The 141,322-nt window shown below is 50.9% G+C and overlaps 3 protein-coding genes across 4 annotated transcripts; 2 read left to right on the top strand and 1 right to left on the bottom strand.

The window, feature by feature from the left end:
- The first annotated feature begins 7,363 nt into the window (after positions 1-7,363).
- Positions 7,364-34,268, top strand: FAM83C (family with sequence similarity 83 member C). The gene is made up of 4 exons (XM_009938608.2): positions 7,364-8,030; positions 15,504-15,671; positions 20,019-20,143; positions 33,326-34,268. Exons 1-4 carry the CDS (start codon positions 7,476-7,478, stop codon positions 34,266-34,268), a joined length of 1,791 nt encoding a protein of 596 aa, XP_009936910.2. The 5' UTR covers positions 7,364-7,475.
- Positions 34,269-35,772: 1,504 nt separating this feature from the next.
- EIF6 (eukaryotic translation initiation factor 6) lies at positions 35,773-42,562 on the top strand. Its single transcript, XM_075438903.1, has 6 exons — positions 35,773-35,956; positions 36,036-36,121; positions 36,981-37,156; positions 38,283-38,459; positions 39,072-39,253; positions 40,446-42,562. The coding sequence occupies exons 1-6, from the start codon at positions 35,850-35,852 to the stop codon at positions 40,453-40,455; spliced, it is 738 nt and encodes a 245-aa protein (XP_075295018.1). The 5' UTR covers positions 35,773-35,849; the 3' UTR covers positions 40,456-42,562.
- Positions 42,563-45,167: 2,605 nt separating this feature from the next.
- On the bottom strand, positions 45,168-91,887 carry MMP24 (matrix metallopeptidase 24). Of its 2 annotated transcripts, XM_075438901.1 has the most exons (9): positions 91,788-91,887; positions 89,553-89,701; positions 83,177-83,293; positions 80,824-81,128; positions 62,023-62,184; positions 51,369-51,583; positions 50,151-50,289; positions 48,973-49,239; positions 45,168-47,737 (listed from the first exon to the last, which is right to left on the bottom strand). In XM_075438901.1, exons 1-9 carry the CDS (start codon positions 91,884-91,886, stop codon positions 47,400-47,402), a joined length of 1,791 nt encoding a protein of 596 aa, XP_075295016.1. In that variant the 5' UTR covers position 91,887; the 3' UTR covers positions 45,168-47,399. The 2 variants fall into 2 exon arrangements, with proteins under 2 accessions (XP_075295016.1, XP_075295017.1); XM_075438902.1 differs by lacking the exons at positions 89,553-89,701; positions 91,788-91,887 and adding an exon at positions 85,031-85,152.
- Between the last annotated feature and the right edge of the window lie 49,435 nt (positions 91,888-141,322).

Raw genomic sequence — 141,322 nt, forward strand, 5'->3', positions numbered from 1 at the left:
GAACTGCTTCGAGTGCAGCAGAACGCGGGGTTTTAACCAAACGTCGTAAAGCCCATCTTGCCCGATTTTTGAAGTTTTGCAGAGGGAATGATTTGAAGGTGTTTTACTTATGGGCAGTTCTTTGCTTATGTTGCTGGGTTTTTTTGAAAGAGGTCTCGGCGCATGGGCTTGGGGACACCTGTGTGTGAAGTGAGGATGTGCATGCGGATTTCTTCTGTAAGGAGCTGCGTCGCGCACTTCATCCAGCCAGGTCTCCTGTCTCATACACGGAATTTGGACATTGCTTATTATTCCAAAGGACTTGTTCCCCCAACTTTCCCAGGTCTCCTAAAATTGAGAGACACGAGCCTCTAGGAAGCACTCATTATTTCAGCTAGATCTTGGCTTTCTTGTTTCTGAGCAGAAAAGGGCCAGAGCTCGCTGCCTTCCCTTCCGGCTCGGCTGCTTTGCACCTGTGGCAGAGCAGGCGCCTGTTTTGCCCACGGGGTCGGACCTGAGGAGTCTCTTGCTTCAGACTGATATTCTGAGACAGTTTGGAGTGTGGGGGGAGTCATCTGATACCCTTCGAAGCCTACTCTGTATTTTAGGTGGTTAAATGTTTTTCTGTGTCACCTCGGCGTCTGTGTTCACGCCTCCTTTTGGTATTTATAGCTAAGGGTTTTTTCTCCTGGTTCTTGAAACAGCTACAAGTGCTAAGAGCACAGGCAGCCTTGATGATCTCCACATTTCCCGTACTGTCCAGGTGCCCAAGTCCTGCACAGTTATTGCTTCCCAGATTTCTGACTCCTGTCTTCGTCTTCCGTAAGGTGACGTTTTCAGCCGTGCTTCTGCCACACCAAGCCCTTGAGTCAGAATTGCTGCTCCTGACACAGCAGTTGGGCTTACCCACTGACCTGTCTCACTTACCCTGCCTTTGGCTTGGCAGATAAGGTAAGCAGAAACTGGAGACTGAGTAAGGCCAGGTTTTTCCACTAGAGTTTTAAACTGGAGGAATGGAGAGTAGATGAATTATAGCAAAGCCGTGGGAGGGTGAGCATCAGCTGGGAGGGGATGGTGGCTGGTTCTGCAAGCACGGTTCCTGTGAGTTATGCCACTGTGTGGCACCGCTGTGGGGAGCAGTGGGAGCGACATCGTACCCTGTGACCCCCTCAAATGTTTCCACACTCTCCTACTTCCAAAAACTTGCAGGCAGGGTCTTCCTTCAGAAATTCAAGTCAACGTAGACCTCGTACAGTCTACCTGTAGCATTTCTGTGGGACCAGTTCAATGCTGAGCGTGTCGCAAAGGTGGTCTGCATCCCAGAGATGTGCTGAAGTACTGCTGGAGCGCCTGGAGAAGTCTGCAGATCCCCTCTACAGGTATGCTGAACAATTCATTGCCCATCTTGAGCTCCAAAACTGGACTCTGTGTGCTTTCTTCTGGGAAGGTGAAAATACCAGTGCTGGAAGTCATAAATGTTTACATTACTCTTCTGCTAATAGAGTTGTGCCACGAAGACAGCAGTCATTTGCTGTGACATTCTCCAGCTTCCCAGGCCCCAGTGCAGGGTTTGTTTGTGGTTTTAGCCTAGTTCATGGGGGTTTTTTGGATAATGCTGGTGGCAGCTAATTTCTTAGTAGACAGCCCCCTGTATAGCTCCTGCCCTCCCCATCTGCCTCTTCGCGTTTGCCTTGCTTTGTCTGATCTCTGTCATCTTCTTGTGTAATAAACTAATTAAGACCTTTTTGCTGAATTCTCTACAAGGGCCTGCGACAAACCTGTGTCCTGCTCTGTCTACTGGACGGTGCTGCGTCGGGCTTGGCTGGGCCATTGGTGTCCCATGGCAAGAGCAACGCCGCTTCCAGCGCCCTGGGTGGAGGCACCTCTGCAGCCTGCCTCGGGGAGCACGATCTCCATCTTCTGGGCATCTTGTGTCTGCACAGCCTGGCCCTCAGAGCCCTCTGTCTGTTCCTGAAGGTCTGAGAAGGCAAGGAGAGGGCAGAAGCTTACACAGGAGCCTGGGAAAGCTGGCAAGGACAGAGGAGAGACGCTGAGGCTCAGCACGAGCGAGTGGTGGGCGCTGCTTGGGCAGTTGCGCTGTGCTGGTCAGCTATCCCCCTCTGCTCTTTGCCTTCAAAGGGAGCATCACCCCCGGGTGCTGCGGGCTGCGTGGCCTCCTGCACTAGGATGGGGCAGGTGCAAATAAATAGTCTCATGATCCTTCCTAGGCTCCTCAGGTGAGCTTTGTTTGACTGCTGCCTCTTCAGGTGTGTAGAGCTCTCCTGGGCATCCAACATGTGTTCTTCCCGAAGCTGCTGAACATGTTGAGGGAGTACTTGTTTGGCTTACAGTCATTCAACCTGCTTAGCAGCTTGCTCTGCTCATTTGTGGGACTGAAGAGATGTGTGGGCCTCATCCTTCCACTGGGAATGCCGAGCAGGACCTCACACGAGCATGAGTCCACCTTCTGCTGTTACGTTTCCGTGGCTGCTCCAGATGTGATGTGCTGGGAGCAGCCAGGGAGGTACAGGTCGAGTGGCAGTAGATCTGCTTGAGGGACCTGGGCAGACTGGTGTAACCAATTTCCTGCACACGAGTGCAGGAACCAGCAACACTTACTGTCCTGTGCTTACTGTCTTGTGTCACTATGCTCGTGTAGGAGGACCCTGCAACGTGTTGCTGAGGCTGGATCCTGTTGATGTTGGCGTGCTGCTGCAGCTCTCCCAGGAGGTAAGAGCTCCTTCATGCTTATTTAGAAATTAAGGAGTCTTGCATATGCAAAGCCTTCATTAACGATTACATCACTGACTAAAAGAGTGAGCTGAGCTCGTTCATTCCTCATCCCACCTGCCGGCCTCCTGGGCTGCTCCACATCCTGTCAGAGCCAGGCATCTCCGGAGGATTTGCTCACTGTCCCACATCCTTCCCTTCATACCCTCTTCCTGCTGGTCACTAGACCCACTGATGCTGCAATGCCCAGTTCCGTTTCTGTGTATTTCCTTTGGAAGAAGGGAAGGAAGCGGTGCCTGGAAGTTCTGCGTCACTTGTTCAGCACAGGGCAGCAGCCTAGGGAAGAGGCACGCTGTGGTGGTCCTCATGGCAGCTGTGAGTTGGCACCCTGAGCAGCTCAGGGCTGGACCTCAGAGGACCCCCAGAGTGACTCCATGGCCACGCGTTGGCTTCCCGACATGGCACGTGGGTGGCAGGGACCTCAGAGCAGCAACTGGGAAGAACTTCTGTGCTGGACACGCCACTGAGCGGGAGCCAGCGGAGGAGGGGGGTTGTCTGCCTGCCCTGCCATCGCTAGCCATTAGATCACTTGTCCTACAGCTGGCAGCTGGTCTCCAGTGCCCTCCTTCAGCTGAGTGGGCGCAAAGCTGTCTCTCCCCTGGTTTGGAAGGGTCTTAACACAGGAATGGAAAAAATGAAACAAGGGATTTAGGTGCTGCCGCTGTGTTCAGAAGAACGATTCTGTAATACCGTGGTCAGGAACCTTGGGCGGAAAACTGGGAGATGTGACTTTGCACTGCTTTGGGAGTTCCGTGCTGACACAGATCTCGGGGCAGTAACTAAAATTTGGGCTTTTCTCATCTGGCTGTGCTTGCTGTTTACATCTGGCCAGTGAATTCTGCACAGTGGAACATTGCTATGCAGATGCCTTTCAGCAATGCCTATAGAGAAGTGTGTTTGAGCACCATGGTGTTTTGCGGTGGAAGATATGGATTTCAGTCAAATATAAAGAGGGGGGGGGAAAAGCGAATCTGGCTTCTCCAGTTCCCGGGTGAGTGCTCTCAGAGAACTGTACTGTCACAAAACAAGTTGGCAGGCTCCCTTCCGTTCGTGCTTGAAGAGGGAGCAGCAGTTGTGTATTGTGGAAAGCCCAAGCTAGGCGTTTTTGTCTGGCGAGCTCCAAGAACATTTGTAGTGGGACACAAGAATGAAGTACCACCTAATGCTTGGATCCTGGCTGAGCTCAGGTGTCAGCCAGAGTATAGCTGCCTGGGGACATTGACTTGGAAGTGGGACTTGGCGTGTGTGTTTAGCCAGAGGGAATTTTCCCCTTGTCCTTCTCTGTTGGTTGCAGAAGGTTTGTAGACAACACTTACAGATAAGATCCTTGCTTTTAGCTGGCAAAAGTTGGCTGCTGTGATTCCCACATCCCGTGTTGGCCAGTCAGCCTGTGGAGTTATAGACAGTTCTGTCATCGCCAGACAGCAGGGACAGGACACCTCTCATCTAATTTTAAACGTCTGCATGGTAAACCTCTGCCACTGACTTTGGCAGCCTGAGGTCTCCTCCTGCTCGGTGGAGAGGGATCAGCACATTCATGGCACGTTTCATCTGCCCTGTGCCAGGTGGCCGCTGCAGGGCGAGGTAGGTGACTCCCTAGAAGTCTCTGCCTCTCCCCACCAACAGTGAAGGAGCCCAGCCTGACAAGCTCAGCTGGAGACGTTTACATCGTGTGTGCTTTCATGTGCTGCGGTCCATGAGAAATTACTGGAGGGAGAGTAGATCATTACCAAACACCAGCTGGAGTCAGTGGAAGTCCCTTTACTTTGCAGAATCGGCAGCAGTTGTTTATCTGGCTGTGGTGATTTGACTGAAATCAAGTTAAGTTTCTAACTGCATGAAAAGAAAATTCTTTCTTGTAGCTAGCAGGGTTGTTGTGTGGGTTTAGTTCGAGAAGGAATGTAAGAACTTACTGATAACTGTCACCAGGGAAACCAAGGTCTCCCTCGGCTTCCTGTCTGCCAGGTGTGGGGCAGCTAGGGAGGGGGGCACGGATGGGCAGACCTTGGCGGACATCCAGGCTGATCAAGGAGAGCATCCCATGCCATCAGCATCGTGCTTTGTGTGTCACGGGAGTCGGCTCCTCTCGTTCATCAGAGCAGTGCTTTTCAGGAGAGCTGTTCTGGGCAGGACCATTCTGGTTCACTTCTGTTGGGTTGGCTTCATCCGTTTGGCCTTTTGCTGTTCTGCCGTTCTGCCCTTGGCCATTGGACCCTCCCGCCTTGCTCTCCGTGGGATCGGCTGCTCTGGACTGGAGGGCTCTCTTCCCAGGACTGGCTGCTCCATGTGGGTGGAGTTCGTGAGGAATTGCATTTTCTTTTATATAGTATTAGTAGTAGTATTAGTAGTGTATTAGTATTATTTTGTTATTCCTGTTAAACTGTCTTTATCTCAGCCCACAGGTTTTCCCGTTTGTCCGCTGCGGGGGAAGAGGAGGGTGAGCGAGCAGCTGTCGGGTGCTGAGGTGCTGGGTTAAACCATGAAGCTGGCAGAAAATGCACATTTGATGACTTCTTTAAAATTCACACTCTTCTCAGCTCTTTAGGAGGGCAAAAAGTAGGGTGATGTTACCCTGTGTGTTATCCCCCTGGCAAAGAAGCTCCCGAAACAGCCCATCATGTTGTAGCCCCTTCCCTTTGTTTTTTTCCCCAAACCTCCTCACTTTTTGTTTGGCTGTTCACCGCACGTTTTAAGTCAGTATTATTCTTTAAGCTGCTCTAACACTTATTTCCACCCATGACACTTCTACGCCAGCAGCTTTGTTGTCATCTTGTCCCGTACCTGTTGTCCGCGGACGCTGCACCCGCTCGCTGCACTGCAGCGCAGCCCTGGCAGGTGACTGAAACTGGCTGCTGAAATGCACCTCGGCTGCTGTTCCTGCAGTTTGCGCCGTCCCGGTCAGAGTTCGTTCTGCCTTCAGCGATCTAAAGGCTAGACAGCTGACCTAAACTAATCCCACGCCAGCCGTGGTCCGTGGAGTCATGGGGGACATGATTCGTCCCAGCTGACAGAACTGTCTGAACGTGCTGGTTCACGCTTAGCGTGGCCACCTCTCCCCGTTGACTACAGCCCGGTGATTATTAGAGAGCAGACACTGAGCTTTTAGACAATTTCATCCAGCCTGGATGAATTGAATCTGCAGGGTTTTTGTAACTTGTAGGTGAAAGGCTAGCTGATTAGATCAACTGGCCAGCCAGTTCTTTGTGCTCTGGTGAGCCTCTGTGGAGTTCAGTAGCTCCGGGCTAGGTGAGCTGGATGGGGCGGGGAAGGTCCACCTTGCGGACTGGGGTCTCCTGTGTGCCTCCTGTGCACAGTTTTTCATGTACTGCGTTGTGCTCTGGGTGGTGCGTTCCTAGCACAGCGTTTTAAATCGCGTATTAATGTCTGCCTTTATTGTTTCTCCAAAAAATATCTGTGTGATGCTTTTGGGAAGCTGGAGTTAACTAATCCCAAAACTCACAGCATGTGGACAGTATCATCGTTCGCATAGCACCACAGTTCACAGAATCACAGAATAGCAGGGGTTGGAAGGGACCTCTGTGGGTCGTCTAGTCCAACCCTCCTGCTGAAGCAGGGTCACCTACAGCAGGCTGCACAGGACCTTGTCCAGGCGGGTCTTGAATATCTCCAGAGAAGGAGACTCCACAGCCTCCCTGGGCAGCCTGGGCCAGGGCTCCGTCACCCTCAGAGGGAAGAAGTTCTTCCTCATGTTCAGCTGGAGCTTCCTCTGCTTCAGTTTGTGCCCATTGCCCCTTGTCCTGTCACTGGGCATCACTGAAAAGAGCTTGGCCCCATCCTCCTGACACCCACCCTGCAGATATTTATAAGCATTTATTAGGTCCCCTCGCAGCCTTCTCTTCATCAGGCTGAACAAGCCCAGCTCCCTCAGCCTCTCCTCGTAGTGGAGATGTTCCAGTCCCCTCATCATCCTTGTAGCCCTTTGAATATCCCTTCCTTGGAGGATTTCCAGGGAGATGCTTGAAGACCACATGAGCTACCGCTCTCGTAGCCTGCGGTATGCAATGACATGAGCTGTGCTAAGATTCCTGCTGTGCTTCATACAAACACCGTGACAAAAAGGATGGTGTTTTTGCTTCTCTGCTGGGCGCCAGTCGAGCAGAGCCCAGGCTCCTAAGAAATGCTGAGGAGAAGCATTAGCTGTGGTTCAGGGAGGAATAAGTTTCTCGTCTGAGTCTGATTAGCCACTTGGGATATTTGTATTTCATTATAACTGACACTGAGAAGAGTGTTTGATTTGGAACAAATTTCAAGCAGGAACAAGTTTCAGCATCTGCATTTCCACTGTGAGCACAATGAGGGACAGAACAGGTTAGAGCCTGCTTGGCCGAGGGTGGGGACCTCTCAGCAGCACAGGGGAGGGCAGTATGTGAATCAGTTACAAGGAAAGGGAAGGAGCAGCTTGAGGAGCTGATCTTCCTCCCCTTGCAAAAGGGATACTCTAAGCACGAAGTATCAGGTGTGTGCCTGAGGAAGCCAAGTGAGGGAGCTGGGGAAAGCCAGCTCCTCCCCCAGAGTGGGAGGCTGTACCTGGTGATTAACTCCCAGCGAGGAGTGGAGCTCATGCTGAGTCCTGAAGGAACCTGTTGGGAGGAGCTCGGGAGCGCAAGAGGGCCAGAGAAGACCCCGAGTCGGACAGAAGCCGAATCCAGCTGGAGAGGCACCTGTTAGCATCCACAGCTCCGGTCATGTTCAACTACCTAGCAGTAGAGGCGAGACCCCAGTTCCACCGCAGCTATGCGGGCCAGCAAGGGGTGTCTGGACCGCTGCGGAGCCGTCTGGAGCAGCTGAAGAAGCCGTGGTGGAGGGAGCCCACCCCACTGGTGCTCCAGCACAGTGAAACAGCCAGGCTGGCCATAGATGCCTTTCTCGAGCAGGGCGAACGCGGCTACCTGGGTGCCATCGCTGAGGAACGGGAGCTGCCTTTTCTTTCCACCCTGGACATGGAATATATGAGCCATCAGAGAAACCAAAGCTGTACAGATCCTAGTGCAATGAAAGACAACGAGGCTGACCCTGGCGATGCGGACACTGGAGACAGGTCCTCCCTCAACTCTGAACTAACATCTGGCACCTACTTTCCGCTCATGTCTGATGTGCACCCTCCAGAGCTGGAGCTGGGGTGGCCAGGGACACCGCTCCTCACGGTCTGTGGCCAGACTGAAGCCACCGTGATTTTCCAAAGAAACAAAGCTAACAGCATCAAGGATTTGCTCCGGTCTCTGATCAGCCGGGCACGGACGGTATGTATAGAGCTGCCTCCCTTGAGTGGGGTCTCATGCCACAGCACCTGAGTCCTGGTGGCTGGTCCCACATCTGTGCACCACACGCTCCAAGCTGTTGCTGCTCTCTAGATGTCCGGCACGATGCGATTGCTTTTTCTCTAGCAGATCTGTAACTGTTCCTGCTCCTTTCCTTCCCTGTGACTTCTTTCCACCTGGGATTTCGTGTCGTGCGGGCAGTGCCCTTTAAGGTGCTCTGTATCTGTGTTTGTGGGTGTGCAGAGCACAGCACCAACGCCTGGAGCGAGCGAGCGGCGGGGCGTGCAGCATTAACGCTTCGCTGTCCTCAGCCGGCGAGCGTGCACCAGCCGGCCCTGCTGCCCTCTGCCAGGGCGTTCGCATGGCCAGCGCTTTGCTCAGCCCCTGGACATCATGTTGAGCAGGACATGAGGATACCACCGGTGAGTTGCTGCGGGAGAACATAGGACCTGAGTAAACTTGCGGGACTGAAAATCCCTGCCTGTGGTTTGGAGTAGGTTAGAATACATCATCGTGTCTTCTAGACTTGGTGTCTGTTCTTCTCAGAGGATGAGTAAGATCAGCCCGTTGTGCCCCATCACACAGTTAGTGCTGAGTAGAGGTTGCCAGCCCTCGGATGTAATAAAAACTGGATGACTCCAAGACTTGCCTACCAAGCCCAATCCTGGCATGATTTTCATAGAATCACAGAATGCTTTGGGTTGGATGGGACCTTCAGAGGCCATCTAGCCCAGCCCCCCTGCAGTGAGCAGGGACATCTGCAACCAGATCGGGTTGCTCAGAGCCCCGTCCGTCCTGGCCTGGGATGTTCCCAGGGATGGGACCTCCATCACCTCTCTGGGCAGCCTGGGCCAGGGTTTCACTGTCCTCACTGTAAAAAATTTCTTCCTTGTATCCAGTTTAATCTGCCCATCTTTAGTTTAAAGCCATTGCCCCTTGTCCTGCCACAACAGGCCTTGCTAGAATTTACTCACGAAATTATGGTCCTTCTTGTTCCTCTTTACTTTGCCACTATACTGTGTACAAAAGCAGCAGCTGGGGTAACGGCATGTCAGGCACATTTTCAGCTTTTATTGTCTTTGTCCTCTTTATGATTCTCTTCACCTGTTCCGTGTTAATTTTCTTTTGTGGTGTTTCGTTTCAATAGGGTGGCCATACTGAGTAAACTTTTAGTGCAGAGTTCACTTCTAACCAGTCAGCTTCTGGGCAATTTCTCTTATCGCTCCAGTAGTTTCTTATTTAACTTCACAGTCACTCCTTAAATTCGTTACCGCCTGGTGCAGGAGGCGGGAGATAAAGCGTTGTTAAGCCTGGACTTTGGCTGTGGAGAACAGAAGCTGTCTCCAGGCAGGCTGAGCTGCAGCGTTAGCTTCCATCACCACCTGCGGAGCTGAGCAGAGTGATGTTGTCCCAGCAGCTGGAACTGGGGCCATGCAGCAGCTCGGACTGCTGTGCAGCATCGTAACATCATCAAAGAACCACGTGGTGTTGAAATTTGGGTGTCCTATGAGGTAAACGGGCATCTTTTTTCTTTTGTCCAGAAGAAGAACTTTTTGCCACGTAAGCCACTGCTCAGTTGTAAGCAGCCGTTGCTTCATACCTGACCTGCTCTACTGCACCTTCGTAGGCAAATACGGGAAGCTTTGTCCAGGAAGCAAGTGACAAAAAGCTTTGTTTGTCCTTGCGGGCAGTGGATTTATGATAGCTTAAATGATCTGAAAAGCCCTGTGCCACTGCATCCTTCTCAGCAGTGGGGATTAGGTCATGGTCATGGCAGAATGCACAAAGTAAACGACTGCCGGGAAACGTTCCCTTGCCACTTCGCACGTGTCCCGGATCTCTGAGGATGTTATGATCCTTTAAACCACACGAAAAACATCTTGCTGCTTGCTCAGTTCTCAGGAACTCCTCTCTTGCTGCGGGGAGGTTGCTCAGTGGGTGCTTCTGTGTACCGCAAGCACATTTTGAGCTTTCTGCTTCTTGTGCTTGGCTTTGAAAAAGCACTGGCAGTCTTCAGCCCTTTATGTTCAAGCTGGGGATTTTCACGCAGTGGTTTTGACTGTTGTGTGAAGTGTGAGAATGAGTTTTCAAACACCTTGTTTCTTTATTACTGGTGTTTTACTGGCTTCTAGGCTAGCAGCTCTGGGCAGTGCTTCCCATTATTAACTCTGTGACTGACGGCTGTTCCGGATCATTCGCAACCTCAGTTACACATCTTTAAGTAGTCACTGAGTCATTTTGCCCATCAAACCATCCAAAAGAATGTTACCTGTGTGTCTTTTAGTGCCAAAACAGCAACCAGAGGCAAAACCATCTGTTGTTTGAGGTGCTAGTGGCAACTGTGTGGAGAACTGTTTGCTTTTTTTGCTTTTCAACGGCTGCTTCTGCACTTCAAATATTTTTTCCACTAGATTTTAAGCTCTCGCCATGCAGCCCTCCTTTAGAGTGTTTCTCCTGCTGTGTGCTCACAGCTGACATCGAAGAGGGGTCCCGTGCTGGTGGGAGGTGGGAAAGATGTGGAGCTCCCTTTGCTGGGTCCCGGGGTCAGGGAGGCGTGCGTCTGCAGGTGGGGTTTGCTGTTTTCTCCTGCGCCGCTGTACAGAGCAACATCAGCTGACGTATTTTGCAGCAGCGTGTTTGTACTGACAAATCAGCAGAAAGCCCATTTGGTTCACTGGTGCCTTTTGCTGCTGCGGTTTCTTTCTACTTTGCTGCATTTACCCAGCCGTCTTTGAAGATGCATTTTCAGATTTGAGCTTTTCTCTTTGCAGACAGAAGAAGATGCAGCGTAGCCACACCTCAGCCTTCATTTGATAATACTATTACAGTTTTACTTTTGTTGGATGAGCTCCAATCTATTTTGAACTGTCTGTGCTGCTGCTTTCCCCCCTGTAGTACAACTCTGACATTGGCTGCGCATCTGCATTTGCGTGCGACGGTAGCAGGGTCCGGGATGGTCCCCCAGAGAAGCAGTGTGTCGCTTCAAATGCCAACACCGCTGTAATGACCAAAACCACACTGCTATTGGCAAATACCAGTAAAACCAGCTGTGCTGGTTAGAAACCAGACAGATGGCAGCCCCAGTGGGGTGCTGGTAAGTGCTGTCATTCCCGAAGTGATGACTGCTGTAATTGCTGAATTGTGAGTTTCCAGAAGGGGATTTAGAAATGCCGTGATTAACCCTGCAGTGGCAAGGTGTGAATTTTCTAGAGCCTGTGGGCCAGCTGTGTCTTTGCAATGTCCTGACCCACCAAGGCGATGTCATGGGCTTGGAGGCCATGATCAGCGTGCTGAGGAGAAGAGATGCTCTGAGCCAGCCCCAGCCTTGCAGCTCCTACCACTGAAACCGAGGGGCTGGAGGCACTGGACATGTGTTGCGCAGGTTTGTAAGGCTAGGTTGACATAAATGCCCGAGGCTTTTAAATGTGAGACATGAGTTGTCAGGAGCCTGAGTTGGAAGTGGTACTTAGCTACCTAACTTCCATGGCTTTGCAGAGCTGTTGGAAATTGCTTTTGAGACTTTAGACCTCACTTTTGTGACAATATGTTTTTAGGAGACTTCAAGGGGAAGACTTCCAGGGTTGTCTTCCCCCAGAACTTCTTGGCTTTTGGGGGTTGAGCTGGTGTTATTATAAGAGCTGCCTGCTTCATCTACTGAGAGGATATGGTGATCTGAGGGGCCCTTTTGGTTGTCCTGTGGCAGCCATTCTTAGAATGAGCAGTCCCACCATGGGCGCCTGCATCTCCGCCATGCGAGGCTGCGGCAGGGCACAGCCTCCCCTCCCTCCCCACCTCAGTGCTCCTCGCTGCACGCTGCAGTGCCCATGGGGCTGCCAGCCTGCTTGCCCAATGTCAGCCGTGGCTGCTTGCCAGCACCACTGGGAGCAGCTCTACCCAAATCCTTCCTGTGAAGGGATTGCATGTGAGGAGGCCGTGAAGATAGCCATAGCCTGTTCCACCTCCTGCTGCCAAGCGAAGACCCACTTCGGAAAAGATGAGTCTGACTATCACGCAGGGCTCCACCCAGCTTGCACAAGCTGGTGTCCCGCTGCCTGGGGCACTTGCTCCTCCGCTGACGCAGAAGCCATGCCATGAGGCTGCCGGGAGATGCGGGTCTGCATCCAGCCCAGGGCACTGGGTGCCATGGGTGATGGTGCCACTGGCTGCCCTGCGCTGCCTGCGCAGCCCCAGCCCTCTTGCAGCCAGCACGGCAGACTGGCAGTGCCTTTTCTGGACAGGCAGCAGCCCCGAACTCTGCCGAAGCCTGTGAGCACTGGTAGAGAAAAGCAAGATGATATGGACCTTCTGTGCACACCAGGCACAAGCAGTGCCTCTGGACAGGGTCTGGGGACAAAGGAGCATCGGTCTCTCCTGACTCCATTACAGTGGCTTCCCAAGCCAAATTTAGGTTGTCTCCAGGGCCAAGCCAACCTCAGAGCTAAGCTTGAGATGAGCTGGAATATCATGAGGCAAGTGTGGCTGTGAGGGACTTGCCTGAGGCCTTATACCAGGTTGGGGCTATAGTTTTTTCTTGGTGCTTCATCATTAGAGGATGGGTGGCCCATCAAAGTCATTTGGCTAAATTGCCTTCGGTCTTTGGCTGAAGGCCAGTGTGGAAATACCTGGTGAAGTCCTGCTTTTTTGTGTGTGTCTCAGCAGTACCTGATGCTGATAGCCCAGAAGCAACACTAATTTGGGAAGTTGAAGATGCTTCTCACTGCTTTCAGAGCTCTTCCAGGGCTGACTCTGCTGTCCATGCCAGATGACCACATTTCAAGAGCGGACAAGAGTTTGCCAGAGCCTCACAAGGCTTTTAGGAATACAACATTGATGAGGGCTACAAAAGAAGTGCCCTTCGGAGTCAGGCTCTGAAGCCTCTATCTCCCAGGGCCAGAGTGGGAGGGTGGAGATTTTGTTTTGGCCTCAACAGTGGGAATGATTTTTAGCTTTTGATGACATCTGCCTTGTGTCCCACATGGATGTCTGGGATCCCATCAGCCTCCAGGAAGGTTCTTCCCCAAACCCTGCTGTGGTGGGCTGGGCCTGGGGTCTTCTGCAAGATGTTGAGGACCAATGAAACTGTGTAGGGCAACATCACAGAGATGGTCTTTGGGGACAAATCAGATAGAGCCAAGAAATCTTGTCCATCTACAAAAGGGATAAATCCCCGAGGGAACAATGCATTTTGTTGCTGCTGCCTTCCTCTGCCTTGGCTCTGGTCCGAGGGTCTTTCCATGGTGTGTGTAGGCAGCAAGGGGCTGAGGACCCAGCTTGTGAAGCAGAAGAGCATGGGGAAGCCAATGGGTCCTCGCTCTGCCAATGGCAGCTGCCTCCACTCAGCACCTAGGCCATGAGCATGAGCTTGGAAAACGGCCATTTATTGATGAAAACAGAGCAGAAGAGTTACTGGGCAGTGGGCAATCTAGGGCCAGCGTGCCAGTCTGGAGCAGAGACATCAGCCTGTCCACATCCAAGGACAGCGATACTTGGAGCTCCTCTTTTCTGAAGCTGTTCCAGGTCAGACCCATGAATGTGATTCAGCCTGTTTCTATTTAAAGCTTGAACTGCTGCACACATCAAAGTCAACCTCACTGCTGTCCTCTGCGTTTAACTCTGAAGAGGAGCAGCTGAGCAGAAGTGACAGAGAAAAGCTCACCCTACATGGTCTGCTGCACAGGGTGATTTGGACTATGGCGAACTGCATTCCTGGCCATGCGCTAACACAGGCAGAGGAGATGTTTGAGAACAGGGTTCCTACCTCCTCACAGCGTGCTTGATGAGCAGCAGAATGAACTCTGTCATGCATTTTGTGTGCAAGGTGTAGTGCAGGGCGTGAACATTGAGTAGCAGGGTAAAGTAGGCCATTGAGGCTTCACTCCAAACCTCAGTGCTTTTGGGGTCATCTTTATCTGGGCATCCTCTAGTAGGCAGAAGCTCAACGTCAGTGTTATGCACACAACTTTCAGGTACCAAATGGTTCATGTATTTATTGCTAAGACACGATAAAGACTGGGACTAAAGTACTTGGTCAGTAGTTCCATTATTTTTTCAGCTTTTGAAACGAAGCTGGCCCGTCAGTAAATCCTGCAGTGCTTTGCTTTTTTCAGTCCCCCAGTGTGTTGCCATCTTCCATGAGTTCTCAGTGTTAACTGTTAATGGTTCAAGGTTCAAGTCACCAGATTGCTCTGCAAGCACCCTCGGGTGAAGTGCGCGTGACAAATCATCCAGCTCAGCAAGTGCTCCCCTGTCTGTTCCTTCTCCACAGTGTCCCCCTGATTTCTGTCACTAGTGGTGGTGACCAACAGATGGATCCCAGCAGTCCCTGCCTGATCCAAATAATGGCCACCTCGGTGTAGTCTGCTCACAGCTTCACTCTGTGAGGAGCAGTGGAACAACTTCTCCAGTCACATCTTAATGTATTTACAGATTATTTCCCTTGATCCCTTGTTCTGCTTGCAGGTCATACTGTACTTTGAATTTTCTAGTTCTGCGTCAACTTACTCGCAGTAGGTACTTGTCATGACCTACCTTCCATTTTCTGTATTTTCCTTCCAGTTTTTTGAGAATTCGTTTAGCCAAGACAGTCTGCCTCCTCCCATCCCGTCTCCACAGTGGGAGGGCTGCCACAGCAGTCTTCAGTCTGATTCTTTAAAGAACCAGCAGTTTTCTTTAAAAGTCTTTTCTGTTTTAAAACCCCTCCCTTGGAGTCTTTATTGTGCAAGTCTTCAGTTTATTGAGATAGAGTTTCTTGAATTCTTTTTTTTTTTTTTTTTTAATAATGTTAGTGTTATTCCTTCCTGCAACTGTTAGGTTTCATAACTACCAGCTGCATCCCGGGCTGCGTTAGCAGGAGTGCTGCCAGCAGGGAAAGGGAAGGGATACCCACACACATTATTCTATGATTTTGTCTACTCAACCCTAGGATGTAATCTTGGAACAAGGACATGTACATGCTTGATCAAGATACCTTCTCCCTTACCTGGCAGTGTGTCTTTCCTGAAAAAAATGATTTTCCTTTATATTAACATGCATATTTATGGAGTCACTCATACCAGTTGAATAATGATTTTGATCAGTCTCAGCTCTTCTGTTTATATGCTGCGTTTCTGGCATATTTGCCTACGGCAATACATACTTGCTGCATCAATGATATTCAGAGTTTGTGCATGTGCATTACCCTTTCAGCTATTTCTTTCTGCGAATGACAGATGAGACAGGACGTAGCTGGATGAGGAATGTCTTCACAGTTGTTAACGGCGATTTTATCTGCCGTGTTGGGGTAAGGGCTGTTAAACACAACAGTCCAGAAGCAATCTCCACTCGTGTGGCCACAGATGCTCAGTAACTCAGGAGGTTTGAGTATTTAATTCATAGCTTAAAGCATAATTCATTTGGACATGAGATTTCAACAGTTTCTTGGGTTTTTTCTCCCCTCCCCCCTTTTCTCTTGCCTAGGTGATAGCAATTGTGATGGATCTGTTTACAGACATGGAAATACTGTGTGACCTGCTGGAGGCCTCGAGCAGACGGCACGTCCCTGTGTACCTGATCCTGGATGAAGAGTACTTGAAGCATTTTGTGGAAATGTGCAATAAAATGGCTCTTACTCAGGACAATTTCCCAGTAAGTTTTCAGTCACACACTGGATATGATAAACAGGTCTTGGAATTAATAGAAACCATGTACCCTTTGTTCTGTTCCCTCTGCCTGGTCCCTCAGACCTACCCCTGCTCCCACTGTCCCAGGCTAAGGTACCATGGCACCATGGCTGTTTGGTCTAGGAAATCGAGATCTGTCTGGAAGCGCAGGGGAAGGAGTGGAGGAGACTCCTAGCCCTGTATCTTGATGTTTTTTAGTCCTCATTTCATTTTTACCTACCAGAAGTGTGAAGTCAAGGCCAGTAAGATGCAGGGCATTACTGAACACTTTGCTGAGCTGGTGAGAATAGGCAGACAGAGGTAGACTAGAAAACTTACATTCCTGTGAACCTAGATCATCTCCTTTCCTTGTCCCCTCTCAGCCCCTGCTCTAGGACGTAGAATTGCAAGACTTAAATTGCTCATAGTTCAGATCCCTGAGCCCAGTCCAGGTTCTGGCCAGAGCTCCCGTAGTGCAGCAGCTGGCTGGGGAAGTGAAGCAGCGAGTCCCGGCAGATGTCCTGATGCAGAGGTTGCCGTTTCGTCCCAGCCCAGCTGCACTGCTTCATTGTAAAACCACGTGTGAAATATCTCATGTTAGGATCTGCTGCTAGGCTTTGAGATTCAGTTGTCGGTCCGTGAGGGATTCGCAATTCCCCAGTGGGGTGCCCAGAGCAGGCAAACAATGAAAATTAATGTGTCAGTGCAGCAAGCTCTCCTGGGAACTTGCCGACTCAGAAATGCACCCCAGTATCCTGCTGCTCCCCCTGTAGCCTTTCTGACCACCACCTATCAATGGAAGTTGGTTTTTTGTCGTCATTTGTTAGTCCTGCAAGGCCAGAAGTCCTGTCTGTGCTCCTTCACTGGGTGCATAGGACTTCCTGGACAACTGATCCTTTTCCCGCCACCAACTTCATAAGTTTTCCCTTCATCTTGATGGGGAACGCTTCAAAGTTATCCAGTTACATCAAAACTATGCTTAACTAAAAAACAGGCTATGGAAAATGCAAAAAATAATGGTTTACAGCATTCACAATAGATACAGTTACACGTGTCTGAATTTCCCCTCATTTTTAGTCTATTTGCACAAATACTAATTTAGAGAGGCTTCCTTCTTCCATGTTGGTGATGTTTTCTGCTGTCTTGCTTCTCACAAGCCAGACCCATTTCATCCTGCCTTCTGAAATAGAAACTGTAAGGGAAAACTGCTTCGTGCATGTTTGCCTCCATAAACAACTGCACCATTGAAGTCATCTGGTGGATCCAGAGAAATTCCATCTCTCCAAAATACATTTTATTTCCTTCTTATCCCAAAGCCTGGCCATTTTTTAGACATTAACATTAGAATGAGTTTGCATCCACGGTGATGTCTACGTCTCTTTGTTAGACCTGATGTCATGTCTTGTGCCTGAATGGCTGATTAACCCTTGCCTCCCCCACACAGTGGCTGGTCAGCAGGTCCCAATGTGAAGTGCCTCTGAAGCTGATGCATCTCAAGCAGTGCATGCACAGATGTTCGCAACTGAGTGGGAGGAATGTACATATTTGATCCCCGACTCTGAGTTGTGACAGGGTGTGTGGTAGATCTCCATGTGGAATAATAGGTGACAGTTTGGGGTTTAATGGGGAATTTGGGGCAAGTGCCCCTCCAGCATCTTACTTCTAAGAACATTGTGTGAGCCCACTGGTGTCAAATCCTGGTGCTGAACATCAGCAAATCCCGCAGTGGGGCATCGAGCATTGGCAGTGGTCACAGCAGAAGACTGAACAGTTGGATTTTTTCGACTGGCCATCTGCTGAACCTTAAACTACTGTCTAAATCAAGGGAGAGTGGTACCTGGCAGTCTGGCTTTCCTGCAAGTCTTCAGGATTCTCATCTCATTTGGACGATTCAGGGCCTGGATTGCCAAGAGGAAGAAGAGGATGGAAAAAATGAGCCGGATATCAGAAACTCACCCAGCCTTCAACAGGACAGAGAGAGTGAAGAAATACTGTGGCAACAAATCTATGGGATATCCCTTACTTGAAGGGGGTTTACCTTCCCTGCGTGGGGAGAGGAAGCTCCTCCCAGTGAGAACTAGTATTACTAAAACCTCAGCACTGGAAAAAAAAAAATCCCTGTGTTGACTGGCAACAGGATTAGGCGAAGACCTCCCCACAAGCATCCAGCATATCTGGCTCTATATCAGCAACTTGTGGTGGCATTTCAGAGCATCACAGGTTAATACAAGTTGGCAGGGACCTCAGGAAGTCATGAGGTCCAACTTTCTGCTCAAAGCAGCAACACCTGAGAGGTCAGACGTAGTTGCTTAGTGTCCTACCTGGTCTAGTCTTGAAAATCCTCTAGCATGAAGACTGCACAACCTCTCTGGATAACTTGTTCCAGTGCATAGTTGTCCTTATGGGGAAAAAGTTTCTCCTTTCTTATAGGTGACAGGCAAGGACATGTTCTAGGACACAAGAAGGCAACAAATGAGAGCTGCAGTGAAAAGTCTGTGAAGCTTCAGCTCTGTCCCTGCTAAAAGTTTCCATGAACTCAGGAGAAGACTGGACAAGTACTAGGAGAAGAGGTCCAGGGAGGTTTCCAACTAATACAAACCACAAGAGGCTTAGGAAATCCCCCGAGCGGAGAACAGGGTCGGCAGCAATGTTAGGGGCAGCATCATGAATGATTGCCTTCTTCCTGCTCTTCCCCAGCTGCCATTGCCCTCTGCGAGAGACAGACTGTTGGGTCAGATGGACTCTGGTCTGGAGGAGGTTTGCTGCTGTTACGAAGCCCTGCAGGCAATGGTCCTCCTTGGGTGGGCAGGCAGATCTCTTCAGCGTGACGTGAGGGTCAAGACTTCCCCACCCTGCTGTGATGAGCTCCTCAGCAGATGTTTCCGGGAAGCCCACCTCCTGCCCGAAGGGACTCTGACTGAAGAGGAAAGCCCTCAGAAATGGAGTCACCTGCTGCAGGGTGGCTGCCTTCTGCTCCTCACCCCCGAGGCACAACTTCCGTCCTGCGAGCCCCACGTGAGGCCAGAGACTGGGTGAGCCGGTTCCTGGCTGCGTAGGGGCAGCCTGGGGAGCCCATGTATGCTCCACCAGCATGGCAGGAGGAGGAGGAGGGGGAGAAGGGGCGCAGCCATGCCCTGGAGCAGCTCCTGGAGGGATGGCTGTGACGGGGGTCTGCACCCTGCGGAGAACATCTGCTGGCAGATCACAACCATTCGTGCTTGTCTTCCGCCTGCGGCACTGGCTGCATGGGGGGGCAGGTTTCCACCTCCACCAGGAGTGTGGGCAGCACCCGCCGAGAGGCAAAATGGCCCCGGCAGCCTGTGCAGCCTGTCCCGGCTGCTGTGCGCCTTCGTCTTCTGCAGGGCTGATGGCATCTGCCCGGCCAAACGCCAGTGGTGACAGCTTGTGGCAGGTCCTGGCGAGCCAACGCCGTGGCTGGTGGAGGGAAGCTGGCCTGGAGGGTCACCGGGGTGATCTGGCGTAGGCGCAGCCTCGGGGACGTTTGTTTACGTGCAGGATGGTTTGGTTGGCACTGTATCGCAGAGACCAGGCCAGTGACTGTTTCCAGTGACTGTTCTCCTCTTCTGCTTTCCCCAGCTGAGGTGCAAATAACTTTTATTATGGGCAAAAACCTCACATTACAAAGAAGGCTCCTGACGGATACCGAGAGCCTTATTTCCCATTTAGTAGGAGGCAGTCGGTTTTAGAGCCTGAAGTTGTATCAGAGAAGTCCCTTGCAGTCTTTAAAACAGGTGAGGATCGGGTCTGTTTCACTCGAGTACAGCAGCTGAAAATTTTAATATTGATTTTAAATACACTGGTAAAAGGCAATTCTTAAAACGTAGACATGCCTTTCTGTAAATCTTTTTTACTGAGCAATACTTTGGTTTTAAAAAGCCCGTCACTGTGTAAAATCAGAACAGCACATTTGATTGATCAGAAATTGGCTAGTTGCTATGGGTGAAAATGTAGTTTCAATGCAGAGCCATCAGTTAGTGTGGTTAGCTGAATATCAGCAATAATCTGGAAGAAATTGTAGAGTCTTACATACTTCAGAAATGATCTGTAGGCTCATAGGATTCTCCCAGTTTTCAAACCAGCGCTTGTACCCCAATGCAAGTTGTTAATATTTGCTGGTATTTTTGTCTTATGGAAGCAGACAGTATGAGAAAATATTTGGTATGTAGAAGCCAAAACATGCTTAACGCCTTGCTGCGTTCTACCTCTGGGAGCAGAGCTCCTGCTCGAGGGACTCCATCAGTGCTGCACAAGGGAATATTTCAGTTTAGATCAATAACCGTCCCCTCACCAACTCGGCTCTCTCTGGTTTCAGAACATGCGCATACGATGTCTGAGTGGAGACACATACTACAGCAAAGCAGGCAAGAAATTTGCAGGCCAGGTTCTGGAGAAGTTTGTCCTGATTGATTGTGACCAAGTTCTTGCGGGTACCTACAGGTAAGAAAAAGTAGCAACTACTGTGACAAAGAGTGGTGAGACTGAGGAAATACTCATTGCCAAAATACTGAATAATGTAGCTCCTTTTTTTTTTTCCACTCCATGATAATGATACACTGTTTTTCCTCTTCATTTTTCCTAACAAATGTCAGGTTTCATTTTGGTGCTTTGCCTTCTTCTGCTCCATCCTCTTGCTCTTGCCTTGCAGTTTACCTTGCAGATAGCATAAACTGCTTGTCTCCCAACACGGACACTTCCTGCACACATATGCGAGTGTCACTTCATTTCTTAAAAATGTAAAAAGTATTCTTCCAGCTCAGATGGCTCACTGCTTAGCCTAGATTCTGGCCCCAGCTGATGCTGTGTAGGGAGGGCAGCCGAACCAGCTGCCTGTGGTCCACCTGCTTGCCTTCCCACGGCACGTGCCATCATTGCGGACATTCCTAGTTACTCCCTTTGGTACCTGTTCTGTGCCTGTTGTCCGTGAATTTCCCCCAACTCAATGTCTGTTCTAAACCAGTCTCCTACTGATTTCATGATGCACCCATAGTTCTAGTGCTATAGTGTGGTAAAATAGTTGTCCTACATTCAGCTAAGTCGTTGCTTTCACAGTTTTCCAAGCCTCCGTCTTGTCCACCCTCCTGCCCTTTCCTTATCTAAAGTGAAGACCTCGGCCTTCTCAGTCTCTCCTCATACGGCAGCTGCCTCATCCTTTAGTCATTTGAATTACCTTTCTCTGCACCCTCTCTAACGTCGCTATGTCTTTCTTGAGATGCAGAGACCCGAACCACATGAAGCCCCCAAGATACGGCTACACCAGGGTATTATAGAGAGTCAAAATTATGCCCTCTGCTTTGTCACTGTCACCCTTGCTGACAGTGGCCAACGTTCACTGAAGTTCTTAGCTGCCATCGCACGCTGAGCTGATGATTTCAGAGAACTGCTGACAATGATTCCAAGCTTCTTCCTGAGCTGTTCCAGGTTCAGCATCATACAGGCCTGATACAGATAATTTTTCCCTGTGGGTACACCACATTTTCTTACACTGAAGTTCATCTGCCACATATTTGTCCACTTGCTCAGTTCTGTGAGGTCCTCCTGGATTTCCTCACCTTCAGTGAGGTATTCAACCACCTGAAGAAACTGAGGATCCTCTGCAAACCTGGGGATTTCACTGCACCCCTGCATGCCTGAGGTCACCGACAGGATGAAAACCAGTCCCAGCACTAGTTTCTGGGGCCTCACTGCTGACTCTTACCCGTGCTGAAAAATTACCACTAAGCCCTACCCTTTGCATTCTACGCTTTCACCGGTTCTCGGTCCATGACAAAGACCTTTCCTCTGTGTCCAAGGCAACTTAGTTTCTTGAAAGGCTTTGGCGCAGAACCTTGTCAAAGGCTGTTTGAAAACCCCAAAACCCAAAAATATGTAGTTAACTGGTCATGTTATCCATGTGCTCACTGACTCCCCCACCGAACTCCAGCAGGTCTATGAGGCAGGGCTTGCCTTTACGGTAGCCTGGTTGACCTTTTTCCAAGAGGCTGTGCTTCTCCATGCCATCAGTAACCTTGTTCTTGACAGCACGCTCTGCCACGTCCCAGGTTGGATGTCTGTTCCAGTGGTATGTGGGCCTCACGATTATGACCAGAGCCCTCTCTGTAGATGGGAACAAGTTGGAAGCCTCCTGGTCCTCAGCAAAGCCGTCTTTGCAGTGACCCTTGGTACACAGGACTGAAGCACATCTCAGTGTCACCAGCATTAGCAATGGATGCAAAAAATTCATTGAGGTTCTCTGCTGTGATCTTGCCATCACTGAATGCCCCTTTTGACCCATACGTCTCAAATGGGCCCATCAATTTCTCAACTGCCAGTACAGAATTTTTGAACAACCTACAAGCTGTAGTCATCTTGATTTTTTTTAACTGCTCCTTTTCAGCTCTTTTTGACCAATTGCTGCATTTTTACATAGTTACCTTGCTTGAAATTGAATATGCATGGGCTGCATTTATTTAGATTGCTGTCTCCCACTACAGAGTTAAAATTGTGTTGTGAGCATTATTACAAATGGGCTCTTCCACTTCCACCTCTGGAACCAAATCTTATGCATCATCCCAGACCACATCCTGAATAGCATCTATTCTTGTGGGTCAAACAATTTGGACTAGTTAATTCTGGCAAGTATTCATTTATTGCTTCCGCAAAGTTTTTCTCCACAGCTCATCCCAGTGAAGCATTCACCTAGTATGTCTATGAGTGGATGCAATCTCCCACTATTACTACCTGTCCTAATTTTGCAGCCTTTGTGATCTCATTTAGCGTTGCCTGCTCACCATCACTGTCCGGATCAGAGTACTGTTCTGACCTGGCAGTACTGTTCTTGTGCTATATTTTTATTACTAGCGTAATCTGAGTTTACCACCTACAGATCTTTCTGTTGCACATCGTGTTATCCTTCACAAACAGTGCAACTCGCCAGGACAGACTGTTCTGGTATCTCTGAATTTGATGTCCTGGCAATACTTTATTCTCCTTCCACTGAGTCTCCTTCAACACTGCTCTCCCTCTCCCTTTCTCTCTTTTCCATCTCCCAGCCAGCATATGCTGCACACTCAATCTACCAGTGTCTTCATCAGTGCTGTAGCTCCAAACTGCACCTTCTCCTCTGCCTCTGACTTTATCGTCTCCAAGTGTAGAGGTCTCACCTTATCAAACTCTGGCGGTGAAAAATAGAAGGACCCAGTTGAAACTGGTTATGTAGAATCTCTATGTAAACAATATGGAGAGCAGTGTCTGGTGGCATTTTGACCATCCTAAGACAGGTATCTGAGAAGAAGGGAGTGAAGCACTGCCTGGAAACATCTGTCCATCTCCACTGACTGCAGGTGCCGGGGATTAGATAGCTGAGACGCTCATCTTTGAATGGTTAAAGCTGAGCCTGCGTCAGCTGGGTTGAACTCCGCAGCTGGAGGAACATCCTATTGCCCTGTGGCCCAGGGTCAGGGTATTGCTTAAAACATAGACTCAGTTCTCAGGGTCAGTTCCTCCCTCTGCTGTCCTGGGGCAGGGATTTGGGTCTGCAATGTGCTCGCTTGCTACAGATGTCTGTATAGCTGAAACTTCTTGAGGTCTGGAAGATAATTATGCAGTTGAATAAGGGCTTATATCTGGTTCTCTGCTGTCCCAGTAAGCACGTGATATTCTGGACTAAAAGAAACAGTCTCTCTTTGTAGAATTTGTTCAACAGTGGTCAGAAACACTTCCACAGGAGAAAATCAGGAAGTCTGCTACTGGGTGTACTGCAGCCTGCTGCTATCCCTAGTATAGCAGATATTTAGATTACTCTCCCTAGCGATGGGAGAGCTAGATTCAAAGGATGAGAATAATTACTGAACAAAGCCGAAGATCCCAGGTGGATCCGTGGGTGTCTCAGGATGAGGAAAAGGAAAGAGGGTAGGAGTGTTCCTACCCAGTGGCAGGTTTTACAGTTCCACAGTCCTGCATGCAAGGATCCTGGTATAACCTCTGGGGTTAGATGTTGTATGCACTTCTTTATGTTCAGTTTGCCATAGGAGACTTTTCTCCACCATGGTTGGCCTCCACAGTACCTTCTGGCAGTGGGTTATGCAGTTTAATTTATGTTTTGTGTGAAGAAATGATCCACTGTATTTACATTAGACCTACTGCTAGGTAATTGTACTCGAAGTGTCCCAATTCCCATAACGTGGGCACAGTAAATCACTGTTTGCTATTCACTTTCTTGACTGCATCCATGATTTTGTCCTCCTCCATTATAATCCTCATTTGAATCATGTCTTCTCCAGCTAACGTATCGTCGGGTGTTCAGTCATTTCTCGTGCAAGAGAACTTGCAGACCCTTAATCGTAATGTCTGTCATTTGTGAGAAGAATTGACCAGAACTGCATGAAGAGGTCAAGGTATCCTCACCCACTACACTTCAGCATTGTGGCACCACGGCGACTTCCGTCTTTTCCTCTGTCCCTGTTCGGGCAGGTCCTAGTCTGCTGCCTGCCTGTTTGACTGGTGCTAAACATTGAAATGATCATTTGTGTGAACTGCCCGTGGGAACCCTGACCTCTTTCCTAAACGTTAATGTCTGAGAACTCAGCAATATGCAGAGATTGCCAGGGTGTTTGCAACAGTTTTAATTTAGTGACATTGGATTTTGTCTATCATTTTGTTGCTTCTTCACCCCATACCGTAAGATCCTCTTGCAGCTTCTGATTATCCAGTTTTCTTTTGACCAGCCACGATAATTTTGCCATGAGCTCTGACACAGGCTGTTTCTACCATTTTTCAGGGCTTTTCTGAATATGTTGAACAGCAGCGATCCCAGCACGAAATTTGTGGGTTTCCAGTGGGTAAATTAAAACTATTGCTACCATTTGTATCCCATCTTTAACCAACTGTTACTCCTCAGGAAGACCCTCCTTTGTACTCCATGATCACTTCGTTTTTCCACGAGTCCTTGGTGAATGACCGTGTCAAAATCTCTTTGAAAATTTAAGTATCCAACATCAAGCAGAGCATTTGTGTCTGTGTGCTTGCTGCCTCCTTCAAAGAACTGCAAGAGGCTTTTGAGGCATGGCTTCCTTCCACGCAAATATGCTGAGTCTTCAGCATTATGATTATAGTTATTTATGCATCTAATCATTTTACACTCTGTTTGCTTCTACCAGTTTGTTCAGTATGGAAATAAGACTGGCTGGTTCATAGTTTTACAGGAGCTCTTTAAAATGTTCACATTTACTACTTTCCATTCCTCTGCTACTATGTTCAGTTTTAAATGATAGGTTATTCACTGATCAATGATTGGAAAATTGCTGACTTCCGATTTTTGGAGGCTTTACTTTAATATTTTCCTTTAATAATGCACCTTTTAACGATGGTGATTTTTTGGATGTTTTAAAATGTCTTTATTTTGATAGGTACATTTTCTGTGAACCTCTAATATAGCATCTTTAAACAATCTTCATGCTGCCTCAAGCATTTAACCTTTTTGGTTACTCTCTTAAATTTCTTTTTAATAGCATTCCTCACTGTCTCTTTTAAGTATTACCGTTGTAGATTATTTCAGCCTTGAAAGAATATTTGATATGGGTATGTCATCGTTATTTTTTTGCTGCGTGGCCTTTCCAAAGTGACTTTCTGAACTGGTAATGTTATTTCTCCTTTTGCTGGTTTTCTGGTTAGTTTCTCCAAAAGGCAGTCATTTATACTGTCGAAAATGCAGTTTCTGCGGCTCTCCCAGCAGTGGGCCCCACTCAGCATGGCTATAACTGAATCTTCCTTTGTTCCTCCGCTTTCTGCCTTCTTAGCCTCTCAGCACTTCCTTAGCCTTGCATATTTACCATCAGCACTCTGCTCAGAAAGTTCACAGTACAGCCCTAATACTGTTTTTCTTATTTGGGAGTGGAATTTTAATCCAACATGAGTACTTTTCCTATGTTTATATATCATTTACCTTATTTGACTTTTCTTTAAATGTGTTGTGCTATTTCCCAACAACATGTCCTCTATTTGTCCTTTCTGTGTAATTTCTGCCCTTGCAGTTACACTGTTCCTTGGTTTTCTACTATCCAGTAAGTTTCTGATATGTCTCCTGTGTCAGAGGCATCATTTCAGCTCAGGTATTTCACATCTATCTTTCTTTAGCACATAAAATCTATGTATGTATGTAAACATTTGTATCTGATCTAGTTATGCTCCACCATGCACTTTTCTAAACAGACTTTTATTTGTTCAGATGTTCTTCATCGATTCTGTTTTCTTACCTAAGTGTCATTGATTTCCATCCTGTCCTTATATCAGAATACAGTTTTCTCGCTTTTATTCCTAAGGTAAAGTGGGCAATCTCAAACTGTGTGGCCTTCTACGCATCACAGCTTTGATCCAGATTCAAATTTAAAGCTTCCCTCTATCTTCTGCATTATATTCTGCAGGAGCCAGGTTTCATTTAACATGGAATCCGGCATTCTTTATAGAGTCACTGTGTTCCTACAGGTTTCCGTTTCCTTATGATTCTACCATCCTTTCCCTACCACAATTTCCATAACCATGTCCTGAAATGCTCTTTTACTTCTCTGTCCCATTCTGAGCACGGAGGAGGGAACATTATATGAGGCTACCAGTGAAATCCTGATCTTCTTTAGCTTCCCACTTAAGTGCTCTTATTTTACTCCTGAGACTCATCCTATGTCTTTTTATGTTAACGGGACCTATACAGACATCGGCCAGACAGGCTTCTCTGTAGCACCCCATAACTCAGATCTAAATGTCTCTAGTATCCTTCATCCCAGCGAGCAACTCATTTGTCATTCTTTGCTGTCATCGTGCCCGAGCATGGAATCACGGAGGACTACACCCATGTGCTGGCTGCCTTCTATGGACACCAACACAATTCAGTGCCTTCCATATAGCTTGGTCCGTACAACCTGGGGACAGTTAACACGCTGTCAGTTGTCTCTTTTCCAGACTCAGCGTCTCCCGTTCCTCGAAGGATTCAAGTCCAGTGAAAGGATGACGAATGTCTTGTAGGCCACAGAGTAGTTCACATACCCCCAGGATGTTTGCTTTCTTTTTCCCCAACACTGTGACACCACAGACGTGTGTTTTCCTTAAGACATACTCTAACATCCAGACCTGCTGCCTGCTCATTCTCCAGCCTGTATTTGTGCAGCTGACCATGACTGCCTGGAATGTATTTTCTTTGAATATTTTCCTGTTGAACTGCATCCATTTTTTTCGGAACCTTTTTCAAACTTCTTTCTGTGCAGTCCCTCTCCACTGGATATGCTTCGTGAATCTAATGAGCGTACGCTCTTCCATTATTTAGGCTGCTCATGAAGCTATTGCATAGCAGCAGAGCCAAGATGCTAGACAGATCCCTCTGGAGTTTCAGTACATCCTTCTGCACTGACACTGAATCCAGGTGTCCGGTCGCTCTGCATCCTGTCTTGCAGAGGGGTATCTTCCTACTCTGTCCTTCACTGTTCAGGTATTCAGTGTCTTTAAATGCTTCAGCTCTAAGAAGAGACTCTTTTCTCCTCAAATGCATGCCAAAATCATGCCTGAAATCCTTTTTAAGTCTCTAGCCACATCTCTAGCCATAAGATTCTCTCTTCTACGAGCCCTATATGCAGTATTACATGCATGCAGCAATAGTATCCATAGCAACATTTTCATGCTGAAGCACATGTGTTGATGATGTTGTTCTCTATGCTGACATTTTCCATGACAGTTTTCTAAAAGCTCTTCTTATTTTCCAAAACACTCTTGGCAAGCTGAGCTCATTCTGATACATTGCTGCCTATTGGTACGGATTTTTTGAGTTTTCTAAATATGGGAACCAAGCTCACTGCTCTTATCTTAAACAACTGTAGGCAAATTAGTTTAGACCCCTCAATTCATGTGTGTTTATTGATTAAATATTTCCCTGTGTTTTCCATTTTTAACATTACATTTCCTGTAAATGAAGACAAGGAGAAAACAAGGTTCATTGAGATATCTAGTGAAGGAATAATCTAAAATCCTAAATATATTTATATATCTAGTTATTTAGTGCTATTCTGGGCACCAGAAGAATTACTATGTTTCTTTGAGTACTCATTTAACCTAGCAGAGTGAAGGATATGAGGACACTTACTAACGCAGCAGATGAGAGGAGCCCATGGGCAAATGGGGCTAGAGCTAAACAGGATCTTGAACAGGAAAGCTAGAGTAAACATTTGCCAAGTTAGGACTAGAGAAAAGAGGTGGTATTGTCAGCCTGAAGGGGATTTACGTGACTGACTGAGTTGCCTTAGAGGAGATCAAATTTCTCAGCTCAAAATGGAAAACAGTCCAGGTATTGGTGTGTGTCCTGTCACTGGCACAGAGAGGAAGGACCTTTTGTTTACTATATTGTAGTGAAAGAAACTCAAGATTTGGGGTTGAAGCCAATGCAACAACTGAAACTGAAAAATGAGAGGAGCAAATTGAGAGGATTACAAAAGCTCTGCACCTGGCTTCAGTCCAGAGGAAGAAAAAACTGAATGCACAAGTGTTCGGCAATGGACAGGTAAAGTTGCGTGGGTTGGAAGCTGGAGGAGGCTTGGAATTTCTTTAAAAGAAAGGCGCTCATGCTCTCAGAGGTCCCTGTCCCAAGCAAGAGGAAAGAGCTTTTAAGAGCGAGTTCCAGATCTAACTTGATGGACAGCCACCTCAAGAAAGAAGTTATAATTAAGCAGAAAGTGAGTACAAAAGGAATGGGAAGCATGGTGTCTCACCAGGGAAACCCCAGGCTGCTCTGTACAGCGATGAAGCACTGCCAGAAGAGAAGTCCTACACAACCTTGCGGAGCACACGGAAGCAAAGAGGAGGAAGTCCTCAGGTGTGTAAATAAAAAGTGGATCCAGAAGGAGGAGAACAAGGCATGCTGCTGTGAGGGTGAATAAGAACTAAAAGATAACTGAGATGGGATGCCCAAATTAACTGAATACATTGCATTGGTTTTAATCAAAATGAAGATGAAAATGAGGAGTGGAAATGCTTTCAAGTGCATTGGAAGGCGAGATTAAGGGCTTACTACAAAAAAGATTATCATCTTATCAAAGAAAATTTCACTTGAAATTAAAGGTCTAGTGATGAGCATTATGTAGTATCTATGTTTAGCAATGAGCAAAAATTATAGACAGCAGTTTGTATCGGCATGCAGAAGGCGAAGAATGCCTTTGACAGCCAAAATGACAGAAAAGCAATAAAAATGAGTGAGAGAAACAGCTGAAAGAAGAGAAAAACCTTCTGCTGCAGATTGGTACCTAAGGCAGCGAAGCGGAGCGTGCAGACCTGCGCATCCCCATACCAGGCAGCCGCAGCAAAGCCGCTGCCCGCGGGCTGTGGTGCAGGGTCGCAGGACTAGGGGCACGCAGAGGGACCACGCAGGCTGTCCCAGACGCTGCTGCTGGGGGGCTGGGGCTGAGAGCCCGCAGGGTGCTGGGTCTATTAGGGCCGGCGGTGCTGTGGCCGGGATGGAGATGCTGAGGATGCTCCATCTCCCAGCCAAAGGCTGGGCTGCACGGGTTCCTGCAGGGCTCCTGCTCTTGGAGGGTCTGAAAGCAAGGCAGGGCAGGGGTCCTGTCTGCCTCCTGTGGTTTGTGCCCCAGGGTGATTCAGAACTGGGTACGGGATCTCTGTAGGCATTATCGAAAAAATAATGGCAGGACTTTTTAGAAGCTGTCATGAACATTTAGCATCTGCAGTGGCCTGCAGTGAGGAGCTCCACAGCTTGCCTGTGTGTTGTGTTGCACAAGGAAGCACCTCTTCTTGTCTGCATTCAATTTGCAACCTGTTAACTTCTTTTGATGCCTCCTTTTTTTACACCAGAAGAGACCAACAGTGATCATTCCCTGGCTATTTCCTCCATGCCATTCATGGAGGACAAGACCTTCTTCAGTTTGTAGTGATGGGAACAGCCGTGGCTGGCAAGGCCACGCTGTCCTGTCATGGAAGCCTGTACTATGGCAAGGAGGAGGGCTGGGGCACTGGGGCACTCGGGTAATCCTTCCAGGTCCTGTTGTGACACCGAGCGGTCAGGCCCCTTTGGACCAGCGTGGGAAACTGGGACCCAGTAATGCTTGGACTGGGGAAAGAGCCATGAGAGGCAGCAGTGGCAGGGACAGTCACAAGGCGGGGGGGTGTATTGCTGGATCTGTGGCTGCTCCTCTTCCAGGGGAAAGGACCGTTCGTGTGGGTGGGAGGGGTGGCTGGGTGGATCCACCTCGTGCATTTCTTCAGGGAGGCAGCACTGGGTGGGTCGGAGAGTGCTGGGAGAAGACAGAAGGTGGAAGTCGCTTCATCCGGGGAGGGAAGAGACACCTAAGCAAGACCTGTTGTTTGCCTCCTGCTAAGGTGTGGCCAGAGGCCTCGATGGGTAGCTGTTGTGATGTTCCTGCTAGACCATTTGAGTCTGAGACGTGAGACCTCCTCGCCAGAATGAGGAAGGCAAACATGACTGCTTGCATGGCTCTGCTCCCAGGTCTGCTGGTGACAGCGATGCCAGGCTGGGTGAAGAGGGGTGGCAGGCGTCATCCTCCACCCAGCCGACCAGGGTCCTCTCGCAGGTCACGGGGCAATGTGCGAGGGGTGCAAGCCTGTCCCTCCAGAGGAGAGGGTGCTCGGCCCTCTGAGAGCATTTGTGGGTTTGAGGAGTTCAAGTGAACTCAAGTGCACGTGTGAGTGGAGTAGGACCTGAGCTGGGATACGCCAGAGCACGGTGCAGTGCAGACGCAGTGCTCCTGTGCAGAAGGGTAATAGCTGCGAGCAGCTCCTGGGAGCCCGGCCGTGCCCCTGGGATAGACGCCTTTGACAACGTCCATACAGGCTACACAAGATCTCCCCCGCCTGGACTCTTGGATTTCTTCAAAGAACTCTCACAGCTTTTTGAGAGATAACTTTCCTTTGCCAAAGCTGTCTTTCCTATTATATCATATTTACCTGTACGGCCATTAATTGTATTCTTTAGAAGAGTCTCTACTAATTTGTGCTGTGCAGTTATGAGACTTAATGGTCTGGAGCATTAAAAAAATGGCACCACATTAGCAGCCTTCCACTCTTCTGATAACCCAGGCACTTTCAAGTGGGAGAGAACACATCCCGGTTAGCAGTTCGGCTGTTTCATCCTGGCATTCCTTTGGCGCTCGTGGGTTAATGTCACCTGGTCCTGCCAGTTTTGGTTGATGTCTTTCCTAATCACTTCTACAGAGCTTTCAATATGAGACTGATCCTCCCTTGTGTTCTGTAGAAAGGTGGGTTCGGGACAGGGATCATCCCAAGTTCCTGTGCAACGAACACTGGCGCAGAGGAATTATCTGAGCACTCCTATTACGCATGGGCCATGTGCTAGCCCCACAGAGAGCTCAACAGATTTCTTAGGCCTTTTGCAATGTGTGACCCAACCTTTTTGAAAGATGGGCTTTCTGGTCTTCATAGCTTGTCTTCTGTCGTTTAGCCATCCCAGCTACTTTCTGGGTTTTTTCTCTCGTCTCTCTATGAACCTGTATGCCTTTGCTTTGAGCCTCCTATGGTGTGGTATTTCTGCATGCTCTTCGTGCCACCCACAAAAGGATTTTCACTCTTCTACATCTTCTTCACTCTTACTTAATTTGCCTGTATTGATATTAAGAGTAGCAATCTATTCATTTTGTGTTGCTCTTTGGGGGATGCGTGTGCTGAGTGTAAGTATATTACTTTCTTCAAAACAGCATTACGAACCGTAACAACTGCACGCTGCTGGGGAACAAGCCACGAGCTGGTTTTCCTACTAGAAGTTCCCAAACAGCTCTCTTGTGAAGTGAACATTGATGAGGTCCCAAAACATAGTGACACTATCTTGTCCTGAAATGACATTTACTAGAGAATAAGTGGAATCCCTCGTTATAATTGCTTTCCTGTAGTTTCTGTGATTTCATCCTGCTCTTCTCAATGTTGTTATCTTGCTTTAGCAGCTGATAGTGAGCCCTAAGCTGGTGCTTCCATCTGTGAAGATTCCATCTTATTTAACACAATTAGTCTGCTAATCTGATTTGACTATTGCAAGAATAAGAGAAAGAGCCGATGAATTGGATGACCAGGAGCCTGGGTCGCCTGCTCCGTGAGAGGAGCTCCCCTGTTTAATCCAGGAGAATGAAGATGCGGTCACCATCTGTAGACGTATGAGGGGAGAGCTAGTTAAGTTACAGTTTTGGCACAAGCAACTGGTAGAGTTAAACGGATAAGGAAAATACGCAGAGTGGCAATTAGTGAAGGTTTTTCCCCAGCTGGGGCAAAACCTAATTCATTTTATGGTGGAACATAACAAGCTCGCAGACAAGATCCCAAGACATTGTACTGCGAGAGCAGAGACTGGAGTACTGAGCAAAGGACTCATGAACTTCTAACACCATGCATCTCTTCACTGGACAGCAAGGAAAAAGTGGAAAGTGTCTGGGGAATCCCACAGCAGTACTTACAGAAAGCATCATCAGGTATTCCTGTGCGGCTCTGGAGACCTCTGCTCCTCAAGGCAGTGCCCAAGAACTCCAGTCAGTCCTCACCCTCCTGCCTGCCTAAGCGGCTCCTTCAAGTCCGTCACATGTTGCAGATGTTTGCAGATGTTAAGGACATGAGAACATAGCTCATGAGAAGAGGGGAGTGAGCAGGAGACTGGGCATGCCTTGGTATCCCCCCGAACAGTCTCCTTGCCCTCTCTGGAAGGTATGGCGGCAGTGAGCTGTGCTAGCCAAATGCCGAGCTAGCCAGTCTGCAGCACAAACCGGGCAGAAAGAGCCCTTCAGCGCCCTGTGCTCTGTATCTCATCATCCCACAGTCACACCACCTCCAGACAGACATCTCTTAGCCTGCTTGATCCAAGCAAGGGGATGGGCAATGGGAAATGATGGTTCCTTGCTCATGGCCAGAGCGTGCTGGGAAGAGGAATCACAGAATCACAGAATGGTCGGGGTTGGCAGGGCCCTCTGTGGGTCACCCAGTCCAACCCCCTGCCGAAGCAGGGTCACCCAGAGCAGGCTGCACAGGACTGCATCCAGGCGGGGCTTGAATATCTCCAGAGAAGGAGACTCCACAGCCTCCCTGGGCAGCCTGGGCCAGGGCTCCGTCACCCTCAGAGGGAAGAAGTTCTTCCTCATGTTCAGCTGGAGCTTCCTCTGCTTCAGTTTGTGCCCGTTGCCCCTTGTCCTGTCACTGAGCACCACTGGAAAGAGTCTGGCCCCGTCCTCCTGACACCCACCCTGAAGATATTTACAGGCATTTAGAAGGTCCCCTCTCAGCCTGGAGAAGAAAAGGCTTGAAAGGTGCTGCTGCACTTTTTAGGCAGGGACCGGTTGCTGCTCTGCGTCCTTCATAAGGCTGAGGAGAACCGGCTGATATTCCTTGTTCATTGTTTATATTTTCATACAGTTCATTACATCACCGAGCTGACACTAAATGACCATTTTAGGGTTGTTCTTTTGTAATTATTTAATGAGCACGTTCATCTCTACAAGCACTGTCAGACTTGCATGCTTCAGAGGAGGTTTTAATGACACGGGTTGGGTAGCAATACATCACTTGATGTTAAAACCCGTGCTAGGTGTCCTGGCGCTCTGTGAACCAATGTTACATGTGAGGTTTCTTTTCCTTTTTCCGCAGTTTCACCTGGCTTTGCAGCCAAGTCCACACCAGCCTGGTGACCCACTTCCGTGGTCAGATTGTTGCGGAGTTTGAGAAGGAATTCCGGTACTTGTACGCAGAGTCCAGCGCAGTGACCAGCTTCTGCCTGCCGGATCCCGGAACGTGCCCCTCTGCTCCGAGCGCCTCACAAGCTGCCAGCTCCCTTTTGAAACCCGCGCAGGCGAACGACGCTGAAGCCTCGAGCCCCTCCAGCAGCCTTTCCAACGTCAGCGTCAGAAGCATAAAAATGTCTCCCTTTCTGAAAAACTCCAGCTGCAATGTACACCAGGAAAAGCAAGATTCCAGCTCTGACACTGGTAATAGCAAGGGGAGGGAAGACACAGCTCTGAAGCCCACCTGCCCTAAGCAGCAAGGAGAACCACCAGACTCACCCAACTGTCCTCCACATCAATCCGCCCCGGCCCCGTATCACAGATCTCATCTCATGACAGCAAGGACTTTCGTGCAGCCAGAGCCTTCCCCTGGCCTGAGCTCCAGTAAACCCAGTTACCAAGGGGACAGTAAGGCTAACAACAGCCATGGCTCCCCAGTGAGACAGGAGCAGACGCTGGCGTCCCTCTCGGAGGGTGCCAGCAGCAACGGGAGAAGCACGGCGCAGAAAGGGCCTGCTGCTGCCTCCAGGGACCCGACAGCAGAACGTGACAACGCTTTTTACGGGGTGGAAAAAAGACAAGGTCCCGGAGAAGGGAAATTGGACCTGCTCTCCCCATACCACCAGCTGAAACGAGAGAAAAAGCCCGTGGTTCCGTGCTACGATAAACTCCCTGAGGACATGCTGATGGAGAACAACAGCGCCTACGGGGCTGAGAAGAGAATGACGCTGGGACACAGTAAGCTGGACCTGATCACCAAGTACAACAAGTTAAAATCGAAACACATACACAGCCGGTTCGAACTCTGACCTGGCCTCGAGGCGTCCTTTGGTTTTATTGTCAAGTGGCTGCTTTTCCCCGCCAGTCGTTGTATCTGGGGCTTGAAATTGAAATACGGGTAGCAAATTGGTCCTGTTCCTATTAAAAGGTGTCTGTGCCGTTTCTAACACGTGCCCAGGGCTGATTCAGATCAGAGTAGCAAGTACAGCTCAAATTTCAGGATAGGGGAAAAGACATAAACACAATCCACGCTTCTGCGTTCTTTTTATCCCTTTGGGAAAGAACCATCTCCCCCCAGACTCACAGCAGAACCCTTGCTCCGGCTGGTGGCTCTCTGGCCACTGAGGTCCCCAGGGTGAACCCAGGTTGTCTTGGTACTGAGTGACTCCTCTCCCTGTACCCACGTGCTGAAAATGGAGCGGCCCGAGGCACGGTAACGTCAAAAATAAAGGAGCTGTTCTGTGGGAAGGAGCTGCGTGGGGTTCCTCGCGCGGAGGTGAGCACCCGGGCTCAGCCAGGGCCCCTCTGCGCAGAGCTGGGCTGTGCCAGGAGGGTACGGGTGGCACCGCTGGGCACACGCCTGGCACTGGGACGTGAGTGGTGTCTGCGCAAGCGTGGGATCACTGCATGGGTGGGATCACCGCATGGGTGGTGTCTGCGCACGGGTGGGATCACCACATGGATAGTGTCTGTGCAAGGGTGGGATCACCATGTGAGTGGGATGACCACATGGATGGTGTCCGCACATGGGTGGGATCGCTGCACAGGTGGGACCCCCACAGGGATGGTGTCTGTGCAAGGGTGGAATCACCACGTGGGCTGAGTCACCACAATCACGATGCGGGTGGGATCAGCATATGGATGGTCTCTGCGCAAGGATGGCTTCACCGCATGGATGGTGTCGGCACATGGGTAGGATCACCGCACGGGTGGTGTAGGTGCAAGGGTGAGACCACCATGCGGGTGGGGTCACCACATGGGTGGTGTCTGCACATGGGTGAGATCCCTGCACATGGGTGGGATCACCACAGGGATTGTGTCTGTGCAAGGGTGGGATCACCACTCAGGTGGGGTCACCATGCAGGTGGGATCACCACATGGATGGTGTCGGCACACGGGTAGGATCACCGCACGGGTGATGTAGGTGCAAGGGTGGGACCACCATGCGGGTGGGATCACCACAGGGATGGTGTCTGCGCAGGGGTGGGATCCCTGCACGGGTGGGACCCCCAAAGGGATGGTGTCTGTGCAAGGGTGGGATCACCGTGTGGGTGGGATCACCATGCAGGTGGGATCACTACATGGGTGGTGTCTGCACAGGGGTGGGATCACCATGCAGGTGGGACCCCCACAGGGATGGTGTCTGCACAGGTGGGATCACCGCACGGGTGGGATCACCCCGTGGCTCGGTCACGCGCGGCTCCCCGGTCTCCACGCAGCCAGCGCAGCCCCGGAGGTCGCCGCACGGTGGCGCTGTCCCCGCCAGGCGCGGCCGCGGCCGCTCTGCCCCCCCGCCCCCCGCCCGCCGGAAGCGGAAGCGGCGGCGCCGCGCGCGTGCGGCAGAGGCTGCGGTGCCCGGTGCAGGCCCTCCCGTCCCCCCCGGCCCCGGCATGGCGGTCCGCGCCAGCTTCGAGAACAACAACGAGTTGGGCTGCTTCGCCAAGCTCACCAACGCCTACTGCCTGGTGGCCATCGGCGGCTCCGAGAACTTCTACAGGTGAGGGAGCCCCGGGGCCCGGCCCCGCCCGGCCCGGCCCGGCCCGCCGCGGTACGCTAACGGCGCTTTCTCCTCGCAGCGTCTTCGAAGGGGAACTCTTCGGGACCATCCCGGTGGTGCACGCCTCCATCGCCGGCTGCCGCATCATCGGCAGAATGTGTGTGGGTAGGTGACGGGGCGGGCAAGGGGCCAGCCCGGCGGGGGCGCGGGGGGGCGATCCCGCCTGCGGTCGGTGCGTGCTGGGGCGGGGGGGGGGGGTTGGGGGGGGGTTGTACCGACGGGCGGCACTCCGCAGCCTGTCAGTTTGTATTTTAATGCCTGGAGTGGAAATGGGGACGCTGAAAGTCACCCAGTAACAAGGAGCTGGGGCAGCGGGGGGTGTTTGCCCGTCAGGGCTCGGAGTGGGCGAGGGGCACACATAACTCTGCGTTCTGGTAAACTGGGAGAAGTTTCATGTTTGGGAAGGTTAACGGGTCGGTGCCAGTGTCGGAGGGGCAGAGCCCGGGGAGGGGGGGAGGCGTTCACGGCTGTGAGAGTCAGAAAAAAGCATTTCGGCTGCCTGTGGCTGGTGAGGCCCCATCCAGTTGGACACACGTCTTGCTTCTGCTTTGTTCCTGTGAAAATAATGGTTTTGTCTGTCCTATCTCACTGCTTTGCCACGGTGACATGATACGGACAGGCAGCATCCGTGAGTTTTGTGGGGCAACTGGCACCTGTAGGGGAAATTTCTAGTCAGAGTTTCACTGAGAACCTCGGGCTTCTTTCAGCTCTGTTGAAGAAGAGAAGCGATTAAAGGTAGTGCTGTTCATCTCTTTCTGTTCTGAGATGAGTCTGTGCTTCAAGCTGTTTTCACTTACCTGTGGTGCTGTGTTATTTTTAAATGGTAACGTTATTTGGCTTGGGAGGAGTGGATAGGGCAAGGGCAATTCAAGCTGTTCTGTGAACAGCAGGAAAGTTGGAAACCCCATGAAAACATGCTTTTTTTTCTTTTGTCCTTTTTTTTTTTTTTTTTTGGTCATTTTAGGAAACAGACATGGACTGTTGGTCCCAAGCAGTACGACAGACCAAGAGCTTCAACATATCCGCAACAGCCTTCCAGATTCTGTACGAATTCAACGAGTAGAAGAGCGTCTCTCAGCGCTCGGCAACGTCACTACCTGCAATGACTACGTAGCTCTTGTTCACCCAGATCTTGACAGGGTATATTGTTTCCTTTCTGCTCAAGATCAGAATTGGATTTTGGACTGCTGACTTGGTCTCAGCTGATTTGCCTCTTTTCCTATGTCTTTATTTCTGGATGTGGACCCTGCGCGGAGCATCACGTGTGCCCTCTTGCTCAGCACGCTCCAGTGAATGCTCTTTGTAGAAGGGAGGGAGTGGGATATGGCAGTGTATTGTTGGGTGCAATCTGCTTTGCCTAAGTAAGAGTGAATCAATGAAAGAGAGTGTTACTGTGTGTAATAAAGAGACCGTAAAGAAGAGTTTAGTCAGGACTGCAGCAGTAGTGTGTGTGCCCTCTTGCTAGACTACACCTCTTGTAGTTCCAAGCTACTGCTGAGCTAGCTGAAATTTGTAAGATTTGAGAGTCCATGGGTGTGGTAGCATGTGTGTTTACAGAGGAGGGTTCTTGTATGAAAGCTTAGAATAAGGTAGAGGAGACAAAGTTGTTGTTGCTTTATGTGTGAGAACTGATATCTTAATAGCATTAGAGAGAAGTGTGTTTTGTGGCTACAGGTAGTGAAGGTCGTGTGCTTTCAGTTTGTGCTAACGGTGGTGAAGAAATGGGATCTGGTGTTAGCAGTGCAAAGGAAAAAAAAAAAGGGGGGAGTTAATGGTCTTTGCAGCGTATTATGTTTTAAACAAGTGTAAAAAGTGAGGTAAGCTGGCCAGAGAGGTAGAAATCAAAATAATTTACAGTGAAAACCTGGAGGGGAAAGAAGTTCTTAGAGTTACACAGAAGGATAAGACAGTTTTGTCACAGCGGTCTGGGACAGAGGAGGACTGGCTCACAGGGAGTGCCCAGCGAGCAGGTATGGACACGCCGATGAGCTGCCACCACCCTCTAGAAAGTGGGGAGCAGGGCATTCCTTGGCAAAGGCACGGCGTCATGGTTAGTTAGAGTGGCCCAGCTCAGTGCGCTCAGGTAACTGGAAACATCTGGACTACAGAGGCTGAATAAGCGTTTTGTAACGATTGAGTTGCGATGGATTGTGGGCGGGCTTTCAAAGGGGAGGATCCCAGCTGATGGCTGCGTGCAGGAACAGCGTGACTTCGAGTTCTGCGGTACCGTTCTGCTGAGGACTTTATTCCCTCTTTCTGTTTGCAGGAGACGGAGGAGATCTTGGCAGATGTACTGAAGGTTGAGGTTTTCAGACAAACGGTAGCAGATCAGGTGCTGGTAGGAAGCTACTGCGTGTTTAGTAACCAAGGAGGAATTGTGCACCCCAAGACTTCCATTGATGATCAGGATGAACTGTCGTCGTTGCTCCAGGTCCCACTTGTGGTAAGGCATTTGTGGGTTTGTGTTTGCTCTTCCCGCTCCCTTCCAGGCCAGTTCTCAGTTGTAACGTTTCTGCATCTCGTGGGCTCCGAGGTAGTTTTCTCTGCAGAGCTCTTCCAAGTGGGAGATGAGGAGAAGACTTGAACGGGGCAGGTCTTTGAGACCTTCTCCCTGTCTTTTCTGAGTCTGGATAAGCTGCTTGGCACCTTTAGTTTGCTTCTGAAACGTTGCTCTGCTGGGATTATGCAAGTCATGCCGAGTCATACAGGATGTGAGATGATTGTGGTTTGGTCAAAGGCAATGTTTGAAAAAATTAAGTAATAAAATCCTGTGCCCGCTCAATTGGAGTTGTGAATGTTATGACTGCTGTGGCTTTATTCTTCCTGCTTGTTAGATTTTATTTCACTGAACGTCACACGATTTTCTCTCCAGAGATTAAAGGCTGTCCGTTAATCTTTTTATGTGAAATCTTTGTAACTTTGTTGACGGCAGAAGCTTTAATCTTTCCAAGAGTGTGAGGTGAGGCCCTCTGCCAAAGACTTGTAATAAGGACGCTTAATGAAGTGTGTTGCTGTCAGCACGCCCCGCTAACTCTTGCTGCTGTGTTTTTGCCAGGCTGGGACGGTGAATCGTGGCAGTGAGGTCATTGCAGCGGGGATGGTTGTGAATGACTGGTGTGCCTTCTGTGGGCTGGACACAACCAGCACTGAGCTCTCCGTCATCGAGAGCATCTTCCGGCTGAACGAGGCTCAGCCGAGTGCCATTGCTACCAACATGAGAGATTCCTTGATTGACAGGTAAGGAGGATCCAGGTCTGCCTGTAGTTGTGATCAAAACAGGCAAGATTGTACTATAGAACTAGCTGTTTTCACAATTGATTTATTTTATTTTATTTTTGAACTTCCTCTTCCTGTTGTTGGGTTACTGACGACAGTCACCTCTTTGCAGAAGGGTTTGTTTCCTTGTAGCTGATGAGCCTGCTTAGTCCTGTATGGAAAGTGCAAGGGGTTTTGTTGCAGTTAGAATGCTTTTTGTGAGAAATAGGTTTCAGATACTTTTTTTTTCTAGCTGTTCAGTGCTTAGCTATGACATGAATGGATTTTTTTTTCAAAAAATCTTGTTTTAAAAGTTAAAATGCCCGTGACTTTGCTTGACATCTTGGCTTTTGATTGTTGTAACCCATAAAATTATTATCTCAAATGCCTGCTACAGCCATTTCTGGAGCCAGAAAGACTTTGGAGCTTGTCTGCTGCAGCCGCCTTAAATCTTTTTACGGCTGCTGCCTTGCGTTTTCTTTTTTTTAAGCCTTTTTGTCAAAGGCTTTGTCCAAGTTACCTTTTAATGAGAGGCAGGTTTTCTTGGTTTCTGCCTGGAATGGTGGTACAGGACCTTCCTCACTCATTAATGTATGCAAATTTTTTACAAGGTTTAGGCATACATGTAGATGAATGTCCTGTGTGGACTTCATTTGGGCTTTCATCTGATTACCACTCCCACAATCATTGCTGTGGTGCTAGAGGTGTGTTCCTGAGCTGCCTGGGCCATTGGAACTTAGTGGCCGAGTTCTCAGTTGTATGAGAATACCATATGGGAATGGTTTATGGCATAAGGAAAGATAAAGAATTCCTTGAATGAAGAACCCTTTGAAAGAGTTCTTTGCTGCCCCTTCATAGTTCCTGTATGGAGGCTTGACATCTCTGAGCCGAACAGAGCCATAATTAAACTAAAAAGAGCTTTTGATAATTACCTAGACTGGACTGAGTGTGTATTTTGCCTTTGCCAGCTTGACAAGTCTGTTCTTACGGCTGACTGTTAGCAGCCACTGGGTCTGCTTCCCGCTTTTCGTAGACCCCCTGTGTTCTAGGAAGGGAAATTTGTGCTGGGCCTTTGCAATTGGAAGTCGAGAGCCAACTGTACTGGTGTTTTGAAATGCTCGCTGCACTCTCTGGCACTCGTGTGCTAAATCTCCTTTCTGTTTTGTCTTTTTAGCTTGACATGAGCAGTGTTGGTTCCTACTTTCCAGAAAGCTCCTAAGGAGTGAACGGTCAAGCTGCTCTTCGGATTACAGACATCTAGACCTTCTGATGTTGTTTCTGCGGGCTTAGCCCAAGGAAGAGGCTACAAAATCAGCTTTTTATAGTATTTTGTAAACTAAATATTATTACAGAACCTGACAAATAACATACACAAGTTACAAATAAGGAATGCTCTCTATCTCTTTGCTGACATTTGCCAGATCTTCAGCTGTGCTTTTTTGTTCTGTGACGCTGACTGAGCCCCTCAAATTAGCCCACAATATTTACTCTTGTGGCTCTTGGATGTTGATCACTAGAGACTGCTTTGCCTTAAATGATGTGTTCTGCTGCACAGCAGTCTGTTTCAGCACATACATCGCACTGCCCCCTCTTTCCACACTTGCTAAAGAGTGGTGTTTCTGCTGTAGGTAGACTTAGGAGCCCCTTGTGTGTCCGATATCAAAAATACGGTCGTTTACTTGCCACAGAAGAATTCCGCAGTCACCTGCTCTCTTGCCCTGACTTGCAGCTATTCCTGCAGGACCGATGATGCTGAAGTGATCGGCTCTGGTTAAACCTGGAGTTTCTCAAAGTCAGTCCAGGAGCTTCTGACAGCAGCAGCGTGTGTCTGCCTCTGGAACAGCGGTATTTGATCTGTTGTCTGCAGATGCCTGGTGGCATGTGTGCTGCTTCTGAGGTGTCTTCAGGAGAGAGCATAGAAGAGCATGCTCTTGACGGTGGGCTTCAATTTGTTCTACAGGGGTTAGCCACCTATGCTGGGAAACCATTAGAAGTCAGCAAAACAAATCAGATTTAAACCACCTCATCTTGAATTAACTTGGAGACAAAGATTAAGCAACACGGTTCTCACCAGTTACTCCATTCAGTCAGATGTTACAGACTGGGGAGGTTGCTAATGAAGAGCTCGGCCCTTGTCAGGGAGCGATGGTGACGAAAAGGAGCCGTAGGTACTGCCTGCAGGTGGAAGATAGTCATTTGCTTCTAAACAGAGCTGTTGCTCGCTGATCTCTCATTTCAGTCATTTCTCTCCTGCGTGCCCGTTAAAGGTGTACCGCAGGCATAGAAGCGCCCCTGTTTCCCGTCCCGAGGGGGTGTGGAAGCTCCTTGCTTGCTTCCACACAGCTGCGTCCCTCGTGGCTGGGTTCTCTGGAGGAGTTCTGTCCTGAAGCACTGTGGGCAGAGCTCTTTTTTGGCCCTGGTGCTTCAGGCTTTGTAGAAAATCAAGTAAACTTCCGTGTTTGGTGTACTGTCTGGATGCTTAGGGAAGATTGTAGAAGTTTTGGTGGATTAAAGGTGGCTCCTTAAACTTCAAATAAAGATTGCTGTAGGATCTTTTCTGATCATAGCAGTCCCGCCATGGGGTCTGTCTAGAATGGTACCTGAGCCAGGGGCTGCCGTTTTCCGACAGCTCACCTTCCTGCTGCCACTGGGGAAGCCTGGACACAGCTCATAGCTCTGTGCTACTACAGCTCACAGTTTTTGGTGTTTATGGCCGCTTTGATGTAGTGGACTGCCTTTCTTGGCACTGACTCCGGCTCTGCTCCTCGTAGCATCTCTCAGCAGTGAGGGTGAGAAGCTGCTTGCTTTTGGCCACCTCACAGGGCTCCTCTTAGTTGTAAATGACAGAGTCTGACTGTTCGTCAAGTTTTGCTCTGCAACTTCCGCAACTCTTCCCCTGCCCCCTCCGCCATTCCAGTTGATGCGCTGGAACCCTGGTTTATACTGGTGATCTTGATGTGTGTTATGTCTTAAAAATTGCTAAGATGTAAACAAGAAAAACGATCCAGTCTCTGTGTAATCCAAATCCTTAGATAGGAAAGATACTGGTACGGTGCTGGGGGCTGTGATACGCCACAGAGGACTTGAGGCAGAGCAGAACAGGGTCTTGCTAACTGGTGTGGGACCTCTTACAAAAGGTGCATTGAAGCTTGGGAACTGGGAGGTGGCAAACGCGACACCCATGCTAAAGGAGGGCTTGTGGGAATGCTGAACTAGCAAGATGGACCTATGTACAAGGAAAACGGAAACTATAATAAAGAATGATATTAGTAGAAACATGGATGCATGATACCATGAGAGAGTGTAAACTGTGTTTTAATGGCAAGGCATGCCTTACAGGACCTGTGGAGTTCTCTAAAGGAGTGTGCAGGGATCTGGAGAAGGCCTGCTGTAACGTGGTTTGTATTTCCGAAAGGCGTTGGGCAGGTTTTTGTGCCGAAGGCTCGTGAGGCCCCTGGGTGAGTGATCCCGTGGAGTGAGAGGGAAGCCCTTTCACATGCAGGAGGCTGGGGGGGAAGGTCAGAGTGAACAGATTCTCCACGAGGTCCCCAGGGAGCTCCGCTGGGAGCCGTGGTGTTCAGCATTGCTGTGTCCTGTTGAGGAAAGGCAGCGGCTTAGTGCAGGGAAGTTTGCCCGTACTGACTGACTGACTACCCGGGATGAGGACTGACCAGTGGGTTGGTGGAAAGCTAAATTCAGTGCAGCTGAACGTGGAGCATGTGGTTAAGAACCCAAATTTCGCAGCTATGATGAGGAACTCTGAGCAGCACAAGAGCAAATTCTTGGCCTGCAGGTACGTATTTGAACAAAGGCGTGCTCAGTCTTCATTAACAGTCAAAAAAGCAAACTGAATGTTTCGAGTTAATTAGGAGAAGAGAGCCCAAACAAAGCGTCATTATCTGTAAATCCGTGACGCATCTTTATCCTGAGTACTGTGTGTAGATCAGGTGCAAGCGTTGCACAGTGGTTGCCAAGATTTTCTGCAAATACCTGTTTTTGAGTAGTGCTTATCTGCTCCAGCGTACATTAAATTTTGATTCTTCTGTAAACTCAAAGCAGCCAGGGGAAAGGCGGAGTGAGATACTCACGCTATTGCTGGTGACTTCCCGGGAGAACCTGCCTAGCAGCGTCAGCGCTTGCCAGCGCAGGGCCATGAGGATGGGACTGAGGGAGCAGCAGTGTGAAACAGTGCGGGAGAAGTGACAGCTCGGGTGGAGCGTTGCGGAACGGCAGAATTTCCAGCCGCAGGCCCTTGGCAGTACAGCGTGAGGCACTGCAAGCGCTGTGCAACACTCGACTGACGCTTTTTCTGTGCTGTATGGCGAAGGTGGCACTCTCCAGTGGCGATGCCAAAAGGTGGTGGTAAGGAGTCGTCAACAAAATCCTTGTATGTCCCCAGTGCTGGGTGTGGCTGCCGTGGGTTCTCAGGAGTCTTAAAAATGAAACTGCTGAACTGTGAAGCTGTGGGTCACGCACCGTGGCTATATACCACCTTTGCTGTCAGGCAGTGGAAGGCAAAGCATGACTATGGTCTTACGGACCATAAAGGTATTACGGAGGGCTGCAGGAATGATCTGAGGAACTACAGCGGATTCCAGCTGTGCTGGACAAGGAAGTGTGATGCTACGAGAAAGGCTGGAATCAAGCCCCGGGTGAACGTGACGGGATGGACAAGAGCTGTCCAGAGGTTTTGAGGGAGGAATGAAAGTCTCGCAACTCAGGGTTCAGTGAAGAAGTCATAGGGTGTACAGTTTTCACTGTCACTGTGCTTTAATGTCCAGAAACTTATGTGAGGATCCTCCACAGAGTTTTTTTTAAAACCTAAGTCCTCATGGGAGATCCCCTTGAGGTTTAATGACTCATTATAAGATAGGAACAAGTAATCCTACTTACAGTGGAGGACCGCCTCTGCTCTGACTGTAGTGACTGTGTATCCCAGCACATTTCTGACTTACTGGGAAAAACGAGCTTACTTTACTGGTGATGAAATCATTTGAAGTAGTCCTAAACTCAAAAAAATACATGTAGGATGTTGAGTGCAGTGTAGTTCGTGTAGTGGGCTGCTCGCTGAAGGGGCTGCAACTGCGGTGCTCAGGGCAGAAACGTGCGCAGGCTCCTGTCGGGCTGTACAAACGGCTGGTGCTGCGGGGCGGCGCGCGGCACCCCAGCGCACACCTGGGCATCCCCTCGCTCGCATGCCCGAGCTGAGCCAGCCCTGCTGTCCCCTGCTCCCTGCGGTCGCGACGCATCCAGGGCTGCGTTTTGGGCCAGGAGCTGGGACGCGGCCACCCGTCCACGCGGCGCTTTAGCCATGCTGGCGGGAGGCAGAGCGAGTCGATGCTCTTCTCATCAGGCGTTTCTGTAGCGTAATAGAGGATCCCAGCAGGGAGCTCAGCTGGGGGAATGTTGAGGAGCTACCCCTTAAGATAATGCTGATGTTTGTGCCCGGATCTAGCTCGCCCCAGGGCTGTGCAGGTGCTGATCTTAACAGGAGCGAGACAGTGGTGTGAGTGGGGTTGTACTGGGGGAGCGTGGGTCCACTGCTCACCCGCCTGCCCCAGTGCCAACACCTGTAACTGTAGAGGGCTGTCCTCAGCTCCCTAAACACCTACGCACATACCTCCCACCCCTGGGAAGCTCAAACATGCAGCATCTGCACCAGGAGCCAGTTAGGAAGCAGTGAGAAACGGCACCAAACTGTCTCTCGGGTTCTCTGGTCCTTGAGGAAGGCTGGATTTTGGCAGTACAGGGCAGGCGGCTTGCCCTGTTGCAGACTCAGGCGTTGTGCTGCCTGCACAGCCCGTTACTCAGTGTATGGTTTTGAACAGACCCAAACATCTACCTATGGGCAGGAGGGAAAAAAAACACCACAAACAAAACCAGACGTTCCTCTCCGTTGTAAATTTTTGTTTGTTTTTAATGATGGCTGTTGGAAGTTGCTCAAAGGTTTGGGCTGTCACAGTCCCAGAAGAGATGGCAGCGTACAGATGAGTTCGATGTGCCATGTGGCTGTGGCGTTCGTGGTGTGCATCCTACCACATCTATAGTACACATAGCAACGTACGGAGTAGCGGGGGGGGGGGTGTCTAATTAGTAGCTCCAATTTCATTTGGTCCTTTGCACTCCTTCACCCATCATAAGACGTTATCACATTTTTTCACTAAAATTCAAAGTTTTGCATCTACTAGCTTCTCACTTACTCTGTAATATGTTTGTAAGATTTTTTTTTTATGTTTAAACACAATAAATAGCTTGGCTATGGAAATCAATTATGAAGGACAAAATACAGCTTGAGACGCGTTATGCAGTCCTAGTGGGCTTCACTAGAAGTATCTATTTGTCTATCCTGCTTCACCATAGCAATACTTGAGCACTAGCTAGAAATTCAGAATGCTAACAGGCTTTCTGCTTCTTCATTCCTCATCCTTGCAATTAGGAATAGTTTTAGCATGTTTGTCATCCTTTTTTTTTTTTTCATGGCTGACTTTATGAAGCTGTACTTTTTCTATACTAACTGGAGATTCTGGGCATTTCACTTCCATTGCACTGAATAAAATTCGGTGATAGGCAGAGGGCTTCCTTTAATCACCTTATGGTTCCTTAGGGTGAGTGTGCAGAGCAGTTCATGTGCTTGCACGAATGGCACTTCCGTACACGGCCGGCCTTCACCCTTACGTTGCACTGCAGGAAACTCTCCTTCCACTCTTGTTTGACACGGTAGAAATATCAGCATCAACAAGAAAGTGGACAAAGTTTGTGGTTAGGACATAACATCCTGAACCATTCACAACTGTAGGAGGGATAACCAGAAGCTACTGTTGTCGAAAGAGACTTGTGGAAAGTTACTAGCCCAAAGTTCAGATATTTATCTAGCCTTTACCTGATTTTTCTGTCTTTGTCAAGCGTGGCTAATGACGAACTCCTACTGCGTGGCACGCTTCCTTTGGTCCTTGCCAAGTATCTGCCTGTGAAGAAGTGAGCAAAAAGAAAAACCAACTTTCGAAGGCATACAGTGTTTGTAACATCTACAGAGATTGGACTTAGTTTTATAAACAGGCCTAATTCTTACTGTATCTTGACTATTTCAGCAAAATATTATGATGATCTCACTCCAAACAAACATTTCCATTCTCATGAAACCCAACACAGAAATTCCACAATCTAGTTACACATGCCACAGAACAACATCTCGTCTTTTCCCAGCATCTTAACAGGGGCAGAGTGCAGTCTACGTCTACACATATTTTTCAGTGTATTGGTAAATAACCATTGGTTCATTGTTTCTTGCTGATGGGAGCTTAAAACAGCATCATATGACATTTAAATATTTCTTTCATGAATGGCTCCCAAAACAAAAACGTGTGTTCCCATGACTGTTTTTTCAGACCCAATTACTCTGTCTTCAGATTGTCCCCATCTAGGGCTTGGTGTCGCCAGGCAACGTTACGGTGTCTGGTTCGGTGCTCTCGAGCTCCTGCTCTGCGCTCCTTTACCGCGGTGGGTGCTCAGTGGTTCCTCGTGCGTTGTGCTGAGTGTCGGCGTTGATTCAGTATGAATGTACAAAACATCTGACCAGCAGGTATTGGAAAATTGTATCCAGGCAATTCCCTGGATTTTGTAATAAACTAAGATCTTTTAGAATGGTTCAGCATCAGAATGTCTTCTGCTTACGATACTGAATTGTTCCTGTTCATAGATTTCACGATCTTAATTCATTTATGAGACAGCTATTAAAAAAATGGTTCTGTTCAGAGGTGGTTTAGCTACACTGGAGAATGCTGGGTTTAACAGGGAGCACTGGTGCAGGGAACTGAAGGAAGTTTCCCAGGTCAGTTGAAACCTGTCTCGAAGACTCTGATGTTCGCAGCGTGAGCCTGCGGAGGATGGCACACCACGACTGACACGCCACTGAGGCAGCGAGAAGGAAAGAGGCTCCGCACTGCGAGGCTGCCTGTGTTTTTTCCAGTTTTCCTGCTTCTTTCAGTCCCAGGCTGTCCAAAACTTGTAGGTCACTGAAGTAGTTTTGTTTGGTAGGCTTCTGAATGCATTTTTTTTCCTTTTTTTTTTTTTCTTTTTTTTGTCCATAGTCCTCACCAGATCAATGAGCTGAGATGTGCAGCGGGCTGTGTCATACCCACTCCTGGACAGGTCTTTTGTAATACACAACGTTTTGCTGCACCTCTTTGTTTTTAAACTGGAAGATCGTGTATACCAAGACAAGGATACAGAGAGACAAAATGCAAGGGATCACAACTGCGATTGCATTGACAGTGCTAGGCACATCGTTTATTGTCACCATAATATCCACATCGTCATGGGGCAGGCGTCTGTCTTTGCTTCGTTCAACGTCCTTCTGGTTACAGCCCATCCAGTCTTTGAGGATTGACCTGGGGTAGCCTGGCTCCACACTCAGCCTCTGGTTGTCGAATTTCCAGTACTCCTTCCCTTTGTAAAAGTAGGTGTAAACTAGGAGACAAAACAGAGAATAGCTCTCAGCACACCATTTCCAACTTGATAAGCTGTGCTTGTGTGAGGATGTGAGGAAAGGCTGGAGGGGGCAGCTGCTCAGGCTGATAAAACGCGTTCATCCAGAGCATCCCAAAACCACTGAGAAGTGAACGTGGTTGCGGAGCTAGGATTTAAAGGAGAAGCCACAACCCTGGCTGCCGGGTGCAATGCTGTGCACAGAGCACCAGTCCCCTTGGCCAAGGCAACTCACTAACTCTGAAGTGGTCTGCAGTGAGTTATTTTTTACTAAAGCATCACTAGCAAGTTAATAACATCACCTGCAGAATGATGGTGTGTGCCTGGGGGCGACAGCATCTGGAAGAATACTTAAGGTTTCTGTTCACCCAGCCAAAGGGAGCAGATGCAGATCCTTTCGGCTATAGACTCCAGCAGATCTGGCCTTTGTTAAGGAGCAGTCTTGTCCTGCTGCTAATAAAAGGCTGGTGGTTTAGCTACATGTTGGCGGAAGGGCCTCTCATCTCCCCAGATGACTCCTTTTCTAATCGCTCTCAAGTGAGTGGGGGGGGGGGGAAAGAAAGACAAAAGGAGACGGGAACAGTGGTGAAAGCGCTGGGTCTCCTGCATCTGTCCTCCAGCTTCACTGGCCCTCACTGCAGTCCTCCCACCTAGCCCAGCCCGACAGCCCTCGTCTCACACCACAGCCCCAAATTTAAACACAGCCTCAACAGCACAAGCACCTTCTGTTAGTTCTTTCCCCAGCTGGAAGAAGAGGAATAAACTTTCAAATCGGAGGAAGAAATGTGTTGGAAGGAGCCTCGGGAGGTCCAGCCCTCCCTCAGAGCATGGCAGGCTGGAGCCTGTAACAGAGGGACCGAGCTAGCTACAGGTAAGAAATGAGGAGGAGAATGTAAGTTACGGCATCCTCGCAGTCGAGGCCCAGGAAAACTCGGGTAGGGAATGTGGTGACAGCAAAACCAGAAAAAGTCCCCTTCCCATCCCCCCAAGCCAGCATTACGCTAATGTGGCTTAGCAGTTGAGGAGGTACATGGGTTGGGAGAGGGGCCAGGAAGGATCTCAGACTGTCGGTGCTGGCGGGTGCCAGTGTGACCCTGGGACTTTGGAGACTCGATTCCTATCTCAGCAAATATTCAAAACATCCCACAGCCAACAGCCCAGCTCGAGGCAGACAGGCTGTTACCAATCTAACAGGCGTAACGACTGCAGATACGTACAGCCTTCTTTGCTGATAAAAGCTCCCTGGGGAGCCTGAGGGATTCCTCGCCACACGGTGATGGGCTTTGGGTATCCTGGGTCCGTTGCCCTCTTGTCCTCGTTGTACCTCCAGTACCTGTCGCCTTTGAAGAAGTAGGTTTTGCCTACCGGCTCCCAGCGCAGAGCCGTGTCGATGCCTTCCCTGGGCAGACAGCTCCCCAGCTCCACCAGACTGTGTGGGTAGCCTGGCTCTGCTGTCACTTCTTTAAAAACCCAGTATTTATCTCCTAGAGGTGATTGGGGACACAAACAACAAACAGATTTGCTTAATTAGCAGTTGAATTGATATAAATGTCAAATAGCCACAATGGACCACAGCATGCTGAGGCAGTCCAGGCTTAGCTGTATTCTGTGAAAAAGCTGCTCCTCCTCTTCATTGTGAACCTGAAACCTCCCGATTTCATTTGCTGCTCCTCAGCTCACGTTTTGGAAGGGGTGTTAAACAACCCTTTCCCATTTACCTTCTCTAGGCCAGTCACGATTTCAGAGGCTTCTCTCATACCCTGTCTTTGTCATCCCTTTCAGGCCGAGTTCCTCGCGAGAGCTCAGCCCACCCTTTTCCATCATTTCTGTTGCCTTTCTCTGAGCCTACTCAAGTTTAACACAGTTTATTGAGCTGAGGGACTGAAGCTGCAGACATACAGCGTGGTTTTTATGGAGGCATGCTGCTGCTTTCCACTCTTCCTCGCTTGCAACTTGCTCCCAAGTTACCGGATCCTGTTCAGACACTGTCACGGCGCAAGGAGCTCATCTGGGCCCCATCATAAGGTTGGTCAGTTTGTCTCTTTAGGAGACAATTGTCCAGAAGGGTGGTGTGGGAGCGCCCTACACCTGGCGAGCCCTGATGCCATGCCGAAAGGTGTTCAAGGAGATAGGCTGGAGACTGGCAGCCCCTGGGAAACAGGAGCTGTTTCTTGGTATCACATGGAAGGCCATTTCCACTAATGAACATTAGCTTTATACAGAGATTATCCTGGCAAGGCCAACCCACGCTGAACTGTATTTTAAGGATTAGTGGCTGCTTGAAGTGTCCCCTTGGAAAAGGACAAGGATGTACCTGTTTTCCCCATCCTCATGCCATAAAAGGAGCGGGTGATATGAGGCAGGTGTGGTAGCCTTGGACTGAAATGTACTGTACCTTTGAAGAAAACGAATTTTCCATCAGACCGCTCATAGGCTGCATCAATCTTTGCGGGGAGGCCTTTCCAGAACTGCTCGATTTGCATGGGATACCCCTCCTGCACTCGGTTGTTGCGCAGACGCCAGAACCAGCGATCCTGAGAAAACCAGAAGCGTCTTCAGACTGAGTATTTTTATCTTGCAGTCAAATCAGGCTGGATGTCCAGCATTAAGCATTACTAATCCCTGCCTAGGCCCCGTAACCATTAAAGACAGAAGTCCTGGTTCAGATGAGAGCTCCACCCCAACCCAACACTGTCTCCAGTGAGGGAAGCGCTTCGTGGGGAAGACGGCAGCCAAAAGGGTGAGAAGTTGATTGCTGGTGCTGTGAAAAGGGTGGAAAGAAGGAGAGGAAAAAAGGAGCAGGGGGAAGCAAGTCCAGAGTTATAAGCGTTATGAACTGACCTCTCTGTGTGTCTCGTCACCGAGGTGTCACGCATGTGCTGGTACAACTGGTGCTCAGCTACCGGACCCCAGGAGAGCCATGCAGCCTTAACACCACCTGGTGACTCAGAGCCTGTCAGACTTCGCCCAGATACCGTCCCAGCCTTCAACTATTTTCACTTCAGGCATTTTCTGCAACTGATGTGGTTTGTCTGTTTAATGACCTTCAATATATCCCTCTCCGTGTTCACACTCATGGGGCAGAGTGAAAGCTGCAGGTATTTTAGGAATGGGGCCATGAATTACCATATTCAGGGCACTCTAATGTGGGTTATTGAGCAAAGCCTCGCCCTCCTCCCTGGCTGTAGTTACAAGCAAGCTTGACTCAAGCTCCCCAAGGGTTCCAGGCAGGCCGAGTGCTCCCTGAAGTCCAGGGCTCCATGCATGCCATCTCTGGAGTCAACGAGGCTTAATGCACGGGTAGGTACTGGTATTGCTTTCTGGTGTTACAGGTGGCTCCTCTCTGAGCTTGACGGTGTCCGAATTCTCTGCCCGTGCATCCAGCTCACATTCTGGTGCGCAGGCTGCCTGGGCATTTCGTGAGTCCCATCAGGCACTGTTTCCCAATATTACAGAGCCAACCTGCTTACATTTCCTTCTGACTGCCCATCAGCCTCAGAGGAACAGAGCTATTTTCACACACATTTCAAATCTCACTACCTTATACTTCCACTAATCTTTTCCAGCAATAAAACTAAAGAAAGACTCATGGCTAAGCAGGAATTCTTAGTACCTTGAAAACAAACATTTCTCCTCTGAAGAGAGCCACGGTGTTGAAGTTGCCATCACAGATGTTCGGTTTCGTGCCAGGAGGAGACGGCCTGTCACCCAGAGGAGGACTAGGAGGTCTTGGCTGTCTCTCGTGTTTTCTTTCCGAAGTGGAGTGAATTCTGCGAACAGGAAGAGTCGGTAAAGGCCTGGTTGGCTCCAGGGGCTCAACAGGAGGACCTAGAAATGAAAAGAAAAACGTTTAGCAAAGTGGACAAGTTTGGATTTTCTGTGCTTCCCTTGTAGGTTTTAAAACTCAACAGGCTGGATGAACAGCATTGCAAGGGATGTACATACTCCTTACGCAGAGCTCCATCCCTAGAAATGGGGAGCAGAACGAGATGCATCCACACGCGAAAGATGTCCCAAAACTGATGAGCGATATGAACCGAGGAAGAGCCAGCATGTTTTTGTGGGTCTTCCCAAGAAGGCTGGAGCTGAAAGGAAGGAGGAAGCACACCAACCACGTTCCCAACTGAAATGAAAGGTAATAACCCTCGAATAGAAATGCTTAGTAGACCTTTAAAAAAAAAATTGCAAAAACCAAAGCAATACCAGAAAAAAGTTTGGGTGCGAAAAGCAACACTACAATCTAAGAGGAACTGCAGGGGAATTTAGAAATTAGAAAGCAATTACTTTATTACATCTTAGTCACCAATCTTTGCTTTCAGAACTGCAGGGGAACTCTGCTGAACAGCTGCGATAAGGGAGCACGCTCTCATTCACATGATGCCCCCCCAAGCACAGCTCTCCCCGTCGATCCTTGCCCAGCTCAGCCTTCAGGTCTGACAAGGCTGCAGGAGTGTAAGGAGTTACAAAAATACAAGTGCCTTAGGCTTGGAGCAGAGGTCTGCTTTTAAACCGACTCTGCTGTAGGATGATTCCATTAACTGTTAGTGCTAAAATCTGGACCAAATCTAATTAAGAGAGTTACAGCTTTCTTGTTGGTTCTCAGAGAAGGCCACAAGTTAGTATGGCGATAAGCAGAAGGCTACTAGAAGCAAGAGATTTGGGCAAGTTTTGTATCTGATGTAATCAAATGGGATTTGACTGTTTCTTTGCATGGCTTATGGTTTCAGTCATGTTCTGAACGGTGCTTTTGAAGGGGCTGTGGCGAGAGGTTGCAGGACAAACCTCCCCCGGTCGGCAGAACGGGGGCTGACTTTGGTGGCTGCTGTACCAGTCTCCCTGGCCTAGGGGCTGACCAGCCCTGCGGATGTGCTTCACACCAGCTGCTATCCCTGAACGCTTGCACTGGCCCAGGCTGATCCCCACGGGCTGAGAGCGGCCCTGTCGTGGGCGATTGCCTTGCCCACACCCAGAGAACGAATTTACGAGCAAGGATTCAGATACCGATGGAGGCTACGCACCTGTGGGATTAGACGAGGACTTCTGCAGATAAACATTGTGAACTGTGCTGCCTAAAATGGTGATTAGGTGCCCAAGTGTCCATGTCAACTTAGCTCTTAACCGTTCCATTTTCAAAGGGGTCCTATGGTGAATGAGCACTTAACAACCACAGAGAACTTCTTGTGGTGTGAAGCACACGGGCTGTGCAAAGGCATCTCCTCCAACAAGCGGCATGCTAGCTGGCACTGCTGGTTCAGGCTGGAAAGCTCATGGAGGTAGGATTGAGTTGGTACCGTGGGGATACGCTGCGGAGGAAGGGGTGGGAATGGGGAAAGAGGTCCCAGGCAGCTCCTACACAAAGAAAGCTGGGGTTCTAGCTTGTTCAGAGGGGACACGGGAGCACAGCGTTCAGCTCCTGCTTTGGTAAATTGAAGCAGCAGGAAATTGGGAACCTGTTTTGGCTGCCAAAAATGGCAGTTGGTACCAGTTATAGTATCACGGAATCACAGAATGGTCGGGGTTGGAAGGGATCTCTGGGGGTCATCCAGTCCCACCCCCCTGCTGAAGCAGGGTCACCCAGAGCAGGCTGCACAGGACCTTGTCCAGGCGGGTCTTGAATATCCCCAGAGAAGGAGACTCCACAACCTCCCCGGGCAGCCTGTTCCAGGGCTCCGTCACCCTCAGAGGGAAGAAGTTCTTCCTCATGTTCAGCTGGAACTTCCTCCTGTCCTGTCGCTGGGCACCACTGAAAGGAGCTTGGCCCCATCCTCCTGACACCCACCCTTCAGATATTTATAAACATTTATAAGGTCTCCTCGCAGCCTTCTCTTCTCCAGGCTGAACAAGCCCAGCTCCCTCAGCCTTTCCTCATAGGAGAGATGCTCCAGCCCCCTCATCATCCTCATAGCCCTCCGCTGGACTCTCTCCAGTAGCTCCTCATCTTTTTTGAACTGGGAAGCCCAGAACTGGACGCAGTGCTCCAGATGGGGCCTCACCAGGGCAGAGCAGAGGGGAAGGAGAACCTCCCTCGACCTGCTGGCCACACTCCTCCTCATGCACCCCAGGATCCCATTGGCCGCCTTGGCACCCAGGGCACGCTGCTGGCTCATGGTTAACCTGTCGTCCCCCAGCACTCCCAGTCCCTCTCCGCAGAGCTGCTCTCCAGCAGGTCCACCCCAAGCCTGTACTGGTGCCTGGGGTTGTTCCTCCCCAGGTGCAGGACCCTGCACTTGCCCTTGTTGAACCTCATCAGGTTCCTCTCTGCCCAACTCTCCAGCCTGTCCAGGTCTTGCTGAATGGCAGCACAGCCTGCTGGTGTATCCACCACTCCTCCCAGTTTTGCATCATCAGCAGTACCTGAGTAAGTTTAAAACCCAGCCACGTACACGCTTGGTGAAGATAGGAAATGCTTGCACTAAGGAAAGTCAGGTCCCGACTGGGACCTAAGCAAGGAAGCAGTGGGCAGTGACTCCCTGCATGCTGCAGGTCTCTCACCAAACAGCAGAGTGAGCCTTCTGCTCCCGTGCTGCCATCCGCATGGCTTTGCGTGGATGTGCTTTGTAACTAACCTAGAAAAAACTCTAATGCATGTCCTGCACGATAGGATTTCCCTGCCAACAGACTGATACAAGGATCATCTTTCGAAATGAGACTATAGCACGTTGAGAGGCGTTGTCGTTTGTTCCTTCCCCTCTGCAAGAGGCTAACGCTGCCGTGCACCGACCCAATCAGACGTGCATTTCTGTTGCCACAGATTAATCTGAAAAGCCTCTCTGGGGATCAGTTTAATTGCTACAGCGGAGCAATTTCATCAGACAGCTATTTTGTAGTTTGCAGCAGACCGCTGCCAGTTCCAGCCCAGGACGGATCCCTCTGTTGTGCGAGGCAGCTGGCAGCAAATTCACCCCAGGACTGTATGGAGGACTCCAGCGAGCACTGGTGCCTTTCAGCAGGGTGAGATGTGCAGCAACCTGCAATGCAGAAGCACAGCTGCTGCCAGAGGGAACGGGCTGGGAGGGACCCAAGATGTCCCCGTGCGTTGCGTGTTCAAGCTGCTCGCTGGAAAAACACAGAGTGTGAAAGCGAGTGGTTGCCAGGTCAGGGTGGTTCTGCTTCTCAGACACAGCGAACGGACAGAGATACTCAAATCAACAGCAGTTCAGGATTTCCAGAAACAACAAGCCAAAAACTTCACACTTTGAGAGGAGAAGAGAGCAAGAATAGAGTTTTACAGAGACGACCATGAGCAGTAAGATGAGGACATGACCTTAATTTTTCCCCCTCTCTTTAAAAGGAGAAAAGGGTGAGACAGGAGTAATATCTAAAGAAAAATACGATGAATGTATCTGCTGGGTCACAAAGACACGCAGAATCTGACAGTAAGGTGCAGAACAGGCACTACAGTATTGTGGTCATACGCTAAAAATGTAACATCTCATGCCTGACTGGAGTCACCAAAGCTTCACTCTTGTCTTCACAAGCGAAGACCACTCGTACAGCAGGTTACAGCCTGCCCTGCCCCTGCTGCAAGGCAGCAGTCACGTTCGGCTCTCTCAAGTCCAACTCCAGTGCCCAAAGTCGGTCACAGACTTCTGCAGAAAAGAGGAAAGTTAAAATAGCAGCTGCAACTCAGGGGACTGTGCCATGGTGTTAAGTAGCCCCGAGATGCCACTGAAGCAGAACGCAGTAAGCTTGCAGGGCAGAGGCAGCTGTACACGCTGCGGTCGGGATGGCGCAAATCTGCAGTGATTCGGGTAAACCAGAGATCTGCATTAACGGAAACATTCACTAGAGCAGTGGAAAGAGATCACAAGTCAGGATCAGCAACGGAAGCAGGGCCACCGTACGTGCTCACTGCCTGCCATGACCGAACTAGCACTGGCACGTCGCTCTGAGGGAGGTACCCAGCGCTGACAGGGCTGCCCACACATTTTGCAGGTGGTACTGCAACTTGCTGGGATGCAGACTGTCATTTCACCTAAAATACTCCTCTTACCGTCTTTCCCTGCCAGCCATGGATTTTTCCTTGCTATCTCTCGCTTTTCTTCTTGTTTCTATGTAATTTATCCTGACTGAAGCCTTGTCTCTTCTTCTTATACAGATTGCATTTTTATTTTTAATTGTTGCCTCCGCTTTGTCACTGAGGGTGGACTTAGAGCTAAAGGTGGAAGATAATCCTACAGTTAGGCACATGCAAGGAGCAGAGGGACACACGCGCAACGTGAAACTCCTCAGGTCCCAGTGCTAGGCAGGCAGAACTCAGTCTGCGGCTCGGGGGTGGAAAGCAGAAGCACAGCCTGTCCATTGCTGAAAAAAGATGTTATCTCGTAAGACCTACGCCACTTCAGAGCACAAACTGGCACGAAAGCAGACTGAATAGACGCTATATAGTTTGCCATTCATTACTATTTCCAGAATCTCATCACACTAACCTGCCTCCAAAACAGATGGCTAAAGGCAGGATCTAACAGGTTTATCAGCAGCAGAGATTACCGTGTGAACAAAGAGTTACTTAAGAGATGCTCGGCACCTTGGTATTTATTACAGGAACTGATTACGCCCACACTGATATAACTAACCAGGCAGTATCACACACAAATCACAGCCTCTATCACTACATTTCCAAGCAGCTTGAGAGAATCAGTCAGAGCAAATCTCATTGAGAGAAAAATTACATGAGAGAGGCTATTGCATGGGTCTGCAATTGGGCCTGAACCCAGTCACCTAGTTACTGCATGTGATCCCAGCACCGGAGCCGAACCCACCCCCGGGGCTGGACCTGCAGCCACTTCCACATGGGAAGCAGGTAAGAAACCTCCTGGAGCTGGAAGCTCTATGTTCTGGAGGGAAGCAACTTGCTGGGACTTTACAGACACTGTGTGGAGAAGAAGACTTTCTTCCTCTCTATCACAACCAAGGCAAAGAATGTCAGAAAGCTTTTGGGTCACAGCAGATCACCTTCAGAGTGTGACTTCCGCCACTGGCACTTAGCCTCCTCCCTTCATGCGTCCTCTGTCGCAGACCATCTGAATACCAAGGTGACCTGTGAAGATAACACAGAGAGAGGAGGCATTTAGGAGCCACTGTGTCGATAGTTGAGGACAAAATCTAATTGTACTGTCCTCCCGGCTATTGACAGAGTGTTCCCTCAACTGCACACCGCCTGCCTGGAGGCTCGGCACCCTGCACGGCTCCGCACCCGACAGCCAGCTCTGCGGGAGCCAGGCGGCTCGCCAAGCCTGCCAGCGACAAGGACGCCCTTCGTGTCAGATCAGGGGAGACTACGATCTGCCTGCAAACAAAGGCCTGTCTTCACCTTGATTCTCACTCCAAGAATGAAACTATCATCCAGACTACACGCAAGCAGTTACGCTTTTGAGTAATATACACAGGTTTTTTTGGCTGTAAAAAGCGGAGCTGCCTACATGTTTCGGCAGGACTGTGTCAGCTGTCCAGGTACGCAGGAAAGGCTCCTCGGTTTCAAATCACAATGTATGATCCAAAGGAGCCAGGGAGAGTGAGAGCAACCCACCTGGCTGCGCCGGGGCAGGGGACAGAGGTCCCTGCTCACATGAAATGAGCTAGCTGCCAACAAGCTATGGCAGGGATGAGACACGGTCCATCCACACAGCTCAGAGCTCAGGAAGAATGTGTTTCCCTTGCTCGCTTGGTAAACCTGTTCACAGAGCACTTGGCACTTCTGTGCTTAGACTTCAGCAGTGAAGAGAATTCGCTGTTTCACTTAGCCTGGGCATCCTTGCCACAGGGCACTACAGTCGGCACAACATGCCCCAGCACCTCCAGCGTACCCAGCGGCTGGGCAGCCAAGGCCCTCATGATCATCACTGGGTGGCAAGAACGGTTTCCTGAGCCTTTCTCACATAGACGTTGTCCACTGAATGACCAACTGCCACCCAGGTGATAGACCAGTCACCTGGCAGACAAGCATCCATGGCTGAAATCCTTGCTCCAGGCCGAAGGGAATGCTCTCCTGGGCTTTGTAACACGGCAATTCACCTTGTGGTTTGGTTCTCTGCTTTGGGTGTTAGAAAACCAGGTCCAAAATTCCCAGGCCTAGGCAGGCAAATGATGAGAGTTTGGGGCTTGGCAAGATGCTCCAGCTGTGATGCTTTGCAGCCCAGTTCCTCTCTAGAAAAACTTTAAGAAGCCCGACATCTATTCCAGTGCAAAACAGAACATTCTTTTAGGCTCAGCAAGATCTGTAGGATGACAGAAATATTTCATGCCCAGCCATAACATAAAGCAATGTTTGTCCATCAGCTGAGAAACCTCCCAAGAGGTGGGCTCCCCCTCAGCTCCCCCGTCACCAGGAGGCAGCTGATCAGCTCTTCTGACACCCAATGCGTGCAGCTCCAGGGCTGACATGGGCATAGGTGAGTCCTGTGTCGTGGCAGAGTCTTCCAGGCATCAGGTGGACTCCAAGGACAGCACCAGGAACCAGGCAGTTATTCCCTGCCTGTTTTTCGGAGGAATGGGAATGGTGAGACTCAGTGGGCGCGCCAGAGCTGGAGCCTGCTATTTCCTGCTGGGGCCAACAGGGTCTCTGGACAGGAGGAAAGGTGCAAGTGAAGGGATGCAACACAGAGACGGAGTCTAGTATCTCTGTAACATGGCACAGATGTGGCACCAGGGCAGATCCCTCCAGCTCTCGTATTACCACAGATTTTCCCTACTACAGATTTTTCCCCTTCCCTCTTACGAGCACAGCACCATGGCCATGGATCCAGAAATCCCAGATCTTGCAGCTTCTACAGATAAGGTCTCAGACATTACTGCATTCTCTTTCCACATTCAAGAAGACATTACCAGAAAACATGTTTCCAGATCCTGCATGACAGCAAAGCTTGCTCTGATGGTCCCACTCACAATGCAGTGTCACCATGCGGAGCATTTTGCATCAGGTCTTTCTGCTGGTTCATCACAAGCCATCTCACACATACACGTAGGTTACAAGGATCTGGGATTGCTCTACGGGTCACCGTTGGGAAAAGGTGAGGGAGGTTATGAAAACCGTGCCTGCTGCACAGGAGTGATGAGGCTGACAGAAGGTGCTGTTTGCTCATGGACACTGCGCCCTGCTGATCCCCTGTTCCTGGATGTCAGAGCTGGTGTTGTCTAGTTCCTTGGCCAGGGATTGGTGTGGTTTCATGACCACCCTGGATCTCAGCTCTCATGGGATACAGCACGTACACTGACTGGGAGCTCTTCTTGAACTGCAGAAAAGATGTGTGAGGTTGACACAGCCTCAGTGAGATCTGGGAGGTCCCAGATCCTTTAGGTTGACTCCAGGCTTAATGATCTGGTCTGTCTTCCAGTGATTAGGAGACCTTTCCTCTGTGACCTTAGGCTTTAAAAGGGCCTTGAAGGTAATGGCCTGGTTCACCAGCTGCAAAAGGGTGCTTAGAGCAGGCCGTGAAGAACAGGAGAGCCAGTGCTGAAGGATGAGCAGCTCAGGCTGTGTGACGAGGCCACAGCTGAGGATGTCTCCTCTATCCATCTGCATTGTAGCTGCATGCAGCCCTGACTTCAACACTAGCAAAACTAAAAGAGGCAGTCAACTCAGGATATCCAGGCGACCTACACAATGGTCTTATTTCCAGTTTAATTTATCCTGGGTATGTCACTTGTGACATGGGCACATAAGTACAGTGGGAGATATCCTTCTGAAAAAGACACGTAAAGAACAGTCATCATATTTCCCTCGTTTTGTCAAGGAACAAGCTACAAGAAGCACCTATGCTGTCCTGTCTGCCAGTCTACTCTGTCACCTACGGTGCGCTGCTGGCCTTTTCATCATTAGCTTGTAAGTGGAAATAACATTTTAAACATTGACCTTATACTAACCAGCATGAAGCATGAACAAGAGTGCACATCACCTGCTGTCTCTTTAGGTGAATTTTGAAATAAATCCAGCAGAAAAGAACTTAAATTCAACAAATCATTATATGACGGATCTAGACATATTTCTTTTCTAATGGATAAACACAGATCCAACACGAAAATAGAACTGAAGTGCGTCATTCTCAAAAGAAGGAGACAAAACGGACATAAGCTTTAGCAGAGCCTCTGTTCACAGAATCACAGAATGGTCGGGGTTGGAAGGGACCTCTGTGGGTCACCCAGTCCAACCCCCTGCCCAAGCAGGGTCACCTACAGCAGGCCGCAGAGGACCTTGTCCAGGCGGGTCTTGAATATCTCCAGAGAAGGAGACTCCACCACCTCCCTGGGCAGCCTGTTCTTTGTTCTAGCAACTTCAGTGGAATGAAAAATTGGCAATTTTAATCAAATTTATTTTTTAAAAAGGCAAGGCGGTGGCTCTGGCTCTATGACTTATTTTGCATAGTAGGTTCCTAAATAATACGCATTGAGCACATGCTGCTGCACTGTAGAGAACGTCAAAGCAGCAAGAAAGCAGGAGGTTTTCGTTTTTGGCCAGGTGCTCTGGTAGATGGGCTTTTGGCATTCCCAAGACACAACAAAGCAGATTGGCACTGTGGAAATAAAACACATCAGCTGAACGTTCCTGCTAAAGCTACAAGGAGGACATTTCAGCAGTCCCTTCTCAGTTGTAAGATGCTCAAATGAAATGATCTGACCTCGTATCTCCAGCCCCAGGGAGAAATCTGTGTTTTCCATCTTTTCTTTGTGAACCGTAAAACCTAGTTTTAAACCAAACTTTAGTTTTTGGACCGTAACTCTGTACTAAGGGCCACAATCTCTACATGGGGAATCAAAGCTCCTAGTGCAGAAGCTGCTCCGCAGCTCTCCCCTGCTCTCCCTGCAGGACTTGTTACCTCTACAACCACCACCACCGCCCCCAACCCACTCCAGTTCGAAGGCCTTGGAGAAGAGCCTGGTGTGATTTCACAACAGTCAACAAACTAATTCCTAAATACGACCTGCGCAGTCAGTAATTCATTCATACTGCTTTTTTCAAGCTGCCTTAAAATTTTAAGCGCATTATATTGCATGCAGCGTATCTTAACACAGTAAGTGAAGCAGCACGGCTGTCAATTCCTTCTCTGCTCCCTTTCCAAAAATGTATCTGAAAACAGAGAAGCCAGTAATCTTCTCCTGATTGCACTTTCACTGTCAGCGATAAATTACTTTTTTCCTTTCTGATTAATCAAAGTTCACAGGAACTAAATCAACATTTAAAAATAGGAACAGCATAATGACATTATAGCAGCTTTCAGAAATGAAAACTTGGGTGTATTATTGAATGAAAGTTTAACACTTATTACCCCAGAACTTTATTTTCAAAAACATCCAGAGTCTCTGTTATCCCGAGTTATGTGAAGGTATGCATAGTTAAACGACACCATAGGACAACTGCCATGCGACTTCATCCTGGTAGTGAACAACAAAGGGAAATCTTCAGCTGCACTAATGGGAAGAGCCAGTTCCCAGAAGAGCCTGGCTGTACTTCAAGCCACCTTATTTTAAACGTTGGATCTTACTTGGATATCTGCCTTACAGTGAGGATGAACTGCCCTCTGCATATGCCTGTTTTTTCCCATTGGCAAGACAGGAGTCAGGGAAATCAGCCCAGGAGATTTCTCTTCTTACAGCATCTACATTTGAACAAATGAATCTCATTCCAGTCCCCCCCCCCCAAAAAAAAAAAAGAAATCAGACTCAGACAGTTGACATACAGTTTAGACCCCTAAAGACTTGCTGTGCTGCTTCGGAGTCGTACAGGTCTTGGCCAAATTCTGTTAGCAGTAATTTAAAATTCACTGGCAGATCACTGATGCAAATGTTGACCAGTGTCAGGTCTGCCACTGATTAAAAGAAGTATTCCCTAAGTAGATCCAAACTTTTTCCCCCTACCTTCTATATATGGAGAAAAAAATGAGGGCATAAATACTTTTTAGCTTTCCTTGGCACTCCATGATCTTTGCCTTCTTCCCCTCTGTTTGCACTGGCTGTTCCTAATGGACAAACCCTGGGTATGGCAATTGCCTGTTTTTCCCTTTCTAGTGCTCCTTGACATCAGGGACATAGAGAGGGACGGAGCAGCGGCGAGATCACAGAGGTTTGGTTATCCCGACTTCTGCAAAGATATTGCCGCTGCAATAATCATCTGAGATTTGGCTGTGGATCAAGGGCTTTCAACAGTTCCCCATTCAGCTCTGGCAGGAAATCCAGCCCTCCAGCTGCAAGTATTTTGGGGGTTACCTGTCTGTGGCTGTAAATGCTCCCTAGACTAGTTCAGTGTAAACAGATGAGTGGATAGTGTTGCTCACCATAGATTTTCTGAATTCCCTGGAGGTCATCCTGGGGCAGTTTGAAGTTGTGTGTTTCCATGTACTGGTAGAAAGGAGCCATGATAGCACTGGGATCGTTGGAGTGTTCCAGACCCAGCGCGTGTCCCAGCTCATGGACTGCAACCAGAAAGAGATCGTTCCCTGTGGAAGGAAGGCACAGCCAGGTTAGCACACAGCCACAGCCTGACGCAGTCCCAAGCCCCACTTACTGAAAAAGCCAGAAGCAAATGTTTTGCTCTCCTATTGCACAGCAGATCACAGTGCCAGGGCCAGCTCCTGGAGACGGTTTGAGTCCTGAAAGTCTGTGCAGCTTTTACAGTCATTGTCACAGAACGAGCAGGAGGCTTCTAGCCCATGACCACCCATGACCATGAGTACCTCAGACCAGGTAAAACAGGCAGCTGCCTGGAGTGAAAGCATACTGACAGTAGACTCTTTTGTAGAGTTTACAGAAAATGGCCAGCAAAATAGGCTGCTCTGATACCATTGCCTCCTTATCGGAGTGCTGCCAGGAGAGGTGAGAGCACTGCCAGTCTGCTAATCACCAAGGGGACATGGTGGGAAGGGAGCTTTGTCCCCCTTCCGGGTCTTCTGGTGCCCTGCTCTGATCTGACCTGCACCACCAGAACCTAGGGGAGATCTGTAAGGCACCTGGCAAGGCAGGAGGAAGGACAGAGAAGACTGGGGCTGACACCCACCGTAGCATGTGGGACAACCCCATCTCCTCTAGCACTGGCTCCTCCACATGCTTTTTGCTGGACTCCTGGCACTGCCACCATGTCTGCGGGAGGAGGTGAGCACAGGTAGCACCATCCTGCAAGAGGCAGAGCCACACAGGGGAGCATTGGGTTGGATCCCAACAGCAGGAGGGAGAAGGAGGAAGGAGGAAAGAAGGGACATGCTCCTGACAGGAAGAGAAAGGGCTGAGGAGCCCTGTCTGGTCCAGAAGCTGGTAGGCGTGCGAAGTATGGGTACCTTCAACTTTCTGTAACTGGCATACACTCCTCTTCAGTCCCATGCACCTGGGACCCTCACCTCCTTGATCTAGTGTGGTCCCTGGAAGTCCTACTCCATGAGGACACCTTGACACGGGAGGTGACACACGCAATGCTGTGTGAGGGATGAAGACACAGCCAACAAGGACAGAAGTCAGTCTCCCCATGCCAGTAACATGCCTGGGCCCTCAATTCTCCCTAAATCAGGCTTCTCTGTTTTTTTCTGGCAAGGGGCAAACCAAGAGCACTTGCAACCAGACGTGGGAAGAAGCAGTTGGCAGCGGCAGCTCAGTGGCTGTTTTGCAGCATCTCCAAACAGCGTATCTCCATTCCCCACATCTCCAACCTGCATCTGTCTTAGAGGTAACAAAGCTCAGCTTTGTGTACATGGCTGAGCTCTCCTCGGGACAGGAGTTGCAACAGCGATTCACGTAGAACTATCTCCACTTTTTAAATACTAATGGCTTCACTGTTGCCCATAAAAACGTGACAACGTAAGTTCAGGGTTCTGCAAGTCTTCAAAGAAGGGTGCTTTGCCTGCATCTCAAGATACCTAAAGCCAATAACAAACAGTGCTCAACTGGTCATACATACCACACCAAAATGGTTAAATTGTCTGAACGATTGAGTTGGAAGGCGTAAGCACCTGAATATGTTAAAATATACAAATGTGTTTCAAATAAATGTTCAAATACATTTGTTCAAATACAAATATCCAAAAACATATGTGGGCTAAAACTTAGTCCTATATGTATTTAAAATTCCAGAATTTGTGTATTTGGGAAATCCAAATGGGGACTTTATACTTAATAGTTTTTGCTCATCTGTTGCTGAAAAATCTGGCATGTGCAGAACAAATCAATAAAATGTCCAGTAGCATAGTATAAAATGCATTAAGCAGTTTCATGGTAAAGTTTGGACGACAGATCACTCTTCATGGGTTTTTAAAAACACTCAGTCTTCGAAGATGCACCCAATGTTCAACAGGGATTCAAAGACTCAAAGTCCTGTTGAAAATTAAATGGACGTACTCTCCCATAGCACTTAAATGCTCATGAAAGCATAATTTTCATCGCTACCACAACTACTCACACATGGAAGTCCATGGTAAAAGTCCCTCGGTCATGAGAAGACTCTCATCAAAGTCAGCTCTGTGACGAGTGACTTCTACCACAGGCTCACGGGCTGTGCCCGTGCTAAGTGCCTGGAGACTTTTTCACTCACCATTTCAGTGGCATTTTCTTCCTTGCTGAAGGATCCAAAGAGGCTTTGCACTGACAGCACATCTAGAATTTGTCTCTATGTAAGTCTACACACAAATCTACGTAAGTTACTTGCCTCTGTGTGTCAAACCTTTATCAGGAGCATAAGATCAGACATCATCTTCATTCAAATTAGTTTTAAATAGCCTTCAATCACTTGTTTCTGCGCAAAAAAAATGCCAGCCCACTTTATAGCTGCAAAACAGAATCACACAGAGTCACAGAACGGCTGAGGTTGGAAGGCACCTCTGGAGGTTGTCTACTCCAACCCCCCAGCTCAAGCAGGGCAGGTTGTCCAGGACTATGTCCAGTCAGGTTTTGAACTTCAAGTTTCTTGTATTGGGAAGCCCTGTACTTGGCACTCCAGATGCGCTGAGTAGGAAGGACAGATCATCTCTCTTCACCGCTTGGCAATGCTTTTCCTAATGCAGTCCTGGATGCTGTTGGCCTTCTGTGCTGCAGGGGCATGCTGCTGACTCATGTTCAACCTGGTGTCAACCAGGACCCCCAGGTCCTTCTCTGCGAGGCTGCCTTCCAGTCTGTCAGCCACCAACAAAGCCCAGGTGCATGGCTTTGCATTTCTCTTTGCTCAACTTCATCAGGTTCCTGTCAGCCCAACTCTCCAGCCTCTTGACGTCTCTCTGAATGACAGATCACTATTAAGTATATCAACCACTCCTCCAAATTTTGTACCATCTTTGAACTTGCTGAGGGTGTACTCTGCTGCGTCACTGAGGTCATCCCTGAGGATACTAAACAGTATTGACCTCAGTATCAACCTCTCACACATATCCTGAACTCCACCATCTCACAGTCACTGCAGCCAAGGATGCTACTGATCTTCATGCTACCCACCAGTTCTTCCTTTTTAAGTATCAGGTCCAGCAGATCCCCTGTCTTTGTTGGTTTCTTGATCACCAGTGAGACAACTAGGAAGAGTTCTGAGATGATCAGCAAGCCCAGAAAGATGAAGGTTCATGTCTGAGGAACCATGTTAACAAACACGGTCATCAGGCCGGCCAGTTCTTCCACTATGGAACAGAAATGCACCTTTTCCTAGTTATCCTTACAAGATACCTATACCTGGAACATGGACAACTGTAGAAAACAGCTGCTGCTGTCCAGTTTTAAAACACCATTTTGACTGACAGTTGTGTGTGAGGATGGAAAATTTTGGCTGGGGAGCTCTGCTTCCCTGCATCTAGAGGTAAGTGACTCACTGAGAAATGAACCTTCCCAGTTCAAGCACAGCCACAGAGGACAAGTCAACACTGGCGTGGAGAAGCTGTCCTCCTAAGGGAGGATGCATTGCTAGGCCACTCAACCTGGAGCAGCAATATGCTGGGAGGTGGTGGCTGGAGCAAATAAAGTGGAGCTAAAGAGAATTTTGAGGAAATGAAGTGACTCCCACAGAAAGTAGGACAAGAAGCTCCTCTCGCTTCTTGACAAATACTCTGATTCTCAATGCTGTGGTTGCTTATCAACTCAAAGCCTTGGCTGAAAGGCAGCAGAAAGGCACTAGCAGACAGCTCCCTTTCCTTCTGCTCCCTTCCCTGGCTAAAGATATCTCACCACTGTTTCACCCCCTCACCCTTCTTTTTGTTCTAGCCTCCTCCCAGACACATCCATAATTCTCTTCCTTGCAGCACCCCCGTGTCATCAGCCTTCTCCACCCTGCTATATCCTAGAAAAGAGTCCCAAGTTGATAAGCAGCGAAGTCATTCTCAGAAGGCAAGTGGACAGCATGCATTTAGTGGGCAGAGGAGACAGGAGAAAAAAAGTCTAAAACCAATTTATAAGCACAGAGTGCTCAAAAACCCAGCTCTGGATTCATCATCCTATTTCTCTTAAGGGGTCAGTTTATATCAATAACATTGTTAAGCAAGAAGCTCCCTTTGTTTCTGTAAGTGGCAGGGAGTTCCATAGTGTGGAAGAGAACACATTGTTCATTTTCTTTTCAAAAGGTGGGCTAGAATTTGCTCTAAAACAAAAGGTATAACACTATCGCCTGCGGCGTACTTATCTCCTCCACCAGCCCTGAGCTTGGAGCTGCGATGGCTCTGTGTGTACTGATACCCACTGCTGTTTGGCTGCTGTTTGGAAACTGTCCACTCAGCAGATCTGCAGGAGTCCTGAAAGGAGTCCACCCCTCAAATTTTTCTGCTAGTTCTTGAACATGCCGCAAAGTCTCTCCATGTTCTCCACGGGTCTTGTCTGGACAGCACTCGATAATGTCCATCTTCTTGGAGCAAGATTCAGAAGGGAGAACTAATAGCATAGTTTGACACCTCACTACTCATACAAAAACAAGGTCAGGCAATCAGATAAAGCTCCTTAATTTCCTGTTCAAGCCCCCCCCCCCAAGACCAAGACACAAGTACAACTTGTATTCAGTGCACACCAGCCACCTGGGTAAGACAGTAGAGCGAAGAAGGAACGGACTACCCTTACTATGTATTTGCAAGGGAAGGTCCCAAGAGAAATCCAGCACTTTCTGCTCATTTGCACCATCTGTACAAAATAAACAGGTCTGTCCAAAGACCTGCCTGAGCTTTCTCCGTTGTGATTCTCATGCAACATCCATAAGTCCACCAATAAACACCAGAGAAAGCATCACCCTGTAAAACTGGGGTTAGATCTGTAAGTTGGTTCATGGAGTCAAGTAGTTTGATCTGCTATGCTAAAACACAAACACAGTTAATTTAGCTTTAAGGTTGCTGGTGTGTTTTCCTTACCAAACCAATGTTATCACCAACATGACTGAGGACACACCTATAACAGTACAAAAGCATTGCCTGTTATCACGATGCCAAGCCAGGTGAATACACCGCTTATTTTACACTCCGTTCAACAGCTCCACACTCCCCAGGCACACACCAGACACAGCATACCTACAACTTGAAACATAATTTTCAGTTGAATTTTCTTAATTAAAAGTAATCTAAACTTGTGTTCAGAACCTCCTGTTAGCTGATATAGTCCCAGTTGAGCTAACTTAATTAAGACAAATTGCAATACGATCACACATCAAAACTAGCTCTTTGGTTAAGCACTCTCAGATTTTTTACAACATACTACCTTTCCCTGCAGAGATAACAAACACATGGTTTGACTGCAGCAACACAGAGGACACTGTAGTCACAGACAGTGTGACATATGCAGGATCTTCCTTCTAGTCATACACTCCATCACTCATGCTTCTTTGGTTTTCATCTTCAGCTGGAAAAACAGATGTTAAATCAGGTAGCAGAAATCCTGAGAAAGGTTTTTCTTTGCGAAACTGCCAGCCATGCCACCTTGCACAGTTTCATTCATTTTAATTACAAAAATCCATATGAAAACATTTTCTTTATTTGGCTACGTAACTCACTGCATAGTAGGGTACCCAGCTGCTGCAGGTCAGCAAAAACACTCATTGAAATGCCTATCAGTTTACAGGGATAGGTCACAGGGATACTACTATGGCAGTGTTGTGATATTACTCTCAGCATTTATCCCTGAGCACGACAGCGCTATATATAGCTGTTAACGAGTGTAGGTAGACTCTGCAGACCATCTAGCACAGTGGAGTGTAAATCCAGGACAGAGCTTCTGAGACAACAGGAGCACAAATAATATTGTGTATCTGATTAGTAATAGAAAAGCAACTGCGAATCTTCGTCATCTTAGTTTTATACTTTATGAACTGCATCATCATGCTAACACAGTGCAGTTTACTCGGACATAATTAAAAACACATCTGGAAGTTAAATTTCGAAATTTTATTAAAATAAGAATGATACTGAAGAGGTCAGATCATTGGTTGTGACAACACCATGCCTAGGGTAATTACAGAAAAGGTGTGTGAACTAAACATGCTTTAAATACACTAAAATGATCCATGCCAACAGCCATGTAGTGACAACTGTTTTCCAAGCACAACTTAAAGAAGCTTTAGGGCTACTCTAAGCTATGCCCTGGTTCTTGCGTCTTCAGACCTGGTAGGTCTGAACCATCAAACAGAAGAATATGTGTTTTATCTGTGTACTCCTCCATTCACCTCCACAAGATGCTCTGCTATAGAAAAGCTTTTCAATCTTCTGAAGACCCTGAAGAAGTGGCGACACTGCTCTTCCAATTGTTTGAATCAAAAGAGATGTGGAAAACAGCTTTTCTATCTAGAAAGGAGGAAAATACATGTTAAAGAGAAATATAGGTTTAATTTTGTTCATAAACTATTATTGCTATAAATGTAGCAACGAATATGATGCATCTTAAAGACTTCATGAAAACTCTTAAGAGTGTATTTAAACAGCTTCACTGAAGAATGAAGAATGAGTGATATGCATTCTTAACGGAAACCATACCACAGCCACCTTAACAAACTGATCTCTGTGAGAATCAGTGACTGCAGACGGACAAAGAATTATGCTGCATGATGTTACCCATCACCACGAAAGACAGGCAGTTTGTCCCCGAAAAGCAGTGTCCAAACTAGGTCTGTCCGTTGTGTTACAGACCTGATTCATGTTGCAAGCTGTGCTTTATCTGACATGGCACAGATGGCACTATGAGGACAACCGCCTGTAGAAATTCACAGGAAAAATATAAAATATTTTTCTGGAATGGTGAGACCAAAACTGAGCGAGTGATGTGGAAGGAAGAGCGGACAGCCAGAGATAGGGGAAGTCACGACTGCTTCAGCTGGCGCAGCAGCCTGACATTCAACGGAATAAGAGTGTTCTGTGGCAAATTTTTCCTGTATCTTGTCGGAGTGAGTCCAGGGGAGGACCATGAAGACGATCAGAGCCTGGAGCACCTCTCCTATAAGGAAAGGCTGAGAGAGCTGGGGCTGCTCAGCCTGGAGAAGGCTTCGGAGAGACCTCACTGCAGCCTTCCCCTGCCTGAAGGGGCCTGCAAGAAAGCTGGAGAGGGACTTTTTACAAGGGCATGGAGTGACAGGACAAGGGGTTATGGCTTTAAACTGAAAGAGGGGAGATTTAGGTTAGATTTAAGAAATACTTTACTATGAGGGTGGTGAGGCCCTACCACAGGCTGCCCAGAGAAGCTGTGGCTGCCCCCTCCCTGGCAGTGCTCAAGGCCAGGTCGGATGTAGAGCAACCTGGGCTGGTGGAATGGGTCCCTGCCCATGGCAGGGGGGTTGGAACCAGATGGTCTACAAGATCCCTTCCAACCCAAACCATTCTGTGATTCTATGATCTTTCACAAGTGTAGGTTGAAATCCAATAAGCAATCCAATACCAAAGAACTACCAATCCCAAAATGAAACCTCTATTTGCCTATATTAGCATATAATGCCATTATTTGGTAGAATAGATGGTAAAGAAACACAAAATACTTATAAAACATGGAAAATTGTAGATATTACTTTCATTCCATCAGTCTTGAAAAGAAGCTATGCTGGTGGTTTTATTTTTTAAAAGAATTTAAATACAGCATTAAATACAGCACAGTCTACAGACAGAGTTTAGTACTTGACCCAGCTGTGAAACAACCGGAATGTAACTCCAAAAAAAAAAAAAAAGGGGGGGGGGGGAAGAAAAAGAGCATTTTGAAACAGAAGGCTGGCTCAGTGTGTTCCAAACAGGTCCTGGCACAGGCAGCGTGGATACAAACCAGTTTGCGCTATTTCTACTTGGGATTCTTTTTTGCCAGTCAGGTTAAAATTATATTTAACTCCTGGTGCTGGCCACAGGGAAAGTGCTGTTCTGGAAGCTGTGAGAGCAGCGCTTTGCCACAAAGAGGGTGTTTTCCACCTAGGACAGGCGACTTACTGTCCTTGTCCTCCCCTGACACAGAAGGTTCCTTATGGGGCTGTAAAGACAGAGTAGGACTGAGAAGTAAGAGATCTATGATGTAAGAATACCCCCCCCCAAAGGGGTATTCTTGGTGGATTTGGGCAGAGAAGGCAATGCTAGCTAAACTGTCTTCAAAGCTTGTGCTCTGCTTCAGAAACAGGAGAGAAAAAAAATTTAAAGAACTCCCAAGTTTGCCACTTGGTTGTGATGTCAAAATCTAGAGGGTTGGGTGTCATTCCACTGCTCATGCTGCAATCCAGCTCTGACTCCAAGGACCAGCAAACTCTGTTCAAGAATTCATCTATTTTTCATTCTTTCTCTTCCTGAATGTCTGTTATTTTACTCCTCTCCCCTTCAGCAAGTGGAATGCAGCAGGTTTATCAGAGACACTGCTGCGTTTTGGCTTGCATCACATCATCTGTTTCTGCTTCACAACAAAAGGCAGCAAAAAGAGACTTTTTGGCTCACCTTGATTCTCATGATCTGCCTTTTTTACAGTTGGTTTTTTTCTTCCTGTTTAAGGGAATGACACATCATTTTGATCCCCAGTGACTCCTTCCTGTGAATCTCAGAGTATGTCATTCTCTGTGGAAAGAAGTAAAATATTCTACTTTGATTATACAGAAATCAACAGGATCCCAAATACCTACACAACTATATTCATACTCCATGTATTAAACAATTACTGCCAAAAGCAACAGGTAACAATTTTCTTTATAAAACACCGTGAACATCGGGGGTATTTACAAGTACATTGCTTGGAAAGTGGAACTTGCAGGTGATCCTTATTACTGAATTTCAGCTGCCATCAATAACTAGCACTGTCCACACTGCAAAGCTTTAAAATCCAGACTGCTCTAGCACAGCACTACTGCAACGCCACTGCTCTGTTTGCATAATGACAGCATATACAACAAAAGAAAGCACTACTTACAGAGATGCTGTCCAGTAGCGAAGAAGAGGAGGAATCTGAAGACAGAAGTCTTCCATGCGTGCTGGTGGGCTTTCTCTCTTCACTTTACTTTCGTAAAAAACTCTAATTTGCAAGTTCTTTATTTACAGCCTTCTGTGTTTGGATTGACATGATAGGGATGTAATCTCAAACTGCTGCTGATTTAAGCCGCCTGATTTGATTTCCTTTTACTGCAGCCGGCTGTCTTGAGACCACGTGCTCCAATCTGGTTCGACATTGGCATACGATTTTAGTGAACTTTGGCTTATGGGAACAAGTCTCCCTATGCAGTTACAGGATGAAGCCAATGTTAAGCAGTACGTTCTAAATACTGAACTAGTCTTCTGCAATTAACAAAAGTACTGACCACCGCATGATCTGGTGAAGTATCATAAAAGGCCTGATAGAATAAATAGAGATTTTAATGCAATTTATGCCCCACTTGACTTCCAACATCTATATGAATGTCTTTCAGAGAACAGGTTGTCTGTGTTAAAGGACACGTGAGTAACTTCAAAGCAGCTCTGATTTTCTCTCTGAACAATACCGATGCTCATTTTCAACAATACTGTCAGAAGCCTGAAAAATAACAATGGATTCAAAATGCCATTTGTTAGAATAAAACTCTTTAGATTTGGAGATGTTCTGTACCTGAGAAATCAGAGAAAGAGAATTTTAAAAGTATTTAACAGCCAAGCAGCACGAAGACTGTACATGTACTGTATTGTGAGTACACACGCTCTCTGTCAAGTTGCTCATTATACTGATACTTTATAGATTATCTTTGCTGGCCTCAGCATTTCCATAGAAAATGAACATGGAAAAAGTGGCAAAGTAAGAAAGAAATGAGACACAAAGCAAGGCAAAACGCAGAGGAAACACGAATTAATCAAGGATAAAAGACTACCAAGTTCTGGCAGTATGCTGGGTGAAGGTACAGGGGTTAAGTGAAGCTGTATTTTCTTTTTCAGCAAGCATGCACTGTGCCTGTACAGGTCAGGTAAGTGGGTTACAAGTAGATAGTACATAGTCAACCTAGAAAAGTGGATACCAATACAAATCTGAAAGAAAAAAAAAAGGCAACGACTGGATACTCTTCATTCCTCTTGGTCCCCTCCCTCCACCTAAAATCTCACAATTGTAATCAAACAACTCAAATAGGATAAAGAACATTTAGTTGGCAATATTTCCAAACTGATTGGATATACTTGGAAGTCTTTGATAATAAAGAACTACTTGACCAGGTTAAAAAAAAAATGCTAAACCTACTTACACATACTGCTTAATACTAGTGGATCTGTTATATAGCATATCCTAACATACCTCCAGTGATTATGCCATTAATCCAGTGAATGCTTACAGAAACCTTTTATATGAGGTGGTACTTCGAAAGAATAAAAAATCTGGCAAAAAAATACTGCCAGCTACCTTTTTATGCACCTACAAGCATCACCTCCTTCATGAAGAATCTCAATATTAAAAGATTGCTGTTTTTATAAAGGAATTTGGTGATAGAAAAGAAAATTTTATAAGCTGAATACCTTGTTACAGCTCAGAGTTGCTGTGAGAAGTAACTGCAACTTGCTCTTAAGTTCTAGGAACTAAAATTCTACCTGCTTGGCAACGCTAAGAATTATGGACACATTTAGGTTGAAAGGCATATCTGAAGGACACCAAGTTTAACCTTGTGTTTCAAGCAGGCTGATCTCAAGACTACATCAGGTTGCTCAGGACATCATCCAGCCAAGTTCTGAAAGTCTCAAAGGATGGAGTCTCCACAACCTTCCCAGGTGCAGCCTCACAGTTGTACCACTCTGTTACTGAAGAATTGTCTTCCTTCTGCCCAGATGGGGATTCCTTGTTGCAGCTTGTGCCCACTGCCTTTTGTTCCTCTCTCTGTTCACCGCCAAGAGGAGTGTAGCTCTGTCCTCTCTATAGCATCTCCTCGGGTGGAAGACTTCTATGAGATGCCTCCTCCCCACCCAATCCTCCCCCTCCTCACTGAGGAAGCTGAACAAGCCCAGTTCCCCTGGTTTCTTCTTGCTTCAATCCCTCATCACCTCAGTGCTCCTGCACTGGACTCTTCCCAGTTCGCTGACACCTTTCATGTACTGGGGGCCCCAAACACCACACTCCATTCTTGTTAAACTGGAAACATCACCGATTTCTACCACGCACTACTGACAAAAGCGAAGCTGGCTTTGCAAAAAGATCCAGCTAATGAGCAAGAAAAGCTTTCTGGATGAAAATAGTGACCAAGAGCAGGAAGGCAAAAAGGCAAGGAGAACGGCATGCAGCGACTAACAGATGAGGTTTGAAGAAATAAAACTCTACCCAGAATGCAGACATGCAATAGTTCTGCTGTGATGTTATGATCAAGATGTGCATCTCACAGCTGAAAGGGCAGCAGCCCTTTTTCCTGTCCCAGCCGCCAATTTCTACCTACTCTTTCATTTGGGCCCAAGAGCTGGGGCAGCTCTAAGGTAAACCAGAGCAGGAGTAAGGAAGAGAAAGACAAAGAACATTTGGCTACATCCGTGCCCCTGTTTGGTTCACACTGGCCACTTCAACCTGCCCTTGGTTCAAATGGGAAGAAAGCGAAAGAGGTGCTGGGAAAAACATGACAGCGATGGGGGGAAGCATGTGCATAATCCCTCGTGTAGGTGTTTAAACGGAGTGGAGACCTAAAGCATCTGACCCAGAGCACTAGTGTGCAAACTCCATTTCAGAAGCTGAGAATAACAAGCACGGTACTTGAATTCTGTTTCTCATTCAAGGTGAAATTATTTAGGGCTTTGAAAGGCAGTCACCCCTCCAAGATCCAGGAACTGGAACAGGGAAAGCCACACACCTATTCCTTGAGACAGTCCGTAGAGGAAGAACCTGTTCTAGCTAGATACAGTCCATCAAGTATAGTGACATTGCTCAGTAACTGCGTTTTTAGAGAAGGAACCTTCCATATTGCATCTCTAATGACTTCCAGGGCATTCAAGACAAGTGAGCAGACTCAAGTACTCAGATGTGACAGTAAAGGCAATAAGTGACAGAAGCACGGGACATCCTCCATCCAACACCTAAGATGGACCAAAGGGATAAAGGCAAGGGTCAGTGATCTAAATGGGACAGACTCCAATGGGACAGAGAGGCCCTGCTGTGGCAGAAAATCAGTACGTGCCTGGGCAATTTTAAGAACTTTGTACTCATAGCAGGAATAGAGTACAGGACATTCAGGTTCAAGCTCAAATTAATTTGGCACGCCTGATTTCTTAACAAGAACAGCCCAAGCTGTGACAGGCAAGTGGCTCTCTCAAAGCCTGGCTAAATGCCTGTTCGTGCAACTGAATTCCACTGTAAATACAGAGGTGAGAGAGATTCCAGTCTTTAGGAACAGGGATCCAAATGTCAAAAGAATCAAGAAGGTTTGTGATACTAATTCTGCCAGGATAGAAAATCTCCAGTGAAGATGCCACTTTGAACACAGTGACAGATTGAACACCAGCTCAAACCCCACCAACAGGTACAACAGGCTGTCATGCGCACTGGCTATCAGTAAGACTCTCCTTCAAAATTAGCTACTCTAATCAAAACTTTCTCCTTGAGATCCCTGCACAACATTCACATTAGTCAGCTTAGGCAGTATTTGGCCGTCCTGAAAAACCTGCTTGGGTTCCTGAACATATGCGACGTCCAGATGGTGGCTTCAGGGGTGCTCGCTCTGTTGTCCACGTAGCTGCCCACTGAAATAATGCTAGTCCTTCTGGTGGAATCGCAGAGAAAAATCTGTCCAGTTCCTCTCCTCTGTGGCTAACAGAAGCCTTCCCAGAAGGTAGTTCAAGCCCTTTTCCTCCAGAACTTTTGCGGAAGCTCCCGCACTGATTTGGCACTGAAAGCTACCCATGAGGTCTCCTCTCCTGCATCAGTTCTGGCAGTATCTTGTAAATGCTGGCACTCTGCTTGGCTGGCTTCTCTTCAGAAGCCCGGAACATGCAGCTTTCCAAAGAAGCCTCTGGAGGAACCCACCGGGATCTATGAGGACATGTTTGCTGCAATGATTACAGCATTTGTTTACTCGCTGTTAGCAAAGCTCAGCATTTCTTGCCAATATCTAAAGAGCAGTCACAGTGGTAATCCTACATTTACAAAGAGAACTTGACACAGGTGTGAAGCTGTACAGCGTGGGAGAATACCTGGAAGAGAGGATACTGAAAGATTAATGTGAACTGCAAAATGATCAAACTTGATGTGAAGTTGAGTTACACTAGAGTGGCTACAGGAGTAACCTGTCAGCTGGGGTTGTTTCCTGAAGCAGCTGAAGCGGCTGCCCTTGGGCACACTCCCACTTACAACGCCACACAGCGAGCAGATGATAGGGAGGGTCTTAGAGCTTAACTCTGGGCATGCTGAAAGAAAAAATTCCGGTGATCCCTGGCAGGGCATGGATACCTCAGTACTTACCTTGCTTTAGCATTACAAAGTTCTCCAAACATCTTCCCTAACTCAATCCTGCTCCACTTTCAGCCTTCTACTACTGCTTCAGTGCATTTCCTACCCAGAGTGGTGCTTGGCACACGTAAGTTTTGGAACGACACCTGGACTGCGCAGGAAGACTGACACCAGGTACCGCCGCTGCAGAAGGGACAGCCGCAGCAGTGGCAGTTCTGGTCACCCACCCTGCAGCAGCAGCGCTTGCTACAGCCACGGGGAACGCCAATAGCACCAGCACGACACAGGCACTGCTGTTCGCAGTGATGGTGACAGAGCAAGTATCGTCACTGCCAACAGAGGAGTATCACTAGTAGCTATATACAGCCATACCTACATAGCTACAAAGCTAGTATCTGCAGTGGGTTGTCAACACCACGTATTTAGTGGTATGGTGTTGACAACATGTACAACAGTAATGGTCTTTTAAAAGACCGTGAAGACTTGCCTGGGATTATTATTGATAACTGTTTGCAATGTTGAACTGGAGATTAAAATTTATTTCCTGAAATCAGCCTGGATTAAACAAACGTTTGACTTGTCAGAGGGGTGTAACAGCAGTCATGTGTAATGTGGATATTTAAACTGCCAGAACTTACTTTCAGCCACTCATGATTCCTTCCTGACCTGTTGTTAGAGATACAAACATACGTAATTCTTTTCACATAAAGGCTAGGACATACTCGAGTTGGTCAGTTAATAATGGATTTCACGCAGCACCTCTATGTTTGAGCCACATCAGGTAAGATACTGAGGCAGCAAGGGAGAGAGATCCCAGCATGGCCCAGTCTGCGCACCCGGCTTCAGGCACAGGCTTCGCTGCCTACAGTGAGCAACGTCCATCCGCAGCTGTGAGTCTTGAGGTGGGCTTGGCTGCTTGTATGGCACATTTTGAGTAAAAAAAGCCCAAGACTTGGAGAAAGTAGAGCAAAGTCACCTTTCATGTCCCTTCTGGTAATGAAGCAATTGGGATACCAAGACTGCTTGCACTGACATGCAACTCCATGACGAAGCAGCCAAGAGGCTTGCGAGCAGCTACACACAATGTACTGCTAAAGCATGACAACTCCAAAAACTACTTCAACTGCCTCTATGTGACCATACATCAAAGTCTAACAGCCCGGAGCCCTTGCTGCTACAAGTCTGGGGTAAGCTCCAGGCCAAGAGCTGCCTTCGTTTCTATGGAGGAGCAACTTTCAGGAAAAACATTAGTCCCCGCAACTGTGACCATGTCAGTTGCTTCTCCTTGTGTGGTTGTGTGCATGCTTTATCCCTAAACGTAAAAGCACACTCCTCTTTTTCAGTTGCATCCTCCTCTTTGCCATATCACTTCTCTGATTTGCTTTGGTACTTCTGAATTCTGCTTCATGCTTCCAGCTGCTCCCACTGACATTCTCACCTGAAAACATAACAAATTGATTCTGTATCCCCTGATCCCAGTTAATAAGGACTGCTCCAGGAGTTCACATCCTATCTGGTTTTGCATATCCTCATCATAATATTATCTAAATTAATCTTCCACAGCTTGCTCATGGGAATGCCAGAGAAGGCAGTACAATTAAGATGATAAATCAGCAATTATGAATTGAACGTACAGTATTACTCGGCTAAAGTAATCGTACGCATGAGTGGAACTGTAACCGGTATCTAGGGGGAAGGAAACTTTAAATTCACTTTGAAAGCCTACGCAGGATCACTCTTCACAGCAGAAGATAACAGAAGTGTTGCTGCATGTGCCCCTATTACTACAGTCTCAGAAAGACAACCAACAGCATCATAGTTATTATGATTATACTAATATTTTTAAGGGTCATGGTAATGGTGATGCTGTCCACAAGGAGCAAAATCAGTATAACAGTGATCATACAAAATGATAATCAGTACATAAATCCCAACTAACTATCCACTAGCTGGAGTGATAAAATTGCTGATGAACCCTAGCAGATTACCACAAGGTATCTTTACAAGATCGCAGCTTTCATCAACAGGATACAGCATGGTCCCCATGTACAAATCAGAAACAGCTGTTTTCATAGAAAGATCTGTTCAAACCATTCTTCAATTTTTCTGACTGGATGAGACTTCATGTGAAGTATTTTGCTTTTTTCCATATAATTTGCACTGCTAGTGAAGACTCAAAAACAATTCTTGTGTGGGGCGAGAGCTGCATCCAAACATGGACTTACAAAAACTCTTCAGGAGCCAAAACGCAGTAAGACAAAAGTAGACCAACAAAAGCAAAGCCTCAGACTGTACTGGTTTGTAACGAAACCATATGGACTAAACAGATCAGCCAAATCTTCTGAGGACCTGCGGTGCCAGTTTCAGCATCCTGCTCTGTTGAGCAGAGATTTACCTTTACAACTGTCGAAAGGCTCAGAGAGCTTTGAGGCAGGTTGTTCAAATATTCACTTCAACTAATAATACACATTCTTGTCAGGAACAGAATGTTTTACATGGTGATATTTTCATTCGGGTTGACATAAAGTCACTACTGTTACTTCATGGCTATTTTAAGAGTTCTACAATTATTGAATGGATGCTGAATGGCCAAAACAGTTCTTTTTCTGCATCTGAGTAAATGAGAGATCTCCTACTGATTTACTGGTAGGGCATTTTTATTCTTTCACTGAGAGACTTCTTCACTTCCAGACCGAACAACACATTGCCCCAAAATACGTATCATAAGGACAAGTAAGACTGTGTTTCAAGAAATACTTCAAGTTAAAAAGACAGTATCGTCCTCACTAAAACCTTATTTCCAATAAAAAAGGCAGTGAACTGGTCACAGTGCAGGAAACCTCTCACCAAGAAGAAACTCTTTAAGACCTGCTGACAGCATTTCAAGTAAAACACATCAGAGGTGAGAACCTGGAGCTAGTGAGAGCTCCAAAGACAAGCAATAGTGAAAGAGAAGGAAGAACCCTCCTAAACAGGCCTGGGTCACCCACTGAGGAGGCAGAACATTTTCACATTGGCATACCAAGGCTAAGAACACAGGCAAAACCAAATTCCTTCCATTTAACACTCGCATCTATAACTCTCTGACTACAGGCTTACCCGTCATGCTCAACACATGAAATTCCCTTTCTCTCATCAGCGCTTCCCCCAGAGGGAGAGGACAAATATGACCCCACCATTCTCAGCATCCTCACTGGTGACTATTTCTAAAGAGTTTTCAAATAACCGTGCCACCCAGTCTCTGGTCTCAGCTATTTGAAAACAAATACACAAACGACATTTATCCTCTGGAATGGAAATCTCAACTCTCCTATCAATTTTCCTATAAATTTTCTCTGAGTGCACACCAGTCCCTCAAGTACCAATTACAGGCACTTTGAGGACACTACTCATGACAGTCACCCAGTACAATCATCGTTTTGAAAAAGCCACATGGATACTGCATCAAAAATAGCTTTTATAAAACAGAGACCCTCTACTCATTGTATACATTGCTCTCAAACACCATCCTAAAAACTATACACACCACCACCACACCACCACCACCCCCCCAAAAAAAAAAGTGATTATGTTAGAACATCCTCTCCAGTGGAAAAATTTTCCCAGTTATCCCTGCCAGTCTTTAAGCTGCCACCCAACCTTGCTAAGCTTATCATCAGAACGAAACTTTTAGTGCAGAAAAAAAAAAAAGGACAAAAAACCCCAAGTAGAACTTGTAAAAACCTGGCCTTCCACCTTCCTGTAAGGACCTTCTACACCAGACAGCAGTGCACCCTGGTCCCATACCTGGGCTCACCTGGGCTGTCATGTCCAGCACACCAGCCACCCTGACCACCCATAGTTGAGATCAAACAGCTACTAAAACCAGACTGAACTTGCACAGACCACTGATAAAGTACAAACACACCTAACTGCTGCAAAAGCAGCTTTCATGAGGTAACCACTCAGTCTCTGATTGTCAGTCCTCATCCTTTTGGCAAACTTATAAACTGCCCTCCAGCCACAAACCTAGGAACAAAAATTCATACCATTTCAAGATAGCAAGACTCTGCTTCTCTGCCACACAGCCTCCCACACTCTCCACACCACCACCCTCCCCATCCCACAGGCTATAACCTCTCTCTTTCTCTGCCCACATCTAATCTAGTCATTTAAACATGCCAGGAAACATCACTTCTCCTTCCCTGAGAAGACAAGTATCGTATCATTTCTGCCTTCCTACAAATTAGCATTCCCGCATCGAACTTGCCAGCTCCATTTCCTTTCAAAGACGATCTGTAAGACACCAACTCTAAACGCTGATGGATTTTCTCAATTTGCATTCCATTCTGAGAGAATGGATGTCACTTTTAGGTCAGGCCTGAAGGTGGGTGGCATGCCTGAAAACTTTCCTCCTTTTCAAACTACACTGTTTGGTCTACTGAAAGTCATCACCTCTGCACGTGTCCTTAGACATCACGGCCACAACAATGCCACGATGTTTTCATACAGTTTAAAAATCAAGCCATATTTACATTCCAAGTAAACTTCTAATTCTTATGAAATGTTTCAAAACATGATTTTGAATCCCTGAAGGTTTCAAGACACGGTGCCCTTCCCAGTTCACTGAGACTGTGGAAACTGGAGTGACATTTTGAGGCCACTGTAGAATTCTGGTTTTCCAGCTTAAACTTTCTACAAGTCCTCACTATTCTCAATCAAAGGTTTGAAAATAGATCAGAAAGTGCTCATTGCCACTAGAGAGTAAGATAAAGCTAGAAAGACACAGAAACTCCTCATTGCTTAATACCACAAAAACAGTCGTCCCAATCATCAGTCTTCCTTAACAGATCAGCCAGCCCAGCCTCTGATGGGAGGAATTCTGACCACACTCAGACTGTGGGAAAACAAGTATGGATCAAAATGACTTGACATTCAAACGTCTTCACTCTTTCAACTTTCTGTTCACCATTACAACTAACTCTAATTGCCCTTGTTAAGTATTCCATGAGATACGGAGCTTACATTTCAACACTGTCTGGTTCACCTTTCCCCTCCCAGAGTCGTGGCTTCTGTAGCAACTGTGGTCCAAATCTTGAGAGACGTAAAAAGCCAGCGGACGCACACTTCTGTTCGCTCCTCAACAGTCACACACGTGCACAGAGGCATGCAGAGTCACAAACTTGCTAACAGAATTATTTACCCATTTAAGACAGAACGCATGTTTTAGAAAACATCTGAACCATTGTATGGGAGGCGAAAGCTCCACTAACCAAATACTTTCTCGTTGCAAGCCTGTCAATGTCTACTTTCAACTTCTCCTTGTTCTGAAAAACGACCTGCACTCTTACCATCATGATTAGAATTTCCAAGCGTCCATGGCTCATCTGAATCGAAGTGAGTATCTCCTCCTATTCCTGGTCCAGGAAAGTAAGCGTGAGCTAGGAATCCACCTTCTCCATCAAACGGAGAACTGTCTCCATGGAAACCAGAAGCAAAAAATATCATAATATCTGCCTCCTTTCTGTCATTTTTAATTTCATGGTAAGGGACCTCTTCAAAGGTAAGCGGTGTCACTCTCTGCCAAACATCAAACGCCTGACGAATGGCTCTCCTCGTATCAATCTCTCCAACCTTGGGGGTGTAGTTGTGTACACTGTGTGAACGAGAAAGAAGGGTTGTTTCAATTGGCAGAATACATTCCAGACTTCTTATCATAATTCCAATACATAGCCACATCTACACATTTTCCATTTCCAAACAGTCTTTACTTTTTGTAGACACTACTTTACGCATGCAAAGTTTTGCTGTTACAAATAAAGTTACCAACAAAACTACAGCCCTGATCTGAAGTCTACATTTATTAATAAGAATCTTTCCAATACTTTGGTTGATCTTGCATTGCTTCCTAAAAACCTGACAGCCTTTCAAATTCTGGTGTAGACAGCTAAGATACTTAGTTTAAAAATGTAAATTACTTCAGATTTTATCTGAAATTATCATGTTAAAAGTGGAATCCAGTGTATGAAAAAAACTGACTACTCAAATTCTTCTTGAGAAACAAACCTTTCAGTAAATGGTACAACCTTCCTTATATGAGCAGCTTCATTCTCAGGATTACTCAAATTCTTGAGAGTTCATAGGAGTGCTGGACCTGCCAGTTTTGTGCAACCCAGTCCATGACAGGTGATGACACAGAGCTGGGAGTGGGAGGAGAGTTTAACTGCATATAAATTTCCCATAATTGTAAACTTAAGCTTAAAAAGTGCTGTTCAGGGTTTTTTTTTTGTGTGTGCATCTAATAGGCTCAAGACCTATTAAACTTGGCTTGCGGAATATGAAATATCTGTCATGGAAACAGCTTTCAGTCTTTAATGAAACCGGCTCAATTTAACATAACGATTGACAGATGAAAGACACCGTAACACACTCCATGGTAAAACAATACATGTCACTTGAATGGCACACTACAAACACTGAGACTGGGAAGTTACACAACTACTAGTTGGGCAAAGGCAGAAGTGAAGCCATCTGCCAACCTGCTTCCTGTGGCTAGGCATAAGCTTAAGGTATGTTTGATTTATATGATCATACACAAGCCTTCCCTCAGGTCCAAAAGAGCTCAGAAGCAGGGTCTGACTCTCAGATCTTCACATACGGAAGGTGTCCCTTTACAATTTGAGTTAAAGAAATGATTATTGGTGGAAGCTTTGAACTAGTTCCCAGAACTACTCCCTCCTAGTCCCTGCAGTCCCTCACTGTTACTTGAAGAATCCTCCTCCTCCTCTCTCAGGGCTCTTGGCAGAAGCACTACAGTGCCCCAGCCCCTGACTCCCTTTCCCTTCACACCATCATACCTCTTCCTACACATTCTGGCACCTTCCCCATGCTGGTCACTCATATTTCTACCTCTTCACCACAGACTTTCTTTCTGTCTTAGCCTTGCTCGCCCATACATTCTCCTTAATGTCTACATTCCTAATTTGTACTCCTCTGCAACCTCCTTTCCCCCTCCAAAAAAATTAAAAGGCTATACTTTCAAGTAGAGAGGGGTTTAATTTTATTTTGAAGTGATATTCTTATTATCAGAAACTTCCATTGGCATCACTCGGCAATTGCCTTTCAAAAGCTAAGGGCCTAAGCGACTCAAACAAAACACATCTCTGAGAAACAATCGCTGCTACATAACCCTCATCTGAAGCCACAACCCCCTTCAGCATATTGCCTCAGCAGGCCCAGTGCTGGGCAAAAGCAAGAGTTCTACTACATGAGCAAAAGTAAAACCTCTGCAAAAATAAGTATTCAGTAAAATGTTGCACATCAGTAGAGGGAGAAAGCATCATGCCTTTACACAATGGTATTCCTTCTGCTTTCACGGTTTGTTAAAGACGACACGTGAGCTAAGGGCCAGAGCCTTAGAGTTCTAAAGGAACAGAAAGGGGCTTACTAGGATTTTCCTGCCAAAATTACAGAACTGATGGCTGGGATTTTGGCATCTTTACTGACCGGTTATTTTCTAACTGAGAATAGACTCTTCAGTTACTCCAGTGCTCTGATCCCCTCCACCACATTCTGAGAATGAAAGCCTGGAGCAGGCATTACAGGGAAAATCCAGTTTTTAAAATACTTACAAAGTTTGTATACCACAAACAAGTACAGAACATTTTATTCCCCAAAGAAGAAAGGGCAGGGAGGGGGCTATACCTGTAGGTTATATGCTTCTGCCGCCACTTTTGTCCAGTTAGCGCATACCGCTTTTTCCTCCGGCTATGGCGTAGGTGGGGATGATCTGGAACTCCACATCGAGGCTTCTTCATCCACCTGGAAGAGAAGGAAAGAAAAAGCAAGCTAACAAAGCGTTTGGAAAAGAGATTCAAAAGAACTCAGGGGGTGACTGGAAGACCTCTGCGGGATGGCCAATGCAGACACTGCGAAAGGCTCAGTCTTCCTTCTCTCGGTTTTACACTCTCTGCACAGAGCTGTGCACCCCACCTCTGCCAGCAACCCACACACCTCAGCACGCCAGAAAGAATTCGTTCTCACTTTTGGAAACACAGACACCAGACCAGCTGGCCTTTATGCTTGACAAGAGCTTAATAATAATGCCACAAAATAGACCCAGATCAAAATTGCATGTGCACTAGGATCAAACTTTCCTGTCACCTACCCTATCCACTCTCCACTTATTAAAGTGCTCCTGTGCCAGTAAAAAAAGCTCCAATCCATAACTTACTAGGTAAGACTGAATAGTGCAAATACGACCCTCCTGGATAACGACTAAGGCCTGCACCTCTAACAACCAGAACAGATCACCCCAATCTGTGGGTCAGTCACCAAATTCTGTTCAGTCCTCCCCACACCCCTTGACTCTTTTGATGTCATTCACGATGTGGGAATCTCCTGCCTCTATGCCCAGGTTAACTGGAAGAGCAAAGGACGCTGTCCCTTGCACAGGGATCCACGCACTCTTACCAGAGAAGACAGGTCTCCTCCCCTACCTCCAGCCTCACCAGACCTTTTGCTTGTTTCTTGCACTAGCTTGAGGGTGGCTGAACACTGGTCCAGGTTGCCCAGAGAAGTGCTAGTCTCCACCCTTGGAGGCATTCAAAACCCAACTGGATATGGTTCTGGGCAACCTGCTCCAGCTGTCCCTGTTTGAGCAGGGCATCGGAGTATATGATCTTAAGAGGTCCCTTCCAACCTAAATGATTCTGTGACAAGGAGAAACAGCCTGTATCCCAGAATGTTATCCCACTTGCTGGCGTGGACACACTCCAGAGGAGTCAAAAGTGGCTTATGGAGGAACAAATCTGCCCATCACTGCATGCGGCAGCAGCGGTGAAAAGAGACAGAGACAGAGCAAATATGGGTACTGGTATCCAAAGGTCCCAGCACAGCAACTTTCTGCCCCAGTCACAGCCTTTAGGACTGTGCAGTGCAGCCCAGGACAGGAGACCAGAGCCCAGGAACAATGCAAGCAGTCTCTGGCCACAGACTTCCAAGCACACTGGCACTGCCCCCAGCCTCCTGGCTGGGCTGCTGCTGAGGACATTGCCACTGATGCTCTTCAGGCATTTCATGCATTTGATCCTTTACTCCAATGGCAAAGGCAAGCGTCCACTGTGACACAATGCCTTAAGAACACTATGCAGGACACGGGGTGCAGAAACATGCCACTACCTGGTCACATACGAGAAGAGCATCGTAGCCAGTCCTGGCAGATTTCTCACACAGGACACCAGATTCTCTCCCCTCTCCTTAGTAGAGCTTCCTCCACATCCCTGGCCACCTGGGGACAACTTTTGGCTTCCAAATGCAGACATTCCTCCATCAGCTGCACCCAGCCAACAGCAAGTAGTCCATATGCGCCCACATGCTTGAGCCTAAACAATGTACATCTTCTCTACCAAAAACATCAGCCCCACACCTGAGTGTTTTCCCATCGCTAGTAGATGGTTCACAAGACTTATTTCTGGGACACCTTTTAAATAAAAAACAAATAGATGGACACTTTGCCTTGTACAGCCTCACAAGAACATTCCTTCACAGCACACACACCTGCTCCCAGCTCAGGTAGCCAAGCAGCTGACTCTTCCTTAGTCCACGTCCTAGATGTAAAAACTCCGGGTGCTTACAAATTTCAGTGCAGTCATCTGTCATCTTCTCCTCACCAAGAACAGAGCAAATGAGAGTTGTTATACATATCATACTGTACCTGACAAGAACCCAAGCTGTGTATACAAAGCTAGCACAGATCTTCCCCACTTACATTACCTTACATTTATCACTACGGTACGTCCTTCAGAAATCTATGCAACCTGTGGAAATCAGATCTGTCTTGCCCACACAACTGCTGCCACCTTCAAAGAAAAGCAGTACATCTAAGGCTTGCTTTTAGAAAAGCCACATTAACTCAACCTCCATACACTGTGTTTTTCCAAGTGTCCTTTATTTGTGTCCTCTTGCATCACTTCTACCACTTTGCTAGAGAGATGTTAGGCTTACCATAGCCTGTATTCTCCTAGATACTCCCTGAGTATTAAAAAAAAATAAAATCCAGTCATATGATACGATAGAGTTTTTAGCACAACCTTACACAAACCATAGTGTGAATTAGGTTTTCACCTCCTGAGCTTCACGAGAAGTCCAGTAGCCTGATTACAGTCAGAAAATGACCTTCTGTTTTACCTTCACTAATGTCATCTAGAAGACAAAGAGGTAACAGGGGAGTGCTGCCAAACCACCATGGATGCGTCGGGCAAGTCACCAGACTTCCCAGGACAGCGCTAGCTATGCTGACACACTGGCAATACATTGCCAAGTCCCTCACACCTCAACATCTGTTCCGTGGATGAAGAGCAGCTGCCCCTTCCCAACACCTGCCCTACGCTGAGCGGACTGCAGGACATCAGCCCTCCCACAGATTAGTCCCATGCTATCAAGGCCAATCAGAACTGCACAGAGACCTGATCAAAAGTTAATTCCCTCAAAGACAATGAAATTCCCTGCCCCTGTGCCAGCTCCATCACAAGGTGTGGACACTGGCCAGGGCACAGGGCTGTTCCAGAGGCAAGCTATGATACCTGAACCCTGGGTTTTAAGGGCTTCTTGAGCCAAAGCTTCCAAGGTATCCACATCTGCAGAGCTGCCAACAGACTTACGCTATGCACGGCTGCCTAACTCCTCTGTCAACCCCACTACGCTTAGGCCTGTCTGAACCCCCATACTCTACCACCATTTGTTCCAGAGCTCAGCTACACACTTTCTGAAACAGAACTAGTAAAAAAGTCCATCTACCTGGGTTAGAGCAAGGCAGTACCCAAGCTGTCAGCAGCCTGTGCTAATGTCAAGCTGAGAATGTTTATCTTGATCAGTTCCCCAGTTCAACTTACTTCCCAGACATATGGGCCCTAGTCTAATCACATGGGCCAGGGTACAACTTCAGCCATCTCTTCTGTTCTCAGCAGGGCAGATCTATGACAAAATAACCACAAAGCTTTAGCCTGCTGCCACTGATCTTCTTTGATGAGCTTTTTGACAGCCATTCTCTACTGAGCAGTTTGGATAACCCTTTCTGTGTTCCAGGGGATTTATAAAGACACATCATATCAGAAACAACAAAAGACAATTACTTGAAGCGGATTCAGATACTTATGGTTGCTCCCCCCCCCCTTTTTGTTTTAAATGGGGGCACCAATAACACTGCATCATCAAAATTTATACTTGACACTGCTTACACATAGACTAATGCATTCCTCCAGCTGCTTGGCATGCAGAAAACAGGTAATTTCCAAACGCAGTGACATCCAGCTCTTGTTCAGATACAGCTGCTTTCCCCAGCTCAGGCTCCGAGCCCTCCACAAGACTCTCCTCAACAGAGGAAGCTGTCACTCTCCATCACCTACTATTGAGCTGGTGGGAGTGGTATCTTTAACCAGCCGCCCATCCCAAGGTGAGGGACCCACACAACAGGCTCAAGACAAAGCACAAGATACACAAGACACTTCCAACACAAGTCAGACTATTGGTTCCCTCCAGGGCCACGTGATTGATTACGACAAACACAAGGGTCCCTGCTTTTGCTAGGAGCTAGTACGCCTTCTCTCCCAGCACCACACCCTTGCCTAGCTGCGGAGCGAAACAACAACTCGACCCATCAGCTGCAGGCACACACACAGTTTGCTGAAGCACTGTCGGCTGCACGGTATGAGGAGGCTGTTTCACATACCCTCCCCTGCTCTCCTTACAGGAAACTACTTATCCTCAACCTGCTACCTCAAGACAGCCCCTCTGCTCAAGGACCCCTCACTCCACCTTCCTTTCGGGGACCAGTAAGCATCACCAATGGTGGTGTTCCTTCCCATTTCCCACTCCCACTGGCAGCACCTGCATGTCGGCTTTCACACACTTGGGTACCACTCCTGGAGAAAAGAACAAGCTCGGGATTTGGGGGTGCGTGGGGAAGGAGATTAAAAACTTTAGGCCTCCATAATAAGTGTAAACAGAATACGCAGAATTTGTTGTCTAACAAAGAAACCACAAAAAGTAACAACTTCACACTCCGTCACTTTAAAGGGACAGAGCGTATGACACTGACAGAAAAATGCATAATTGCAATTTCAAAACTCATAACATAGACTGAAGTAACAGCTTAGCAAATGCCTGAGAAATTCAGAGCTCTCAGAGCCAGCCTGCCTTGCCAGCTCTTCTGCTTTTGCTCAGCTTCCCCAACCAGGACTGAGGACGCGACAGCCCAACACGGCCCAGCCAGACATTCCTCTCCAACTCAAAACACAGGCTCACTGCTAACAGCAACTGGGACCTCTTTTTGCTTTCACCTAACTTCTAGGTAGGTACTCCTGCTCCACCCTGCCATACGACATATGGACCCACGGATTCAGGACAGACGGAGGTAGAGCAGCTAAACATGCCTGTGGAGCACACCCGTGTCTGGTTGCAGCTGAGGTTTCCAGCTGCTGGAGACTCAAGTTTTAGATGAGGGAGCCACCTAAGTTTTTCACCCATCAGTCTTCGGGTGTCCATGCACCAATCAACCCCTGTCCATCAAGAAACTCAGTAAAATATGGGCAACACCTTTCTTTCGTCCAGAAAAATACTTTCATTTACTAAAGCAGAGACTCCCACACGCAGTTTGCTCCCTTCCTCTTTCACCCACACAGCAGCAGAAGCAGCTCCCTAACTTTCCAAACTAGCACCCCAATATCATAGCCATTCTTCCCCCACTCCCCTCCAACTCATAAGCATCCCAACTGCAAATAAACAACGCTGTTTTCTGGCTCTCCTTCAGCATTCACTTACAAACTCTGTTTTTAATGTCAAAGAGATCTCGGGTGCAAAATCCCCACCTTTAAAAAGCATTTCACTTTCAACTCATTTGAAAAGCAAACAAACAAGATTTTCTCAGTCCCTCAATGGAGAACAAGGGACTTTTCCCGTGAGCTAAAGGAGGGAATGTTGCATTCACTGGAGAGGCACTCCCAGTCCAGGATGATTCTCTCCTGCTTAATTTACTGATTTATTTTGTTTTTCCCTCTTCTTGTAGACTGGCAGGCATATAACCAAACCCTTGTTCTTCACACTATTTGGTTACTTTGTGCCCCCTTGTCCCTTTTGCCAGCAGAGTGCCATAACACGAGAGATGAAGAACTAGGCAGAGCACACTCTAAAACGGACTACTAAAGGATAAGAAAAGGTCAAGGGAAAACTTTCAGACAGGGCCTAAGCAAGTTCTATTATTTGTGCTTTCTTTTTTTGCTCACCGTAAGATGCTTCTTTCCCCCAGGAAGCATTAGTAAGACCTTCTCTGCATTCTGCTTCAGCCAACAGATGCTCCCCTAGCCCAGGCCAACAGCTGACAGATTCAGCCGATGCACAACACCCAGGCGACCGGCACTGCTTCCGCGCCACACTTCCCAGTACACACTGAAGAGCAGACCAGAGGCAACAACCTTCAAAGAACAAAGTCCCTCCAGCCTAAGTGATCTAGACCAACACAGATCACAAATAACTAACACATGGTCAACATACAGCAGCGAGCATCTAATGTCCAACAAATAGCAACTATTGACAACTAAGTAGTCTTGACTATTGTCAGACTACAACAGCTCTCCAGCTCGGAACTACAGATCTCCACAAACAGCATCTACAGAGATCCACATCTCCAATTAAATAAGAAATACCTTAGAAGCCATTTGTGGAGCCAAATTTTTATCTAAATCCAGACAGAGATGGAAATAAATGAAACCCTTTGATGTTCTCCACTTCCAGAAGCTCACAGGATTCATGCCTTGCCTGTGCACCAGCAATGTGGATCTATGTATAAAGAATGACATTTATCAAGAGATTCTCCTCACACTTGCAAACAGTACTACTGGCAAAAAGAAAAGATGGATTTGTCCACATGTTTTCGTTAGGGACACCTTTTAATAATCAAGAGTTCTCTGGCAGAGTCAGTCAAACCTATCCCTTTTGAGGACTTCTTGTAGCTGGAATAATTACCTAGGTAATATGACATTGCGTTAAAAAAGGGAAAGACAAAATTAGCCTACGTTAATCTTACTCAATAGTTGTCTGGTCCAAAACTCCTGTTACTGGGATCCCATAAAACTGTTGCATAGTGGCAACTGCAGACTGCACAGCTTTTCCCGACTGCAAGGCAGACATTTGGCTGTCAGATGGAAGCAAGTAGCCGTAAGTTTTTAACCAACCCTGAAAAAGAAAGAAACAGATGGTAAGATGCCACGGCAAGTTTTCAACTTAACAGATCAGAACATTTCCTCAAAAGAAAAAGTGATGAACTAGCCCAAAAAAACTGAACCACCTCTCTTTTTTTTTGTTAGGTTTGGTAATATCATCTGATCCCCGGGGAGGGCTGAAGATCCAACTTAATATCACCTGTCCTGACAGGACAATGCAGACCTGCCAATTAAAAATGGCCATCATCCCTACTGATTAACTGGAGTACACTTAGGTCTTTGGAGGACCAGAAATGCCCAAAAAACTCTGTCCTTGCTCCAGAGACCTCCAGTGCACGCTGTCACCTTGGCACCAGGAGATTTCTCAGTCCCCAGGAGATTTCTCAGTCCCCACAGCAGCACGCTCCAACGATCTACTGCCCACCACTGACTGCTGCCTCTGGACCATCACTCCAAGCAAACAGCTTAACAGGCCTGGGCAATCCCCACAAACACACGTTCAGTTTTACGCCTCCACTGAGCACAGGAGCATTTCTTTAAAAACAACCAACGCCCCCACCCCACACCAAAAAAAACCCAAAAAACACACTCGGAAAGTTTGCAGGGACTCTGGTGGGATGGACTTTTCCTCTACTAACAGCAGATATGTAGCAAATTGTCAGAACAGGAAAACAGCCAACTCTCCTCAACAAGCTTTGTCCCTTTTCCCCGCCTCCCCCCCAAAACGCAGCTGTAGACAAGACCACTTGTCAAAATGCTAAGGACAGCATTTTCAAAAACATAAATTAATTCACGATATCTTTTTCCTCCCCTCTCCTCCCCCCCTCACTTTGATACCACAAGAAAAAGGAACACTAATTCACCATTAAGTGCAAATGCCAATAAAACCTCAATGAAGGCCTGCCTTCATGAACTTTTCACCATGATTTCCCATGCACGCTCCCCAGTGTTTGTCTCTTCTGGCCAGTACCCCAGCCCTCTGATTCAATACTTAGGCCAGGACTACTATGAGATCGACACACATCCCATAAGCTTTTTCCAGCCATGAGGACAATCCGTCCGACCAGCAGGACACAGTCCTCAACACACAAGCGCTGACAAATCATCTGTGTGCACTGCTCGCACGTTGGCAGCCTGATCACTCAGAGCAGGGGAGAGAAGAGAAGCTTCTCTTAACGCAACACAGCAGCGAGAACGGGGCTCCAGGCAGCAGGAGCACAAGAGGGAGAAAAATCCCCATTTCTTTGTGGCAATAAGAAGATACCAGAATCCAGAATCATAGAATGGTTTGGGTTGGAAGGGACCTTAAAGATCATCTGGTTCCAACCACCCTGCCATGAGTAGGGACCCCTTCCACCAGACCAGGGTGCTCAGAGCTCCATCCAGCCTGGCCTTGAACCCTGCCAGGGAGGGGGCAGCCACAGCTCCTCTGGGCAACCTGGGCCAGGGCCTCACCACTCTCATGGTGAAGAATTTCTTCCTAATATCCAATCCAAAGCTGCCCTCTTTTAGTTTAAAGCCGTTCCCCCTTGCCCTACCAATCCATTGGGAAGAGAGCCAGGCCCTGCTCCCAAAGCAGGAGACAGCAGGCGCGAGGCAGCCCCTGGGCCTGTCAAAGCTGCAGGAAGCGGGCACACAGCGCTGCCCGACCCAGCCACCGCCACGGGCTCCAGATTAAGCCAAGCTGCAAAACCGCCCGGCGACCGGACATTGCCACCAGAGCCCCGGCGCCCGGCGCTGCCCTCCGACGCGCGGCCCTCCGCGCTGACCACAACCAGCCGTCCTTGAGCAGCAAGGGCAGAGCTCCCACGCCGCCGGAGCAGGGCTGCCCCCCGCGCCCCGATCCCGCCCAGGGCCGCGGAGCCGGGGGTGGGGGGAGGGGGGGTCGGCCGCATTCGCCCGCGCGGGCACAAGTGCGGGAGCTGCCACCGGCCGCGGGCCTGCGCGCCGGGCTGGGCAGCTTCTGGCGGGCGGGAGCCGGGCGCGGCGGAGCCGAGGAACCGCCGCCCGCCCAGCCTTCCCGCCGGCCCACACGGCGAACCGCCCGGCCCCAGGCGCCCCGCGGAGCCGCCCGGCGCCCCTCCCGCTCGCAGCCCTACCCGGCCGGTGCTGGTGTCGGCGGCGGCGCGGAGCAGCGCGCAGAGCAGCGGCAGCAGGGAGCCCGCGGCGGGCAGGGCCCGGCGCCGCCTCGGCGCCATGGCAGCGCGGCCGGGCTCCGGCCTGGCTCCGGCCCAGCGCCGCGGGCTGCGCCTGCGCGGGGCGGCCGGAAGGGCAGGGCGGCGGCGGGCTCCCGCCTCTTCCTGCGCGGGGTCGGCGGGGGTTCCCGGCGGCGACCGGGCCGCGGCTCTCGGGGCCGCCGTGCGGCGACGGGAGGGCTCTGCCCGGGCCGCCCCTGCGCGAAGGGCTCGGGGCCGGGCAGCGGCAGCGCGGGACGCCGTCCCTCAGGCTCTGTAACCCGCACCCGCCTCTGTCCCGTCATCGTCCGGCGATGGACCCTGAAATCCCCAGAGCCACCCTCACAGGGAACGTGCAGCAGAGAGGCGAGCAGTGCTGAGCGCTTCTGTTTACTTTAGCAAGCTGTGCTGTTGGGCGAGGGCAGGGACAGGGCCAGTCGTCAGCAGGGCAAAGCTGGGGGAAGGGACAGAGCAAGAAGGAAAGAGCAGAAACGCTCTCTTCTGTTATGGGAGCGCAGCTGGCGCAGGATGTGGGGTGGGCACGGGCAGGAAGCTCACGGGCCAGCAGGACGAGTCCCGAGAGAAGCCCTTCCCTCGGGCCCTCATCGCGTGGCTGAAGCCGAGCGCTGGCCCGGGCCCGCAGGAAGCATCGGCACGCAGGGGCCTGAGCACCTGTCCAGGCAGCAGCGAGCCACAGCCTCGTGTCACGTCGCAGGAAAGCCATTGGCAGCACCTGGCCAAAGCAAAGGACGGCCCCAGGCTGCCAGAGCCGAGCGACACTTCTGGCCTGGAAGAGCAGCTGCTGCAGCCTGGAAAACCATCTTGCCCACCTCCACCCAAGAGCACAAAGACCTCCCTGAGATCGAGGCGACGCACAGGAGTGAAAGCAGCTTTGGAGCAGGGCCAACCCTCCACCCAGCGCAAGCTGGCATGGGAAGGTGCCAAGCTGCCTGGGAGGGTCCGCAGTGATGTGGACTCCAAGAGGAAGCCTGACGTTGCTGCAGACAGCGTGTTCAGAGCTGCGCTGGAACAACCAACTGCAGCAGAAGCCCAGAAGCTGGAGCAGGTGGCTCACGCAAAGGTGCGCGCACTGTTGAAGAGGCTGAGGGCTCCTCGGGATCAGCTGGTCTCCATGCTGAAGAGGTCTTCTCTGGTGATCAGAGCAAGATTGTGTGCCAGCGCCCAAAGAGCAGAGCCTTTGGAGACTTCTCCTCCAGATCGCGTGCAGGAAATGGCACGGGTGGCCAAAGGCCTTGTAGCGACCATGTTGGAGATCTTGGGGAAGCGTTTTGCATCCACCACGTCCCAAGCATCCGAGCCAGGGCCAGCAGCCGGAGGAGCCACCCGAGTGGGCAATACGATGGAAGAGAAATCATGGCATACTGAAACAGCAGCTTCACAGCCTTCCCTGGACAAGCTCGCCAGAGAAGTTGTCAGCACGGTTTTCTGCACCCTGGAATGCTTTTTTGCTTATCAGTTTGACCAAGACTCCAGCTCGAATTCTTCTGAAATCCTGGAGCGTCCCAGGCAAATCCACTCTCACAGACAGCCACAGCCATTCCAGATGCCCTTCGCAGGGCAGGGCATGGAAGAAGGACAGGGACTCCCCAGAGCACCTGAGCGGCACAGCCTGGAAGCAAGCAAGGGAGCAAAGCTGCTGGTCTTCCAGCCACTGCCGAAGACAACCGCTGCTGACGCCTCGCTACTGAGGGGCACGACTGCCAGGCAGAGCATCCAGAAGGCCGTCTCCAGAGCACAGCAGCGCCGTGCCAAAGGGGCTGGCTATGCCACAGCCATGGTCCCTAAGGTTCTTGGAACAGTGAAGAAGGCAGTAGGGAAAGAAACAAAGCCAAAGCGAAGAGCCTTAGCCAACACTCGGGCTAGAAGAAGCAGGGCAAGTGGGATCGCTGACTCTGCTCTGCAGCGGAACCTTCAACCTGGGCCTGCACTGAGCCCCAAACCGAATTCTCCAAGGGGCCTTGCAAAACCACCCAGAGCACGAGCTGGGAAGGAGAGCTATTCTGCTGCAGACACCCTCCCCTCCTTGGGCCCACAGTTTTCCAGACAGCTCGTCCCTCCAGCGGCTCCAAAGTCCCCTGCCCAGGCAGGAGCACAGTGCAGACCAGCACGCGTCAGGTTTGTCTGAGGCAAGCCCCCGCAGCCCGGGTCAGAAACGAGGGTGCTCGCTGGGAGCTTGTGGGCGATGTCCTGATGAGGTGTGCGGCAAGAGAGGTGCAGGGCCCCTGGGCAGCTCCACCAGGCAGCAGACACAGGCTTTACAGCCTTGTGCTTGCAATAAAGAGTTCACTGTCAAGCGCGTGCTTGCGCCTACCTTCATTCAAGCCAGGTGATACTGCCTCTGGGCATCGTCCCTGCAGCAGTCTGTCTCATCTTCCCTCCTACAGCCTCTGTCACCCTAAGACCCAACTTTACAGGGAATCTGAAGTAGGGAGGCAAGAAGAAGCCAGCCTTTTGTCTCGTTTCGCAAGCTTTGCTGTCGCCTGAGTGGAGGGACTGCTCCAGTTCTCGGAAGCCTGGTTTCCACGTTGGAGGAAGGGCAATGCTGGTCTTCACCTTCAGAGCCTTTTTCCGGAGCCCTTTCTCCACAGACTGAGCTCCCCCAGACGCTCTGCACTTGGATCCTTACTGTCACTGCACCCGGGATGGACAGTGGCATCTCCATGTTGGGACCGGTCTGTCACACGTCCTTTGGGTCTCTTCTGTCCCGAGGGGAGAGGCAGGCATCTTGGGGAGTCCCAGAATCATGCAGGTTCAAGTAGCCCATGCCAGGGCTCACCCAAAGCTGGGAGCAACCCCCTGTGTAATGGGAACTCGCGGCCCTGCTGCGCCGCAGGCTTGGCCTTTGACGGTCTGCCATGCAGTCTCCCTGGGGAAGGGAGGCCTTCAGCACCACAGGGAGACAAGTCAAATAGTTGACAGAGAGGGGGAAGTTCGAGGTCTAACTGCTCGCTCAGCAGTGATAGTTTGTGACAGAGGAATGGTCTGGCCCGGAGCGCAAGAAGGCCCCGCTGCAGGAAGGGCTTCAGCTGGCTGGAAGCAGGGATGCCCGAGAGACAAGGACTCCCTGCAAGCGAATGCAGTTTCCCTGGGTGATGAGATAAGAAACAGCCTCGGCATTGTCTTGTAGCCATCCTGGAAGGGGAGCTCTCGGGGGCCACCTCTGGGCAACACAGCTGATGCGGGAGGTGGACCCACGGCCGCCTGAGGTGCCCCATGCAAACCGCTCACGGGGTGGGTGCTGGTGCAAGGGGATGTAGGGAATCTTCTTGTGATGCATCTCTGCAGACCTCACGTAGAACCTCTTATTGCCGTACGACTCTGCCCAATGCATTCTTTGTTCTTTTTTTATTTTTTTCTGTACATATATCTCTCTATATTTAAGCACAAACGTGTGTTTCATTCACCTCGAGAGGTACTGTAAACACTTGCCAGCAGCAGGACACAGAGCCTGGCCTACCCACAAAAGCTCTCGAGCGCTTGGTTTAACGCTCTGCCCATCCGCAGAGAGAAAGTAGCAGCAGCTGCAGGTCGCCTGCAGCAGGCACCTCGAGGGGCAGTCACAGCCCTGCGACACAGGCCACAAGGGACACGGGGTGCAGAAATTCCTTAGCTCTAACTTCGGCAAGGCCTTCTCCCATGAACTGCTGTGTGTTGGAGGCTGCGGGCAGTGGGTCAAGCTAGGGCCTGAACTCCCTCTCTCCAAGCCGGCACCTGTTTCCCAGGACATTTCCAGCCCTGCAGGGTCACCAGCGGTCACCCCCACACCTCCACCGCCAGCCCCTCTCTCTCCCGAGCTGAAAGAGTCCTTCTCTGCTGGCTGCCCAGACCCTACTTCCCCCGTTCCCTGGCAAGACCATCAGCCCGCAGAGTGGGAAATGTTCCTGCAAGCTCCTAGATGTGCTCCCGAGCAGATGGGCTGCCACTGTCAGCAGCCAGCCCCTCGGAGCCCCTTCTCCGTCACGTCAGCACCAGAAAACACCAGCAGCCAAAACATCTTCCCTCGGCTCCTGCAGCCCTGCATGCTCCCTCTGGGTTCTCTTCTTCATTTCCTTCTTTCTTTTCATGCCCTGGCCTGGCCTGGAACGGCAAAAATGCATTGCCTTTGGGTGAGAATCTGTTTGTAACCAAAGTGGGTGTGAGGAAGGACGGAGGCAGGCAGCCCTGCATTGGCCAGGCACTGGAATAGGCTGCTCAGGGAGGTGGTGGAGTCACCGTCCCTGGACGGGTTCTGAAAACGTGTAGGTGGGGCACTTCGGGATATGGTCTAGTAGGCATGGTGGTGTTGGCTTGACGGTTGGACTTGATGATCATGGAGGTCTTTTCCGACCTATGATTCTACAATTCCTCTGTCACCTCTGCACATCAACCCCCGACAGGACTTTCAGCAGAGACCTCCTTCCTCCTGCCCTCGCTGAGCTCCTGAAGTTCTCTGCTGTAAACTGCGGTGGATTTCTGTGGCGGGATGTCGCCACGCTCGGAACATCACAGCCTGTCCCTGCTGCCGTGTAGCCGTCACATCCTCTCTCTGATCCTTAGCAATACCCTAACACACTGCAGGCAGGAAATGATCTGCATTTTTCAAACGAGTGAACTGCAGAGGTGTGACGACACTTTTGAGGGCAGCGGTGTTAGTTTAACCAGCTCCTTTTACTTTTCGGACTGCCTGACTTCCACTGCACGGGGTGTTCTGTTGTGCCTTGCCTGGCTGCTTACAGGCAGAGCCCGGCAGCTGCACGGCCTGGGCTCTGCTCCAGCTCTCTCCAGCAGCCCTGTGCTTCCCAGCTGCAAAGGAACTGCACACAGGGCCTCCTACTGCCCCTCCGGGGACCGCACCCCTGAGTCCATAGAGCTCCGTCAGTGCTTCCTGAGGGTGCGAATGGCTGTGAGGACAGTGCAAGGGTGATCGCTGTTGTGGCTGAGGAGGCAAGGCCGGAGAGCAGGAGCCGATGCTGCTCCTCCACTTGCAAAGCAGGAGCAGAACTGCAGCTGGAGCATGTGCCAGAGACTGCTTTGGAGGGAGAGGAGCATCACTCCAGGGCTGTGCACTCTGCCGTTTCCCCTGAGACCCGTGGAAATCGTCTGCAGTGACAAACAGGGAGAGGCAGGAATTGTCGCCTGTGTTGAAGGACTAGGCTGGCAGGATCTTTTCAGTTTCAAAGCTGCCACAATGCCCCGACGAGGGTGGGCAATGCAGCACCGCTCCCAGACCAGGGCGTGCAGTTGTTAGGCTCGATGATGGGGCTGCCGCTCAGCAGGGCTGGAGGAAGGGGCCATGGGAGACCTCACCAAACCCAGGCTAAAAGTGGTAGCAAGTGAGAGCAGAAGGGAGCAGCAGAACCCAGAGCAGGGCACACTGGCAGGGGGGGCAGAGCGGTGTCTGGGCTGAAGGGGAGCCTGAGGAAAGGGGAGGAGAGGGGTTTCCCTCGGCCTCTGTTTGTCGTCGGTGTTTCTCAAGACGCAAATCTGCAATTCGATGTTGCCGGCGATGGGCCAAATCCCCAGTTCCGTGGAAAACCCAGAGCTGAGGCTGCTTTGCCTGTGGCAGGGAGGAGGCCTAAAAAGGAAGAGGGGGTAAACGCGAGCCAAAACTGAGCCTCTTTGCTATGGCACTGCCTGGCATTTCTTCCCGGTTGGCGAGGACGCCTGCTTTGCTTCACAGAGTCGCAGAAGAGCTGCAGTGGCAAGGGGCCCGTGGAGATGAGCTCTCCAAGCTGTTCTCCAACAGTACGGCGGCACGGCAATGCGGTGACGTGGCAGCGTGGCAAGGCGATGATGCGACAATAGGCGATGATGCGACAATGGGTGATGGCTCTTTATAGCCGCTCGCTGGGAGAGCGACTGGGGCAGTCGCAGCTGGGTGCCTCTGCAGCGAGAGGAGCCAGCACCAGGCTGCAGCTCCAGGAGAGCTCTTGGAAGGAGCCGTTGGAGCACCGTCTCACTGCTGGCGTGCATAAGGCAGATGCACTGCTGAGTGCACTGGGAAAGGGGAGAGAGGAGAGAGGTGAGAGGTGATCAGCATGCCAATGGGGAGGGCTCATCCACGGAGCCTGGGACGTGGCGGGGCTGCTCTGGGGCCTCGAGACGTGCCCTTTCTTGCAGCTGCTGTGCAGGAGGCTTCTTGAGCTAGCGCCCCAGTGTCTCTGTCTTCCTAGCTCGGGCCCTGTGGAGATGAGCTCTCCAAGCCGTGCTCCAACAGTACGGCGGCACGGCAATGTGGTGACGTGGCAGCGTGGCAAGGCGATGATGCGACAATAGGCGATGATGCGACAATGGGTGATGGCTCTTTATAGCCGCTCGCTGGGAGAGCGGCTGGGGCAGTCGCAGCTGGGTGCCTCTGCAGCGAGAGGAGCCAGCACCAGGCTGCAGCTCCAGGAGAGCTCTTGGAAGGAGCTGTTGGAGCACCGTCTCACTGCTGGCGTGCATAAGGCAGATGCACTGCTGAGTGCACTGGGAAAGGGGAGAGAGGAGAGAGGTGAGAGGTGATCAGCAGGCCCAATGGGGAGGGCTCAGCCACGGAGCCTGGGACGTGGCGGGGCTGCTCTGGGGCCTCGAGACGTGCCCTTTCTTGCAGCTGCTGTGCAGGAGGCTTCTTGAGCTAGCGCCCCAGTGTCTCTGTCTTCTGTCTTCCTAGCTCGGGCACGGAAGACAGCACCTGGGAGAAGGAGCTACTTACAGTGCTGATGGATCCGAAGCTGCTGGACCTGCCCCTCGGGGTCAAGATTCCTGTGCTGCCCGGCTCCAAGCCTGTCTTCAGCAGGGCAAAGCTGGGGCAAAAGGTAAACGGAGTAGGAAGCGGTACTAAAGCTCTCTTCTTGTACGGCGTCCTCGTCATGCAGAGAAGTCCTTGCAGCCAGCTGCTCTGCAGCGGGAGCTGCAGCCCTTCAGTCGCACAGGGCTGGGGAGCCGAAGGAAGCTCCTGGCTCCGTGGTGCTGAGAGAAAGGAGGACTTGCCCGTAGCAGTGCTGCAGGCCAGCCTGAGCTGGATGCAGCAGAGTGTTCATGTCAGGTCTTCCAACTCCCTTCCCTTTTCCCCAAGGACCGCGGGGCACCTCTGGGGAGTGCAATCCCATGTGGCAATCAGAGTGAATTGCCAGAGCAAAAGACATGGCAACTGCAGGCAACATTTCAGCTTACCTCCTTAGAGGTGCAGCGCGGGACGCAACCCTCTCGCCCCCGCAGTAAACAGCTCCTTGTGTTCCTGCGGCAGCAGCAGATAGCCACCAGACGCAGGGTGCAGGCACAGTGTTTCTTCTCCGTTGCAGAGTCTCGCAAGTAGAGAGCGCTTTCCTCTGTGTGGGAAGGAAGCTACGAATGAGTCTATACCTCGGTGGTTTGGAAAAGCCACCCTGCGTGCGTGCGTGAGGAGCTCGGCAGGTACTTCGTCCGTGCTGCTCTCTCCTGCCCCGTTCCTACTCCAGATCATCTCTCTTGCAGCTTCACCAGCCCTCATGCTATTTTGACCTGGGAGATCCCAACTGTCACCTGATGAGCACAGAGTACAACAGCCTGCATGACCCACACCTGCGCGCGTACCACCAGCGCAAAGACAACCTGCGGAGGCTGAAGGCAGCGGGTCACGTCACCAGCAATGACAAAGTAGGTTTGGACATTGTCGGGCTGATCACAACGGTTCCCTCCGAGGGGGGTTCCCCGAGCGCAGAGGGAGCGTGTGCAGAAGAGCAGCTCCGACCCGCAAGGCTTCGGGCTGTTCTGGGGAAGGCGGTCTGCGCAGCTGGCTCCACGGGGCTTGGGCGATTGCTCCCCTCGTCTCTCCATAGGTGGTGTGCACTCTGAAGGAGTTCAACGAGTACAGGCACTATCTGACCACACTCAAGCTAAAGGCAGAGCAGATGCACAGGCGAGCAGAGGTAGGCAAAGCCCAGTGTTGGCAGACACCTGTCAGTGGCACGGTGCCCAGGGCTGGAGCTTTGCTTGTGGCACCATGGGGAGGCGGTCAGCGTAGGAGAGGCGAGGGCTGTGCTGGTGGACCAGGCCATGCCGCGGGGAAAGGACGAGCCGGCTCCAAGCGCAGCTGGTGCCAGCTGCTGGGGTGGGCATGGGCAGGAAGCTCACGGGCCAGCAGGACGAGTCCCGAGAGAAGCCCTTCCCTCGGGCCCTCATCGCGTGGCTGAAGCCGAGCGCTGGCCTGGCCCGTGGGAAGCATCGGCACACAGGGGCCTGAGCGCTTGTCCAGGCAGCAGCGAGCCACAGCCTCGTGTCACCTTTCAGGAAAGCCGTCGGCAGCACCTGGCCAAAGCAAAGGACGGCCCCAGGCTGCCAGAGCCGAGCGACACTTCTGGCCTGGAAGAGCAGCTGATGCAGCCTGGAAATCCATCTTGCCCACCTCCACCCAAGAGCACGAAGACCTGCCTGAGATCGAGGCGACGCAGAGGAGTGAAAGCAGCTTTGGAGCAGGGCCAACCCTCCTCCCAGCGCAAGCTGGCACGGGAAGGTGCCAAGCTGCCCGGGAGGGTCCGCAGTGATGCGGACTCCAAGAGGAAGCCTGACATTGCTGTAGACAGTGTGTTCAGAGCTGCACTGGAACAACCAACTGCAGCAGAAGCCCAGAAGCTGGAGCAGGTGGCTCATGCGATGGTGTGGGCACTGTTGAAGAGGCTGAGGGGTCCTCAGGATCAGCTGGCCTACATGCTGAAGAGGGCTGCCCTGGTGATGACAGCAAGACTGTGTGCCAGCGCCCAAAGAGCAGAGCCTTTGGAGACTTCTCCTCCAGATCGCGTGCAGGAAATGGCACGGGTGGCCAAAGGCCTTGTAGCGACCATGTTGGAGAGCTTGGGGAAGCGTTTCGCATCCACCACATCCCAAGCATCCGAGCCAGGGCCAGCAGCCGGAGGAGCCACCCGAGTGGGCAAAACAATGGAAGAGAAATCACGGCAAGCTGAAACAGCAGCTTCTGAGAGAGCATCTTCACAGGCTTCCCTGGACAAGCTCGCCAAAGAAGTTGTGAGCACGATTTTCTGCACCCTGGAATACTTTTTCGCTTATGAGTTTGACCGATACTCCAGCTCCAGTTCTTCTGAAATCCTGGAGCGTCCCAGGCACATCCTCTCTCACAGAGAGCCACAGCCATCCCAGACGCCCTTCACAGGGCAGGGCATGGAAGAAGGACAGGGACTCCCCAGAGCACCCGAGCAGCACAGCCTGGAAGCAAGCGAGCTCCTGAGCGCTTCTTCAGGCAGCAGCGAGCCACAGCCTCATGTCACCTTTCAGGAAAGCCGTCAGCAGCACCCAACCAAAGCAAAGGGCGGTGCCAAGCTTCCGGGGCCGAGCGACACTTCTAGCCTGGAAGAGCAGCTGCTGCAGCCTGGAAAACCATCTTGCCCACCTCCACCCAAGAGCACGAAGACCTGCCTGAGATCGAGGCGACGCACAGGAGTGAAAGCAGCTTTGGAGCAGGGCCAACCCTCCTCCCAGCGCAAGCTGGCACGGGAAGGTGCCAAGCTGCCCGGGAGGGTTCGCAGTGATGCAGAATCCAAGAGGAAGCCCGACATTGCTGCAGACAGCGTGTTCAGAGCTGCACTGGAACAACCAACTGCAGCAGAAGTGCAGAAGCTGCAGCAGGTGGCTCACGCGGTGGTGCAGGCACTGTTGAAGAGGCTGAGGGCTCCTCAGGATCAGCTGGCCGAAGTGCTGAGGAGGGCTGCCCTGGTGATCAGAGAAAGACTGTGTGCCAGCGCCCAAAGAGCAGAGCCTTTGGAGACTTCTCCTCCAGATCGCGTGCAGGAAATGGCACGGGTGGCCAAAGGCCTTGTAGCGACCTTGTTGGAGAGCTTGGGGAAGCGTTTGGCATCCACCACATCCCAAGAATCCGAGCCAGGGCCAGCAGCCGGAGGAGCCACCCGAGTGGGCAAAACGATGGAAGAGAATTCATGGCATGCTGAAACAGCAGCTTCTGAGAGAGCATCTTCACAGGCTTCCCTGGACAATCTCACCAGAGAAGTTGTTAGCACGGTTTTCTGCACCCTGGAATACTTTTTCACTTATGAGTTTGACCAAGACTCCAGCTCCAATTCTTCTGAAATCCTGGAGCGTCCCAGGCAAATCCTCTCTCACAGAGAGCCACAGCCATTCCAGATGACATTCGTGGGTCAGGGCATGGAAGAAGTACAAGGACTCCTTAGAGCTCCTGAGCAGCACAACCTGGAAGCAAGCGAGCTCCTGAGCGCTTCTTCAGGCAGCAGTGAGCCACAGCCTCATGTCACCTTTCAGGAAAGCCGTCGGCAGCAATGGACCAAAGCAAAGGACGGCGCCAAGCTGCCGGAGCCGAGCAACACTTCTAGCCTGGAAGAGCAGCTGTTGCAGCCTGGAAAACCATCTTGCCCACCTCCACCCAAGAGCACGAAGACCTGCCTGAGATCGAGGCGATGCAGAGGAGTGAAAGCAGCTTTGGAGCAGGGCCAACCCTCCACCCAGCGCAAGCTGGCACGGGAAGGTGCCAAGCTGCCCGGGAGGGTCCACAGTGATGCAGAATCCAAGAGGAAGCCCGACATTGCTGTAGACAGTGTGTTCAGAGCTGCACTGGAACAACCAACTGCAGCAGAAGCCCAGAAGCTGGAGAAGGTGGCTCATGCGATGGTGTGGGCACTGTTGAAGAGGCTGAGGGGTCCTCAGGATCAGCTGGCCTACATGCTGAGGAGGGCTGCCCTGGTGATCAGAGAAAGACTGTGTGCCAGCGCCCAAAGAGCAGAGCCTTTGGAGACTTCTCCTCCAGATCGCGTGCAGGAAATGGCACGGGTGGCCAAAGGCCTTGTAGCGACCTTGTTGGAGAGCTTGGGGAAGCGTTTGGCATCCACCACATCCCAAGCATCCGAGCCAGGGCCAGCAGTCGGAGGAGCCACCCGAGTGGGCAAAACGATGGAAGAGAATTCATGGCATGCTGAAACAGCAGCTTCTGAGAGAGCATCTTCACAGGCTTCCCTGGACAATCTCACCAGAGAAGTTGTTAGCACGGTTTTCTGCACCCTGGAATACTTTTTCACTTATGAGTTTGACCAAGACTCCAGCTCCAATTCTTCTGAAATCCTGGAGCGTCCCAGGCAAATCCTCTCTCACAGAGAGCCACAGCCATTCCAGATGACATTCGTGGGTCAGGGCATGGAAGAAGTACAAGGACTCCTCAGAGCTCCTGAGCAGCACAACCTGGAAGCAAGCGAGCTCCTGAGCGCTTCTTCAGGCAGCAGTGAGCCACAGCCTCATGTCACCTTGAAGGAAAGCCGTCGGCAGCAATGGACCAAAGCAAAGGACGGCGCCAAGCTGCCGGAGCCGAGCAACACTTCTAGCCTGGAAGAGCAGCTGTTGCAGCCTGGAAAACCATCTTGCCCACCTCCACCCAAGAGCACGAAGACCTGCCTGAGATCGAGGCGATGCAGAGGAGTGAAAGCAGCTTTGGAGCAGGGCCAACCCTCCACCCAGCGCAAGCTGGCACGGGAAGGTGCCAAGCTGCCCGGGAGGGTCCACAGTGATGCAGAATCCAAGAGGAAGCCCGACATTGCTGTAGACAGTGTGTTCAGAGCTGCACTGGAACAACCAACTGCAGCAGAAGTGCAGAAGCTGGAGAAGGTGGCTCATGCGATGGTGTGGGCACTGTTGAAGAGGCTGAGGGGTCCTCAGGATCAGCTGGCCTACATGCTGAGGAGGGCTGCCCTGGTGATCAGAGAAAGACTGTGTGCCAGCGCCCAAAGAGCAGAGCCTTTGGAGACTTCTCCTCCAGATCGCGTGCAGGAAATGGCACGGGTGGCCAAAGGCCTTGTAGCGACCATGTTGGAGAGCTTGGGGAAGCGTTTGGCATCCATCACATCCCAAGCATCCGAGCCAGGGCCAGCAGCCGGAGGAGCCACCCGAGTGGGCAAAAGAATGGAAGAGAAATCTTGGCAAGCTGAAACAGCAGCTTCTGAGAGAGCATCTTCACAGGCTTCCCTGGACAATCTCACCACAGAAGTTGTGAGCACGATTTTCTGCACCCTGGAATACTTTTTCACTTATGAGTTTGACCGAAACTCCAGCTCCAATTCTTCTGAAATCCTGGAGTGTCCCAGGCAAATCCTCTCTCACAGAGAGCCACAGCCATTCCAGATGACATTCGTGGGTCAGGGCATGGAAGAAGGACAAGGACTCCTCAAAGCACCTGAGCAGCACAGCCTGGAAGCAAGCGAGCTCCTGAGCGCTTCTTCAGGCAGCAGTGAGCCACAGCCTCGTGTCACCTCGCAGGAAAGCCATCGGCAGCACCCAGCCAAAGCAAAGGACGGCGCCAAGCTTCCGGGGCCGAGCGACACTTCTAGCCTGGAAGAGCAGCTGTTGCAGCCTGGAAAACCATCTTGCCCACCTCCACCCAAGAGCACAAAGACCTCCCTGAGATCGAGGCGACGCAGGGGAGTGAAAGCAACTTTGGAGCAGGACCAACCCTCCACCCAGCGCAAGCTGGCACGGGAAGGTGCCAAGCTGCCTGGGAGGGTTCGCAGTGATGTGGACTCCAAGAGGAAGCCTGCGTTCCTGCAGACAGCGTGTTCAGAGCTGCGCTGGAACAACCAACTGCAGCAGAAGCCTGAAGCTGGAGCAGGTGGCTCATGCGGTGGTGGAGGCACTGTTGAAGAGGCTGAGGGGTCCTCAGGATCAGCTGGCCGAAGTGCTGAGGAGGGCTGCCCTGGTGATCAGAGAAAGACTGTGTGTCAGCGCCCAAAGAGCAGAGTCTTTGGAGACTTCTCCTCCAGATCGCGTGCAGGAAATGGCACGGGTGGCCAAAGGCCTTGTAGCGACCTTCTTGGAGAGCTTGGGGAAGCGTTTGGCAACCACCACGTTCCCTAGCATCCGAGTCAGGGCTGGCAGCCAGAGGAGCCACCTGAGTGGGCAATACGATGGAAGAGAAATCATGGCAAGCTCAAACAGCATCTTCACAGGCTTCCCTGGACAAGCTCGCCAGAGAAGTTGTCAGCACTGTTTTGTGCACCCTGGAATGCTTTTTCGCTTATCAGTTTGACCAAGACTCCAGCTCCAATTCTTCTGAAATCCTGGAGCGTCCCAGGCAAAACCTCTCTCACACAGAGCCACAGCCATCCCAGACACTCTTCGCAGGGAAGGGCATGGAAGAAGGACAGGGACTCCCCAGAGCACCTGAGCAGCACAGCCTGGAAGCAAGCAAGGGAGCAAAGCTGCCGGTCTTCCAGCCACTGCTGGAGACAACCGCTGCTGACGCATCGCCACTGAGTCACACGACTGCCAGGCAGAGCATCCAGAAGGCCGTCTCCAGAGCTCAGCAGCGCCGTGCCAAAGGGGCTGGCTATGAGAGAGCCATTGTCCCTGAGGTTCTTGGAACGGTGAAGAAGGCGGTAGGGAAAGAAACAAAGTCAAAGCGAAGAGCCTTAGCCAACACTCGGGCTAGAAGAAGCAGGGCAAATGGGATTGCTGACTCTGCTCTGCAGCGGAACCCTCAACCTGGGCCTGCACTGAGCCCCAAACCAAACTCTCCAAGGGGCCTTGCAAAACCACCCAGAGCACGAGCTGGGAAGGAGAGCTATTCTGCTGCAGACACCCTCCCCTCCTTGGGCCCACAGTTTTCCAGACAGCTCGTCCCTCCAGCGGCTCCAAAGTCCCCTGCCCAGGCAGGAGCACAGTGCAGACCAGCGCGCGTCAGGTTTGTCTGAGGCAAGCCCCCGCAGCCCGGGTCAGAAACGAGGGCGCTCGCTGGGAGCTTGTGGGCGATGTCCTGATGAGGTGTGCGGCAAGAGAGGTGCAGGGCCCCTGGGCAGCTCCACCAGGCAGCAGACACAGGCTTTACAGCCTTGTGCTTGCAAATCACTGCCAAGTACGTGCATGCACCTACCTCTTTATAGCTGCTCGCTGGGAGAGCGGCTGGGGCAGTCGCAGCTGGGTGCCTCTGCAGCGAGAGGAGCCAGCACCGGGCTGCATCTCCAGGAGATCTCTTGGAAGGAGCCGTTGGAGCACCGTCTCACTGCTGGCGTGCATAAGGCAGATGCACTGCTGAGTGCACTGGGAAAGGGGAGAGAGGAGAGAGGTGAGAGGTGATCAGCAGGCCAATGGGGAGGGCTCAGCCACGGAGCCTGGGACGTGGCGGGGCTGCTCTGGGGCCTCGAGACGTGCCCTTTCTTGCAGCTGCTGTGCAGGAGGCTTCTTGAGCTAGCGCCCCAGTGTCTCTGTCTTCCTAGCTCGGGCACGGAAGACAGCACCTGGGAGAAGGAGCTACTTACAGTGCTGCTGGACCCAAAGCTGCTGGACCTGCCCCTCGGGGTCAAGATTCCTGTGCTGCCCGGCTCCAAGCCTGTCTTCAGCAGGGCAAAGCTGGGGCAAAAGGTAAACGGAGTAGGAAGCGGTACTAAAGCTCTCTTCTTGTACGGCGTCCTCGTCATGCAGAGAAGTCCTTGCAGCCAGCTGCAGCCCTTCAGTCGCACAGGGCTGGGGAGCCGAGGGAAGCTCCTGGCTCCGTGGTGCCGAGAGAAAGGAGGACTTGCCCGTAGCAGTGCTGCAGGTCAGCCCGAGCTGGATGCAGCAGAGTGTTCGTGTAAGGTCTTCCAACTCCCTTCCCGTTTCCCCAAGGACCGCGGCGCACCTCTGGGGAGTGCAATCCCATGTGGCAATCAGAGTGAATTGCCAGAGCAAAAGACATGGCAACTGCAGGCAACATTTCAGCTTACCTCCTTAGAGGTGCAGCGCGGGACGCAACCCTCTCGCCCCCGCAGTAAACAGCTCCTTGTGTTCCTACGGCAGCAGCAGATAGCCACCAGACGCAGGGTGCAGGCACAGTGTTTCTTCTCCGTTGCAGAGTCTCGCAAGTAGAGAGCGCTTTCCTCTGTGTGGGAAGGAAACCACGAATGAGTCTATACCTCGGTGGTTTGGAAAAGCCACCCTGCGTGCGTGCATGAGGAGCTCGGCAGGTACTTCGTCCGTGCTGCTCTCTCCTGCCTCGTTCCTACTCCAGATCATCTCTCTTGCAGCTTCACCAGCTCTCGTGCTATTTTGACCTGGGAGATTCCAACTGTCACCTGATGAGCACAGAGTACAACAGCCTGCATGACCCACACCTGCGCGTGTACCACCAGCGCAAAGACAACTTGCGGAGGCTGAAGGCAGCGGGTCACGTCACCAGCAATGGCAAAGTAGGTTTGGACATTGTCGGGCTGATCACAACGGTTCCCTCCGAGGGGGGTTCCCCGAGTGCAGAAGGAGCGTGTGCAGAGGAGCAGCTCCGACCCGCAAGGCTTCGGGCTGTTCTGGGGAAGGCGGTCTGCGCAGCTGGCTCCACGGGGCTTGGGCGGTTGCTCCCCTCGTCTCTCCATAGGTGGTGTGCACTCTGAAGGAGTTCAACAAGTACAGGCACTATCTGACCACACTCGAGCTAAAGGCAGAGCAGATGCACAGGCGAGCAGAGGCAGGCAAAGCCCAGTGTTGCAGACACCTGTCAGTGGCACGGTGCCCAGGGCTGGAGCTTTGCTTGTGGCACCATGGGGAGGCGGTCAGCGCAGGAGAGGCAAGGGCTGTGCTGGTGGGCCAGGCCATGCCGTGGGGAAAGGACAAGCCGGCTTTGAGCACAGCTGGTGCCGGCTGCTGGGGTGGGCACGGGCAGGAAGCTCACGGGCCACCAGGCCGAGTTCCGAGGGAAGCCCTTCTCTTGGGCCCTCATCGCGTGGCTGAAGCCGAGCACTGGCCCGGGCCCGCAGGATGCATCGGCACACAGGGGCCTGAGCTCCTGTCCAGGCAGCAGCGAGCCACAGCCTTGTGTCACGTCGCAGGAAAGCCATCGGCAGCACCCGACTAAAGCAAAGGACGACCCCAAGCTGCTAGAGCCGAGCGACACTTCTGGCCTGGAAGAGCAGCTGGTGCAGCCTGGAAAACCATCTTGCCCACCTCCACCCAAGACCGCGAAGACCTCCCCGAGATGGTGGCGATGCAGAGGAGTGAAAGCAACTTTGGAGCAGGGCCAACCCTCCTCCCAGCGTAAGCTGGCACGGGAAGGTGCCAAGCTGCCTGGGAGGGTCCGCAGTGATGCGGACTCCAAGAGGAAGCCTGACGTTGCTGCAGACAGCATGTTCAGAGCTGCGCTGGAACAACCAACTGCAGCAGAAGCCCAGAAACTGGAGCAGGTGGCTTACACGGTGGTGCGCGCACTGTTGAAGAGGCTGAGGGCTCCTTGGGATCAGCTGGCCTACATGCTGAGGAGGGCTGCCCTGGTGATCAGAGCAAGACTGTGTGTCAGCGCCCAAAGAGCAGAGTCTTTGGAGACTTCTCCTCCAGATCGCGTGCAGGAAATGGCACGGGTGGCCAAAGGCCTTGTAGCGATCTTGTTGGAGAGCTTGGGGAAGCGTTTTGCATCCAGTACACCCCTAACATCGGAGCCAGGGCCAGCAGCCAGAGCAGTCACCCGAGTGGGCAAAACGATGGAAGAGAAATCATGGCAAGCTGAAGCATCAGCTTCACAGGCTTCCCTGGACAAGCTCGCCAGAGAAGTTGTCAGCATGGTTTTCTGCACCCTGGAATGCTTTTTCGCTTATCAGTTTGACCAAGACTCCGGCTCCAATTCTTCTGCAATCCTGGAGCGTCCCAGGCATACACTCTCTCACACAGAGCCGCAGCCATCCCAGACACCCTTCGCGGGGCAGGGCATGGAAGAAGGACAGGGACTCCCCAGAGCACCTGAGCGGCACAGCCTGGAAGCAAGCAAGGGAGCAAAGCTGCTGGTCTTCCAGCCACTGCCGAAGACAACCGCTGCTGACGCCTCGCCACTGAGTCACACGACTGCCAAGGCAGAGCATCCAGAAGGCCGTCTCCAGAGCTCAGCAGCGCCGTGCCAAACGGACTGGCTATGAGAGAGCCATTGTCCCTAAGGTTCTTGGAACAGTGAAGAAGGCGGTAGGGAAAGAAACAAAGTCAAAGCCAAGAGCCTTAGCCAACACTCGGGCTAGAAGAAGCAGGGCAAGTGGGATCGCTGACTCTGCATTATAGCAGAACTGTCAACCTGGGCCTGCACTGAGCCCCAAACCGCATTCTCCAAGGCGCCTTACAAAACCACCCAGAGCACGAGATGGAGAGGAGAGCTGTCCCATCGAGGGTGCCCTCCCCTCCATGGGCTCACAGTTTTCCAGACAGCTCGTCCCTCCGGTGGCTCCGAAGTCCCCTGCCCAGGCAGGAGCACAGTGCAGACCAGTGCGCGTCAGGTTTGTCTGAGGCAAGCCCCCGCAGCCCGGGTCAGAAATGAGGGCGCTCGCTGGGAGCTTGTGGGCGATGTCCTGAAGAGGTGTGCGGCAAGAGAGGTGCAGGGCCCCTGGGCAGCTCAACCAGGCAGCAGACACAGGCTTTACAGCCTTGTGCTTGCAATAAAGAGTTCACTGCCAAGCACGCTTGCTTGCGCCTACTTTCATTCAAGCCAGGTGATACCGTGTCTGGGCATCGTCCCTGCAGCAGTCTGTCTCATCTTCCCTCCTACAGCCTCTGTCACCCTAAGACCCAACTTTACAGGGAATCTGAAGTAGGGAGGCAAGAAGAAGCCAGCCTTTTGTCTCGTTTCGCAAGCTTTGCTGTCACCTGAGTGGAGGGACTGCTCCAGTTCTCGGAAGCCTGGTTTCCACGTTGGAGGAACGTGCCTTGGTTTCGGCTGCCGCCGGCAACAAAAGTGCCACGCGGCCGCCCCTCCCCCCGCCGGCGTGCGGAGGAGAATGAAAAGAAAGAGGCAGAAACTGGTGGGTCAAGATAAGGGCAGTTTAACAGAAGAGCAAACAGAGGGAAACAGGAACAACAACGATACAAATAAGGAGAAAACACAACAACGAACCGTATGACCCAGACAGCTGCTCTCCCGAACAGCACTGGCGCCGCGCCCCCCCAGGCCGCGAGAGAGAGTTCCCGCCGCGCCGCGCCCCCCACCGGAACCCAGTGTGACAGCACATGGTATGGAATACGGGGCTCTGTTTGGCCAGGTGGGGTCAGCCCCCACCCCCAGGCTGTGCCCCTTCCTGGAGTCCGGTGAAAATTAACCCTGTCCTGGCCAAACCCAGGACATTATCCACCCCTTATTCCATACCATCTACGTCATGCCCAGGTCCCCCATTGTCCAGTTGATCACCACCACTTCTCCTGTCTCCAGATATCATTCCCTTAGTGTATGGATCATCACTCTAAAGTGTCCGTTGAGTTCATTTAATCCATGACTTCGGGCTCCATCTGTCGTAATGGTCTTCCGTGGCAGGAGAGGTGATGTGTGGTGATGGGTGGTCACTTGCTGCATCCGGAGCTCATGGCTGATGTATCTGGTGCGGCCCGTGCCCACAGTCTGCAGGAGATGTTGATCTTGATGAAGTTGCTGGGTGGCAGTTGTTGAAAACCAGGTCCAGTTCCATCATCGCTGTGCTCTGCTAGGTTTTCATCGAAAAAGTCCATCCTTCTTTAATCTGGACGATTCTTACTATGCTACTACTGGTACAAAATATAACAATTATAACAGTGATAACAGACAGTGACAGGGTTATTTAACAATTAACTTTATACAATTATTTATGGACTATTCTCGCCCAAAATTAAATCCCCATGAGGTACACATCGGACTTCCCCATCCTTCCGCATTACCCACCAGGTACACCCAGGTCCTTGAGCAAAAGCAATCCCCTGGACGGGCTTGCCTTTGCCCGAGGCAGGACTAACCCAAACTGTCTTCCCTAACATGTTCCGCATGTGCACTATGGGGACTTTATCCACTTCTACAGGGCGCTGAGGTTTTGACTGGGCAGGACCAGCCCGGTTGGTGGACCCTCTGGTGTTAACCAACCAGGTGGCCTTTGCTAAATGGGTATCCCAATTTTTGGAAGTCCCACCCCCCATTGCCCTCAAAGTGGTTTTTGGCAGCCCATTGTCACGTTCGATCTTTCCAGAGGCTGGTGCATGGTAGGGGATGTGATACACCCACTCAATACCGTGTTCTTTGGCCCAGGTGTCTATGAGGCTGTTGCGAAAATGAGTCCCGTTGTCCGACTCGATTCTTTCGGGAGTGCCATGTCGCCACAGGACTTGTTTTTCCAGGCCCAGGATGGTATTCCGGGCGGTGGCATGGGGCAGAGGGTAGGTTTCCAGCCATCCGGTGGTGGCCTCCACCATTGTGAGCACATAGCGCTTGCCTTGGCGGGTTTGTGGCAGTGTGATGTAGTCAATCTGCCAAGCCTCCCCATATTTATATTTTAGCCATCGTCCTCCATACCACTGAGGCTTTACCCGCTTGGCTTGCTTGATTGCAGCGCATGTTTCACATTCATGGATAACCTGTGCGATGGCATGCATGGTCAAGTCCACCCCTCGGTCACGAGCCCATCTGTATGTCGCGTCTCTTCCTTGGTGGCCCGAGGTGTCATGGGCCCACCGAGCTATAAAGAGTTCACCCTTATGTTGCCAGTCCAGATCCACCTGAGCCACTTCAATCTTAGCAGCCTGATCTACATGGTGGTTGTTTCGATGTTCTTCAGTGGCCCGACTCTTAGGGACGTAGGTGTCCACATGACGGACTTTTATAGCCAACTACTCCAGCCAGGCAGCAATATCTTGCCACAATGGGGCAGCCCAGATAGGTTTGCCTCTGCGCTGCCGGTTGTTATTCTTCCATTGCTGCAGCCACCCCCACAAGGCATTGGCCACCATCCAAGAGTCGGTGTAAAGACAGAGCACTGGCCACTTCTCTCGACTGGCAATGTCTAAAGCCAGCTGGATGGCTTTCACCTCTGCAAACTGGCTGGACTCACCTTCTCCCTCGGCCATTTCCGCGACTTGTCGTGTAGGGCTCCATACAGCAGCCTTCCACCTCCGCTGCTTCCCCACAGTGCGACAGGAGCCATCCATGAACAGGGCATACTGTTTCTCATCTTCTGGCAGCTGGTTACACAGTGGGGCCTCTTCAGCACGTGTCACCTCCTCCTCTGGTGATGCTCCGAAATCTTTGCCTTCTGGCCAGTCCATGATTACCTCCAGAATTCCTGGGCGACTGGGGTTTCCCATTCGGGCGCGCTGGGTGATCAGCGCGACCCACTTACTCCACATAGCATCGGTGGCATGATGCATAGAGGGGACCCTTTCTTTGAACATCCCGCCCAGGACCGGCAATCGTGGAGCTAGGAGGAGCTGTGCTTCAGTGCCCACCACTTCTGAAGCAGCTCGAACGCCTTCATATGCTGCCAGAATCTCTTTCTCAGTGGGAGTATAGCGGGCCTCGGATCCTTTGTATCCCCGGCTCCAAAACCCCAGGGGTCGACCTCGAGTCTCCCCTGCTGCTTTCTGCCAGAGACTCCAGGTTGGGCCATTCTCCCCGGCTGCTGTGTAGAGCACGTTTTTAACATCTTGCCCTGACCGGACTGGACCTAGGGCTGCGGCATGAACTATATCCCGTTTAATCTGTTCAAATGCCTGTCGTTGCTCAGGGCCCCATTCAAAATCATTCTTCCGGGTCACGTGGTACAGAGGACTCACAATTTGACTGTAATTTGGGATGTGCATCCTCCAAAAACCCACGACATCCAGGAAGGCCTGTGCTTACTTTTTGCTGGTTGGTGGAGACATAGCTGCTATTTTGTTGACAACATCCATTGGGATTTGACAGCGCCCATCCTGCCATTTTATTCCTAGAAACTGGATCTCTTGCGCAGGTCCCTTGACTTTACTTCGCTTAATGGCGAAACCGGCTTTCAGAAGGATCTGAACTATTTTCTCCCCTTTCTCAAAAACCTCCTCTGCTGTGTCACCCCATACAATAATGTCGTCGATGTACTGCAGATGTTCTGGAGCTTCACCCTTTTCCAGTGCAGTCTGGATTAGTCCATGGCAAATGGTGGGACTGTGTTTCCACCCCTGGGGCAGTCGATTCCAGGTGTACTGGATGGCCCTCCAGGTGAAAGCAAACTGTGGCCTGCACTCTGCTGCCAAAGGGATGGAGAAGAATGCGTTAGCGATGTCAATTGTAGCATACCACTTGGCTGCCTTTGACTCCAGCTGATATTGAAGTTCTAGCATGTCTGGCACGGCAGCACTCAGCGGTGGTGTGACTTCATTCAGGCCCCGGTAGTCTATTGTCAGTCTCCACTCTCCAGTAGACTTTCTCACTGGCCATATGGGACTATTAAAGGGTGAGCGAGTTTTGCTGATCACTCCTTGACTCTCCAGTTGACGGATCAGCTGATGAATGGGGAGAAGGGAGTCTCGGTTGGTATGATACTGTCGCCGGTGCACCGTTGTGGTCGCGAATGGCACCTGTTGTTCTTCAACCCTCAGCAACCCCACAACGGAAGGATCCTCCGAGAGACCAGGCAAAATGGACAGCTGTTTAATTTCTTCCGTCTCCACAGCAGCTATGCCAAAAGCCCACGGATACCCCTTTGGGTCCTTGAAATACCCTCTCCTAAGATAGTCTATCCCAAGGATGCACGGAGCCTCGGGGCCGGTTACAATGGGGTGCTTCTGCCAGTCCCGCCCAGTGAGGCTCACTTCAGGCTCCAGTACACTCAGCTCTTGGGACACCCCTGTCACTCCCGAAATGCAAATGGTCTCTGACCCTTTGAACTCTGATGGCATTAAAGTACACTGTGCACCAGTGTCCACTAGAGCTTTATACTCTTGTGGATCTGACGTGCCAGGCCACCGAATCCACACCGTCCAATAAACACGGTTGTCCCTTTCCTCCACCTGGCTGGAGGCAGGGCCCCTCTAATCCTCGTCAGAGAATTTGCTGCTCACCTGCTGTAAAAATGACTTGGAGGTCCCCTCCAGAGGATCAGAATCAAGGTCAAACTGTCTACCTGGTCTGGAGAGCTGGCTTCTGGAAACTGGAGCAACATTTTTCCTAACAGAATCCCCTTTTGTGATTGTTTTACCTCGCAACTCACGCACTCGTGCCTCTAGACTTGAGGTGGGTTTTCCATCCCACTTCCTCATGTCCTCTCCGTGGTCATGCAGGTAAAACCACAGGGTGCCCCGTGGTGTGTAGCCTCTGTACTCTCTCTCCTGAGCAGAGAAACGCTTGCCCCTAATAGCAGAGATGCGGGCCCGCACAGGTGGGGAATAGGACATATCCTCTTTGAATTGCTGGAACTGCCAGGACAATTTATTCACAGCTGAGACAAGGGAGGAAGAGAGACTTTCCTCATATTGGCGGAGTCTGACAGCCACCTCATCCACTGTTGGTGCCTCTTTACCTTTCCAGTTTTCTACTGCCAGTGAGTTGGCATATGAGGATGGTGCGCTCCGCACAAACTTCCTCCACATAGATGCTGTGCACTGGACTTCATCTGGGTCTGTGGGTAACTGGTCATCATCTGGTTCATTATAAACCAGCTCCCGCACAGCTAATTCCCTCAAGTACTGAATACCCCTTTCCATATTGGTCCACTTGCCAGGACAGCATACAAAATCGTCACTGAAGGGGTATCTCTCCCTCACGCCTGACAGAAGTCTCCTCCAGAGGCTGAGGACTTGTTCCTTCTTCCCAATGGCCTTGTCAATGCCCCCGTCCCTGGCCAGGGATCCCAGCTGCTTGGCTTCCTTGCCCTCTAATTCCAAGCTGCTGGCCCCGTTATCCCAGCACCGCAGCAGCCAGGTGACAATGTGCTCGCCAGGGTGGCGGCTGAAATCTTTCCGCATGTCTCGCAGCTCGCCCAGGGACAGGGACCGGGTGATGATCTCTGTCTCTGTCTCCCGCGATGACCCTGGCTCATCGTCATCCCTCCCGGAGCGATCTGCTCTCTTTGCGTCTTTGTTTAGTTTTACGGGGGCGACTGCTACCGGCACAGGTTGGTCATTGGGCTCAGCTGTGATGCCTGCAGCTGGAGCTGGGGCTGGAGCAGCTGCTGTGCCCGCTGGGGAAACTGAGGCAGGCCCTGCAGCTGTGGCAGCGGTGGTGCTGGTCGGGGGGGCTGTGACTGCCTGCTGGGCTGGAGGGGCTGGAGGGCCGGCTGGGGGGCAGCGCCAGTCACAGTGCCTGCCGCTTCGCTTCCCCCCCTTTCCCCTTTAAGGCACTGAACAGTGTTGAACAGGGCTCGGTAGGCGTGGGCCAGACCCCAGCACATTGTGGTGATCTGTGTCTCTCTCGAGTTCCCAGGGTGGCAGCACACTTTTTTCAGCTACTTTACCAGATTGTCCGGATTCTGTATTTGTTCAGGGGTGAGTTTAAAACACACCGCAGGTGCCCACTGCTCTAGACACCTGCCCATGCTGTCCCACACACCCAGCCACTCACAGCTATCCAGCCCCGGGGCAGTTCTCTGCAGGATGTTCTTAACGACTTGTTTAACCCTAAACAAAAGCTGAAACCCATTCAGGAGGCAGAACAAAAGGAGAGTGCTGGCCTGAGCATCCCACGGGTACTCGAAATTCTCAAAAGCTGTTAGGACCAGCCTGAGGGAGAGAGGGGGGACGAAAGAGTGGGGGAAGGTATCCCCTTCGGTTTTCCCCACAGACTGGGTTTGATTACTAACAAATTCTAAGACGTAGGGTCCGAGGTATGGAAATGAGCGCAGTGCCGCATGCAAACACAAGCCTAATTTCATGCACATTGATGTTATCATGTCATAAGTCAATATCGTACAGTAGAGCAAAATTATCATCCTGATCTTTTTCCCAGCGATGAAGAACAGCACGGCATTGAATACATGCTGCAAATAAGGATTCAGAAACCACAGCCTTCTGATTAAAGACAGAAACATTTTTACCGGCGACTATTTAACACAGAAAAATGCGTATAACAAAATTTAACAAAATCTAAGAAAGCTGTTTTAACACCCGCTGCTCAGCCCTGCTGTTATCCCTGCCCCACGCTTGGGCGCCAAATTAAATGTCTTGGTTTCGGCTGCCGCCGGCAACAAAAGCGCCATGCGGCCGCCCCTCCCCCCGCCAGCGTGCGGAGGAGAATGAAAAGAAAGAGGCAGAAACTGGTGGGTCGGGATAAGGGCAGTTTAACAGAAGAGCAAACAGAGGGAAACAGGAACAACAACGATACAAATAAGAAGAAAACACAACAACGAACCGTATGACCCAGACAGCCGCTCTCCCGAACAGCACCGGCGCGGCGCCCCCCCAAGCCGCGAGAGAGAGTTCCCGCTGCACCACCCCCCCCCACCGGAACCCAGTGTGACGGCACATGGTATGGAATACCGGGCTCTGTTTGGCCAGGTGCGGTCAGCCCCCACCCCCAGGCTGTGCCCCTTCCTGGAGTCCGGTGAAAATTAACCCTGTCCTGGCCAAATCCAGGACAGAACGACAATGCTGGTCTTCACCTTGAGAGCCTTTTTCCGGAGCCCTATCTCCGCAGACCGAGCTCCCCCAGACGCTCTGCACTTGGATCCTTGCTGTCACTGCGCCCGGGATGGACAGTGGCATCTCCATGTTGGGACCCGTCTGTCACACGTCCTTTGGGTCTCTTCTGTCCCGAGGGGAGAGGCAGGCATCTTGGGGAGTCCCAGAATCATGCAGGTTCAAGTAGCCCATGCCAGGGCTCACCCAAAGCTGGGAGCAACCCCCTGTGTAATGGGAACTCGCGACCCTGCTGTGCCGCAGGCTTGGCCTTTGACGGTCTGCCATGCAGTCTCCCTGGGGAAGGGAGGCCTTCAGCACCACAGGGAGACAAGTCAAATAGTTGACAGAGAGGGGGAAGTTCGAGGTCTAACTGCTCGCTCAGCAGTGATAGTTTGTGACAGAGGAATGGTCTGGCCCGGAGCGCAAGAAGGCCCCGCTGCAGGAAGGGCTTCAGCTGGCTGGAAGCAGGGATGCCCGAGAGACAAGGACTCCCTGCAAGCGAATGCAGTTTCCCTGGGTGATGAGATAAGAAACAGCCTCGGCATTGTCTTGTAGCCATCCTGGAAGGGGAGCTCTCGGGGGCCACCTCTGGGCAACACAGCTGATGCGGGAGGTGGACCCACGGCCGCCTGAGGTGCCCCATGCAAACCGCTCACGGGGTGGGTGCTGGTGCAAGGGGATGTAGGGAATCTTCTTGTGATGCATCTCTGCAGACCTCACGTAGAACCAGTTATTGCCGTACGACTCTGCCCAATGCATTCTTTGTTCTTTTTTTTATTTTTTTCTGTACTTATATCTCTCTATATTTAAGCACAAACGTGTGTTTCATTCACCTCGAGAGGTACTGTAAACACTTGCCAGCAGCAGGACACAGAGCCTGGCCTACCCACAAAAGCTCTCAAGCTCTTGGTTTAACGCTCTGCCCATCCGCAGAGAGAAAGTAGCAGCAGCTGCAGGTCGCCTGCAGCAGGCACCTCGAGGGGCAGTCACAGCCCTGCGACACAGGCCACAAGGGACACGGGGTGCAGAAATTCCTTAGCTCTAACTTCGGCAAGGCCTTCTCCCATGAACTGCTGTGTGTTGGAGGCTGCGGGCAGTGGGTCAAGCTAGGGCCTGAACTCCCTCTCTCCAAGCCGGCACCTGTTTCCCAGGACATTTCCAGCCCTGCAGGGTCACCAGCGCTCACCCCCACACCTCCACCGCCAGCCCCTCTCTCTCCCGGGCTGAAAGAGTCCTTCTCTGCTGGCTGCCCAGACCCTACTTCCCCCGTTCCCTGGCAAGACCGTCAGCCCGCAGAGTGGGAAATGTTCCTGCAAGCTCCTAGATGTGCTCCCGATGCAGCAGCCGCTCTGCCAGGCCAGAAGTGTCGCTCGGCCCCGGAAGCTTGGGGTCATCCTTTACTTTGGCTGGGTGCTGCCGATGGCTTTCCTGCGAGGTGACACGAGGCTGTGGCTCGCTGCTGCCTGGACAGGCGCTCAGGCCCCTGCGTGCCGATGCTTCCCGCGGGCCCAGGCCAGCGCTCAGCTTCAGCCACGCGACGAGGGCCCAAGAGAAGGGCTTCCCTTGGGACTCGTCCTGCTGGCCCATGAGGTTCCTGCGTGTGCCCACCCCAGCAGCCTGCGCCAGGTGTGCTAGCAGACGGCTTGTCCTTTCCCCGCGGCATGGCCTGGCCCACCAGCACAGCCCTCCCCTCTCCTGCGCTGACCGCCTCCCCATGGTGCCACAAGCAAAGCTTCAGCCCTGGGCACCGTGCCACTGACAGGTGTCTGCCAACACTGGGCTTTGCCTACCTCTGCTCGCCTGTGCATCTTCTCTGCCTTTAGCTTGAGTGTGGTCAGATAGTGCCTGTACTCGTTGAACTCCTTCAGAGTGCACACCACCTACGGAGAGACAAGGGGAGCAATCTCCCAAGCCCCCTCGTCTGCGCAGACTGCCTTCCCCAGAACAGCCCGAAGCCTTGCGGGAGCGGAGCTGCTCCTCTGCACACGCTCCCTCTGCGCTCGGGGAACCCCCCTCGGAGGGAACAGGCTCACACGGGTGACGTTATGGTGGGTGTGTACTACAGGCCACCTGACCAGGAGGAGGAAATAGATGAGGCCTTCTACAGGCAGCTGCAAGCAGCCTCACAATCACAGGCCCTGGTTCTCATGGGGGACTTCAACCACCCTGACATCAGCTGGGAAGACCATACAGCTAGGCAGGCGCAATCCAGGAGGTTCCTACAGAGCATCGATGATAACTTTCTGATGCAAGTGGTGGAGGAACCAACAAGGAACGGCGCTCTGCTGGACCTTGTATTAACAAACAAGGAGGGACTGGTGGAGGATGTGAAGGTTGGAGGTAGACTCGGCTGCAGTGACCATGAAATGGTCGAGTTCAGGATCCTGCGTGAAGGAAGCAGGGCGATAAGCAGGATCAAAACCTTGGACCTCAGGAGGGCTAACTTTGCCCTCTTCAAGGAGCTACTGGGAGGAATCCTGTGGGCCAGGGCTCTCGAAGGCAGGGGGGTCCAAGAGTGCTGGTCACTCTTTAAACATCACTTCCTCCATGCTCAGGAGCGGTGCATCCCCCTGAGAAAGAAATCGAGCAAAGGAGGCAGGAGACCTGCATGGTTAAACAAGGAGCTTCTAGCGGAGATCAGGTGGAAGAGAAAGGTCCATGGAATGTGGAAAGAGGGGCAGGCCACTTGGGAAGAGTACAGGAATGTGGTCAGAGCGTGCAGGGATGCGACGAGGAAGGCCAAAGCCCACCTGGAATTGAAGCTGGCAAAGGATGTCAAAAACAACAAGAAGGGCTTCTTCAACTACATCAGCAGCAAAAGGAAGGCTAGGGACAATGTGGGGCCGCTGCTGAATGAGGCGGGTGTCCTGGTGACGGGGGATGCAGAGAAGGCAGAGCTACTGAATGCCTTCTTTGCTTCAGTCTTCAGTGCCAAGGCAGGCCCTCAGGAATCCCAGGCCCCGGAGGTAAGAGAAGAAGCCTACAGAGAGGATGACTTTCCCTTGGTCGAGGAGGACTGTGTGAGGGATCGCTTAAGCGATCTGGACGTCCACAAATCCATGGGCCCCGACGGAATGCACCCACAAGTGCTGAGGGAGCTGGCAGATGTCATTGCTGAGCCACTCTCCATCATCTTTGAGAGGTCCTGGAGGACAGGAGAGGTGCCTGGGGACTGGAGAAAGGCCAATGTCACTCCAATCTTCAAAAAGGGCAAGAAGGAGGACCCAGGGAACTACAGGCCGGTCAGCCTCACCTCCATCCTGGGAAAGGTGATGGAGCAGCTCATTCTAGAGGTCATCATCAAGCAAGGTGAGGAAAAGAAGGTTATCAGGAGTAGTCAACATGGATTCACCAAGGGGAAATCATGCCTGACCCATCTGATAGCTTTCTACAATGGCATGACTGGCTGGGTAGATGAGGGGAGAGCAGTGGATGTTGTCTACCTAGACTTCAGCAAGGCTTTCGACACTGTCTCCCATAATATCCTCCTAGGGAAGCTCAGGAAGTGTGGGCTGGATGAGTGGTCAGTGAGGTGGATTGAGAACTGGCTGAATGGCAGAGTTCAGAGGGTTGTCGTCAGCGACACTGAGTCTAGTTGGAGGCTGGTAACTAGTGGTGTCCCCCAGGGGTCAGTACTGGGCCCAGTCTTGTTCAACATCTTCATCAACGACCTGGATGAAGAGTTAGAATGTACCCTCAGCAGGTTTGCTGATGACACCAAACTGGGAGGTGTGGTAGACACACCAGAAGGCTGTGCTGCCATTCAGCATGACCTGGACAGGCTGGAGAGTTGGGCAGAGAGGAACCTGATGAGGTTCAACAAAGGCAAATGCAGGGTCCTGCACCTGGGGAGGAACAACCTCATGCACCAGTACAGGCTTGGGGTGGACCTGCTGGAGAGCAGCTCTGCGGAGAGGGACCTGGGTGTCCTGGTGGCCGACAGGTTAACCATGAGCCAGCAGTGTGCCCTGGCTGCCAAGAAGGCCAATGGCATTCTGGAGTGCATTAGGAGGAGTGTGGCCAGCAAGTCGAGGGAGGTTCTCCTTCCCCTCTACACTGCCCTAGTGAGGCCTCATCTGGAGTACTGTGTCCAGTTCTGGGCTCCCCAGTTCAAGAAAGATGAGGAGCTACTGGAGAGAGTCCAGTGGAGGGCTACAAGGATGGTGAGGGGACTGGAACATCTCTCCTATGAGGAGAGGCTGAGGGAGCTGGGCTTGTTCAGCATGGAGAAGGCTGCGAGGGGACCTAATATATACTTACAAATATCTTCAGGGTGGGTGTCAGGAGGATGGGGCCAAGCTCTTTTCAGTGGTGCCCAGCGACAGGACAAGGGGCAATGGGCATAAACTGAAGCAGAGGAAGTTCCGTCTGAACCCGAGGAAGAACTTCTTCCCTCTGAGGGTGACGGAGCCCTGGCCCAGGCTGCCCAGGGAGGCTGTGGAGTCTCCTTCTCTGGAGATATTCAAGACCCGCATGGACAAGGTCCTGTGCAGCCTGCTGTAGGTGACCCTGCTTCGGCAGGGGGTTGGATTAGATGACCCACAGAGGTCCTTTCCAACCCCTACCGTTCTGTGATTCTGTGATTCTGTGATTCATTCTGTGATTCTGTCTCTCCAATGGAGAAGAAACCCTGTGCCTGCCCGGTTCCGCTGCAAAGCAGAGTCAGCGATCCCACATGCCCTGGTCCTTCTAGCCCGAGTGTTGGCTAAGGCTCTTGGCTTTGGCTTTGTTTCTTTTGCTGCCATCTTCTTCACCGTTCCAAGAACCTCAGGGACAATGGCTGTGGCGTAGCCAGCCCGTTTGGCACGGCGCTGCTGAGCTCTGGAGACGGCCTTCTGGATGCTCTGCCTGGCAGTCGTGTGACTCAGTGGCAAGGTGTCAGCAGCGGTTGTCTTCGGCAGCGGCTGGAACTCTGGCAACTTTGCTCCCTTCCTTGCTTCCAGGCTGTGCTGCTCAGGTGCCCTGGGGAATCGTTGTCCTTCTTCCATGCCCTGCCCTGAGAAAGGTGTCTGGAATGGCCGTGGCTGTCTGTGAGAGAGATTTTGACCGGGAAGCTCCAGGATTTCAGAATATTTGCAGCTGGATTCTCCTTCATATTGAAAAGCGACAAACCATTCCAAGGTGCAGCAGACAGTGCTGACAACTTCTCTGGCGAGCTTGTCCTACAAGTATGGACAAGGGAGGAACGAGTGGGTATTTGGTCCCCCGGCTGCCTCAGTGCGATTACTGCAACCTGCGCCGGAGTTACCCTCCTCAGAAATTGCACATGTTAATCCTTACCCTTGTTTCTTAACTGCTGCCGTGCAGAGCATAGACGGGCTGACTGCGACCATATGGGACCAAGCCCACCAGATTTTAGCAACTATTGACATGAAAGAGATGTTGTTTATGGTCCCCTTGCAGGAAGCAGAGAGAGACTGCTTTGCTTTTACCTGGGAAGGTGTGCAGCTTATTTTTACAGGTCTCCCCCAGGGACAGAGCCAGTCACTGACCATGGTAGTTCCATCAGAGGACGGTAACCACTTTACTGCCGGGGTGCCTCAAGAATGGGCGAAAGGCGAGGGAATCCACCCTCAAGCTAATGGGATAGTGGAAAGAAAGAAAGGGTTGCTGAAATGTGTCTTCAATCCCAGAGTGCTGGATGGCCTGTGGGGCTCCGCAATGCTGTAACGAAAGTCAACAGGTGCTGGTGGGTAAATGGATGCCCTAGGCTCAGCGCCTTTTCCCCCAGACCCCCCTGCCTTCTCCCGGGGTAAAGGGAAATAAAGGATCTGGTAAAACCACCCCGCTAGCCAGGACAACCCATTCTCGTGGACCTGCCAATGGCAGGGGAAGTACCATTACTTCTAAAGGGAAGAAGGAGAAAAAGAGTAACAATAAAAACAGGCGAGGTGGGGGAAGCCTGCTTGACCTGTATATCTGGAGAGCCACTGATGCTCACAGAAAAGATCACCGGGTCAACACCAGATGGATTGTGCCATCCTTCTAAACTTGGTTTGCTTCTTGTTGTGTGTATTTGCAGGTCCTTGCAGAAACCTGTGTGAACCCTGTGTTTGTGTTACTACCCTTGGTAACGATTTGTGTCGTGTGTCAGTTTTCTGTGTTGTTTTTGTATGTTCTAACGGAGCACGATGTTTTAGAAAACCGTTTGTTCTCCTTGGGCTGTTGGGGGGGGGAGAGGAAATGCATCCCCAAACCGTGCCTGGGAACTAATTCGATGCTTTGAGCGCAGCATTTGGACCCACACTGACAAGGAGTGTGTGTGCAAATTCGCAGCTCTTCAGGAGAAGCTACTGGCATTTCTATCATGAACGTTAAGTTCTCCAAGTTACAATGCAAGATTTGGTATAGATGGAACATGAGTGACCCGGTAACTCCCACACCGGAAACTCCACTTCAGTCGCCAGTATCCGCTTGTCCTGAAGACATGCACTGCAATAATCCTAGCCCATTATGCACCGAAATCCCCTGTTGGCCTCCACCTCCTGTAACACCCCTACATGGTTAAACGTTGATGTTGGAAAAAATATTTACCCCGTATGTGACCGTTAAAAGACATCAGTTTGTCTTAGACAATTTAAGCTGGCAAGTATGCGTCCTGAGCAACTGGGCCCATTATGCTTTTGGGGAAAATGAATGTATGTTGCTGTTGGGAGAGCAGGGTGTATGTGGACTGTTGCTCGCCATCCACAACGCAACTGCCTCTGTGGAAGAAGATGAAAGAAGTATCAGAGCAGACTGGAGAACTTCTTCCAGCAGTGCAGCCAAAGGACTGGTGTAACGGTTGTGTTGTAAAATAGGGTCCATGAAGTGACGCACAGGGAGGGGTACGTGATGTACCAGAGTGATAGGGCATTGCACAAAGATGAAGCAGAAGTCAAAGGACTGACTATCAGAGGCCTCAGGCAAGGATGCACCAAAGGACAGGGAACAAGCACATCCTAATGATGTGCAGAGAAACCAGCAGGCACCAAGATGAAGAAATCCACAGACTTCCCAGTCAGCCAGCTCCTGACCATAGATGGCAGGAAAGACTCAGAATTCATGAGAAGGACAGTAACAAGTACCACTGCTACAGCCAGCAGCGACCACCAGCGACCATCGAGGACCCCGTGGAAGCCCCACAGAGACACAGGCCACCTGCATAAGGACTGTGCAAATATGATAATTAGTTCCAGGAAATAGAATGAATATGTATGAATATTCCGGGAAAGTAAATGCATATGTATGTAACAGCATTATAGAAGCTTGGGGTGAGGTGACGTACGGCATGCACGCTAGGAGGAGTGATCCCTCCTGCATCCGGCGCCATAATAGAGAATGCCTGCTTTTTAATGTTCCTTTGGCATTAAGAAGTTTTAGTCCCAATTTCGGTGACAGTTTCGGCAGCCCAGATGGGGATCTGCTTTTGAATTTCGACGGATCTGCGGGATCGCAGGACCTCCATCCGGCACCAAGAGATTCTTGGGGAGAACCTCCAATGCCCGGACCGAAGAATTCTGAGAAAAACTGCTTGGACTTAAGGTAATAAGGCATTCTTTCTGGGTATACCGTTAACAAAGGTTGGTTGTGGATTGGTTGTGCGTTCGGATACCGTTTTGTCTTTTAGTGTCATTGTATTTTATAATGGGTAATAAACCCCCGGTGGAAGGGGGGATTATGAAAAGTCTCCCCTAGGATGTATGTTGAAAGATTGTGGGACAAGTAGGGGGAGACCCCCTCACTCGAATACAGCTTCATAATGTATGGGGCTTGGTGTGTTTAAAGGGAATTGGTACGATTTGGGAACTGAATTGGGAGTTGAATTGGGAAGGTGGGAATTGGATCTGGGATACTTACCAGTTGGTACGTATTGTGGGGTTACAAGTTCCCTGGTTATTGGGCAGTGATTGATCACTTTGGGACTCTGGATTTGGGTTCTATATTATATATACTATATATATTGTCTTGAATGAGCTCGACGTATATATATATATGTATCAACCTATCGGTTGAGGTAGTTTGGTTGTAGACTGTATGTATATATGTTGTTGTACTGAAGCGATGCACGGGTTGTAGGCAGAGGGATTTGAAAAGGATCCCCTCTAGGATATGTGTGTTGCGTTAACCGATCAGTGGAGAAGTAGAGAGGTAATTTTATTGTAAAGTCGGTTCTGGACAAGCTTTGGAGGGAGGAAATTTAAAGAAGTCACCCCTGGGATGTTTACTGAAGCATTGGGAGGGGGTGGGAGGTGATCCCCTCACAAGGAAGCAATTAATTGAATATTGTAACCATCGGTGGCCATTTTGGAAGATGAAGAGAAAGGGCCAAAGAATGGAACTTTAAAGTATAATATTGCAATTAATGTTGTTTTGCTGGTGCAAGAGGACATGGGAATGTGTCTAAGTTGTATGAAGTACGACAGGAGCGAGAGGAAAATCCCTCTGGATTTTACAAATGATTGTGTAAAGTGGCTCGGACAGAAAGGTACCAAGTTACAGGCTGCTTTGCCAGTTGGTGCTTTGAATGGAAAAGGCGGAGCAGTACTCAGAAGTCAAGACACAGAAAGAGGGAATGAAAGGAGAGGGAAGACAGGGAAATTTTCCCCGGAGGAGAAGGGCAATGGAAGACGGAGTGCCCTGGTTAGCAGGACAGGTCCCGAAAGGGCATGTGCAGTTCCTGAAGCTGATCTGCTTGTGAGTCAGACTGAAGAGGACCGGGGGTGACTGTAAAGATATCCCCAGCAGATCCCCTCGTTCCAATGAAGCTGGGGAACAACGAGGTGGAATCTTTAGTTGATACGGGAACCACTCATTCTCTATTAACACCTGCAAAGCAGAAAGCCCCCGTTAGAGAGGGGGTTGCTCCCAGCTTTGGGTGAGCCCTGGCACAGCCTGCTTGAACATGCCCAAGTGCACGGTTCTGGGCCTCCCCAAGATGCCTGCCTCTCTCCTCGGGACAGATGAGACCCAAAGGACGTGTGACACAGAGGTCCCCACATGGAGATGCCACTATCCATCCTGGGCGCAGTGACAGCGAGTATCCAAGTGCAGAGTTTCTGGGAGAGCTCAGTCTGCGGAGAAAGGGCTCTGGAAAAAGGCTCTCAAAGTGAACACCAACATTGTCCTTCCTCCAACGTGGAAACCAGGCGTCCAAGAACTGAGGCCGTCATTCCACTCAGGCGACAGCAAAGCTTGCGAAATGAGACAAAAGGCTGGCTTCTTCTTGCCTCCCTACTTCAGATTCCCTGTAAAGTTGGGTCTTAGGGTGACAGAGGCTGTAGGAGGGAATTGCATCAAGAAGAGTGTGGCCAGCAGGACGAGGGAGGTTCTCCTTCCCCTCTACACTGCCCTGGTGAGGCCTCATCTGGAGTACTGTGTCCAGTTCTGGGCTCCCCAGTTCAAGAAAGATGAAGAGCTACTGGAGAGAGTCCAGCGCAGGGCTACGAGGATGGTGAGGGGACTGGAGCATCTCCCCTACGAGGAGAGGTTGAGGGAACTGGGCTTGTTCAGCCTGAAGAAGAGAAGGCTGCGAGGGGACCTTATAAATGCCTACAAATATCTGCAGGGTGGGTGTCAGGAGGATGGGGCCAAGCTCTTTTCAGTGGTGCCCAGCGACAGGACAAGGGGCAACGGGCACAAACTGAGGCACAGGAAGTTCCGTCTGAACATGAGGAAGAACTTCTTCCCTCTGAGGGTGACGGAGCACTGGAACAGGCTGCCCAGGGAGGTTGTGGAGTCTCCTTCTCTGGAGATATTCAAGACCCGCATGGACAAGGTCCTGTGCAGCCTGCTGTAGGTGACCCTGCTTCGGCAGGGGGGGGTTGGACTAGATGACCCACAGAGGTCCCTTCCAACCCCTACTATTCTGTGATTCTGTGATTCTGTGATTCTGTGAGGGAAGATGAGACAGACTGCTGCAGGGACGATGCCCAGACACGGTATCACCTGGCTTGAATGAAGGTAAGTGCAAGCATGCTCTCGGTAGTGAACTCTTTATTGCAAGCACAAGGGTGTAAAGCCTGTGTCTGCTGCCTGGTGGAGCTGCCCAGGAGCCCTGCACCTCTCTTGCTGCACACCTCGTCAGGACATTGCCCACAAGCTCCCAGCGAGCACCCTCGTTTCTGACCCGGGCTGCGGGGGCTTGCCTCAGACAAACCTGATGCGCACTGGTCTGCACTGTGCTCCTGCCTGGGCAGGGGACTTTGGAGCCGCCGGAGGGACGAGCTGTCTGGAAAACTGTGGGCTCAAGGAGGCGAGAGCGTATGCAGCGCGATAGCTCTCCTTCCCATCTCATGCTCTGGGTGGTTTTGCAAGACTCCTTGGAGAATTCGGTTTGGGGCTCAGTGCAGGCCCAGGTTGAGGGTTCCGCTGCAAAGCAGAGTCAGCGATCCCACATGCCCTGGACCTTCTGGTCCGAGTGTTGGCTAAGGCTCTTGGCTTTGGCTTTGTTTCTTTCGCTACCGTCTTCTTCACCATTCCAAGAACCTCAGGGACAATGGCTGTGGCATAGCCAGCCCATTTGGCACAGCGCTGCTAAGCTCTGCAGATGGCATTTTGGACGCTCTGCCTGGCAGTTGTGCGATTCAGTGGCAAGGTGTCAGCAGCGGTTGTCTTCAGCAGCTGCAGTCTTGTTCAAACTCAGAAGTGATAAAGAATTCCAAGGTGCAGCAGAGAGTGTCGACAACTTCTCTGGTGAGATTGTCCAGGGAAGCCTGTGAAGATGCTGCTTCAGCTTACCGTGATTTCTCTTCCATGGCTTTGCCCACTCGGGTGGCTCCTCTGGCTGCATGCCGTGACTCCGATGCTTGGGATGTGATGGATTCCAAATGCTGCCCCAAGCTCTCCAACATGGTCACTACAAGGCCTTTGGCCACCCGTGCCATTTCCTGCACGCGATCTGGAGGAGAAGTCTCCAAAGGCTCTGCTCTTTGGGCGCTGACACACAGTCTTTCTCTGATCACCAGGGCAGCCCTCCTCAGCATGTAGGCCAGCTGATCCCAAGGAGCCCTCAGCCTCTTCAGCAGTGCCTGCACCACCGCGTGAGCCACCTGCTCCAGTTTCTGGGCTTCTGCTGCAGTTGGTTGTTCCAGCGCAGCTCTGAACACACTGTCTGCAGCAACGTCAGGCTTCCTCTTGGAGTCTGCATCACTGCGGACCCTCCCGGGCAGCTTGGCACCTTCCCGTGCCAGCTTGCGCTGGGAGGAGGGTTGGCCCTGCTCCAAAGTTGCTTTCACTCCTCTGCATCGCCTCGATCTCAGGCAGGTCTTTGTGCTCTTGGGTGAAGGTGGGCAAGATGGTTTTCCAGGCTGAAGCAGCTGCTCTTCCAGGCTAGAAGTGTCGCTCGGCCCCGGAAGCTTGGCACCACCCTTTGCTTTGGCTGAGTGCTGCCGACGGCTTTCCTTCAAGGTGACATGAGGCTGTGGCTCACTGCTGCCTGAAGAAGCGCTCAGGAGCTCGCTTGCTTCCAGACTGTGGTGCTCGGGTGCTCTGGGGAGTCCCTGTCCTCCTTCCATGCCCTGCCCTGCAAATGTCATCTGGAATGGCTGTGGCTCTCTGTGAGAGAGGATGTGCCTGGGACGCTCCAGGATTTCAGAAGAATTGGAGCTGGAGTCTTGGTCAAACTCATAAGTGAAAATGTATTCCAGGGTGCAGAAAATCGTGCTCACAACTTCTCTGGCAAGATTGTCCAGGGAAGCCTGTGAAGATGCTCTCTCAGAAGCTGCTGTTTCAGCTTGCCAAGATTTCTCTTCCATTCTTTTGCCCACTCGGGTGGCTCCTCCGGCTGCTGGCCCTGGCTCGGATGCTTGGGATGTGATGGATGCCAAACGCTTCCCCAAGCTCTCCAACATGGTCACTACAAGGCCTTTGGCCACCCGTGCCATTTCCTGCACGCGATCTGGAGGAGAAGTCTCCAAAGGCTCTGCTCTTTGGGCGCTGGCACACAGTCTTTCTCTGATCACCAGGGCAGCCCTCCACAGCATGTAGGCCAGCTGATCCCAAGGAGCCCTCAGCCTCTTCAACAGTGCCTGCACCACCGCGTGAGCCACCTGCTCCAGCTTCTGGGCTTCTGCTGCAGTTGGTTGTTCCAGCGCAGCTCTGAACACGCTGTCTGCAGCAACGTCAGGCTTCCTCTTGGAGTCTGCATCACTGCGGACCCTCCCGGGCAGCTTGGCACCTTCCCGTACCAGCTTGCACTGGGAGGAGGGTTGGCCCTGCTCCAAAGTTGTTTTCACTCCTCTGCGTCGCCTCAATCTCAGGCAGGTCTTTGTTCTCTTGGGTGGAGGTGGGCAAGATGGTTTTCCAGGCTGCAGCAGCTGCTCTTCCAGGCTAGAAGTGTCGCTCGGCCCCGGAAGCTTGGCACCACCCTTTGCTTTGGCCGGGTGCTGCCGACGGCTTTCCTGTGAGGAGACACGAGGCTGTGGCTCACTGCTGCCTGGACAGGAGCTCAGGCCCCTGTGTGCCGATGCTTCCCGCGGGCCCGCGACTCCGCTCGGCTTCAGCCATGCGATGAGGGCCCAAGAGAAGGGCTTCACTCAGGACTCGTCCTGCTGGCCCGTGAGCTTCCTGCCCGTGCCCACCCCAGCAGCCGGCACCAGCTGTGCTCAAAGCCGGCTTGTCCTTTCCCCACGGCATGGCCTGGCCCACCAGCACAGCCCTCGCCTCTCCTGCGCTGACCGCCTCCCCATGGTGCCACAAGCAAAGCTCCAGCCCTGGGCACCGTGCCACTGACAGGTGTCTGCCAACACTGGGCTTTGCCTACCTCTGCTCGCCTGTGCATCTGCTCTGCCTTTAGCTCGAGTGTGGTCAGATAGTGCCTGTACTCGTTGAACTCCTTCAGAGTGCACACCACCTAAAGAGACGAGGGGAGCAATCTCCCAAGCCCCCTCGTCTGCGCAGACTGCCTTCCCCAGAACAGCCCGAAGCCTTGCGGGAGCGGAGCTGCTCCTCTGCACACGCTCCCTCTGCGCTCAGGGACCCCCCCTCGGAGGGATCCGTTTTGATCAGCCCGACAATGTCCAAACCTACTTTGCCATTGCTGGTGACGTGACCCGCTGCCTTCAGCCTCCGCAGGTTGTCTTTGCGCTGGTGGTACGCGCGCAGGTGTGGGTCACACAGGCTGTTGTTCTCTGTGCTCATCAGGTGACAGTTGGGATCTCCCAGGTCAAAATAGCACGAGGGCTGGTGAAGCTGCAAGAGAGATGATCTGGAGTAGGAATGGGGCAGGAGAGAGCAGCACAGACGAAGTACCTGCCGAGCTCCTCACGCACGCACGCAGGGTGGCTTTTCCAAACCACCGAGGTATAGACTCATTCGTGGTTTCCTTCCCACACAGAGGAAAGCGCTCTCTACTTGCGAGACTCTGCAACGGAGAAGAAACACTGTGTCTGCACCCTGCGTCTGGTGGCTATCTGCTGCTGCCGTAGGAACACAAGGAGCTGTTTACTGTGGGGGCGAGAGGGTTGCGTCCCGCGCTGCACCTCTAAGGAGGTAAGCTGAAATGTTGCCTGTAGTTGCCTTGTCTTTTGCTCTGGCAATTCGCTCTGATTGCCACATGGGATTGCACTCCCCAGAGGTGCCCCGCGGTCCTTGGGGAAAGGGGAAGGGAGTTGGAAGACCTGACACGAACACTCTGCTGCATCCAGCTCGGGCTGACCTGCAGCACTGCTACGGGCAAGTCCTCCTTTCTCTCAGCACCACGGAGCCAGGAGCTTCCCTCGGCTCCCCAGCCCTGTGCGACTGAAGGGCTGCAGCTCCCGCTGCAGAGCAGCTGGCCGCAAGGACTTCTCTGCATGACGAGGACGCCGTACAAGAAGAGAGCTTTAGTACCGCTTCCTACTCTGTTTACCTTTTGCCCCAGCTTTGCCCTGCTGAAGACAGGCTTGGAGCCGGGCAGCACAGGAATCTTGACCCCGAGGGGCAGGTCCAGCAGCTTTGGGTCCAGCAGCACTGTAAGTAGCTTCTTCTCCCAGGTGCTGTCTTCTGTGCCCGAGCTAGGAAGACAGAGACACTGGGGCGCTAGCTCAAGAAGCCTCCTGCACAGCAGCTGCAAGAAAGGGCACGTCTCGAGGCCCCAGAGCAGCCCTGCCACGTCCCAGGCTCCGTGGCTGAGCCCTCCCCATTGGCCTGCTGATCACCTCTCACCTCTCTCCTCTCTCCCCTTTCCCAGTGCACTCAGCAGTGCATCTGCCTTATGCACGCCAGCAGTGAGACGGTGCTCCAACGGCTCCTTCCAAGAGCTCTCCTGGAGCTGCAGCCTGGTGCTGGCTCCTCTCGCTGCAGAGGCACCCAGCTGCGACTGCCCCAGCCGCTCTCCCAGCGAGCAGCTATAAAGAGCCATCACCCATTGTCGCATCATCGCGTATTGTCGCATCATCGCCTTGCCACGCTGCCACGTCACCACATTGCCGTGCCGCCGTACTGTTGGAGCACAGCTTGGAGAGCTCATCTCCACGGGCCCCTTGCCACTGCAGCTCTTCTGCGACTCTGTGAAGCAAAGCAGGCGTCCTCGCCAACCGGGAAGAAATGCCAGGCAGTGCCATAGCAAAGAGGCTCAGTTTTGGCTCGCGTTTACCCCCTCTTCCTTTTTAGGCCTCCTCCCTGCCACAGGCAAAGCAGCCTCAGCTCTGGGTTTTCCACGGAACTGGGGATTTGGCCCATCGCCGGCAACATCGAATTGCAGATTTGCGTCTTGAGAAACACCGACGACAAACAGAGGCCGAGGGAAACCCCTCTCCTCCCCTTTCCTCAGGCTCCCCTTCAGCCCAGACACCGCTCTGCCCCCCCTGCCAGTGTACCCTGCTCTGGGTTCTGCTGCTCCCTTCTGCTCTCACTTGCTACCACTTTTAGCCTGGGTTTGGTGAGGTCTCCCATGGCCCCTTCCTCCAGCCCTGCTGAGCGGCAGCCCCATCATCGAGCCTAACAACTGCACGCCCTGGTCTGGGAGCGGTGCTGCATTGCCCACCCTCGTCGGGGCATTGTGGCAGCTTTGAAACTGAAGAGATCCTGCCAGCCTAGTCCTTCAACACAGGCGACAATTCCTGCCTCTCCCTGTTTGTCCCTGCAGACGATTTCCACGGGTCTCAGGGGAAACGGCAGAGTGCACAGCCCTGGAGTGATGCTCCTCTCCCTCCAAAGCAGTCTCTGGCACATGCTCCAGCTGCAGTTCTGCTCCTGCTTTGCAAGTGGAGGAGCAGCATCGGCTCCTGCTCTCCGGCCTTGCCTCCTCAGCCACAACAGCGATCACCCTTGCACTGTCCTCACAGCCATTCGCACCCTCAGGAAGCACTGACGGAGCTCTATGGACTCAGGGGTGCGGTCCCCGGAGGGGCAGTAGGAGGCCCTGTGTGCAGTTCCTTTGCAGCTGGGAAGCACAGGGCTGCTGGAGAGAGCTGGAGCAGAGCCCAGGCCGTGCAGCTGCCGGGCTCTGCCTGTAAGCAGCCAGGCAAGGCACAACAGAACACCCCGTGCAGTGGAAGTCAGGCAGTCCGAAAAGTAAAAGGAGCTGGTTAAACTAACACCGCTGCCCTCAAAGGTGTCGTCACACCTCTGCAGTTCACTCGTTTGAAAAATGCAGATCATTTCCTGCCTGCAGCGTGTTAGGGTATTGCTAAGGATCAGAGAGAGGATGTGACGGCTACACGGCAGCAGAGACAGGCTGTGATGTTCCGAGCGTGGCGACATCCCGCCACAGAAATCCACCGCAGTTTACAGCAGAGAACTTCAGGAGCTCAGCGAGGGCAGGAGGAAGGAGGTCTCTGCTGAAAGTCTTGTCGGGGGTTGATGTGCAGAGGTGACAGAGGAATTGTAGAATCATAGGTCGGAAAAGACCTCCATGATCATCAAGTCCAACCGTCAAGCCAACACCACCATGCCTACTAGACCATATCCCGAAGTGCCCCACCTACACGTTTTCAGAACCCGTCCAGGGACGGTGACTCCACCACCTCCCTGAGCAGCCTATTCCAGTGCCTGGCCAATGCAGGGCTGCCTGCCTCCGTCCTTCCTTACACCCACTTTGGTTACAAACAGATTCTCACCCAAAGGCAATGCGTTTTTGCCGTTCCAGGCCAGGCCAGGGCATGAAAAGAAAGAAGGAAATGAAGAAGAGAACCCAGAAGGAGCATGCAGGGCTGGAGGAGCCGAGGGAAGATGTTTTGGCTGCTGGTGTTTTCTGGTGCTGACGTGACGGAGAAGGGGCTCCGAGGGGCTGGCTGCTGACAGTGGCAGCCCATCTGCTTGGGTGCACATCTAGGAGCTTGCAGGAACATTTCCCACTCTGCGGGCTGACGGTCTTGCCAGGGAACGGGGGAAGTAGGGTCTGGGCAGCCAGCAGAGAAGGACTCTTTCAGCCCGGGAGAGAGAGGGGCTGGCGGTGGAGGTGTGGGGGTGAGCGCTGGTGACCCTGCAGGGCTGGAAATGTCCTGGGAAACAGGTGCCGGCTTGGAGAGAGGGAGTTCAGGCCCTAGCTTGACCCACTGCCCGCAGCCTCCAACACACAGCAGTTCATGGGGGAAGGCCTTGCCGAAGTTAGAGCTAAGGAATTTCTGCACCCCGTGTCCCTTGTGGCCTGTGTCGCAGGGCTGTGACTGCCCCTCGAGGTGCCTGCTGCAGGCGACCTGCAGCTGCTGCTACTTTCTCTCTGCGGATGGGCAGAGCGTTAAACCAAGAGCTTGAGAGCTTTTGTGGGTAGGCCAGGCTCTGTGTCCTGCTGCTGGCAAGTGTTTACAGTACCTCTCGAGGTGAATGAAACACACGTTTGTGCTTAAATATAGAGAGATATAAGTACAGAAAAAAATAAAAAAAAGAACAAAGAATGCATTGGGCAGAGTCGTACGGCAATAACTGGTTCTACGTGAGGTCTGCAGAGATGCATCACAAGAAGATTCCCTACATCCCCTTGCACCAGCACCCACCCCGTGAGCGGTTTGCATGGGGCACCTCAGGCGGCCGTGGGTCCACCTCCCGCATCAGCTGTGTTGCCCAGAGGTGGCCCCCGAGAGCTCCCCTTCCAGGATGGCTACAAGACAATGCCGAGGCTGTTTCTTATCTCATCACCCAGGGAAACTGCATTCGCTTGCAGGGAGTCCTTGTCTCTCGGGCATCCCTGCTTCCAGCCAGCTGAAGCCCTTCCTGCAGCGGGGCCTTCTTGCGCTCCGGGCCAGACCATTCCTCTGTCACAAACTATCACTGCTGAGCGAGCAGTTAGACCTCGAACTTCCCCCTCTCTGTCAACTATTTGACTTGTCTCCCTGTGGTGCTGAAGGCCTCCCTTCCCCAGGGAGACTGCATGGCAGACCGTCAAAGGCCAAGCCTGCGGCACAGCAGGGTCGCGAGTTCCCATTACACAGGGGGTTGCTCCCAGCTTTGGGTGAGCCCTGGCATGGGCTACTTGAACCTGCATGATTCTGGGACTCCCCAAGATGCCTGCCTCTCCCCTCGGGACAGAAGAGACCCAAAGGACGTGTGACAGACGGGTCCCAACATGGAGATGCCACTGTCCATCCCGGGCGCAGTGACAGCAAGGATCCAAGTGCAGAGCGTCTGGGGGAGCTCGGTCTGCGGAGATAGGGCTCCGGAAAAAGGCTCTCAAGGTGAAGACCAGCATTGTCGTTCTGTCCTGGATTTGGCCAGGACAGGGTTAATTTTCACCGGACTCCAGGAAGGGGCACAGCCTGGGGGTGGGGGCTGACCGCACCTGGCCAAACAGAGCCCGGTATTCCATACCATGTGCCGTCACACTGGGTTCCGGTGGGGGGGGGTGGTGCAGCGGGAACTCTCTCTCGCGGCTTGGGGGGGCGCCGCGCCGGTGCTGTTCGGGAGAGCGGCTGTCTGGGTCATACGGTTCGTTGTTGTGTTTTCTTCTTATTTGTATCGTTGTTGTTCCTGTTTCCCTCTGTTTGCTCTTCTGTTAAACTGCCCTTATCCCGACCCACCAGTTTCTGCCTCTTTCTTTTCATTCTCCTCCGCACGCTGGCGGGGGGAGGGGCGGCCGCATGGCGCTTTTGTTGCCGGCGGCAGCCGAAACCAAGACATTTAATTTGGCGCCCAAGCGTGGGGCAGGGATAACAGCAGGGCTGAGCAGCGGGTGTTAAAACAGCTTTCTTAGATTTTGTTAAATTTTGTTATACGCATTTTTCTGTGTTAAATAGTCGCCGGTAAAAATGTTTCTGTCTTTAATCAGAAGGCTGTGGTTTCTGAATCCTTATTTGCAGCATGTATTCAATGCCGTGCTGTTCTTCATCGCTGGGAAAAAGATCAGGATGATAATTTTGCTCTACTGTACGATATTGACTTATGACATGATAACATCAATGTGCATGAAATTAGGCTTGTGTTTGCATGCGGCACTGCGCTCATTTCCATACCTCGGACCCTACGTCTTAGAATTTGTTAGTAATCAAACCCAGTCTGTGGGGAAAACCGAAGGGGATACCTTCCCCCACTCTTTCGTCCCCCCTCTCTCCCTCAGGCTGGTCCTAACAGCTTTTGAGAATTTCGAGTACCCGTGGGATGCTCAGGCCAGCACTCTCCTTTTGTTCTGCCTCCTGAATGGGTTTCAGCTTTTGTTTAGGGTTAAACAAGTCGTTAAGAACATCCTGCAGAGAACTGCCCCGGGGCTGGATAGCTGTGAGTGGCTGGGTGTGTGGGACAGCATGGGCAGGTGTCTAGAGCAGTGGGCACCTGCGGTGTGTTTTAAACTCACCCCTGAACAAATACAGAATCCGGACAATCTGGTAAAGTAGCTGAAAAAAGTGTGCTGCCACCCTGGGAACTCGAGAGAGACACAGATCACCACAATGTGCTGGGGTCTGGCCCACGCCTACCGAGCCCTGTTCAACACTGTTCAGTGCCTTAAAGGGGAAAGGGGGGGAAGCGAAGCGGCAGGCACTGTGACTGGCGCTGCCCCCCAGCCGGCCCTCCAGCCCCTCCAGCCCAGCAGGCAGTCACAGCCCCCCCGACCAGCACCACCGCTGCCACAGCTGCAGGGCCTGCCTCAGTTTCCCCAGCGGGCACAGCAGCTGCTCCAGCCCCAGCTCCAGCTGCAGGCATCACAGCTGAGCCCAATGACCAACCTGTGCCGGTAGCAGTCGCCCCCGTAAAACTAAACAAAGACGCAAAGAGAGCAGATCGCTCCGGGAGGGATGACGATGAGCCAGGGTCATCGCGGGAGACAGAGACAGAGATCATCACCCGGTCCCTGTCCCTGGGCGAGCTGCGAGACATGCGGAAAGATTTCAGCCGCCACCCTGGCGAGCACATTGTCACCTGGCTGCTGCGGTGCTGGGATAACGGGGCCAGCAGCTTGGAATTAGAGGGCAAGGAAGCCAAGCAGCTGGGATCCCTGGCCAGGGACGGGGGCATTGACAAGGCCATTGGGAAGAAGGAACAAGTCCTCAGCCTCTGGAGGAGACTTCTGTCAGGCGTGAGGGAGAGATACCCCTTCAGTGACGATTTTGTATGCTGTCCTGGCAAGTGGACCAATATGGAAAGGGGTATTCAGTACTTGAGGGAATTAGCTGTGCGGGAGCTGGTTTATAATGAACCAGATGATGACCAGTTACCCACAGACCCAGATGAAGTCCAGTGCACAGCATCTATGTGGAGGAAGTTTGTGCGGAGCGCACCATCCTCATATGCCAACTCACTGGCAGTAGAAAACTGGAAAGGTAAAGAGGCACCAACAGTGGATGAGGTGGCTGTCAGACTCCGCCAATATGAGGAAAGTCTCTCTTCCTCCCTTGTCTCAGCTGTGAATAAATTGTCCTGGCAGTTCCAGCAATTCAAAGAGGATATGTCCTATTCCCCACCTGTGCGGGCCCGCATCTCTGCTATTAGGGGCAAGCGTTTCTCTGCTCAGGAGAGAGAGTACAGAGGCTACACACCACGGGGCACCCTGTGGTTTTACCTGCATGACCACGGAGAGGACATGAGGAAGTGGGATGGAAAACCCACCTCAAGTCTAGAGGCACGAGTGCGTGAGTTGCGAGGTAAAACAATCACAAAAGGGGATTCTGTTAGGAAAAATGTTGCTCCAGTTTCCAGAAGCCAGCTCTCCAGACCAGGTAGACAGTTTGACCTTGATTCTGATCCTCTGGAGGGGACCTCCAAGTCATTTTTACAGCAGGTGAGCAGCAAATTCTCTGACGAGGATTAGAGGGGCCCTGCCTCCAGCCAGGTGGAGGAAAGGGACAACCGTGTTTATTGGACGGTGTGGATTCGGTGGCCTGGCACGTCAGATCCACAAGAGTATAAAGCTCTAGTGGACACTGGTGCACAGTGTACTTTAATGCCATCAGAGTTCAAAGGGTCAGAGACCATTTGCATTTCGGGAGTGACAGGGGTGTCCCAAGAGCTGAGTGTACTGGAGCCTGAAGTGAGCCTCACTGGGCGGGACTGGCAGAAGCACCCCATTGTAACCGGCCCCGAGGCTCCGTGCATCCTTGGGATAGACTATCTTAGGAGAGGGTATTTCAAGGACCCAAAGGGGTATCCGTGGGCTTTTGGCATAGCTGCTGTGGAGACGGAAGAAATTAAACAGCTGTCCATTTTGCCTGGTCTCTCGGAGGATCCTTCCGTTGTGGGGTTGCTGAGGGTTGAAGAACAACAGGTGCCATTCGCGACCACAACGGTGCACCGGCGACAGTATCATACCAACCGAGACTCCCTTCTCCCCATTCATCAGCTGATCCGTCAACTGGAGAGTCAAGGAGTGATCAGCAAAACTCGCTCACCCTTTAATAGTCCCATATGGCCAGTGAGAAAGTCTACTGGAGAGTGGAGACTGACAATAGACTACCGGGGCCTGAATGAAGTCACACCACCGCTGAGTGCTGCCGTGCCAGACATGCTAGAACTTCAATATCAGCTGGAGTCAAAGGCAGCCAAGTGGTATGCTACAATTGACATCGCTAATGCATTCTTCTCCATCCCTTTGGCAGCAGAGTGCAGGCCACAGTTTGCTTTCACCTGGAGGGCCATCCAGTACACCTGGAATCGACTGCCCCAGGGGTGGAAACACAGTCCCACCATTTGCCATGGACTAATCCAGACTGCACTGGAAAAGGGTGAAGCTCCAGAACATCTGCAGTACATCGACGACATTATTGTATGGGGTGACACAGCAGAGGAGGTTTTTGAGAAAGGGGAGAAAATAGTTCAGATCCTTCTGAAAGCCGGTTTCGCCATTAAGCGAAGTAAAGTCAAGGGACCTGCGCAAGAGATCCAGTTTCTAGGAATAAAATGGCAGGATGGGCGCTGTCAAATCCCAATGGATGTTGTCAACAAAATAGCAGCTATGTCTCCACCAACCAGCAAAAAGTAAGCACAGGCCTTCCTGGATGTTGTGGGTTTTTGGAGGATGCACATCCCAAATTACAGTCATATTGTGAGTCCTCTGTACCATGTGACCCGGAAGAATGATTTTGAATGGGGCCCTGAGCAACGACAGGCATTTGAACAGATTAAACGGGAGATAGTTCATGCCGCAGCCCTTGGTCCAGTCCGGTCAGGGCAAGATGTTAAAAACGTGCTCTACACAGCAGCCGGGGAGAATGGCCCAACCTGGAGTCTCTGGCAGAAAGCAGCAGGGGAGACTCGAGGTCGACCCCTGGGGTTTTGGAGCCGGGGATACAAAGGATCCGAGGCCCGCTATACTCCCACTGAAAAAGATTCTGGCAGCATATGAAGGCGTTCGAGCTGCTTCAGAAGTGGTGGGCACTGAAGCACAGCTTCTCCTAGCTCCACGATTGCCAGTCCTGGGCTGGATGTTCAAAGAAAGGGTCCCCTCTACGCATCATGCCACCGATGCTACGTGGAGTAAGTGGGTCGCGCTGATCACCCAGCGCGCCCGAATGGGAAACCCCAGTCACCCAGGAATTCTGGAGGTAATCATGGACTGGCCAGAAGGCAAAGATTTCGGAGCATCACCAGAGGAGGAGGTGACACGTGTTGAAGAGGCCCCACTGTGTAACCAGCTGCCAGAAGATGAGAAACAGTATGCCCTGTTCACGGATGGCTCCTGTCGCACTGTGGGGAAGCAGTGGAGGTGGAAGGCTGCTGTATGGAGCCCTACACGACAAGTCGCGGAAACGGCCGAGGGAGAAGGTGAGTCCAGCCTAGCAGAGCACAGTGATGATGGAACTGGACCTGGTTTTCAACAACTGGCATCCAGCAACTTCATCAAGATCAACATCTCCTACAGACTGTGTGCACGGGCCGCACCAGATGCATCAGCCGTGAGCTCCGGATGCAGCAAGTGACCGCCCATCACCACACATCACCTCTCCTGCCACGGAAGACCATTACGACAGATGGAGCCCGAAGTCATGGATTAAATGAACTCAATGGACACTTTAGAGTGATGATCCATAGACTAAGGGAATGATATCTGGAGACAGGAGAAGTGGTGGTGATCAACTGGACAATGGGGGACCTGGGCCTGACGTAGATGGTATGGAATAAGGGGTGGATAATGTCCTGGGTTTGGCCAGGACAGGGTTAATTTTCACCGGACTCCAGGAAGGGGCACAGCCGGGGGGTGGGGGCTGACCCCACCTGGCCAAGCAGAGCCCGGTATTCCATACCATGTGCCGTCACGCTGGGTTCCGGTGGGGGGGGGGTAGCGCGGCGGAAACTCACTCGCGGCTCGGGAGCGTGCGGCGCTGGTGCTGTCCGAGAGACCGGGTCTGTTTTTGTCGTGTTTTCTCCTTATCTGTATCGTTGTTGTTCCTGTTTCCCTCTGTTTGCTGTTCTGTTAAACTGCCCTTATCCCGACCCACTGGTTTTCTGCCTCTTTCTTTTCATTCTCCTCTGCACGCCAGCGGGGGGAGGGGCAGCCGCGTGGCACTTTTGTTGCCGGCGGCAGCCGAAACCAAAACAGAAGCGTTAAGAGAAAATGAGATGCAACTTACCGAAGAGAATTATGCTTTTGGAGGAAAAAAAAAGGTAAGTGACAGATACATGTTTTGTAATAAAATTCAGTAGGCTAATTGTTGCAGTACTGCTTTTTTCTTTAATTTTTCCCCTTACGGGTTGAAAGAAAGTGTTCAATGCAAATAAATACACTTTTGACAGATTAACATGTCAAGTGTAAACCATCTGTTTTCTGTCATTATTGGAAGGTTTTTGCATTTTAAAATTGTGATAAAGCTCCTTGGAGTGAGTTTCAGGGATGGTACATACTGTCAGCTGAACAATGTGTGGTGGTACCAGTGTGTATTGTCTGAGCACATCAGTTATATTCATGATCTGCTAAGGTAGTAGTAGCACCTCTCAGCATCATAAGATGATGATGATGGAATCAGGAAAACATCATTTACAGCATATATCTTCTGTTGTATGTTCCACCTTTTTTATATTATAGGAGTAAAGGAGGTAGATACAGGAATAATAAATAATTCTTGTAGTAACAAGGAATGTGTTCTCACTTACAAAATTACAACTGCATTGTGTTAGAAGTCTTTTGATGCAGTTGACATAATCTGTTCTCAGATGCAGTGCTCCATTTGTGCAGGGAACATTAAGCTAACCTATATAGCTAATGATATCTCATGTTAGCACTGACTTATGCTATTAAAATACCTTGTTTTCTGTTACAGATTTCAAACTCTGATTACTTGGATTAAAACATTTTATTCAAGATGAACATTTCATTCAAAGTCATCTTCACTTTTTTTTTTAATGCATTGGCAAAGATGTTTAGGCGAAAAACCCTGGTTAGAGAGGGGGCTGCTCCCAGCTTTGGGTGAGCCCTGACATGGGCTGCTTGAATCTGCTCAAGTGCACGGTTCTGGGCCTCCCCAAGATGCCTGCCTCTCCCCTCAGGACAGAAGAGACCCAAAGGATGTGTGACAGAGCGGTCCCCATGTGGAGGTACCACTGTCCATCTCAGGCACAGTGATAGTGAGTATCCAAGTGCAGAGCTTCTGGGAGAGCTTGGTCTGTGGAGAAAGGGCTCTGGAAAAAGGCTCTCAAGGTGAAGACCAGCATTGTCCTTCCTCCAACGTGGAAACCAGGCTTCCGAGAACTGGAGCAGTCCCTCCACTCAGGCGACAGCAAAGCTTGCGAAACGAGACAAAAGGCTGGCTTCTTCTTGCCTCCCTACTTCAGATTCCCTGTAAAGTTGGGTCTTAGGGTGACAGAGGCTGTAGGAGGGAAGATGAGACAGACTGCTGCAGGGACGATGCCCAGAGGCAGTATCGCCTGGCTTGAATGAAGGTAAGTGCAAGCACGAACTCAGGAGTAAACTCTTTATTGCAAGCACAAGGCTGTAAAGCCTGTGTCTGCTGCCTGGTGGAGCTGCCCAGGGGCCCTGCACCTCTCTTGCCGCACACCTCATCAGGACATCGCCCACAAGCTCCCAGCGAGCACCCTCGTTTCTGACCCGGGCTGCGGGGGCTTGCCTCAGACAAACCTGACGCGCGCTGGTCTGCACTGTGCTCCTGCCTGGGCAGGGGACTTCGGAGCTGCTGGAGGGACGAGCTGTCTGGAAAACTGTGGGCCCATGGAGGGGAGGGTGTCTGCAGCGGGGCAGCTCTCCTCTCCATCTCGTGCTCTGGGTGGTTTTGCAAGGCGCCTTGGAGAATGCGGTTTGGGGCTCAGTGCAGGCCCAGGTTGATGGTGCTGCTCCAAAGCAGAGTCAGTGATCCCACATGCCCTGGTCCTTCTAGCCCGAGTGTTACAGAATCACAGAATCACAGAATAGTAGGGGTTGGAAGGGACCTCTGTGGGTCATCTAGTCCAACCCCCCCGCCGAAGCAGGGTCACCTACAGCAGGCTGCACAGGACCTTGTCCAGGCGGGTCTTGAATATCTCCAGAGAAGGAGACTCCACAACCTCCCTGGGCAGCCTGTTCCAGTGCTCCGTCACCCTCAGAGGGAAGAAGTTCCTCCTCATGTTCAGACGGAACTTCCTGTGCTTCAGTTTGTGCCCATTGCCCCTTGTCCTGTCACTGGGCACCACTGAAAAGAGCTTGGCCCCATCCTCCTGACACCCACCCTGCAGATATTTGTAGGCATTTATAAGGTCCCCTCGCAGCCTTCTCTTCTTCAGGCTGAACAAGCCCAGTTCCCTCAACCTCTCCTCGTAGGGGAGATGCTCCAGTCCCCTCACCATCCTTGTAGCCCTTCGCTGGACTCTCTCCAGTAGCTCTTCATCCTTCTTGAACTGGGGAGCCCAGA

This window comes from Opisthocomus hoazin, chromosome 18 (genome assembly GCF_030867145.1).
Source record: "Opisthocomus hoazin isolate bOpiHoa1 chromosome 18, bOpiHoa1.hap1, whole genome shotgun sequence".
In the NCBI taxonomy this organism is placed as follows: Eukaryota; Metazoa; Chordata; class Aves; order Opisthocomiformes; family Opisthocomidae; genus Opisthocomus; species Opisthocomus hoazin.

What these genes read in the sequence shown, in the direction of transcription:
- FAM83C (XM_009938608.2), top strand. Translation starts at nt 7,476, where the DNA reads ATGTTCAACTACCTAGCAGTAGAGGCGAGACCCCAGTTCCACCGCAGC. An exon ending in TGATCAGCCGGGCACGGACG is followed by an intron (nt 8,031 to 15,503) that starts GTATGTATAGAG and finishes TCTCTTGCCTAG; the next exon opens with GTGATAGCAATTGTGATGGA. An exon ending in GTTCTTGCGGGTACCTACAG is followed by an intron (nt 20,144 to 33,325) that starts GTAAGAAAAAGT and finishes CTTTTTCCGCAG; the next exon opens with TTTCACCTGGCTTTGCAGCC.
- EIF6 (XM_075438903.1), top strand. Translation starts at nt 35,850, where the DNA reads ATGGCGGTCCGCGCCAGCTTCGAGAACAACAACGAGTTGGGCTGCTTC. An exon ending in TTCACCCAGATCTTGACAGG is followed by an intron (nt 37,157 to 38,282) that starts GTATATTGTTTC and finishes TTCTGTTTGCAG; the next exon opens with GAGACGGAGGAGATCTTGGC. An exon ending in TGCTCCAGGTCCCACTTGTG is followed by an intron (nt 38,460 to 39,071) that starts GTAAGGCATTTG and finishes TGTTTTTGCCAG; the next exon opens with GCTGGGACGGTGAATCGTGG.
- MMP24 (XM_075438901.1), bottom strand. Translation starts at nt 91,886, where the DNA reads ATGGCGCCGAGGCGGCGCCGGGCCCTGCCCGCCGCGGGCTCCCTGCTG. An exon ending in TGGAAATTCTAATCATGATG is followed by an intron (nt 62,185 to 80,823) that starts GTAAGAGTGCAG and finishes TTCCTTCCACAG; the next exon opens with GGAACGATCTCTTTCTGGTT. An exon ending in GGGAATTCAGAAAATCTATG is followed by an intron (nt 51,584 to 62,022) that starts GTGAGCAACACT and finishes TTTCATTTCTAG; the next exon opens with GTCCTCCTGTTGAGCCCCTG.